At 37.4% G+C, this 113,958-nt stretch overlaps 1 protein-coding gene across 1 annotated transcript; it reads left to right on the top strand.

The window, feature by feature from the left end:
* The first annotated feature begins 27,648 nt into the window (after positions 1 to 27,648).
* cacna1eb (calcium channel, voltage-dependent, R type, alpha 1E subunit b) lies at positions 27,649 to 106,154 on the top strand. Its single transcript, XM_058753512.1, has 44 exons — positions 27,649 to 27,756; positions 28,860 to 28,999; positions 38,110 to 38,213; positions 38,603 to 38,761; positions 42,059 to 42,249; positions 44,036 to 44,139; positions 45,622 to 45,737; positions 47,681 to 47,734; positions 49,021 to 49,101; positions 49,391 to 49,600; positions 55,405 to 55,517; positions 56,132 to 56,244; positions 57,383 to 57,514; positions 59,293 to 59,362; positions 59,551 to 59,668; positions 59,775 to 59,842; positions 60,494 to 60,561; positions 63,996 to 64,733; positions 65,948 to 66,222; positions 69,906 to 70,083; positions 70,195 to 70,324; positions 70,445 to 70,504; positions 72,146 to 72,252; positions 75,345 to 75,441; positions 78,663 to 78,823; positions 79,812 to 79,949; positions 83,670 to 83,871; positions 84,086 to 84,250; positions 84,417 to 84,527; positions 85,020 to 85,100; positions 85,347 to 85,466; positions 85,712 to 85,777; positions 87,274 to 87,365; positions 87,622 to 87,796; positions 89,194 to 89,321; positions 93,996 to 94,092; positions 94,267 to 94,372; positions 95,650 to 95,757; positions 100,805 to 100,905; positions 101,061 to 101,107; positions 102,112 to 102,217; positions 102,468 to 102,558; positions 102,984 to 103,129; positions 104,707 to 106,154. Exons 1-44 carry the CDS (start codon positions 27,664 to 27,666, stop codon positions 105,265 to 105,267), a joined length of 6,321 nt encoding a protein of 2,106 aa, XP_058609495.1. The 5' UTR covers positions 27,649 to 27,663; the 3' UTR covers positions 105,268 to 106,154.
* Positions 106,155 to 113,958: the final 7,804 nt, after the last annotated feature.

The following is a 113,958-nucleotide window of genomic DNA, read 5'->3' as shown; positions in this document are numbered from 1 at the left end:
TTGCCAAATCTCATAACCTCCCTCTCGTTTCATGTGAATCTCGGGTGGCAGTGGCAGCCTTAGATGGATGTCCTTTGGGCACAGGACATGTCAAGTTCATCACTAAGGAGCTGCTACTCAAAACTGGCACACTTCACACTGAGACTATCTGTCAATTCGCCATAGACTCTCCTCAAAATCCCATCATCCTTGGACTGCCTTGGCTAGAGAGACACAACCCCCAAACTTCCTGGACAACCAAACAGATTTTACAATGGTCTGACTCTTGCCAACAGGAATGCTTGCTCGCTAATCTACAGCCCTCACCTACACGACCAGCCAAGATTGAAGAGATTTTGTCTGTTCTGGGACCTCACTGTAGCCTTCAGTAAGACTAAAGCCTCACAACTTTCTCCTCATCGACCCAGTGACTGTGCCATTGACCTTCTCCTGAATCAAGTCCATCTAGAGGCAGAGTTTTCCCACTATCTCAGCCCGAATCTGAGGCCATGAAAGCATATATTGAGGAGTTGTCAAAGGGCTTCATAGACCATCCACCTCTCCCGCTTCAGCAGGCTTATTCTTTGTCAAAAAGAAGGATGGAGGTCTCCAACCATGCATTGACTACCGCAGTCTCAATGATATAACGGTCAAATTCCCGCTATCCCCTACCTCTAATCCCAGCGGCCCTGGAGCAACTCCGCACTGCTAAGTACTTCACTAAACTAGATCTCCAGAGCGCCTACAACCTGATTCGCATCCGAGAGGGGGACGAGTGGAAGACGGCCTTCTCTACTACGTCAGGGCACTACAAATATCTTGTAATGCCGTTCGGATTGGTCAATAGTCCTTCAGTCTTCCAAGCCTTCATCAACGACGTCTTTCGTGACATGCTCAACCGATGGGTAATAGTTTATATTGATCTATTCAGATACCCTGGACTCGCATGTGCAGCACATAAGGACCATGCTTCAGCGGCTCATGGATAATCAGTTGTACGCCAAAATCGAGAAATGCGAGTTTCATCAAACAGCCATATCTTTCCTGGGTTATATCATTAACACAGAAGGGGTAGCTATGGATGACAAGGTGCAATCGGTGCTTAACTGGCCTCAACCGACAACAGTCAAGGAGCTGCAGCGCTTCTTGGGCTTTGCCAATTTTTATAGACGTTTCATCCGAGACTTCAGCACCATTGCAGCACCTCTCACCTCCATGCTTAGGGGTGGTAAGCAACGTCTAATCTGGGTACCCTCTGCCACAAGGGCATTCCAACATTTCAAGGAGCGTTTCACCTCTGCACCCATTCTGCATCATCCTGACCCCGAATTAGAGCTCATTGTGGAGGTAGATGCTTCCAACACGGGCATCGGAGCTATACTCTCTCAGCATCAAGGGAACCCCCCCCAAGCTCTTCCCTGTGCCTACTATTCCCGTAAACTCAACTCTGCAGAGCGAAACTATGACGTAGGAAATCGGGAGCTCCTAGCCATGAAAGCAGCCTTTGAGGGGTGGCGTCACTGGCTGGAGGGGGCTAAACTTCCCTTTGTAGTTCTAACAGATCATCGCAACCTTGAGTATCTCAGATCAGCAAAACGACTCAACCCTCGGCAAGCAAGGTGGTCCCTATTTTTCACTCGCTTTCATTTTAAAGTAACCTATCGTCCTGGCTCAAAGAACTCCAAGGCAGATGCTCTCTCCAGGCAGTTCGAATCATCCCAGATTCCTCCATCCAACGAACCTATTATCCCCTGTACTCTCATCCTCGCTCCCGTTCAATGGGACATCATGACAGAGATTGCGGAAGTCCACAACAGTGAACATCCTCCGCCAGAATGCCCACCTGACCGCACTTACGTTCCTCTGAACCTTGGTCAACGTGTAATGCAATGGGTCCATAACTCACCCAGCTCAGGTCATCCAGGAATCACTGCCACCATTCAACTAATCTCCAGTCATTTCTGGTGGTCTACTCTCCAATCGGACATCATCACCTTTGTTCACCAATGTATCATCTGTAACATCTCCAAATCCTCCCACCAGCGCCCAGCAGGCCTTCTTCAGCCGCTTCCCATTCCCCGACGTCCCTGGTCACACATAGCCATAGATTTTGTCACTGATCTCCCCAACTCAGAAAAATATACCACCATCCTCGCAGTAATCGATCGTTTCTCCAAGGTATGCCGTCTCATACCTCTAGTCAAACTCCCCACAGCCTTTGAAACAGCAAAGATCCTTCTGGAACAGGTCTTCCGTTTTTACGGACTCCCCGAGGACATTGTTTTGGACCGTGGCCCTCAGTTTACTTCTCGAGTTTGGACCGCTTTCTGCCAACACCTCAACATTAATGTCAGCCTCACCTCCGGATACCATCCACAGTCGAATGGCCAGGTATAAAGACTCAACCAAGAACTTACCCGCTTCCTGCCTTCCTATTGCCATCAGAATCTGAATGATTGGAGTCGCTTTCTTCTGCAGGCAGAGTATGCCCAGAAATCCCTCCGCAAACCACCCACCGGCCTTACGCCATTCCAGTGTGTTCTTGGTTTTCAGACACCCCTGTTCCCCTGGGCTGGAGAACCCTCAAAACTCCCTGCCATAAACGACTGGTTACAAAGAAGTGAGGAGACATGGAACACTGCTCATGTACATCTCCAACGAGCTATCCGCAGGGTCAAAGAACAGGTGGACCGATTCAGAAGGCCAAATCCTGCTTACACTGCTGGACAATGGGTCTGGCTCTCTTCGAGAGATCTTCGCCTCTGTCTTCCGTGTAGGAAGTTGAGTCCCAGGTACGTGGGTCCATTCAAAATCCTTAGACAAATTACACCTGTATCATATGGTTTGGCTCTCCCCTCAAGTTATCGTATATCACCCACTTTTCATGTTTCTCTGCTTAAGCCTGCCGGTGGTCCAAGAAGAGAGAGGGACCAGGAGGAGGCCATTGACGAGAGTACCCCCTCCTATCATCGTGGATGGCGAGGAGGCGTATCAAGTAAGGGAGCTTCTCGATTCCCGACACCGGGGCAGGTTTCTAAAGTACCTCATTGACTGGGAGGGATATGGTCCTGAGGAATGCTCCTGGGTCAATGCCCAGGATATCCTGGACCCAACACTCACTGCTGAATTCCATAGAGCTCACCCAGACAAACCAGCCCCTCAACCCCGTGGAAGGCCTCGGCGTCGTGTTCCTCCTCACTTCAGGAGCCACTCGCAGGGAGGGTGCTCTGTCACAAATCAGGCCTCTGTGGCTCTCTCCGATCACCACCGGAGGGCACCCTCTCCGGAATACTAGTTCTTTTGGACTTCATTTACCACACACCCCGTGCCTGGGACTAATTACTGGCACAGGTGTTTTCCCTTAGCTTGTCTATTTAAACAGCATCAAGATTCTTAGTATTCTCGAAGTCTTGTTTTGCCAAGGCCAACATTTGTGAGCGTTTTGTATCCTGTCTTTTGTTTTACCTGTGTATGATCCTGAACTGTTCTACCACTCGTGATTCCCAGCCTCCTGCCTTAGTGACCTTGTTGTGGATATATTCTCTCTGTGCCCTGTTTGCCGCCTGCCCCGACTTTAGCTTGGTTTGTTTACTCTTCTGGATTATCTCTGTTCCTGATACCATCAATCGACTATCGCCTGTTTGACGCTGAGATTGTTTCAATAAAGCTGCAAATGCATCCGCACATCTCTGACCCAGCTTTACAACATGAGGGTGAGAAAATGAAGACAGAATTTTCTTTTGTTTTTTTTTGGTTCCTAACTATCCCTTTAAGACCATTTATGTTTGACATTTAATTTTGTATGTCATGGTTTATTTTTTTCTATATTCTTAGTTTTATATAGATATATAGATAGGTTTATTTTTTCTATATTCTTAGTTTTATATAGATATATAGATAGGTTTATTTTTTCTATATTCTATCTGCTCGTTTTCTTAAAAAAAAAAAAAAAAACCTTTCTACGTGTACTGCGTTAGGCTAACCAAGACTTGTCATAGCACTTTCATGTTGTTGCTCTTTTGTTGGTTTTGATTGCCTCTAATGTCCTCATTTGTAAGTCGCTTTGAATAAAAGCATCTGCTACAGGACTAAATGTAATTTTTTTTTTTTTTTTTTTGGGCACAAATGGAACTGAGGCTATATAGGGACTGAAGTACAGTGTGTTCAATGGATTGTACTGTTGTTTAAAACACTAATGGTCCAGCTTTGTTTTTTAATTATACTAGACATTAGTAATTTTTTGATTTACTCATTACATCTTGAATGTCTCTTTTAATAGCCCAGCAGATGCACGTTAAATTGCACGTTTCATGTGAAACTGGATCAGTGGGTCATCAGTGTGTACTGTACCTGTTGCTCTCATACAGCATTGAAAAGAAAAAAAGTATAAATGTAATGTAATAATTTATATTATTTAATCTGTAAAGGTGATGTGCGACTATGTGGATTAACTGGTTTACTGATAGAATTCCTGTGGATGAAGATTTTCTCTATTAAAAAAAAACTGCTAATAGATGTTTTTACGAACTGAGGGATGAGTCAAAATAATTGTGTGTGGTAAATGACAGTATGCTAGAGATGCTGTAAAAGAGAGCTTAACTCAGAATACAATGGGGCTAAAGCCTGTTGATTATCTCCGAAAATAGCAACAAAACCCACCGCAACACTCTCCTGAATAGTTTGTCAATGTGCACTGCAGAATATATGATCATTCAATAACATATTAATATTGGTGTGTTATGTTCCCCTGTGATAAAAATTCACAATAAAATCAATAGTTTTTCAGTAACTGTTAAAAATTGGAAACTGTGATACTTGCGATAGGATGTTATTGGGGTCAAAGGCCATTACATATATAAAAGGAGGAAGATGTATAATACTTTTACTGCAACAGTTCTGTTACTTAATCCAAAATATTTATCCAAAAAAAATGGCAAAGATGAGAGGTAATTTGTGAATACTGGGGCGATTTGTGAAGCAAATGTGTCTTTTGACTGTGGATAAATCTTTCTTGTGAGCACTAGAATTTTGTATAATATAACAGCTCCTACAATAGTGCCTTCAATAAAACATCACTCTAAGAAAAAAACAAATCTCTAGAAAAAATGCATGTCCTGACAAAAAAAAAAAAATGACTAGCACATTTTCCATTAAGTCATTTCCTTCAACCCTAAAACACAGTGTAATGCATAATTCAAAATATGGTTAAACACCTTTTACAAAATCAATACAGAGAATGTTGACTTTTCTTAGAGTGAATAAATTAATGAAAGTGAGCAGAATTACAGAATTCTATTCAAATGCATTAAAGTATCAGTATTTCCAAACTACTGTCGCTTAAATTCTAAAGCTGTGCCTGTGACTTCTACGATTTTTTTTTAAAGTGCTGCAGCTGATATCTCATATTTGATATTATTATTCATGATGTTTTGTTATTCATCATGATGACTTCTTAGTATGCATTCTTTTCTATATTAATATCGTTGTTTCCTGTGTTTCCTGTTACTGTATGTTTCCTGTTACTGTATGTTCCCCTGCCATAAGCAAAGGAAAATAAAAGTGAACAGAATATGAACAAATTGAAAGCAGTAATGTACTGTAAGCACATAAAGAGAAAGCCTACGTGTTGCACATCAAAGATGTCTTATGAACTAACAGATGAAGCTAATGTATGATCCTGAACTGTGTTTCTATGGCAACAGAATAATTATCAATTAAATTTTTGTAAGTTAACCTGAAATGTATGCAAATGATGAATATTATTATATGAATTAGTAGGCTTTAAGTCAGTGTTGTGACTACATTAGTTTCTTAACACTTTGGGCATTAAAGTATGTTGCTGACTGTATTTTTCTTGCTCAGTGGTATTCATCTAAAACATTATATCAAACAAATAAAAAAAAAGACAATGTGTGTGTGTGTGTGTGTGTGTGCGTGCGTGCTTGTTAGTCACTTTCACACTTGCGTCACAATACAGTCTCATTTTGAGTATCTGCTGATTCAGATGAGACCAGTTCTATCATGATAATGCATTAACCTGATCACTTATAACCTGTAAATCACTTATATTTTTTTACATAAATATACAGCTTCACAAAAGGATGATTGACATGTATGATAGAAATTTCCAACTCACCTTGTGTTGCAACGCTCTCCAAAATGTGTCGGGCAAACATTTAATTATGAATTGTATCCGTATTTGTGAGCATAGCCATATTCTGGGCCCTTTTCCTCACAGTTTAGTTTTTCTCTTCTGTTGGTGTCTATAGGAACGATGGAAAATAATTGGATAGCCTACGCGTGACACAGCTTCAGGAAAACGTGGTGTAGGAGATAAATGTTCAGGGACTCCTTGCCAAAGCAAGGTCAGTCTTTAAAATCTTTTGAAAGTCTTCGGTGATGACTCAGAGGAAACTTACTCTTATAAACCATAGGCCCACATGATGTTTGAGCAAACTGAACATGATCGAGAGCAAAATGTGAGGAAGAGCTCTTCAACCCATCAGTAGTCAGTTGGACACACTTTCAGCTTTTTCACCATTTCTCACCTAAACTAAAACTAAAACCCCTTAGCTTTAGACCTGTTATCTGCATCACAATTAAAGTTCACATCTGATTATGGTTTCATGGTTTTACTGTTTGAAACACTGAGAAATCTGCCAGTAAGTATAAATGCTGTAAATATTGCAGTTTCGTGCAACCAATTGTATATTTTTGTGAAGTTGGCCTAGAATGCAGCTCCTTGCAGTTCATTTTGTATTTAGAAGACATTTGTGATACCACAATAAGAGACTCGCTGGAGAAAAAAACCAAAAGTAATACATGCTGATTATTAAACAGACATATCAATAAGCAGCAGGTATTTTGTTCATGATTTAAATATAGTTCAGTAGTTCTGAAATTAAAATTTGTTGATAGATTTGAATGGGATTAATGTTATTAAAGAGAGAGAAAGAGAGAGAGAGAGAGAGAGAGAAATAAAATATATTCTGTTCTTTGTTGTCAACATCATGGAATCCAGTAGACATTATATCACCTCAGGGCTTTCCAAACTAGGGTAAATAAAATTGAGTTTTATGAGTTAGTGAAAATCTAATAATTAATAAAAGCATAAAAAATGTAAAAACTAAAATGAATAAATTAAATTACATCTGAAATACTTTGTTTGTTTACCTGCATGTGACCATTAACCAATATCAGAGAACCGTAAGCATGCAAATTTAAGTAAATATTTTAGGTCAAAGGAGATTTACTGACAAAAAAACTTAGGGAATCCCGGCATTACATGAACAAACATTAATAAACATGAAAACAGCAATGACATGGTCAAAGTCTTCTAGGTTTTAAATATTTGTTTCAGTTACACATCAGCAGTGTTTAGTAACTTTAATAATTATGCGTCTAATCATTAAAGCATGGATTGCAAATTACTTTACATGACATTCACGTGTTCTGTCTATATTGTGAACATTCAAAGCTAAACAATATAACAGTACAATTTTTTTTTAGAAAGAAAAAAAAAAGAAGAATTAGGGAGAATCAATAGATAATGAATAATTTACTTCCATTGTGTGAATAATTTGCAATCATGCAATCCATAAAAAGTAACTGTAATCTGATTATGAGCATTTTAAAATGTAATATAATCTAATTACAAATACTAAATCTTTGGAATATGATTAAGTAATCCATATTTCATGCAATCATACTACCTAGCACTGAATATAAATGTTGTCAGAATCATCAGTGCTAAAATGGGAGAAAGGCATTTAGACAAATCCAAGCTTAGACTTTCCGGGACGGCTGTCAGAGTTTGAGTATATAAGACACTGGAAAAGTACAAGCTGTGCAAATGCTAATATTGCCAAATGCCTGAATTTAACCTACATTTTTGTAGCCTGTTTCAATCATGTGATCACTATGAAGGTATTGCCAAGCTACTGTGACACTTACAGCTGTTCCAGGGTAAGATGAGCAAATATACATGTACATTTTCCATATTTATTTATGCATACTGTGAATCAAATTAGGCATTTATTAGATGCTGGTGTGAGAGCAACATTTCAACTTTAAGGAACTGTACCTTTTATAAAGATTACAAGGTGTTTCTCATTTTATCCATTTGATAATTTAGTTTTTTAGTTACTCACTGATGAATTATTGTATCTCACCAATATATTCATAGACAAATATATTCATTGTTGAGGTTTGCTCTAACTGAGTATAGACGCCTTAACTGTGCTACAAATCTGTTTCAGTTCATCATCTGACAAACTAAATGATAAGCCACTCTCACAATCACATTATAAAATGTAAAATACATTTCCATGGTAACCAGTTTTCCTATGTCCTGATTTCCCATAGCGTGTGTATGTGTGTGTGTGTGTGTGTGGGAGGGGGAGCATTGGGGCAGAGAGAGAGAGAGAGAGAGAGAGCCAGAGAGAGTGCGAGAGAGAGAGAGAAATGGGGGCGGGTGAGTGCGAGAGATGAGGCAATATGTGATGGTAAAAGACCACATTCACTGTTATAGAGCACAGTCCCAGTGTAACAGGTATTATAAACCGCACTCCATTACACCGCTCATCTGCGCGCCGAGAAAAATGGGCTGGGTTTTGCCTGAATTTCACATTTACTAGACTAAGATTTAGAAGTGTCATTTTTGGACATTTTAAAAGGATTTCATGATCTTTGTCAAGAGAAACATGGCAGAACACTTCCAAGAAAAGGATACAAGGCTTCGAAAAAGACATGCAGCCTTCTGATAAACAGGACTGTGTTTTTAAAAAAATTTATTAATTTTTTTTGTTTCATTTTTTAAATCACAAAAAGTTTCTTTACGGAGCGCAACAGGCAGGACTGAGCAGACCTCGTGAGATATTCTTCAAGCTGGTTTGCCGTTAGAAGAATGGAGTAAAGCTGGGATCGTCTATGAAAGCAGGGATTGATTATTCCAGATTTTGAGACATGGCTCAGTCTGAAGACATGCCAAAGGAGGTGAGCGCTGAGGGGAAGGGAGAGAGCGAGACCGCTGGGGAGATAAAACGGGCTCGGACCATGGCTCTGTACAACCCCATCCCAGCCAAACACAACTGTCTCACCGTCAACAGGTCTCTCTTTATCTTCGCTGAGAATAATATGATAAGAAAATATGCAAAGAGGATTATAGAGTGGCCATATCCTTTCATAAGCCTTTTGCGAATAATACAGTTACAAATTGCATGCAATTATCACCGATTTGTTTACTTGTTTGATGGTTGTGTTGTCGTACCTGTTTTGTCTTTTGGTTGAAGTGACCTGCTTTTTTGCTGTAGGTCGTTTTGTGGAAACATTTCGGACATATTTAGTAAAAGCCAGAAAGAGAAAAAGTTACAAAAATCATCTGTTGGCAATTAGTTCTGTATTAAAAGACATACTCAATTTTTCTAGGCTTATCTAGACTTTCTAGACACTTATATGGCTTTCAGCTCTTAGCAAAATGGTTTGTGTTTTAACCATTAAAAAAAGTAAGACTTTGTGGTAGACACTCATTCTGGGGCGCAACAGTTTAATAAATCATAGTTAGTCAAAACCGCTTGTGAGAGCTTTACATAGCTAAATATTGTAAGAAATGCTAAAATGACTTGGGGAACCTCTACATACACACAATTACTACATTCAAACTATATTAAAAAATATTTATTTGCTTGCAACTACACAAATTAAGTGACCAGATCAAGGTTAATCTATTCAAAATGAAATGAACACAATTAGATGAATTGAAAGCATATGGACATATTTAGCCTCTTGGATTATTATTCTAAAAAAGATAAAATAATCCTCTGTGTCTCCTCTGTCATATTTGCCAAGCATTTAAAACACAGACGATTCAATACAAATGCAAACATTTCTCATTTTTCCAATACCAAATAATCTGAATTATCTGTACATCTGACCTTGACATGAAAATGTGGAAAATGTGCATTTCTTTGTGTGCTGGATGAATTCACGCGAACATGAATTCATCCAGCACACAAAGAAATGCAGACCCTATATGCGTGTATGTAGTTATTTGTCATGGATTGGATGAATTCATGTCCAATAACAAGACTAGATTAATCCACAAGTGGACTAGTTGAGGCTAGTTAACCACTGACAAGACACACCTGAATACCAAAGAACAGAACTTTAAAATAAAGACATAACAAATATTACAACTAAAGACAAGAACACAAGCATGAAAGCATAAATCAACAAAACAGTTCTTCCCTAAACTCAAAAGCTGTCACTGGGGCGGTACCTTTTTAAAAAGTACACGTTTGTACTTTATTTACCCCTAAAGAGTGCGTTAGTACATTAAGCATACATATCAGTACCTAAAATACATGTATTAATACTTTAATGGTACATGTTAATACCATTTTGAAAGTGTAGGGGTGGATTTCTTATGGCTAAAACATTGCATAACAACCTAAACTTAAAAAAAAACTCAATCTCAATGATGGCTTAAGGCTGGTGGATGATGACAGCTGTGATCTGGGTTTGTTGCAATTGGGCATGATGCTAAAGTGGACCTGGACCGGCTGTTTCTGACTTCTGGGATACAGGACTGTGATGGACTTGGATTGTGACGCTGTGGTGGTGCTGGATAGTGAGCCACACTGGCTGTAGAAACTGACTCTGTGGTTGCAAACACAAGCAAATTGTCTGGGGTATCAATTACAGTGACATGATTTGACATGAAGAACCGGCAGTACCTGTGACAAGCCATTGTTCAAAACTAACTGGCAAGAGTGCATGGGCAGGAGAGATGCATTTGGGAGCAAGGCTTGGTGCACCTATAGCACTAGTAGGGTTGCCCTCACTTTGACCTGGGACAAGAGTCGTGACATGTAACCCAGGGACATAACCAACCTCAGGGAACTCATATGCATCCTGGAGAACAGAACTCAATGGACTCTGGACTGGTAGCCGTGACATCACTTGGGACAAGAGTGGTGTCTACGGCCCTGTTTACACCTGGTTTTAAAGGGGTCCTGTCGGCTAGTTGCATATAGCGGCCTTGTTGGATTTGCGGTCTAGCGAGTGTGGGCATAGACACTTCCGGTCTTGCTAAACGCCAGTGCAGAGCCGGAGAAACCAGAATATTATCTTTTATAAATGTACACACATTTATACACACACAATATCTTTTTTCCTCAGCAATTATGTAAATGTACAAACGTTGAAAGTATTTGTATTACATCAGCTTTCTTTAACTGAAATACATTTGCCTTGTGAGGCTTCTATTGAGCTTCATAAATATCAGTTTCTCAATTTTGCACATACAACAGTTTGTTCTACAACCTGAATTCCGGAAATGTTGGGACGTTTTTTAAATTTGAATAAAATGAAAACTAAAAGACTTTCAAATCACATGAGCCAATATTTTATTCACAATATAACATAGATAACATAACAAATGTTTAAAATTAGAAATTGTACAATTTTATGCACAAAATGAGCTCATTTCAAATTTGATGCCTGCTACAGGTCTTAAAATAGTTGGGACGGGGGAATGTTTACCATGGTGTAGCATCTCCTCTTCTTTTCAAAGACGTCTGGGCATCGAAGTAATGAGTTTCTGGAGTTTTGGTGCTGGAATTTGGTCCCATTCTTGCCTGATATAGGTTTCCAGCTGCTGAAGAGTTCATGGTCGTCTTTGACATATTTTTTGTTTAATGATGCGCCAAATGTTGTCTATAGGTGAAAGATCTGGACTGCAGGCAGGCCAATTCAGCACCCGGACTCTTCTACTACGAAGCCATGCTGTTGTAATAGCTGCAGTATGTGGTTTTGCATTGTCCTGCTGAAATACACATTGTCTGGAGGGGAGCATATGTTGCTCTAAAACCTTTATATACCTTTCAGCATTCATAGTGCCTTCCAAAACATGCAAGCTGCCCATATCGTATGCACTTATGCACCCCCATACCATCAGAGATGCTGGCTTTTGAACTGAATGCTGATGACACGCTGGAAGGTCTCCCTCCTCTTTAGCCCGGAGGACACGGCATCCGTGATTTCCAACAAGAATGTCAAATTTGGACTCGTCTGACCATAGAACACTTTTCCACTTTGAAACAGTTCATTGACATGACGGCGCTTCTGGACCATGTTCACATATGGCTTCCTTTGTGCATGATAGAGCTTTAGTTGGCATTTGCAGATTGCACGGCGGATTGTGTTTACCGACAGTGGTTTCTGGAAGTATTCCTGGGCCCATTTAGTAATGTCAATGACAGAATCATGCCGATGAGTGATGCAGTGTCGTCTGAGGGCCCGAAGACCACGGGCATCCATCAAAGGTCTTTGGCCTTGTCCCTTACGCACAGAGATTTCTCCAGTTTCTCTGAACCTTTTGATGATGTTATGCACTGTAGATGATGAGATTTGCGAATCCTTTGCAATTTGACATTGAGAAACGTTGTTTCCACAATATTTTTACGCACTCTTTCACAGATTGGAGAGCCTCTGCCCATCTTTATTTCTGAGAGACTCTGCCTCTCTAAGACACACCTTTTACAGCTAATCATGTTACAGACCTGATGTCAATTAACTTAATTAGTTGCTAGATGTTCTCCCAGCTGAATCTTTTCAAAATGTCTTGCTTTTTCAGCCCTTTGTTGCCCCTGTGCCAACTTTTTTGAGACCTGTAGCAGGCATCAAATTTGAAATGAGCTCATTTAGTGGATAAAAGTGTAAAATTTGTCCGTTTAAAAATTTGTTATGTTATCTATGTTCTATTGTGAATAAAATATTGGCTCATGTGATTTGAAAATCTTTTAGTTTCCATTTTATTCGAATTTAAAAAAACGTCCCAACATTTCTGGAATTCGGGTTGTATCAACATTTTCACAACATATTTTCAGAATCAGAATCAAAATCAGAATGAGCTTTATTGAGAGGTATGTTTACACATACGAGATGGATTGCCTGAGGGAAGAAACTGTTTCTGTGCCTGGCCATTCTGGTGCTCAGAGCTCTGTAGCGTCGACCAGACTGCAACAACTCAAAGAGGGAGTGTGCTGGATGTGAGCGGTCCAGAGTGATTTTGCCAGCCCTTTTGCTCACTCTGGATGAGTACAGTTATTGGAGAATAGGGAGGGTTGTACCAATGATTCGCTCAGCAGTCCGGACTACCCTCTGTAGTCTTCTGAGGTCAGATTTGGTAGCTGAGCTGAACCAGACAGTTATTGAAGTGCAGAGGACAGATTCAATGATGGCGGAGTAGAACTGTTTCAGCAGCTCCTGTGGCAGGTTGAACTTCCTCAGCTGAAGAAGGAAGTACAGCCTCTGCTGGGCCTTTTTAATGGAGTCTATGTGAGTGTCTCACTTCAGGTCCTGAGAGATGGTGCTGCCCAGGAATCTGAATGACTCCACTGCAGTCACAGTGCTGTTCATGATGGAGAGTGGGGAGAGCAGGGGAGTTTCTCCTGAAGTCCACGATCATCTCCACAGTTTTGAGTGTGTTGAGCTCCAGGTTGTTAAGACTGCACCAGACAGCCGGCTCTTTAACCTCCTGTCTGTAGGCAGACTCGCCACCGTCCTGGATGAGGCAGATGACTGTGGTGTCATCTGCAAACTTCAAGAGCTTGACAGAGGGGTCTTTAGATGTGCAGTCGTTGGTGTCATTTTATTTTACATTTACACAGTTATCTTTGCACAAAACATATTTTTAAATGAAAACATGGGCTGTAAAAAGGTATAATTAATAAAGCTATAGGTATAATTTAAAGGTTGTGTTTTATTTTAGTTAATTAATGCAAACAATTCGTAAAAATATATTGTATGAATTGCTCATAGACACCAGGCAGATAATGATTTATGCAACAGATGCACTTAAAGTCACAAAACATAAATATTAATAAAAACACACAGGAAATACAAACACCGATCTTTTAATAAATACAAACCTACAATAATTACATTTTGTTAAATTGTACAGATGCAGTTATAAATAAGGTTACCAAATAAAGTTAAAACATACATTGAGTCCAAAAATGCAGGTTGAAATCTCTGATCTTATAGATAGCAGTCAGAACAAAACCAACTCTCCGAAAATGTATAGAATTGCACATTTGATTGGCTAGTGTTTGAATGAAGAGATCCCCTTGGATTTTGACAAACCACTGATGCTGAACCACATAATCAACAGAAGAAAGAATGAAAGAATCTTTGCATTTGTATCTTGATGAATTTCCACACAGAGGAACACAATAATGTAAGGAGGATGTCTTCTCTTCTCATTGATATACCACTATCTCCTATTTAATTTGAAACACATTAATTATATCTATGTAGCCAAGTTTCATATGAAAGTTTCCCCTTGCAGTTAAATGCGAATGTCGCAAAGACCGGAAGTAAGCATGCCCACACTCACATTGCCGAAGCTCACCGACACCATCTTGTGCATCTAGCCAATTATGCCCTTTTACAAAATCTTGATATATTTTTTGGGGTGTACTAGAATAGGTTTTCATGCTTGATTGTTCCAAAAGCACATTATTTTTCACATATTTTACATTATTGCAGCACCTCTCTTCCCATACTGTCTCGAACTCGCTGTTTACTGCCTGTTTCAATGAAACTACTTCTGAAATACGAAATGTGCTCTGATTGTTTAGCTAGCCCAGTGCTTTGTGATTGGCGAACCGCTTAGAACGTGTTGCAGAAATGTCACGCCCTTATCATAACCGCGACATAGCATCAACACTCTATAAAGCAGCCCCCTTTTTACTGGATACCGTGGGTGGGAATTATTTAAATGAGAGACTCTTTGATGTCTTTTGAAAATCTGAAAGAAGCGTGCTGTAGTCCAAAAAGCCTTTTGTTGTATTTATTGAATTGAATCTGCTTTTATAGTGAACTTTGCGCAGACCTTTTTATGCCCAAACAGCAACATTACACACTAATTAAAGCTGAAAAAGCATAATAGGATCTCTTTAAGATGTGTTTTAGTCAATCCAGTCTCAAGTGGACAATGTTAAATACAGTACAGATGGAAATGGGGTCTGAAATATTTTTACCTTGTCCACTTTTAACCATGTCTAGTTTTAGTCGAAAACGCATTCGAACATATTGCTTTCGTAGTGGAAACGCTCATGTTGTTGAATGTGTTAGAACAGCTACAAAAGACCACATCCTCTCTGCCTACTGTTTACACTCGTAAACATTAGGACATGTTGTTGAAGCACACTGGCCAGGTGGGATTTAAACTTTGCCAACTTAAATCGTTAGGTTGGTTTGATGGCCAGAAATGTAAAAAGTACAATGTTCTCTTACCAGTCCTGATTCTAACACAAATCCGGCGTAGTTTTGCGGCCATTGGAGAAGAAACAAAAGCTGTTGCTGTCTGCATCATTTTCTGTTGTCTCCTTTAGTGTACATTTGTAAACTGCGCAAGCTTATTTTGCAATATTAGTTCGAAAGATCAGGGAAAAAGTCCATTCATACACCCGTCTATAGACCCTCCCCTCAAAGAAATCAGAAAAGTGGTCAAAAGTGCACAAAAGAGACCGATTAAAACAGCAGGTGTAAATGGGAATGTGTCTCCGTGGTCTGGTTGTAATCCGATTGACCAAAACATTCAACGAACAGTCATTCAACAAAACCAGTACGATTTGGACTTACACATTTCACTTACACTTACACATTTTTGGTAAAAGAATATTACTTTTCTGAACACCCCACAGCATTAATGACATATTTAACTTCCTGAAAAACATATTTTCCCACCTCAGGCTTCAAATCCCTATTATTATTGGTCATTATTTTAAGATATGGGCACTATTAATCTTCAACCCCGTTATGGACACTATGGGAGCTCTCTGAATATGATCATAAAATGTATTTGTAATGAAATCAACATTTTCCTATTAATCAGATGTCCCTCACACTAATTCGGTATTTGCAAATATAAAAGTTACATAAAATCTCACACTTTTGCTATACTAAAGCCTGAAATGGAACTTTTTGTGACAGCAACCTCATCATTTTTGATCAAAGAAGTGGGTTAACTTCAGAATTTGAACTAAAATCAGTATTCTTATGATTGCTCTGAACATTTCAGACTGAGTTCAACAAACAATAAATTACGTTTTCATAAACTAATTAATAATAATTAATAAAAATGTAGGTGTGACGGGGTTGAAGAGACAAATACTGCTTAACATATAAATAATTGTTTTTTACTCATTCACTGTAAGATTTTCTATAAACACTGTATTTCATTATGTGACCAAGAAAGACAACAGATATAAATTTCAAATGAACTGAGTTTTATTAACCCGACTGCAGGGAAAACAACAATAACATAGTATATTAGAAGATTATAAACTGACTGAATAGGTCATCAAAATAAAACATAACTTGTGTGGCATTCAATATCTGGCCCACACCTCTTTCAAGATCTCCACATGGAGAAGCACACGAAGCACGCAGGCTCTGGTTTTCCACCAACATACAACACCCCTGTACAGTTCATCTGGAAAGTATTCACAGCGCTTCACTTTTTCCACATTTTGTTATATTACAACCTTATTCCAAAATGGATTAAATTATTTTCCACAAAATTCTAAAAACAATACACCATAATGACAATGTGAAATAAGTTTGTTTGAAATCTTTGCTAATGTATTAAAAAAAAAAAAAAAAATCACATGTACATAAGTATTCACAGCCTTTGCCATGCCACTTAAAACTGAGCTCAGGTGCATCCTGTTTCCACTCATCATCCTTGAGATGTTTCTACAACTTGATTGGAGTCCACCTGTGGTAAATTGAGTTGATTGGACATGATTTGGAAAAGCAAACACCTGTCTATATAAGGTCCCACAGGTAACAGTGCATGTCATGGTGCGTTCAAGTCATGTCGGATAGATTGTATTTACGAGTTGAACGCACATGAAAAGTTAAATCGACATCTTTTTCCGACTAACGTGACTTGAACGCACCCAACGTCGTGATAACGACTTGTCAACTCGTAAGTACGAACATCCCAGGAAGACTTGAACGCAGCATCAGATCACAAACCAAGCCATGAAGTCCAAGGAATTGTCTGTAGACCTCCGAGACAGGATTGTATCGAGGCACAGATCTGGGGAAGGGTACAGAAAAATTTCTGCAGCATTGAAGGTTCACAGAAGTATGTAGTCTCTGTTACCCTTAATGGAAGAAGTTTGAAACAACCAGGACTCTTCCTAGAGCTGGCCTCCTGGCCAAACTGAGCAACTGATGGAGAAGGGCCTTGGTTAGACTGGTGACCAAGAACCTGATCATCATCCACCTCCATGATCATACGTGGAGATAGGAGAAACCTACAGAAGGACAGTTGTCACTGCAACATTTCACCGATCTGGCCTTTATGACAATGTGGCAAGACTCAATCCTCTCATCAGTGAAGACATGAAAACACACTTGGCATTTGCAAAAAAGCACCTAAAGAACCCTCAGACTATGAGACGCAAGATTCTCTGGTTTGATGAACTTCAATTTCAAGCATTGTGTTTGAAGGAAACCAGGCACTGCTCATCACCTGCAGAGTACCATCCCAAAAGTAAAGTGTGCTGATAGCAACCTCATGCTGTGGGGCTGTTTTTCAGCGACAGGGACTGAGGGATTCGTCAGAGTAGAAAAAAAGCTCATTGCACCAAAATATTGAGATAGCATTAATTAATTGATTGAGATAGCATTAATGATAATGATTCAGAATCTCAGAATGGGCAGAAGGTTCACCTTCCAACAGCATAACAACCCTAAGCACACAGCCAAGATAACAAAGGAGTGGCTATGGGACAACTCTGTGAATGTCCTTGAGTGGCCCAGACAGAGCCCAGACTTGAACCTGACTGAACAACTCTGGAGAGATCTGAAAACCAACGCTCCCCATCCAACCTGATGGAGCTTGAGAGGTCTTGCAAAGGAGAATGGGAGAAACTGTCCAAAAATAGATGTACCAAGCTTGTAGCACCATACTCAAAAAGACTTGAGGCTGTAATTGCCGCCAGAGGTGCTTCAACGAAGTATTGAGCAAAGGCTGTGAATACTCATGTACATGTGAGCTTTTTTTTTTTTTAAATAAATTTGCAAAGATTTCAAACAAACTTCGTTCACGTTGTCATTATGGGGTATTGTTTGTAGAATTGACTTAACACTGAGATGTGAAAATCTAGGCAGAACACATGTGCACACACACACACACGTTTGTTTTAGTGGTTTATGGGGGCTCTCCATAGGCGTAATGGTTTTTCTACTGTACAAACTGTATGTGCTATTGCCCTACACCAACCCTACACCTAAACCTACTCCTTACAGGAAACTGTCTGCATTTTTAGATTTAAAAAAAAAACAAACAAAAAAAACACCATTTAGTATGTTTTTTAAGCCTTTTGATTTACGGGGACATAGGCAGTGTCCTCATAAACCACCTTCAAATTGTAATACCTCTGTCATATCCATGTTATTAAACAAATTTTGTCCCGTAAACCACAAAAACCAGTACACATACACACACACACACACACACACACACACACATACATACAGTAGCTTTGACATGGACATTACTACAGTCAACATATGCTTGTGGTATAAGATTCTTGATCAAATATAATAATTCATTTAAATTACTGGATAACTTCAGAACCAAAGTGTTAAAAACACAACCCCATCACAATCTCACAACCCCGTTATGATCAAATAAGTAACAGGGTTGAGTGTGACGGGGATGTGATTTTTTGCTCAAAACAGCCCTTGCTCTAAATGTAGTGAATTACAGGAGAGCACATGGTATGCATGATATTAAGAAATCATGTATATTGTTAAAACAAAGATCATTTTCACAAGTAATCGTTTTCTATCTTTATTTGATGTAACAGGGTTGAGTCGTTAAGCTTGACAATCACAATATCACAATATTAATAAGTTATAGTTATAAAAGAAGATGGTAACTTGCCTATGTCTGCACACAATGTTGTTCAGAAGAGTTATATGGTGTCACTCCCTGTCAATGAGGTCACATAAGGATCAGTTCATTATAATGATTTGTGTAACAGGGTTGAGGGGTTACTGAGGTACGGAACTAAATAATATGATTTTATTGAATAATCATGAATTTACTTTAAAACATTACCAGCAAAAAAGCACAGATTTATGAGATTAGCAAAATGTATGGACTTTTTTATCATTTTATTATTCATATTCCAAGTACACTTTCATAGAAAGGCCATGAGGGACATGATAAAATAGGTGGTGTGAACTGAAAAAAAAAAAATATATAATTTCTAAATAGATATAGATAAAATGTCATGTTATGTTTTTAAACCTTATTAAAGGAGACATTTCAATTAATACAAAAAGATTTAAAAAAACATATATAAAATAATAGATTTTGGTGACCCAATAGATAAAATACACTTAAAAAGGTCAGAGGGACTCAAATTGTACCGGTTTTGTGGAATGACTCATCTGAATAAACATGGCTTACGACAAGGAATGCATAACTGAGAACTCTGGAGGCTGCAGAAAAGCAAATCTTCTGTTTTGAGGCAGGAGTTTGAGTTCCTGGTTTGTAGATGTGAACAGCTTGGGTGCTGATAGTACACAAGTTTGGTTTGAGATGAACATGACCTCATCTGTAGCAGATATGGGTGCTGATTCAGGGTCCATGGTAGGCATGAGTGTGGACTCATGGCTGTGAACGTGACAGCAGATGGAAGTGAGAAATCTGACATTCTTGGGCCAAACTGAGGGAAAATTGTGAACACCATGACTGTGCCTGTAACTAGACTGGCTCATTTAGACAAATGTTTTTGAGAGCATTTTCCTTCAAATCTATCAAATGAGACATCTCACAAAAACCAGGCCCATTGGAAGAGCGTGCCTGTGGTGGCATTTCTGCTAATGATATTACGTTGCTTTTTGGATGTTTTGCAACACTTTTAAATTGAAATGTTCAGTGAGTGGCACTAAAAGAATGTTTAATTTATCCAAAACAGATGGACATAAATCTGGCAATGTTGATTGTCTGTATTGTAGCAATTTGGAAATGAAATGTCCGGTGAGTGGCGCTAAAAGGTTAGTGCTCTATCTAAAAATAATGCACATACACTCTAAAAAATGCGGGGTTAAAAACAACCCAACTTGGGTTATTTGTCAACCCAGTGCTGGGTAAATATTGGACAGAACACATTTTGACCCAGATAGTTGGGTTAAATGTTTTACCAAACATGCTGGGTTAATTTATTTTTAGTCATCTATTGTTTAAAAATTATTATATTGCTGGCTTAAAATGGAAAAAAAAAAAAAAAGAAGAAAAATACTAGATGCAACCGCAATAATCAAAAGATGAGCATTTATTATTAAGCAAGAACACATGGACAAAATACAAGACAAATTGAAATTATTGGGGGGAATACAGCATAATTTACAAGCCTACATTTGAACTCATTTAACAAGCATTTTAGACATAAAAATTTAACATTTAAAAGTAGTATTTTAATATTAAGTGTATTGAACCATTCTCTGTAATCGTTTTTCACCGAAATAGTGCTAATTCTCGTGCCAGTGTGCTGCTGAAATCTGAGCCGGTGAAGGGCTGCTGTTCGAATGGCGAACTTTAGACTGTGGCCTCGCGTTTCACTCGTAGCTGAGAGATGCCGTGACTGACTCCAAAACCTGCACATAAACAAACAGTACTAAGATTAGAGAACATATTTTATCATCAAATTAAATTAAAGTCAGTACTATAACGAATATTCCTTTTATGTTATGCAAGGCAAAAGGCGTTTCCATCATGTGAAGTGACCTTATGTTGCTTTGCTTAAAATAATACAATTTACAGCACAGTAAAGACTTTATAAATGAAATAAAATGTATACAAACCTTTATTTTCCTGAAGAAGTGCACCAAATCGGCGGTTAGCTCTCTCCTGTAGAGGACTCAAAAAACCCGCAATCTGACTGTAACTCAGTAGCTAGGTTGTTTTATCGGAGACAGGCTCAACCCAGCGGTTGGGTAGAAAAAAAATAACCCAGCGTTAAAAATGACCCAGCAACTTAGTTTAAAAAAACTACCCAGCACCTGGGTAAAAAAATATTAAAAATAACCCAATAAAATGACCCAATGGGCTACACTAAACCTAAACGACAGTACTAACAAAAGCAATTGTTAGATTAAAATGCATTTGCTGAATCTACCATGCCATTTTAATTTGCTTCTACAAGTCTTTGAGCTCTTTTATCATGACTTGTGTTTCATAGGACTCGTACCTGTCACGTTCCAAGGGAACAAGGAAGCACGGAACGAGGAGACACGGATAATTCACAGAATGAGTCTTTAATAATCCAACAGGGAGTGTAGGAGACACGGGAAACACAAGGAATGACGTTAAGAACCGACAAACATTAACTGAATGGACAAGAGCTTAAATACACAGGACAATCAGGGAGGAACAAGACACACCTGGAATAAATTAAACAATCAAAGGGAGACAGAAACGGGGTCACAGGGTACACATGGGGAGCAAAACACACACAAGACAGTCCAGAGGCGTGACATTACTCCCCTCTCCCGGAAGGTGCGTCCTCGCACCGTGGAACAACAGGGGGGATGGGTGGGAACCATGGCGGAGGCTCAGGAGGAGGACGGACAACCGGTAGGGGGCCGGCAGACAGAGACCAGGGAGGCGACGAATGAGGGAGGAGCCAGGGAGGAGACAGGACGGACCCGGAGCAGGAGGAGCCTGGCCACAGCCATGATGATGGCCCACGGTGGAGCAGACGGAGGGAGGAGCCATGGAGGAGGGATGGCCGCCGACTCCAGGGGGCCGACCAACGGCGGCGGAGCAGGATCCGGGGGGCCAAGGTGGAGCTGAGTGCTCTGGTGACTGAGGCGAAGGCAGAGCTCCGGAGATCCGCGGCGAAGCCGGAGTGACTGAAAACCAAGGTGGACCTGGCGGGAGGAAGGAGCCGGTGGGACGGAGCCGGTGGGACGGAGCGACGAGGTGCAGCCGGAGGAGCGGAGTCCTGAGGCAATGGCGGGTCGACGCCCGACCAAGGCGAAGCCGGAGGGACGAGGGAGCCCGGTGGAGCTGGAGGATCGACGGGTGACGGTGGAGGCGAAGGAGCTAGGAGCCGAGATGGAGCCACTGGGTCAACGGGCTGAGGCGGAGTCCGGGCCGAGGAGGTTGGAGGCGGAGGTGAGGGATACTCCAGCCCCGACGACGCTGGAGGATGGCAGTCCCGTGGGGCTCGCACCACATTGATGATGGGCTGAGGGCGAGCAGAAGGGCTGCCAGACGACAGCGGTGGAGGAGGCAGGAGTGGGTGGGAGGGCGGGCATTTTCGAGGAGCGGGCACTGGAGGGCATTTTCGAGGAGTGGGCACTGGAGGGCATTTTCGAGGAGCAGGTACTGGAGGGCATTTTCGAGGAGTGGGCACTGGAGGGCGCAGAGCTGGACGGGACCAGCAGAGACGACGGAGGGCTGGAAGGGACCAGCGAGGGCGAGGGAGAGAGGAGAGGGGGAAAGTCGACCTCCAGATCCGCTTCCTACTCAATGAGATCCCCTTCCATGTCCAGCAGCCCCAGATGTACAATCAACTCACCCTCAGCCGTGATGCAGGGGGCGGAGCTTCACTCCGCGCTCACATCGTCCACGGCTGGCTCCCTCGTGGTGGGCACTGTCGCCAGCTCTCGCACCTGATCTGACGGACTGGGCTCAACTTCCGGGACGATCTTCCGCTCAGTCGCTCGGCTTCGTGCTGGCTCGCAGATCGTGGCGGGGAATGGCTCTCCGTCATCGGTGGGCTCGGGCTGATGCTCTGCACCGCGGGGAGATGGTGGGCTGGGCTCTGGGTCTGGAGAGTCCACTCCACGAAGGTGGCGAAATCCTCCCGAGGACCATCCTCGGACGACAGCGCTCTGCACGTGGTGTTCAAACTAGCGTTGTAGAATGAGCAGAGCGCGTCGTCCGGGTATCAGGTGGCATTGGCTAAACACAGGAACAGTCTTGTGTGGTCCTCTAGAGATTTGTCCCCCTGCTCCAGCAGGAGGAGGAGGAATTTGGGCCGGACATAGGGATCCATAAAGACACAACGGAAACAAAAAACACTGGGTAAAAACGGAAACAAAACGTAGGGTAAAAACATGGAGGTTACTGTGTTGGTCGGTTCTTCTGTCACGTTCCAAGGGAACATGGAAGCACGGAACGAGGAGAAACGGAGAATTCACAGAATGAGTCTTTAATAATCCAACAGGGAGTGTAGGAGACACGGGAAACACAAGGAATGACGTTAAGAACCGACAAACACTAACTGAATGGACAAGAGCTTAAATACACAGGACAATCAGGGAGGAACAAGACACACCTGGAATAAATTAAACAATCGAAGGGAGACAGAAACTGGGTCACAGGGAACACATGGGGAGCAAAACACACACAAGACAGTCCAGGGGCGTGACAGTACCTGAGCGCTTCACATCATAAGTGCAGTGCTGTACCAGGTGCGCTACCGAGCAAGTATACAACATCAGAAAAAGCATACAAATAGAGATGGTTATGTGATACAGACATGCAAATGTGTTCATTTATAAATCACACACTATGGTAGAAGTATTTTGAGATATTATAGGTACTGTTTTGGAGTGGTAGAGTAGTAAATGTCCATTATGGTACATATGCCTCTATGCGTCTCTGTCCTTGACTACGAAGAGAAGAGAGTTTGCTGGGTTCATAGTTGATGGTTGAGCGTTTTACAGCAGAGTGACAGAGTGAGCCTAAGTGCAGTTTAATAATCATATGAACCAACAAAACTGTTAAAGCTACCTGCATTCATTTTTGCGGCTCTACACTCTTACTGTACGCAACAATTATCTCATTGATCTATTTTTTAGGACTTTGAAGAAACATCTGAGACAAAGTTGGTATTTAAATAAAAGAATGACAACTCAGTTTAGTCTTCTAAAAAGAACAAGTTCTGAACAACATTTTTTTTTTTTGCTCTGGACTATAGTGAGAATTTCATAATGATTGTAACAAAGCCTCTGAGATTGTGTTTGGGGAAAATAAACCGCGAATGTCTTTCCCTAGCAAACTGTTTTGGACAATTACACGGCTACAGATTTCATTTATATTTTGAACACAGACTGAAAAAAATGTCTGTTATGCAATGGTAGGACAGAACCCAAGACACTGTACTAGTATTACACTCAAATCCATGCTGTTATATAGTCTATGCGTATTACAGCTTGTGCAGCATGTTATATAGTCTACTTACTACATGTTTTTTTTTATATATACCAGTTTTAGGTTCAAAATGAATAAATAGGTTACAACTCACAAATAACAGGCGGTTACCCCAATAAGAAACAGACATATGGATATGAGGAAATTCTAACATTTATAAGACTAGATGACTACTATTTTTCTACTGCTAAACTAATAGTAGTTGTCACACTAATTTAGTTCCCATTGCTTGTACATGTATAAGCCCATCCTCTCTGTGTACTCTATGTTTTCCATTACTTTCCATTACTTACTCTTTTCAACACTTGTTGAGTTGTTGGCCATTGTCACTCAACAAACTGAATACATTTCATGTTTCCCGACATTCCTTCAACTTTAATACATTAAATTCAGCTACCGATCCAATCAGCAGATTTCAGGTCATTATGAGGAATGCACTTGTTGTTCATACTTCAGCCTGAAAGCACATTACAAGCAGCACTTGAGATAATGTTTGGATGTTTCTCAGGTGAGCAAAACTCACAGTCAACCCTCCCTGGAGGAGGTTAAGTGTAGAAAGCAGGTTGCCATGGCAATCCTCGCTGCTAGAGAGATGCCAAAAATAAAAAAGCTGAAAATTCTAGGTTAGTGCATCCCTGACTGAACTGACATTACTATGCTTATTATTTTATAATGCCATTTTTTGTGGCTGTATTATAGCTTCCAAGTATTTTACCTTGCTTGCAACCATCTTCTTATCTGACAAGAATGGTGAAATTGGCCCTCTGGTTGTGTAGAAAAGTAATAGCACGGCTTTACTCTACAAGCTACAATCCGTAGCACAGCCAGTGCAGACTGCTTACTGTAAGTGCAACATTTTAAGACTTTTGTTCAAATGACAAAATCTGATCAGCAGTTAAAGCTCATTAAATGGTAAAAAATAATAATAATAATAATTGGATATTCTTACATGCATGCCCATGGGCTGGTTGGTGATTTTATCACCATCCAAATCCAGAATGTTGTCCCCCTAAAAATATGTGGCAGAATTATCAACTGTTTTTTATTATTATTATTATTTATTTTTTTTTTGACAGAAAACAAGATTGTCTGGTAATTTAATTGCATCTGAATCTACATCTCTGAGTTTGCATGCATTTGGTAGCTGTTGCACTTTTTAGTAATGTGCATGCATTTCAAAAATAGACTTTGCTGCAAACTGTTTAGAAGAAGAATATTAAGTCACAGCTTTTAAAGTGGGAGGGGGGAAAAAATAATTTTGCAATAAACTTTTAAAATATGTATTATGTAATTTAGGTTTGCCCAACTAATTATTTTTCTAGTTGACCACCTGGGTCAAATGTTTACTTTATGTAAATAAGAGATTGCTAAACTATTTCTGATAATTTACACATTTTTAAACATTCATCATTTGGAAAGAAAACCATAGCACGTCAATCTTCTTGTTATTAAATAGAATATTTAAGCAAATTTTGAACATGTGACTGACTTGTGAGAAGCACATTTCTGGGTTTGTATAAGATTACAAAACGACGTCCTCCACTGTGAATAAATCATCATCTCAACACATGAGTTTTATATCTGTGGACTCATACAAATGTATGTGTAACAATTACATTACACATAGGATGTAGTCTGTTTTTTTTTTTTTTTTTCTTACATGACTTTGTAAAGTGCCAGAACAAATCAAAATGGATGTATCCCATGAAAAAAAAAAAATTATAAATAGGGAAAGCCAAGTCATGAAAACTAAAAAGACTGTCCATTTTAATATCGGCGTCAGGTAAGATACTCAGCCAAATTTCTCAAAACAATTACATTACTATTATAAATCACTTCTATAAACATGTAGATTATTTTATTATCACTTAAACAATAAATGGACACACTTCATATACAAGTGTCTTTAATTACTATGTACTTACATTTTAATTAATTATTTGATACAATGCACTTATTGTGTACAGTACATACATGATTTACATTGTACTTAAATTTAAAGATACCTTTCTGTGATTACATCCCTAATTAATGTATATACAGTAGTTACATCTATACTTACACTGTCAACACCTTAAACCTAATCATACTAAACCTGTCTCTAAACTTACCTCTGTCACCGCTCAATAACAGCAAAAGTGTTTTGAAATTCAACATTAACACAACCGATACATTGTACCTTAAATATTTTTGGCTGTAAGAACACAGTAGCTAAGAACACGCACATATAAGGTGGGACCCAGTAAATTCAATAATTTGTCATTTGTGATGGACGCCACCACTGTCCTTCTGTAACACCCATGTCAACAAACACACCACAGAGATGTGATTCTCATCCAAACTGCTACATGATAAGAGTTGTATCTTAAATGTTGTTTAAAATACTAGTCCTGTACAAGTATGGCTTTAAAACATTGAATATCATATTACTGAGTTATTTGAGAAAAGCATTGAATACATTACAAAAACCGTAGATTTAGAAAAATAAATTCTGATTCAACATTACATTTTTAAGGCTGCAATGTTGCCATAACATCAAAATGATTTTACATTGTTATTTTATTTATTTTTTAATGAAATGATACTCTATATAGGAAATTAAAAGTTGCATTGCAAGTCACTGTCTTCATGAGTGAGTCATTGAGTCATTTATTCAGTGGATTCATTTAAACAGCTGATTCATTCAGAAACAAAGTGACTGTCCTTATGAATGGGTCACTGAATCATTGACTCCTGATTCGTTCAGTAACGTGGAATCATTCAGTAACAAAACGCTGCTGTGTGTTACTCAATGGCACATTCAGTGCCATTCATGCTGGCTTACTTGAATGTACTATTCAGGGTGGCACCAGATAGTGATTAATAACTTAGGTTGGTTGACAGTAAATGACACGTTGGGTCACAAAGCTGCTGGTTCTACGGACATTGTCAGTTCATTCAGAGTGTTCACATATGAGCCAAAATTTGTTTAAACTGCTACAAGGGTAATCAGCTAAAGCAAGACAATACAGCCATAGTGAGTCTGTCAGTGAAGATATGCACACTTCATCCACTCACAAACTCTCCATTAATGCAGCACTGACTCATTTACATATGCTAAACTTGACTGGTCAACTACTGCAAGCATGCAAGTCCTAGGTAGTATGCATTTAGTCAAACAAGTCCATATACTGATACATAAACATTTATGTAAACACAGTGTATTTGCAGTATTAATGCAGGCAGGTGTACAAGATTTGTGTATGTGTTAAGTGAAGTGTACACTACAGTGTGTCAGTCTTGAAGGGGAGAGTCTTTAATGTTTAGATGTGAACTTTTTAAACTCAGTAATTCTCATTTTGTCACATCAGAGATTTGTCACGTTTTTTTCTTTCCACTGATGTAATATTTGCCTTGACCCCTGTGCCATTACTCCATTTGAGTATATGATCCTGGCCACCATCATAGCCAACTGCATCGTTTTATCCCTGGAACAGCATCTTCCTGGTGAGGACAAGACGCCTATGTCCAAAAGGCTGGTAAGCATTACATGCATAAATATATTCATATTTTAAATAAACATAACTGAACTAAATTATTGGATTCCCAGCATCCAGCGAGTACAAAATAAAATGCATACTGTTTCTCAGAAGATAGTGGCAAACGACAGTACTGGGAAATCTCTTGTAGGAGAAAAAAAAAAAGAGACCTGCAAATCCGTGGCCACGGTTTTGCAGTTCGCCCCCTCAGTTTATAAACCAAACTCACAAATTATTTGCAATCCATTCCCACGTTAATGCATTAAGACAGTGATAATAAAAGGCCAATCTCAGTATACATCTTACTAATGCTACAAACTATATGCAGGCAAGCTGATTTGGCCAGAAACACTTAATGTGGCTTAAATAAGTATACAGTTTATTAAAAAATATGTACTATATACAGGCAAGCAGATGTGGCCAGAACATGAATGCAGTGTGCTGCAACCACAGTAAGGAGTATACTGAGTTTTAGTATCACTATCTGAATGCGTTTTATTTATAATGAAAGCATTTTCTTTATAATGATTTTCTACGAGAGGAAAATGCTTAACATGTAATTTTGCACATTGCATTAATATATACTGCCCACATCTGCGTGTTTGTATATAGTTTGCAATATCAGTAAGGTGTATAGTGAGTTTTGCGATCACTTTATTTTGTGATGTTAAGCGTTTTCTTTATGGTTTTTTGTGGGGGAGGAAATGCTTAACATAAAATTATGTTCTTCACACTTGGATTATGGTGCCATTGTCTTAGAAGTAGATAGTGTGACGAGAAATGTGAAAGAAAGTTGGTTTGGTTGGATGAATAAGGATTCATGTGTTTTTAATTTATACAAAGAAATATATCTGCTTTAAAGGATGATGTATGCAATTTGTTATAAAGTATGCATACAATATATAACCACTGGCCTTCTACTGAAAAGAAGACCATGTTCTTGTTTCTTTATGACAGTGAAGAATATAAACCTTAATGTCATTCATATTAAAGTCTGATATCATTGTGAAATCAACACTAGAATGTGCATTTCTCTATTTATATTTTCTATTGATTGTTTTGTTTAATCATTTGATCTGTTTCTTTCTCATTGGGTCCATTAGGAGAAGACCGAGCCATATTTCATTGGGATCTTCTGTTTTGAGGCTGGTATCAAGCTGGTGGCGCTGGGTTTTGTTTTTCATAAGGGTTCCTATCTCAGAAACGGCTGGAATGTAATGGACTTCATTGTTGTGCTAAGTGGGTAAGTGACATTTATATTTTCTTTCTCCTCACTGATTTTTGATACTTCATTGCTATAAATAGTTTGAAATTACAGGTGTGTGCTTCCCTTCAAAACATGGCTATGGTAGGCATGGCCTGTAGTTGCTATCTGCTCCTCGATTTCTGCTTGCACAATCAGAACTTCCCTAAGCACTTCTCCACTTCCATTCCACTTTCTTAAGTGGGCGAGGAGTGTTTCTGTGGATCTTCAATCATTCAATTCTGATTGAGGGAGCGAGCCTATTCATATATACCCTTCAGGCAGCTCTGTATCCCAAAATGCAGCTATTTGTATGTCGTATTACGTTTTATTGTGTATTATTTGTTTTATTTATTTTTACATTTTCCAAGCATACTCATAGGAATGAAAGCTTGTTTCTACCACAAAAAAAAAACATTTTATCTTGCATTTCTGACTTTTTTTTCTCAGAATTGCACGTTTGTATCTCCCAATTTTGACTTTAAAACATGCAGTTTTGAATTATAAAGTCAGAACTGTGAGATATAAACTCGCAATTGTAAGAAAGTAGTCTTTTCTTTCTCCCTCAGAATTGGAATTTGTTGGATTTTTTTCTTTTAAATTTATAAATTTATATCTTGCAATTCTGACTTTATAACTCGCAATTGTGAGTTTATATGCAATTCGGAGAAAATAAGTCAGAATTGTAAGAAAAAAGTTAGAATTGCAAGAAAATAGAATTGTGGGATATAAACTTACAACTGTGAGAATAAAAGTCAGAATTGTTAGTTTATATCTGAGAAAAAAAAAGTCAGAATTACGAGAAAAAGTCAGAATTTTTTTTGTAAATTCAGTGGTGGAAACATGCTTCCACACTTAGGTCTATAGAATGATGCATAAACAAGATAAATATAGAAATCATAGATGATCAATGGCTTAAGGTGTTCCATTTAAACCCATTGCACAGGTTCTGTGAGCAATCATGCAATGTAAGCAATGACGTGCATCCGTGGCCCTTTGTTTGAATATGGCAACATTTTTATTTTAAAATATTTGTTTGAATATGGCAACCTGATCTCTTGTTCTCCAATATTTCTATGATTGAATGACTGACAGAGACTCATCCTCTATCTGCCAATCATAGCATAGCTTAACAATGAGCTCAACCCCACCCTTTCTCTTAGCTTAAGATTTCTCCCATTCCTTATAATAAAAGTTCCTCTCAGCTACTTTGTGAATAGGTTTAAAAAGGAAACTCTTACCTAAGAACTTTTACTGCTATTTATAAGAACTCTTAGTGGCGAGAGAGAAAAAGTTTTGTGAATACGGCCTCAGATTTATGGCGTCAGTCATAAATCAACACTTAACTCCTTGAAGCAAAGAAAACACCTTTTGAAATAACAGAAGCCTATCTGACGCTGTTAAGAGCTCGCCCCAAAAAATGGTGAAGCGTCCACTAAAATATAATAAAATGTTTGGTATTTTGTCAAAATACACGGCCACTTTTGAATGGCTGTGAATGGGAAAGATGCTTTTCTGCACACATAATGGTGTAGTTACAGCCTGCGCTAGCCAGCCAAACCTTGACCCCCTGTTGTCAATGTAATGTGGGTGTCTGCAGCAAGAAATGATTTTGCACCTTAGCTTTTATCCATTTAATAGATTAAATTATGACAAATCATGCCAGGTCTTTTTTTCACGTTTTAATAGATGTTGTTAAAAGGTGGGAAACGGTCTGACATTGATTTTAACACACATCACATCAATGAAAGGTGTAATTTCTATAAGGTTGCATAGACATTTTTAAGTGCATCCATCGGGCCTCATTCATAAAACATGAGCAGTACATATTTCTGTGTAAAATGTTCATAAATCTACTCTCAGATTAATTGCTGAGCGGTTTAACAGAGACATTTTTCCTGCTCGTGCTTCATGAATGAGGCTGACTGTGGATCCACTTCTTATTACAAAGTAATAATAATTATGTTTGTACACAACCTTATTATCCATTTTGTCTTTAAATGCCAGTTTTTCTCCTAAAATATCTCTTAGAGTGGCTGCTAAAATCTGAAATGAAACCGATTATCCCTGCTACATATCTGACACACTTTTGGCTCCAACATACCTGACCTCTTTAAAAACAGTGAAAGTAAGTCAGACTTAAAAGAAAACTACATGTGTCATTCCACTCATCTGGGAACTGAAACAAGGCCAGTAGGCCATTGCTTGTGGCTTTCATTTCATCTGAAATTAATGATTAGCTGCAAGCGAATCTGCTGGGACAGGGCCAATTTGATATTTTTTCCTTCACAGGTCTGCTGGGAACATATGGAGAAACTTTGCATTTGATAAGATAAAACAAATACGAGTATGATAATGTTGAAGTGACAGCTCACGCACCTCACTGCTCTATGTTTCCTTCTCATGATGCTTCAAGTAGTGTTGCAATATATACAGTAATACATACAGTACAACTACAGACAAGTTCCCAAAAACCATAAACCTTTCCAAGTGATTTTAATCAATTAACTACAACATATATTTATATGAACATGCAGTATACAAGTGGAAGTGTTCGGAATAATTATATTAGTGTAGTCAGGCTTCCCAGTGGCATGTTTTTGCTGGTTTTATTTTATTTCTTCATTTGTTTTAAAATAAATACAATTTAATTATTGAGCTATTACATAAACTCCTGCCGGATTTTATGTAAAATTCCAAGTTTATGTCATTAATCTAGTGTGTCACTGTAAAAAATAAGTGAAATAGTAATGGTAAAAGACTGTAAAAACCTGTTAATTGAATAACGGTAAGTTCACTTACTCTATACAGTGAAAAACTGTAATAGATCTAATGGGACATTTCATGGAATTTTACAGTAAAACACTGTTAAATGTACATTTTTTCAAAGTGAAAAAGAAGAAGACGTCTCATAATTTGCAGTCGACATTCCCAGAATTCTCTGGGGCAGCTCACATTTGATGGCTTTTCATTGAAATAACAAGGTTTCTTTCTTCTTTTCTTATCAGTTATGTACATTATGGTTTTATGTCACATCTTATGTTGTTATATTAATATGCATTGGATTATTTTACTGTCATGTGTGCTATCATGATGGTGTTTTGTGTTTGTGTGCATGGCACGGTGTGCTCCTATATATTAGTATTTACTTCAGCTTGTGGAAAATCTAGTTGTGATGAACTTTGTGACTTTCTCATTACCACCTGTGTTTTTATGATGGTTGTAATTTGGTATAGCAACATTATTTCAGTTAAATAAATGCACATTTTCTACTGTCAAGTTGATTTCAACCTTTAAAATTTAGAGAGAAAAAAATGTGCTACCCTTTTTTTTTTTTTACAGTGCAGTTCTGGCAGCTACAGCTGCCTTTCACTGAATGTGTTTCCCAGTTCACACAGGTTTTTTATGCACTACTCTATGCTGTTGTTTAGTATAAATAGTGTGATTAATGTTTTCACACTAAAACTTCCAAATAGAAAAAGTGATGCACTTAATTAAACTGTGTATATATATATATATATATATATATATATATATATATATATATATATATATATATATATATATATATATATATATATATATATATATATATATGTATGTATGTATGTATGTATATATATATATATATATATATATATAGCCATGTCCGTAAATTGTGTGTGTGAGTGCTTAGGAGTGGTTGTAGCTTGTTGTTACAGTAAACACTGTTGTCGTGTAGAATCTGATATCAAACATGTTTGATATTTTGAAGTGATCTTAAAACACATTGTTTTCATTTATCATGAGTCTCCTAGCAACAAACCTGCATGTTTCAGCACGAGTTTGTTGTATACAGAATGACTTGAAAGTCTGTTAGTCCTTCAGTGTATGATGCCCAATTTTTCTCTAAATAAACATTTACAAGTGCATGATACCTAAAGTCGATTTAAACAAGTCCGCTGCAAGTGACATGAAATTTAAAGTTTCAGCCACAGATGACGATAGAGAGACAATAGTTGCATAGTGGCGGTACTGTAGTGTTGTAGTACTCAAGACCAGTCTTAAGACCATTTTTTGAAGGTCTTGGTCTTGTCTCGGTCTCGACTGCATTTGTACTCGGTCTTGTCTTGGTCTCAGACTAAGTGGATTCGGGATTTTGTTTCAACACCAGTCAAGACCATAACTGTGGGGATATCACTAAAGTGCTGGTGCATTGTCTGATTTATTCATAACCATCATTAATGGGAATGAATTTATTCAAGATAATTTTAAGTTATCTTGAGGCCCCATAGTGGGCCCCGGGCCCCAGGCTGAGAACCACTGATTTATACTGTTATGCCGGGTCAGAATTTAATGAGTATTTATGTCAAAAATGTCACCAAAATTAATACAAATACCCACAAAATTCAAGAGATTGTGGTTACATACTAACATACTTGTACATACTTTTATAAGATCTGTATTTTTATATTGTAGCCTAAAATATGATATATAATTAAGCAATATCACAAGAGCAAGTGAGCTGTTTTCACAAATTTGATATTACTTTTATACAAATATTCAATAAACAAAAGTTAATTTTTAAAACAAAATTACTTATGCATTTGTAATTGTCAGTGTTGGGAAAAGTTACTTTTAAAAGTAATGCATTACAATATTGCATTACTCCCTAAAAAAAGTAACTAATTACGTTACTTAGTTACCTTTTATGGAAAGTAATGTGTTGCGCTACTTTTGAGTTATCTGGGCAGGGCTTGCTTGTTTGATTTTAATATAAAAAAAATCTTCTTTTTCAAATGTAAAAACACTTCTCACGCCAAAAGTGAAATGAATGAGCCTCAGGCTGAAGGAAATGTAAATTCACGTCTGTACAGTAGAGGGCGCTGCTCAAACAAATTGCATGAATAATATGACATAGGAGAAGAAAGTTCGACACTATTCAGCAATAACAAAGATAAAACACAAATGTGTCATTTTTGCTCATTAGTATGGTTGAATTGGATCATTGAAGGTCAGTAGCAAAGACTTTGGTTAATAAAATGGAATTCATAAATTATATTTGTCTTATTTAACATTTAATTATCGCAGGTTTGTATAATATTCTAAGTTTGCATTCCACTGTTTTTATTGATTTTGAGGAACACTGAATGTGTTTATGTGCAGTTGAGATGAGTAAATACATGTTCACATTTAGTCTAGAACTACAGTAAGATCATGTTCACACACAACGCTCTGCACTTACTCCTGATTTCTCTCAACATGGCAACACAAGAGCTGTCAGTCAATACATGGGAAACAAAGTAACTGGCGTTACTTATTTGAAAAAGTAACTCAGATATGTCCTTCTAAATGAACAAGTCATGTTACTTAAAAAAGTAATCCGAGTACGTAACTCGCGTTACTTGTAATGCGTTACCCCAACACTGGTGATTATACCAGATGCAGCTTCTGTGCCACCACTGCAGTGCAAAGATGAATTTTGTTGTTAGTGATTTCATTTGATTGGCAACAGCTCTATATAGTGTCTTGTTATGCTAATTGTATTTAATGATTAAAAATAAGACATTTCTCAAGCATTTGAGTAGTGGTCTCGGATTAGGTGGTCTTGACTACAACACTGTGTTATGGATTCAGATTAAATGATTCATAGAATAAGTCATTCAGATTTCCCCTAATAATATATTCGATAATGCGTCAAATGTGAATATTTTACAATGTAGCCGGACTTCTGCTGCGTGTCTTGAGGAAGCGGACAACCGAGCGCTGCTTCAAAGCTGCTTGAGCGCACAGTGCGCTCAGATGTTGAGAACGCAGCATAGGCTCGGCATGAAGCCTTTCTTTCATAGTGTGTGAAACATGAAGCATTTGCTGCAGATATGCTGATGATTCACCACTAAGTGTTGATAATGTTATTCCTCCATCTTCCTCCATCCCCCTCCCCGTTGACTGGCTCTCAGAGCTCAGTTCAGCGCTGTGTGTAGGTGTTCATGTGTGGGTGAGCCCATATTCATTTCATGTTTGCATTTCAGCTTTTTCACTGACAGGTACAAAGAAATCAAATTGTGAAATAATTAATAGTGTTTGGTCATGTTACACTGATTGATAGAAATGTGTGAAATGACACAAAGGTACAAATGTAATTGATTATTATGACATGCACAAAACAAAATCGGTTCAGTTACAAAAAGCCTTTGTGTTAAAGACACCACAGTGAATATATAAAACACTGTTAAGCCTACGGAAGCACACATTCTGTTAGATGAAGGTTATTATTAAACTAACTGTCCTATGGTTTAAAGGCAGTACATTTTGTACTTTGTCCATTGATTGATCAGGAAGCATTACATAAGTTCCTTTGAATTGCGGATTGAAAGCTCCCGTAAGAAAAGCGGATGTTTATAAAAAGGCATAATAAAGCAGGCGCCTCTCTTTTCCTGTAGCCGATATGAAGGATTTGTTGATGCAAATCATGATGTACAATAGTATGGACGTGCTGCAGCTCTGGAGGCTACAGAAAGATTCACAACCTTGAATTTTCACACCATTTACACCCCCGAGCAATGCTTTCATCCACTCACCCACTCACTCGCTCCACGGCTCGCTCTCTTTCTGACGTTCGCTTTTTCCTTTTTCCTTTTTCCTCTTCCATACTGTAATTAATATTCTCTAATTCAGATTTATCCCTGAGTTCATGACTTTAGGTTCCTCCTGAATATTAGCAATTGTCTTAGTGCTCACAGATACTGTTGTCTAATGTGTTTGTCACTGTATCGTGTCTGGGAAGTGCACGGTCTTTAACAGCTCTGACTGATGCCAAAGTGCCCACTTCCCATTTCTTTTGTGAGGTTGTTCACATGACCTTTTAAATGTAGCACATATCAGGGTGAGAAACTGACGTGCATGTGTAAAACACCCTACCCTGACATCTTACCACAGTATCAGCTAATTTAAAATCAAACCTGACTATTCTTTTTTATGTGTTGTTGTTTTTTTCCAATGATTTATGCATGTGCATCATTATTTTAATTTTTTAATGCATGTGCCTTCATATTCTTTAATATAAATAAACAAAAATACAATAAACTCACATGAGATCCAGCAATAGCAAACAAGAACAATTCAACGATCCAATCAATTATTGATTCACAAAATCACGCCCCGCACCAACATTTTTTTCCAACGCTATCTCACGAACAATTCGTATGTATTTTACTAGGTGGCTAATTCGTACGACCTCACTCGTACGATTTTGTACGATTTGTCTAAACCCCAGTGACGGGTAGGTTTAGGGGCGGGGTTAGGTATAAGTCATTTGTACAAATTCATATGAATTGTACAACTCGTAATACCTACGATTTAGCACAAATTGTATGAATTTGTACGAGTACGGTCGTACGAATTCGTACGAATTAGCCACCTCGTAAAAGTATGAATTGCTGTGAGATCGGGCTGTTTTTTTCTCATTCGAGAAGCCATTTCTCTTGGATATACCTCACAATAGGGAAGAAAATGAACTGCATTTAAAAAAACTATATATTTTTGTCCAATGTTTCCTGAGGTGCACTAGCAATCGTAGTATGACTTATTTCATCACAATTGGTCCTTTTTTAGATATAAATGTGACAAAACCAGTCTTAAGTGTCAATTTTTCTCAATTGAGATGTATACATCATCTGGAAGTAATCATAAATAAGCTTTCCATTGATGTATGGTTTGTTAGGATCTGACAATATTTGGCTGAGATACAACTATTTGAAAATCTGGAATCTGAGGGTGCAAAAAAATCAAAATATTGAGAAAATCGCCTTTAAAGTTGTCCAAATGAAGTTCTTAGCGATTCATATTACTAATCAAAAATTAAGTTTTGATAAATTTACAAAATATCTTCATGGAACATGATCTTTACTTAATATCCTAATAATTTTTGGCATAAAAGAAAAATCGATAATTTTGACCCATACAGTGCATTTTTGGCTATTGCTACAAATATACCCCAGCGACTTAAGACTGGTTTTGTGGTCCAGGGTCACAAATGGTCATTTTCCTCTGATTTCTTCGCTGTGGGAAGGGCATGTCTACTGTGAGACTTCAGTGTAAACGCCCACGGCTGTGATTGGCTGACGTCTTTGCATATGAAATGAGCATTACGTCTGGGACTCTTGCATTTGTACTATAACTGCTGCCAAGATGAACTAATGGTGAAAAGTGTTGATTATTCTGTAGCATTATATTTAGACCTACTCCTGTCGCATCAAAGGTTGCAGAGCTGTAACACAGTCATGTCTACTGAGCACACAGTACTTTCAATGATCTGCAATCTCACGCATGCTTTCATCTGAACAAACACAGTGAAAACATGATGTAAACATGAAACTTACTGAGCAGTGTAAACTGTGTCATTGATTATAATGGGAGTTTTGGGCGAAAATGCATCAAATCACTGATAGACTCGCACTGCTCCAGCGATTATAAAGAGAATGATCTTTTATCACTTTCTTTATAGAAGTAATGTAAATAAATAATATAATCTATAAATATAATATAATAATTTAATCTTATAATCACTACAGTATTTGTTCATATAATTTATTCATATAATACATTAACTTGAAATGCTAGGAATGTATTTGTTAATTATACCCAAAGCATTAACTATAGTTGATGAAGTTTGTAAAGTATTAATTGTTATATCACATTTTGTTTTTACATCTGAACTTCTATTGTCACTGTGTAGAGAGTGTTTGTTAATGTATGTTAATATATGGTAAATAAATGTGTTTTGCAATTTCTGTGCATCATAAAGCGCAAGATTTGAGTGACATTTACAGGAATAGTTCACCCACAAATGAAAATGAAAATTCTGTCATCATTTGTGCTGAACACAAAAGATGTTTTGAAGAATGTTGGTAACCAAACAGTTGACAGGAAAAAAAAATAAAAGTCAGTGGGGACCAGAAAAAGTCAGTTTGGTTCCCAACATTCTTTAAAATATCTTCTTTTGTGTTCAACAGAAATTGATAAGTTTAGAACAACTTGAGGACTTCCATTTCTGGGTGAACGTCACTTTAACGGTTATGTGGACGAAGCCTTATTTCCCTTTTCCTTGTGTTTTTTTGTTCTGTCTGCAGGATTCTGGCCACTGCCGGTTCTCATATGAATATCCCCGTGGATCTGAGGACCCTGAGAGCTGTGCGTGTGCTCAGACCCCTCAAACTAGTCTCCGGTATCCCTAGTAAGTAACTCATCTCATTATTTATCAACCATACACTCTTAAAAATAAAGGTGCTTCACGATGCCATAGAAGAACCTTTTTTGTCTAAATGGTTCCATAAAGAACCTTCAACATCTGAAGAACCTTTCTGTTTCACAAAAGCTTCTTTGTGGTGAAAGTAGGTTCTTCAGATTATAAAAAGGTAAGAAAGAGATGGTTCTTTAAAGAACCTTTGACTGAATGGTTCTTTGTGGAACCAAAAATGGTTCTTCTATGGCATCTCTGTAAAGAACCTTTTAAGCATCTTTATTTTTAAGAGTGTATCAATACTATTTAAAATAATTTTGTTAATCTTGTCTTTAGTATTTAAATTATTGACCAGAAGCACTAATCCAGATGAATTCCTCCAGGTTTACAGATAGTTCTGAAGTCCATTATTAAAGCGATGGTGCCGCTGCTGCAGATCGGCCTTCTTCTGTTCTTCGCCATCCTGATGTTCGCTATCATCGGTCTGGAGTTTTACAGTGGCAAACTGCACCACACTTGCCTGCCCTCTCCAGATATACTCGGTATGGAGAATCTTTTCAGCCTTTAACTCAAACGAAACAGGAATGCTGCAGTATACTGGAGCTGCCATGCGATAATCTGCCATATTTGATCCTGGGTGCTTAGTTCTGGTGCCAAGTTTTCTAAGCCGATCACGTGAGCCAAAATGCCATGTGATTCATCATTCAAACGCCACTGGAAAATCATATCATGACAAATGTGATTGGCTGACAGCACCACAGACCCAAGCGTCTACCCTGAGCTGTGATATCAAGCAGACAAAGAAATTCATATTGTAGATCTGTTTTACACTCCCAGAAAGAACCAGTGTAGGTACAACATCTAATTTTATTAGTAATCTTAGTTTGTCTGAACAAACAAACCTTTTTGAATTGCCATCAGTGGAGAAAGATGGCAGCGTGCGCATCGTTTACACTGTGACTGAGGTGAAATCTAGTGTTTCTCAATCTGAAGCCTGTGTCCTAGTAAGGCTGCATTGAAGACTGTCTCAGGTTGAAGCATCCTTGGAAGGCAGCCTTCATTCTGTGCCCTTTGTTCAGCATATTTCGATCATTCATCAAGTGTGTCCTCCAATCACCCACAGTCCTTAGCGTATAATTATGAAAAAGAATTACAGAAAATGAGTCGTCACTGAGCTCGTCCAATTTCATTATGAAATGCAAGACAAAAAGGCGTATGTTTGCTTTTGTTTTGTTGTAAGTTAATCACATAAGCCACTGTGAGACCAGCATTGTACTGTCATTTTCCTGTTAGAATAAAACAAATTCAAATTCATTTGTAAAAGTATTTTCACGCCGTGAGTGTGGGGGCAGAAACATTTACGATGTTTTTTTTTTTTGTTTTTTTTTTGGTTATATTCAAATATTGAGAGAACATTTTATCATTTTGCAAACTTTATGGGAACGTTATTTTTGGAAGTTCTCTGAACATTTTAAAACATTTTTTTGAATTTTTTTTTTTTAAATGTTACACAAACTAAAACATTTAAGAGAAAATTCCGTGAACAATAATGTTTTTGTGCTAACAGCATTCATATTAAGTTATTTCTGAATGTTCTCCGAATGTCCATAAAAAAATAAATAAATAAATAAATGTTTGTTTTTGGCTATATAGAAACATTAAAAAAAAAAAAACATTTTATCATTTTTCAAACATGACAATGTTACTTTTGAATGTTCTTTTGAAACAACTAGTAACATTTAAAAAACAAAAAATTACTAAACTAAAATGTTTCAGAAAAAACAAAACAATGTATAATGTCTTTATCCCAACAATTCCATTAAGTAATGAAAATGTTATTTCTGAAGGTTTTCAGAATGCCATTTCTTTCTGAATTATATGAATGTTAAGGAAACATTCCATTTAGTCATTTTGCAAACTTTATGGGAACGTTATTTTTGGAAGTTCTCTGAACATTTTAAAACATTTTTGAATTTTTTTTTAAATGTTACACAAACTAAAACATTTAAGAGAAAATTCCGTGAACAATAATGTTTTGTGCTAACAGCATTCATATTAAGTTATTTCTGAATGTTCTCCGAATGTCCATAAAAAAATAAAAAATAAATAAATGTTTGTTTTTGGCTATATAGAAACATTAAAAAAAAAAACATTTTATCATTTTTCAAACATGACAATGTTACTTTTGAATGTTCTTTTGAAACAACTAGTAACATTTAAAAAACAAAAAATTACTAAACTAAAATGTTTCAGAAAAAAAAAACAATGTATAATGTCTTTATCCCAACAATTCCATTAAGTAATGAAAATGTTATTTCTGAAGGTTTTCAGAATGCCATTTCTTTCTGAATTATATGAATGTTAAGGAAACATTCCATTTAGTTATTTTGCAAGCATTATGGGAACGTTACTTTTGAATGTTCTCTGAATATTCTGAAACAAGTAGCAACATTTAAAATAACGTTAGATGAATGCCCAACTAAAAGTTTTTAGAAAAAGTTCCAAATAATGTTTTTGTACTAACATTTTTGAGAACATTATTAAAGGCCATTTAACTCTGAATGAACATTCTATTTTTATTTTTAATTTATTTTTTTTAACAAACATTCTATTAACGATACTGGAAGAATGTTCATCACCAAAGTTCTGAGAATGCTCCCTGTTAGAGGATATTCTAGCGTTTAATGCTGCTGAGGACTCATATTTATAAAAGAAAGATACAGGTTTACGATTCTCTCCGAAAACAGCCGAGCTCCTGGAGGCGCGTCGTGGGCGGAGCTAAAGAGTGACGAGCACTTGCGCCGATCGCCAACAAAACAGAGACATTTGATGCCGTTTCACTTACCGTCTGCAGTTCTGAATCATGACCGGGATCTTTTATAGCTGGGACTGCTCCATCTTTCAGTATTAAACGATGTGCAAATCCAGCGTCGAACTGGGCCTTGTTTATAAAACGTTCTTCAACAAACACACTTGAGAAACTCTGTTGCTGCCCCGGAAGAACAAACTGCATCCACTGTTTATGTAACGCTGGGTTCTTCGGGAAGCTGATCAAGGTTATCTTTCCCTCACAACCAAAAACACACTTCTTTAGAGACATTCTTCTCGAGCGAGTCCTCTTGCTCTCAGCTGGTCGATGCGCGTTCTTCCGGGAGAAATGCCCATATAAGAGTTCCACCCTCGTTTACGTCATGAAGAGCCACCATCGAAAAAAACTTGAACCTGGAAGTGAGATTTTTGGCACAGACATACTCTGTTATACATCCAAATTGTTTTTTGAAACTTTGTCCATGCTTAGCATGAGAATCCAACTCTTTAACAGTGTAAACAACTCTGAATGCATGAAACAGCATTTGTACCGGCATATGAAGCTGGATATGTGATGACAATGTTCAAAAGTATCAGCTTTTAAATCTCGCAGCATGTTAAAATTGTTTTGAATTCATAACATAATATCCCTCTTGTAATTATGCAAAAATTAGGCTTTATTAATCGAAACCGTGGACCTGCAAATCATATTTTGTGTGAAAAGGAATAAAAGTTGTGGGAGTTTTACTGCCTCTAGTGTTCATTTCAAGGTATGTTATTTGAGTTTCGCAGGAATGTTGGTAGAGGCATGTATTTCCAATGAGCCCATGTTGCAACTAACTGATGATTTTAATGTAACATAACTGTAAGGCAAACAAATCAAGCATCACAAATGTCCTGTATTCACATGTTTGATAAAAAAAATATGACTGTGTATCAGAACGATGGCAGTCAAAACATTTTTACAATAATTGAATTTGTTATATTAGTGTAGTCGCTGAATGCATCATGTAATATTGCTGTTCCTTCAGAAAATGAGACGGTGGACTCTTCTGAGGTGGAGTTTGCGTGTGGAGTGAGGAAGTGTCCTGAGAAATACACCTGCATTGGCAGCTGGATTGGGCCCAATGATGGCATCACTCAGTTTGACAACATCCTCTTTGCAGTGCTAACAGTATTTCAGTGCATCACTATGGAGGGATGGACTGCCGTCCTGTACAACGTGAGTTCCTACAGCAGTAACATTTCAAAAAGTCAGTTCTATAGTTGACTGACTGGATAATATTTACATTAATACTCGTTGATACTCATTGTTTGTCTTTATTAACATACACTGCCGCTCAAAAGTTTGTGACCAGTAAGATTTTTAATGTTTTTTAAAGACGTTTCTTCTGCTCATCAAGGCTATATCTATTTGATCAAAATTACAGAAAAAAAACTGTTATTCTGTGAAATATTATTGCAATTTAAAATAACACTTTTCTATTTTAATATACTTTAAAATATAATTTATTTCTGTGATCAAACCTGGATTGTCAGCATCATTACGCCAGTCTTCAAAAATGTTTAATCTTGTAATTTTACATTATTGACACTATTTTCCTATATTGATATTGGAGAGTTGTTTTGACACAATCTGTATTGTTAAAAGCGCTATATAAATAAAGGTGACTTGACTTCAGTGTCACATGATCCTTCAGAAATCATTCTAATATGCTGATTTATAATCAATGTTGGAAACCGTTGTGCTGCTTCAATTTTTTTTTTTTTGGGACCTGTGAAAAAAAAAAATATATATATATATATATATATATATGATTCTCTGATTAATAAAAAGTTAAAAAGAACAGCATTTATTTAAAAAAATAAATTTTGTGTTACAATATACAGTGCTATTCAAAAGTTTGGGGTCAGTATATTTTGCTTTCTTTTTTTCTTTTTTTTTTTTTAATACTTTTATTCAGGAGGGATGTGTTAAATGAATACAAATTCAGAGTAAATAATTATATTGTTAGAAAAGATTTCTATTTTGAACAAATGCTGCTCTTTTTAACTTTGTATTCATCAAAGAATCAAATAAAAAAGTATCACATGTTCCAAAAAACAATATGAAGCAGCACAACAGTTTCAACACTCATAATAAATCAGAATATTAGAATGATTTCTAAAGGATCATGTGATACTGAAGACTGAAGTAATGATGCTGAAAATTCAGCGCTGCATCACAGAAATAAATTCTATTTTAAAGTATATTCAAATAGGAAAAAAATATTAAAAATTGCAATAAGATTTCACAATATTACTGTTTTTTCTGTATTGTTGATCGAATCAGCCTTGATGAGCAGAAGAGACTCCTTTAAAAAACATTAAAAATCTTACTAATCCCAAACTTTTGAGTGGCAGTGTATACCGACCAAACATATGAAGTTATTTACTAAAATTGCAGTAAATTGTATGTAAATATGACAATATGATGTCTTTAAATGAATTTGTGAAATATGACAAGGCTGCTGCTTTGACTTATTGATAAAGGATAAAGGACTGCTATCATGATTAACTCACCTCAGAAGCTGTATGAGTTTCTTTCTTCTGCTGAACACAGAAGAAGATCATTTGAAGAATGTTGGTAACCAAACAGTTTCTAGTCCCCATTGACTTCCATATTTATTTATTTTTTCTTTTCCATACTATGGAAGTCAATGGCTACTGTCAACTGTTTGGTTACCAACATTCTTCAAATGATCTTCTTCTGTGTTCAGCAGAAGAAAGAAACTCATACAGGTTTGGAACAACTTGAGGGTGAGTAAATGATAACACTATAATTAACAAGCTATAATTACTATAATTAAAAAAACTAAACTATACTACACTATACACTGTAATGAACAAACATAAACTATACTATGCATAAACTGTATTTAACACAGCACCTAACCATAATAATCTTGAAATGACTGTTTTCCACTAAAGCTTTACTTTATGCATTGATTGCTGTTGTTTCTCCACAGACTAATGATGCTTTAGGGTCCACATGGAATTGGATATATTTCATTCCTCTCATTATTATCGGCTCGTTTTTTGTGCTCAACCTTGTTTTGGGTGTCCTTTCTGGGTAAGAATTTCACAAATATTTTATAAAAATTGGAAATGTCATTATTCATGCTCATGCTGTTCCAAATCAGATATCTGGCATTAAAAGCAAAGGAGAAATTTTAAGAAGTTTACTATATTTTCCCCCATGCAATTACCATAAATGATGATTTGAGTTCTGAAGCATCAAAAGGATGCAAAAGTGACATTAGTATTATTAAAGTAGTTCATGTAACTTCTGGAGTAATGCAGTATGTTTGAACAATCACAATGATGTGAACTCATCAACCAGATCAGACTGATTCGTGAAGAAGCATTCACATCGATTTTGTGTACTAGATCAATACTTTGTTTATTAATCAGTAACACTATTTCTTTTATGGACAATCAAAAATGCATAAAGGATAGTTATATTAGGATTTTTAGTCAATAAAGATGAAAGTCTGTATTATAGCTTCTGAAACTTTTTTTCTGAATTCGTATAAATAATTTTTATTATCAGGGTTTCTGTGGGTCTTAGAAAGGTCTTAAACAGTCTTAATTTGCCCTTTCATAAATCAAAGCCTTAAAAAGGTATTAAATCGGAGCAAAAAGTCTTAAATTCATAGTCATGGCATTAAATGTTGCACTGCAGAAATTAGTATCTTCCTCAATATTTTTTCTTTTTTCTTTTCTTGTTTTCCAAAACTAATATCTAAACATCTATTGAACAAAATAAAGTGAGTTTATCTCTCAGTGGGTCATGAAAACTTAAGTTGATTTTTCTGAGCCCATTGGCAGATATTTGTTTAGAAACTTACTGCATTTTGATCCGTTTCTCAGAAAACATGATTTTTTATCTTGTGGAAGAGTGTCACTTTTTTTTTTTGCATCAGAAGGTAGCGTAAAAGTTATGTCCATATTCTGGTTAAGCTATTTTTTAAATTGTTTATTTACATTTTGTGAAATCAATAAAAAAGCAAAGTAGATCTATTGAAAGCAGGGTTATTATAGTTAACTAAAACTAAAACCATAAAATAAATGTTTTTAGATTTCCTTTAATTGGTCTTTAAAAAGTCTTAAATTTACCTGCAGAAACTCTGATTATACTTTTAAGATATTTGTATGGTGCTTTTGCAAATCTTGAAGCCTCCATTCATTGTAATTGCAAGGAAAAGCATGCACAGATTTTTCAACTGATTTTTAATCTTATGTTCATCCAATAATTTCAAGGTTTGATTTGTAAAAACGAATGCTTATTTTGAAGAATTGACTGAATGAGAGAATTATGGCCTTGTGGTGAGTGTGCAGTGGTGGGTGGGCTGACAAGCACACTCTCTGGATGACTGGTTCACTAGGGATTGATTACTGTAGCTGCTCTTGCCTCCACAGCTTTTCTCGGTTGATCATGCCTTTACAGGTTGTAAAAGGTCAAAACCCGAAAAGCACTTCAATTATGTCCATTCTGTTGATCGTTTATGGAATTATTATGTGAATGTGTGTCATTTCCTAAATCTTTCTCTAGGGAGTTTGCTAAAGAGAGAGAGCGGGTGGAGAATAGACGTGCCTTCATGAAGCTCAGACGCCAGCAACAGGTGGAGCGAGAACTCAACGGCTACCGGGCCTGGATAGACAGAGCAGGTACTGACATTCATATTTATCTAAAATATTACTGGTTATGCTACTTATGTTCAGATTTGGCATTAGGCAATGCTTTCAAAAAGTGGATTTGGGGACTTGGTCTTTGCATAATATTTGTACAACTGTTGTTGTTAAGAATAGAGCAATACAATGTTTATAGATGTATCTTGGAGATTGTAATGAAGGATGTATGCTGTTCTTGCATGCATTCTAGTGTTCGCATTGGTTTATTAGTTTTTTGTCGTTCATGTTGATCAGTCTTGTTGTGTTTAGCATGCAGTTTGTGTGTTTATCACATTTTTTTGTCAGATGTTGTGTATTAAACATCAGGGGTGAGAAACAAGCCTGCAGTTCCTGGTATTGAATGCTTCAGGAGTAGTTCACCCAAAAATGAAAATTTGCTGAAAGTTTACACACCCTCGGGCCATCCAAGATTTAGATGAGTTTGTTTCTTCATTGGATTTGGAGAAACGTGTCACTGCATCAGTGTCTCAGCAATGGATGCTCTGCAGTGAATGGGTGCCATCAGAAAGAGAGTCCAAACCGCTGATAAAAACATCACAATAATCCACACCACTCCAGTCCATCATTAAAAAAAATCCATCATTTAGACGTTTTTAACTAAATTACGGGTCCATAATCCATAATAATGCTTCATCCTGTGAAAATGTCATCTGGTCTGAATCAGGAGAGAAATCTGCACAAATCAAGCAGCGTTTACAAGCCAAAACAGCTCTAAACAAATATGTGGCTGGATTGTGATGTTAGAGACAACAGGAGATGGACTTTTTCACTGGAGGAAGAGTTATTATTGATTATGGACTGGAATCAAAGGTTTGAAGTTAAAAACGTTTTTTTTTTTTTTTTTCTTGTTTTTTTTTACAAACACAGCTTTTGGCTTCTCAATACATTAATTTATGGACTGGAGTGGTTTGGATTACTTGTAGATTATTTTATCAGCTGTTTGAGCTCTCATTCTGACGGCACCCATTCACTGCAGAGCATCCATTGGTGAGCAAGTGATGGAATGACACATTTCTCCAAATCTGATCAACAAACAAACTCATCTACATCTTGGATGTACTGAAGGTGAGAGCATTTTCAGAAAATGTTCAGTTTTGGGTGAACTATTCCTTTAAATAATTTGGTTAATCGAAATAAATTGAATAAATACAGAAGGCTTTCACTGGTCAGTAATGAACTGATGACGAGTTTTCAGAGAAGGGTGGATGATGGCAAGTGGTAAAAGTGCTCTTGAGAGAAGAGGACAGAAGACATCAAGTGATTTTTAGGCCATTGATGCGGTAATATCTGCTGACGTAACACCTTACATGTGGCAGTAGCTAGTAGAAACACAAAATCCTCTTGATTTGTGATGCTTCATTTTGCTGAATGCTCAAACTTGCACTGCTGCTATGCCAAAGTATCTATAGTGCACTGCTGTGGTATTAGGTGCTTGTTTTAAAATGCAATATTGTTTGTAATCTTTGGCTTTTTGAAATCGTTTTTTTGGCTCAGTAATTTCAGCCAGGCTAGCGAAGTTTCACTGTCTTTACCCAGGTTCAGTGACAGACTGTGCTCTGATTGTGTACTACACCTACACTACTCTTTTCACATTTCACCCTGCCACCCACCACCTGAACACAGCATTCAGGTGAACATGAGTGTGTGAAGCCGCTCATTCTCCCACGCAGTGAAGGGTCAACGGAAAGGTGACACTGACTCACTGACTGGAGTGTTTGTATATGTGCCTGTCTGTGCTCAGAATAGTTGATGCTTCTACAGTACAGCAGATCACTTTTAAGGGGCCAACAAATTGCCATTTTTTCACAAACCAAAGTGAATAAACCAATATTTGATTTAATTAATGTTGAGTTAATTATATTACTTCATTGTTAATATATTATATAAATTCTCTCTCTCTTTCTATCTCTCTCTCAAAGAGGAAGTAATGCTTGCAGAAGAAAACAAGAATTCTGGAAGATCAGCGTTAGATGGTATGAATTTCATTTCGATAGTACAAATAAATGTGTTACTAAAATGTAAGACTTTTATGTGAAATTAAAAAATGTAAAAAAATAAATGAATAAAAAACTGTTTTGGAAAATCAGATTTAAGGACTGCTGTTGTTGTTTCTTATGCTATTGATAATCATATATTTATAACCTGGGGAAGAGTTAAAGATAGCATAAAATGATCTTCTTCTAGGCTGAGCCTATAAACATAATTACCTATTTTCAGAAAATAATTTAGAAAATGTGTTCATAGGTTAGAAATTATTTTTTGCAATTGTGAGACTATACCCACATAACAAATTTAGGTTATAAAAATGTGGTGCAAACATTGTTTTAAAATGTTTCTAAAATGTTGAAATGTCCAGATTTTCTTCTTGTGATTATAACATTATTTTAAGGTTTCTTACAACATTCTACTACAATAATTTACCCAAAATATAGCACAATTCAAACAGTTATTCTTGTCATGATTGTAACATTATTTAAGGGTTACAATGTTTCTTGTAATGTTCATCAGGTACGAATAACATCATATGGACATTGAATGTTGATTTCAGAAAATTTTCTCTTAACATTATAAGAATATTAATAAAGTTATAAGAACATTCCATAAACATTACTTTGGGAACATTTTGCCCCAACATTTATATGTGACCCTGGACCACAAAACCAGTCTTAAGTCGCTGGGGTATATTTTTAGCAATAGCCAAAAATACATTGTATGGGTCAAAATTTTCAATTTTTATTTTATGCCAGAAATCATTAGGATATTAAGTAAAGATCATGTTCCATGAAGATATTTTGTTAATTTCTTACCGTAAACATATCAAAACTTTGATTAGTTATATTGCATTGCTAAGAACTTCATTTGGACAACTTTAAATGCGCTTTTCTCAATATTTAGATTGTTTTGCACCCTCAGATTCCAGATTTTCAAATAGTTGTATTTCAGCCAAATATTGTCTTATCATAACAAACCATACATCATTGGAAAGCTTATTTATTCAGTTTTCAGATGATGTATAAATCTCAATTTTGAAAAATTGACACTTAAGACTGGTTTTGTGGTCCAGGGTCACATATAGCTTAAAAAAAAAACATTAGTGAAAGTTGTGAGAATGTGCCTTGTTAGCTAGGTCATAGCAGTTACAGCATATACTTTCATATAGTAACAGCATATTTGTATATTCTTCTAACTACTAAACCTAAAATTATGATAAGAAACATAAGGCCAGCAAGTGGTGCCATTTAACCCTTTTCATTTTTAGTTTTGAAACGGGCCACCAGCAAGAAAAATGCAAGGCGTCGAGGACCAGGGGAGGAGAAATACTCTGAAGTCTCTACAGTTGGTGAGTAAAATATAAATGCCACCTCTTTGTTTTCATCCGCATTAAGACTTGACATGTTTTACACTGTGTAATATTTGTTTATGTTTGAGATAGAATTCAACATGTGTCATCTTAACAATTTGTCTGAAAGGAAGGAAACAACCACTGTCACCACACATTCCATGAATTCATCTCCATTTTCCAGGCTTTTGAAATAACACCGCTGACTTTCTAATAGGAAAGAAAGATTACATTTCTAATGACATTCTGTGAGACTATGGATATATGTAATATTTTTTTGGGGTGTCAGGTGGTCCCCGGCCGAGGGTTGGTATACGGACAGCGAGACGAGGGCCCGCTGCTTACTTGCGGCGCAAGGAACGCATGTTGCGGATATCTATTCGTCGCATGGTTAAAACCGACAGCTTCTATTGGATAGTCCTCAGTCTTGTGGCACTCAACACCATCTGTGTTTCCATTGTTCATCACAACCAACCGGAATGGCTCACTATTATTCAGTGTAAGTATCTCATTATATTTTCACTGAAATGTGGTTGCATGACGGCATCCCTGACTCGCCAATTTAACCTTCTTCCCCTCTGGACCTTTGGAATTGTCTGGCTGTGTGTGTGAGTCCAAAAAATTTGGGTGTATAGCAGTTATCCACTGCTCCAAATCAGCAGAATATTTAGCAGTGTCAAACTCACTCCATGCTGAGCAAGTTAACATTGGCTGTCATGTTTTTCAATCCTGGAGCACCCTAACACTGCCCATATTTGATGGTCTTCTTAACACAGTTGATTTAACTGATGAACTCAATAGTACGAATGAAGTAGGTGTGTTAAATGAGAGACTGTGTTCATTGTTGGGGACTCTCCAAGGACCTGGTTGTTAGGCTCCTATTAGGGCTCACAATGTGTGTTCTAGCTTATACTTCATGAGCCAGTTTGTACACTTTGACGAATATGCACTATAATTGCTTTTATACTCCTCCTGACGTGCAGAGGACAGTGCAGGCTTCGTTCTTAAGGAGAAAAAATAAAAAGGACTAAAATGAAGAAAGATATCCCTGGTGTTTTCGGAGAAAGAAGATAAAGAAGAATAAAGAGAGGAAATGAGATAATAAAGTTGAATAAAGAGATGTAAGAGATGTTTATGTGCAAAAAACAGGGCAATTGCGGGAGTTGCCACTAAGTGGACCCACCAATTAGTGCAGTAAATTAAAGCCTACTACTTACCAGACACCAAGAGGAAAATTTCATAGCAGGTGACTTCATGCTGAAATGTCTGTCCGGGAGTCTGAGATCCAAGCTGGTACCATTGGATCATCTGGCTGTAATGAGAGGTAGAGCTGAGTGTCATCAGCATAGCAATGGTAGGAAAAAACATGTTGCCTGTATGATGAGTTCCAGTGATGTAGTGTATATGGAGAAGAGGAGGGGTCCAAGAACTGATCCCTGAGGAACACCAGTGACACGTTAATGTGATGTATACCGCTCCACCCCAAGCAACCTTGAATGACCTGTGAGGTAAGACTCAAACAGTTCTGGTGATGAGAGGGTGGACAGGAGGATCTGATGATTCACAGTGTCATAAGCAGCAGATAAATCTAGCAGAATGAGCACTGCTGATTTGGACTCAGCTCTTGCCCTCCGTAGCATGTCTTCATCCCTACTTCGGGCATCTTTGGTCATGTCTGCATCAACATATGAGAACAAAGTTCAGAGCATTTCTCCACCCCTACTCTGACCTCTCTTCTGCACTGCAGATCCTTGCATATCAGCCATAAAATCAGTCATGACATCCATCAAAGTGTGCAGCAGCCTCACCACTGATTGTTGAGGAGTATGACCCGTTGTAACATTAACAGTTGTGTAGATGATGTTGTTGCCGTACTGCAACCATAGTACCCAACTGGAAACTATGGATAAATGCCAAGAGTCCTTGCTGAACTCCTTCCTTGAGGCATATTTTGCAGATCTGGTGACAAAAAAAAAATCAAGGGTATGTATGGACAGAGGGTCAAGGATCTCTCAAATAACATGGTGGCGGGGTCATTTTACACAACTTCAAGACAGCATGCAGACAGGAGATGAGAGACATTTAGCTGTGGTGCAAGACAACAATCTGGCTCTAAATTTCACTGGGACCACAGAGATGATTTTCTGTCCAAGGTGATGTTGAGGTATAAGGTCTCATTATTATTCACCTCCAAAGTTGACGCTTCAAATACCACACAAAGTGAACAAGATGGTAATCCTTCAAACCCAACCTGACAAATCAGTATTTTCTAAAGTCAAAATAAGACTTTAAACCTTTTTAACTATAAACCATTGCTTCCGGCCAACTGACACACATGGGTTGAGTTGATTCTTGACGTAAATTGATTCATTAACTGAGGTTGTGTGAATTACTATCATGTTCACTTGGTGATGTTTTTAAAGTGTCAACTTTGGGCATCCCATACACTTGCAGCATATGGACTCACAGAGATGGAATTTTTCATCTGAAGAAAGAAAGTCACATACAGCACATCTGAGAATTTGCATTTTGGGTAGGAGTATCCCTGTAACAGAGGAGACCTCACCCAGAACACCCACATTTTGGTAAAAAAGGACCAACGTTGACTGCACTTCCACAAGAGACTCAGAAAGGCTGACATGAGCACACTCATCCTCACAAACCTCTACAGATGTGTCATGGGGAAAACCTGTTCTACTGTTTGACAACTGTGAACCGAAAGACATTAGAGCCGATGTCATAGACTGCACAACACATCAGCAGATCGAGCCAAAGTCTAAGGCTTTCAGTCTGCGCCCAAAGAAACTACAAACATTTTGAAGGACAGCATCCGCCCATGCTCTGTTCCCTCTACAACCATCAGGAGTAGACAACAAGCCTAAGGAACAGTTTTTTTCCTGGGCTTTCAAGCTACTTAAACAGATCCTCTCCCTGTTCCTTACCCCTATTCACATGCCCCATCCTACCTGAAAGACGCTTGTCCTCTCCAAAACAGTTATGCCCATATACATTATACTTTATTCTTTGTAGGGTCACAGGGGACTGCTGGAGCTGATCTCAACACGGGAAACACCTTAGAACTAATACATACTCACACATTTACACTCTCACTCACACCTACAGGCAATTTTAACATCTCTGAGTAACCAGAACCACATGCCTTTGGACTGTGAGGGAAACTGGAATAACTGGAAGAAACCAAAGCTGACATTTAGAAAACATTCCCAACCTTTCCTTTTAGCATCTTAGGGCCAGATTTACTAAACAAGGCACATTAGCATGAGAGCACAAACCCATAAAAGTGAAAAGGGTCAAATTAAAAAATGATAATGATAAACAATGGTGCAAATACCAAAATTGGCTGCCGCAAGACCTTAAAAACATTGCATGATTCATTTAAATACTCTCCTTCCGTAAATTTTGCATCTGAAAGGGAAACTCCTACAAATGCATATGCAATAAGGTCAGCCGCAAAAAATAACTGCTCTTTCACTGCGTGTCTTTAGTAAATCCTGACGGTTGTTTTTTTTTAACATCAAAAGAGGGTTTGCGCTGGCACAAGCTGTTAGTAAATCTTGCCCTTAGGGTTGCATTTTACCAGATGCCTTAGACCAGTATCCTTCAGTTTGCTAATCATATTCATTGTTTGAAAATAGGTTTTGTGGAGAGTTCAGAAAACGATCAGTAGACAGCCTCAGGGTTTGTCTAATGCAAGTCAAACAGCCCATGGCGTACATAACTAGAGCACCATCTGTTACCCAGAAAGAAAGGATAAGCGCTGTTTAGTGAAAGTGTTTGCCTTTAGGACAGGGGTGTCCAATCCTGCTCCTGGAGGACCAACGTCATGCAGATTTTAGTTTCAACCAGCTCCAACACACTTGCCTAGATAAATCTAGTGAGTCTGACTAGCCCTTGATTAGTTGGTATTTAAATTAGGGTTAGAGGGTTGAACCATTTTGACCAAGGAGGACCCCCAGAACAAGATTTTGGAGTGTTTTTGATATTGGAGCCAATTTCCCCTGGAAAATGAGGTTTGGCCGTGATTGTGCTCATTTTGAGTAGCAACTGACCGTTCGCAAAGACCCGCCCTCCTTAGTTACTGTTGCTATCCCCGATAAACAATGCCTCTCTCACACTACACACCATGTTCTCATGCAGTGAAAAATACATTGCAGAGCAAAGAGAAAACTGACAACGTGCCGACAGACAAAACAGAGCAGGTTACTTCTGGTATGAAACAAGGTCTCAGGACTCTCAGCTTTCATATTTTGTCATTTTTCAAGTTTAAGTCCACCGAAGTTAATCTACTCTCCTGTCTGATTTGTGGTTAAGGCTGGAAGGGATACAACTGCGGCTACTGGGCATGTGCATATCCATATTTTCCGAGCCAACAAAATAACGTGAAACCTATGAAAATGGTTTTAAAAAGCACATAGTACCATAGATTCATCACTTTAGAGTGTCGCAGTGACTGTCTTTTTGCAGTAAAGGACCTGCCATAGTTTAATGAGTGAATATGACATGAAGCGTCGTTAACCTGCATTGAAAACAGATGAGCGCACATGTGCAAATACAGCTCCCGATCGGGGCCAAGTTCATGGGATTTTGTCCACAGAATGATTAGAGCACACGTTTTAACATCATTTTATTATTTCACACTCAGTATTTTAACTTAAGCGCCGCAAGCCATGCATAAAGTGCCAGACATGACAGATTTTCTGGTAGCAAAACAAGTACTTTAAAGGAATACCTTAGCTTATTGCCGTTACCGTGACAGCCAACAACAGCACAGCTTAACTCTCCGCACTTTTATATATTTAGTTATATTGAAAAAAGTTTAAATTCAGTCTATCTTTTTTACCCCGTTTTAACATGGATTTCTATGGAGACCGGCCATAGCTGTCGGTCAAGATGGCGGATAGCAGCGGCGGCACATAATATCCGTGTTCTGATATTGGGCTAGTTTTGTTACGCAGACCTGGCAACCCTGTTGCACAGGGGAAAAAAAGAGAGCAAATTGCTGGTCTCTTACTGGTCACTGCATTGTACATAAAGCCACAATTTAAGATTTGGTTTTATTCTGTTCATATATAAATAAATAAATAAATAAATAAACAGCATCATTGGACATACATAACACTGATACTAGTCACTAAAAATGTAATTTATTTGTTGAAATGAATATATATATATTTTTTAAATAAATGCATTCATTCATCAATTTATTTATTTATTCATTGTTTATTTATTCATTCATTAAAAAGTGTTATATCATCTTATACGCAGCAGTCACACGTAATTACTTTTCAAGTCTATTTTTTGGAGACTTAGAAGCCACAGAAAGAACATATTTTTTATTTTCTTTAACCAAAATACAATATAATACAATATTTTAAATTATTCATGTCCTTTATTCATTAAAATGCATTATATGAACATAAGGCAAATGGCAGTGATAAAAATCATTACAATTAACGTCTAATTATTGGCTGAAGGTTGCAGGCTTGCCTTCCAGTGGCTTTGGCTTAACTCTGCTCCTCTGGGGATTGGACAGCCCTGATCTATGGTGCTCAAGTTCACAAACTCCTCAAAGCATCTTCTGAATGATGCTTCTGATAAAAATAAACATCTGCAGCGCTGTTTGCAGCTCTGAAAAGCACATTTTATTAGGAGACATGCTGCAACTAACAGAAGCACTTCAGGGCAACATTATGTTCTCCAACGAAACTGCTGCTAATAAAATGACTACACAAAAATAGGCCTGTCAGACAGAAAAATGCCCTGCTCTGCTGCTCCACATGTCAGAAACATTCTGTGTATTGATGACGGACATTCACTTAATGGTCCCTGCAGGTCTAAGAGTTGCTGAAATTACTCCATACGGCACAACAGGACATCCAGCACTCTGTAGCTCAAGGCAGGTGGTGTTGTCATGAAGGCTTACTTAAGCTGTCAGTGTTCCTGCATTTTTATTTCAATAGACAAGCAGAGACCTTTGTCTGAGTTGACACCATATGCAATTTTTATAAATGACAACAAGTAGGGATGTACCTAAGGCCAAATACTTTATTCTGAAAATCTCAAATAATTAATTAAAAACAAATATCTATTTGTATAACACATTTTTGTGTATCTGGCAACCCACCAGAACTGTCATTGAGTTTCATTGATTTAAATGAGAGCAATTTAGTTTTGGTGCTCGCTGTCTGAGTAGACATGCTGTTAATATTTCAAAAGCCTACAGTAAGTGTTTACCTCTTCAGAAATGTTTTGACACTTAAAGGATTTTTTTACGGTTTTCAGACTACACAGAGTTTGTGTTTCTTGGACTTTTTCTTGCTGAGATGTTTCTAAAAATGTATGGCCTTGGTTTCCGTCTCTACTTCCATTCATCCTTTAACTGCTTTGATTGTGGGGTAAGTGAATCTTTTAGAGTTCAGTTTAAGTGTTACTGTAGTGTTAAGTGCTTCAGTTTAAAAAACAAAAGTTACATGGAGGTCCTTAGAGGACAAAAATGTGTGTCGGAAAACTGTCATAAAAATATGATATATTATAATATTATTAATATTATACACACTGACAGATTTTTGTAATCAGGCCTGATTATAACTACCAAAAATGAATTGATTTTCAGGTTTTTACCCTTTAAATGCCAATTTGTTTACATAATGCCACTGTATACATTCTTGGTTAAGGCAATGATTAGAAATAATATTCATTTTGATGCAAGATTTTTTTCTTGAGCATTATTATTATTTTATTATTATTGTAATAGTAAAAACTTTGAAGCCTTGGCAACAGAATGAAACCCTATAATTACAAGTAATGCATGTTTTTATTCTTAAATGACACTGAGGTTAAATAATGCAATGTAAATGGGTTTCAAAGGGGACATTTCTGTCCTTAAGGCCTAAGTGTAACAATTTTTTTTGTACCTAGTCTAAAATAGATTTAAGGAAATCAAAAAATAATCCTGCAAACCATAAATCTGAGGAATCCTAATGAAAGCATAATGCTGTGTTTTGTGCAGGTGATTGTGGGTAGTATTTTTGAAGTGGTTTGGGGATTCTTCAGGCCTGGAGAGTCTTTTGGCATCAGTGTCCTCAGAGCTTTACGTCTGCTACGAATCTTTAAGATAACAAAGTAAGTTTATAACATTTATCCAAGTAGTATCAGATGTATTCTTTCAAGGATTTTTTTTTTTTTTTGCATGATAGCCACCAGCAAATGCAAATATTCACACTACATCTAAAGGCATCAGCAGGCATATAAAACAGTGTCTCTCTAATAAAAGTATAATTGGTACTGTGAGAAGCACGTTAAAATCCAGTCACTGCTTATGTGTGAACTGTCCAAAGACATTATTTACTTTGAATAGCAAATGCATAACAAAAAGCAATGTGTAAAAGCAACATAAATGCTCAATTAAATTTTTTATTGTTAAATTTTAACTACAGTTTCAAACATGCATTTAATAAACTAGTTTAAATATGCCTATTTATTTGTCAGTTTGAAAAAAATATTCACATTATTTTTTTATTTGATTTATCAACAGAGGTTGTATAAAAAATGCATTCATAATAAATTTATTTTATTGAATTTGTTTTATTTTTAAGTAAGACTTGGACACAAATATCATGAAATGTGTCTTTAAATGCTGAAATATAGGGCAAATTCATTTTATTTAATGTATTCTCTTAAATGTGACCCTGGAGCACAAAACCAGTCTTAAGTCGCTGGGGTATATTTGTAGCAATAGCCAGAAATACATTGTATGGGTCAAAATCATTGATTTTTCTTTTATGCCATAAATCATTAGGACATTAAGTAAAGATCATGCTCCATGAAGATATTTTGTAAATTTCCTACCGTAAATATATCAAACCCTAATTTTTGATTAGTAATATGCATTGCTAAGAACTTCATTTGAACAACTTTAAAGGTGATTTTCTCAATATTTAGATTTTTTTGCACCCTCAGATTCCAGATTTTCAAAAAGTTGTATCTCGGTCAAATATTGTCCGATCCTAACAAACCATACATCAATGGAAAGCGTATTTATTCAGCTTGTGTATGTGTAACCCTTATGACTGGTTTTGTGGTCCAGAGTCACAAATATGGGACAATTCCATATTATACTGGATGGTTGGCATTAAATTCATTTTCACATGCAATTGTGTTTAAACAATCAGGCTCTTGTGAGACACTTTATCAGTATTGTACTGTATGGGCAAATGATGGCAGTGTAAAGAAACGTGTGATATTTTGTGTGTTTGATCAGGTACTGGACATCTTTACGGAACTTGGTGGTTTCCCTCATGAGCTCCATGAAGTCAATCATCAGTTTGCTCTTCCTCCTCTTCCTGTTTATTGTAGTCTTCGCTTTACTTGGCATGCAGCTGTTTGGTGGAAGGTGAGAACATGAGAGAGTCATTCTTACAGACAAACATAAAAATATACTGTACTCAAATGTGGAAACAAAATGTTACAACAATTTATTCAAATATACAGTGAATTTAAAAGAAGCCTCGAGACCGACCTACCTACTCTTAACACCTCACACACACACACACACACACACACACGGATGCAGAGTGTGTGTGTGTGTGTGTGAGTGTGTGTTAACTGGTCGATTACATAACTTCAGTTGAGCTTATTCAATGCATGGTGAAGATCACTTTCCACACACTTGTTTCAGTGTAACTGTGACACTGGTATACTGCAATGCAGTGGTTCTCAAATGTTTTGAAGCCAGGAAAACTTTTCCAAGGACACCATCATTTTTGTGATTAAGCATATGCTTGCTACAATTTGCAATCTTAGATGCCATTGGAATTTCTTTTTTTCATTTTTTGGAATTTTATTTTTATTTTTTTTCTGGATTCCATTTTAATGGATTCATTCAAATTCAGTCTTAAATTCAAAATCAAATTCAAATTTAATCAATTAAATTAATTTATTCAACTTAAAAATTCCTTTTTTTTTTTTTTAACAATATGACCCTATGTTTATTTGAGAAATTCTGGGTATTCTGTTTTAATATTTCTGGATTTATGTTTTAATACAAATGTATTATCAAAAACAGTGGTAATCAAATGAAGCCATAACACATTACCAGTTTAATCTTTTAAACGCAGTCAAATGAAAAGTTATCAGTTCCTTTTCTTTTTTGGCAAACAAAGTGCTGCACAACAGTTTGGTTTAACAGGTTTACTATTAAAACTAAAATGGGAGAAGCCCATTCAATCACAATAATTGTGATTAAAAAAATTAAGTTGTAAATAACTTATTATTATTATTATTATTATTATTATTATCACTGTGAACGTACATTCTACTGTAGAATAGTAATATATTTCTGGCACAATTTATTTAATTTTGACAGGTTGTCGTGAATAGACTCCTTTTTTTTTGTAATTCTTTGAGTGTGGTTAAATTAGTCTTTTTGTGGTTTAATATTCAACAGACAGTAGTCCATATGATAATTTGATTTAGTGTATAGTCCTACTTTTGACTTATACATTCAATATTTGCTAAATTCTGAGACATTCCACGTTAATTACAATATATATATTTTTTTAATGGATTCCGCGATTCTGTTTACATTTTCTGCATCATAAAAATCATAGGGCCCTATCATTATTCCTCAGACTACACTTTGAGATCACCTGCTGTAATGGACGAATATTTACAATTACAGGGCAGCCAAAATAGCATAATCCCAGATTTCTTTCACAAAATACATTATAAGCAAACCACACTGCATGCATGCAGAAATATGAGACATTATCTTACATGACAATGCAAGCAGCATTCTTCCGTCAATGGAGAAATGCACACTTTCGTTTCCCACCCACTTCATCTCAGTTATGTGGACATTCTCTCCACTCACACACTTTCCATCAGTGCACCATTGGACCTGCCAGAAACAGCAAAGACACTATTGCTGCATGACATATTGTGAGAGATTTATATAAGGTACATTCTGACGCGCTGAATAGTTGACTAGTGAAACTGCATAGCTCCAACATACACAGATGTAAAATGCCACTGGCTCACCAGAGTGATGTGTCTGTGCTTCAAGCTATAATAAATGGTTTCTTATGCAATCTGGATGCTCACAAGGATAAAATAACAAACACAAATGTGATTTTAACTAAAGCCATTGAAACACTTCTTTCTCTCGCACAGGTTCATCTTTGAAGACTACACTCCTACTAATTTTGACACGTTTCCGGCTGCCATCATGACCGTCTTTCAGGTTAGACTCCACAGATCACTATGCATGTAAACATAAAAAATAATTTTGAATCATAAAGCTTATGTTCACCTCATATTCAGCTTAATTATATTATTTTGTATGAGTACAAAAATGTGTTGAATTGACATTGCGAGACTTAACTTTTTTATTATTTAAACAGTTTTTTTGAATTGATTAATCCAACATAGATTCTAACTGGAGAGGACTGGAATGAGGTGATGTACAATGGGATTCGCTCACAAGGAGGGGTGCAGTACGGCATGTGGTCCTCGATCTACTTTATTGTTTTAACCTTGTTTGGGAACTGTATCCTTTTTAGCTATAACTACTTTTATGTGCTAAAAAAATAGACAAAAGATGAAGGAAAACACAATGTATTGGCTACCCAAATTCTTGACGATGCTGTGAACAGATACATTGCTCAATGTATTCTTGGCTATTGCTGTGGATAATCTAGCCAATGCACAGGAACTAACTAAGGTACGACAAAGAAAAGGAACACATTACAGTTGTCTAATAAACATGTAATATTTTGCAATAACACTGTTGGTGTACCAGTAATAATCCCAAAAATAATAGCATATTATGTATGTTTCTCATTAGCACCTTTAATTATGCATCCAGTGCATTCACTTTTGTGTGAATTTTATATATATATTAGTGCTGGGCAACGATTAATCGCGATTAATCGCATCCAAAATAAAAGTTTTTGTTTATATAATATATCTGTGTGTACTGTGTATATTTATTATGTGTATATAAAGACACAAACATACAGTATATATTTTGAAAAGATTTACATGTATTTACATGTATATATTTATTAATATAATTTATATGATATATAAATATATTTAATATATAAACATAACACATTTTTCTTAAATATATACATACATGGGTGTGTATTCATATATACATAATAAATACACACAATACACACATATATTATGTACACAAAACTTTTATTTTGGATGCGATTAATCGCGATTAATCGTTGCCCAGCACTAATATATATATATATATATATATATAATTTGTATTCATGCACTTAATTAATAGTAAGTGTATAGTGTATATTCATAGTGTATGCTTTTAGGTAGATATACTGAAGAGTAATTTTTGTGTTAGGAAGAAGAGCAGGAGGAGGAAGAGTTCTTCAATCATCGTTATAAAGCCAGAGAATTTGGCCTCTCAGAGTAAGTTTTTATTTTCTCTTTTAGTCTGTCATAACCTGATTTTCAAACAAAGGATACGGTTTCATATCATGTGTTAAGAAGCTGGTAAGCATTCTAAGAAACTAACAAGAATTTGGTGTCGATTGCTGACTGTTGCAAATCTTCTTGTGCTTAAGACATGCTTTTAAACCATTATGCCACTATGCTACTATGTAATTTTTCAGACCCATCAAACACATGAACAGAAGTGTCATATATGAATGTACCATTTGTCTGTCACGTTTTTTGATTCTGGTCAAATTTGCTAGGGAAGAACACATAAGCACTTCAACTGGTAAACTGGAATGACTGGATCATTTTCGCTTTGTCTTTAAATCTTGGTTATTGAGGGCGTAAGAATTTCATTATTCATTTTATTTATTTATTTTTTAATCTTTAGTTGCTAGGAAACTCAAGTGCCTACACCAAGGGGGAATAGTGTGTTTATTTTATAGAAGAAAATCAATATGATATTAGAGTGATTACAAGCTTTAGCTTGGTACAGTAGACAGTGCGGTTTAGATTTAAAAGTACATAAAGTCAGAGAGTCAGTACTGAGCAGAGGTCTTTGAGCAGCTTGAATGTACCTAAGAATTTTGAAGTCAGTAAACAGCTGAAATTGTTGTTTAGTGCCTTTTAGCCAGATTCTCCACTCCTCCACACATTGAAAGAAGTTCATATTTTCTCCAACAAGAGGGGCTTTTGCACCAGGTAGTTATAGGAACTCAGTTATAGGAACTGGCCACCGGGTTGGTCCCCCAAGAACTAAACTTTCCCCTAGGGCCATTTTTCTGGTTGACTCTGAAGTGATTCGGCTGACAGAGATGTGGCATTGGATTTCCTCCATAGTGTAAATGTTGCAAAAGTGCCTGGACTTTGGTGTTGGTCCATCTATAGCTGTTTTCCATGTGCTTTTTAAAAATGGTGGGTGCCGGTGTTTTCTGTATGGCATGCATTACTATTTTGTTGGGTTAGATCCTACTCTGAAATTGGAGCTAATTTAGTCCCCACAAAAGGCATTTCTATAACTATAATCGTTAGCAGTTCCTGTGGTGCGAACACACCAAAAAGCAGGTGTTTTCACCAATAGTTATAGGAACTATAAAAACATTCCTCCAGTGCGAAAGAAAGCAAGCAAAAGAAGGAATGGGACATAACCTGATAGTATTTAGAATAAACATAAGCACCTTACTCAAAGCAGTTGACTCCTGGTGGGATGTGAACCATCAAATGTCCAATTATCAAACCTGACCTGAGTTTATTGTTTTTGGCCAGTTACTCTTCTTAGTGATCAGTTTGTATCCAAAACATTCCTGAATATACGTGACATGGTTAATGTCATCTTAGATTCTTTCTCTGAAATGTTTGTTTGGAATCTGTTTAGTACATTTCAATCAGACTAGAGAACCTGTAATTCTGTTAGATCGGTTTTGTCTTAATAGATCAGTTTCATTTGATTCATACAACCTTGGCAAAGGATAGACCCAGTGGAGCAACTTTATTCAAGTTACCAATTGTTATAGTTTAAGATTGCACCTTGTCTAGTGTGTGTTTCTCTGGTGCTAATGAACATCCATATAGGTTCATTAGTTGTGAACTAGTGGAGACCACAATGGCATCTCAGCTTGGCATCAAATTCTCCCCAATAGTTGCAAAGTTAAGAAAGATCACAAAACCATTGAACCACTTATTTATGGTTCAAAATATTTACTGTTCTTCTGGCACATGTGATGCTTTAAAATGCCAATAAACTGACTTATCTTGTCCAGAAACCTAAACTCTGCAGGATAATGGACCCCGAGAGCCCGATTTTCCCACCCCTGCTATATTGCATTGAATTGATCTCTGTAACAAGTGGAATTGACCAACTGTACCAACTGGAATAAGTCTCTGTACTTGAAGCATTTGGTGTTTTAACACAAGTCTAAGATGCCAGTGTGACCAGGTGTCTTGTAATAGTATAGGTGCAGAAGTTTATGCTGTTAACAATCAACCAGGAGGATGTGTGTTTTGGGGTAGCCATATAAGCACAGCTTTATACTGCTCAAGACCACATCCATATTCTTATACTAATAGGGCAGGAATAGCCACCCCTGCTCCCGGTGAGCTACGTACCTTCTTGCAGACTTCAGTTCTAACATTGCGTCGACACACCTGCCTGTAATTTACAAACAACACTCAACACCTTGATTAGCTGGATCAGGTCTGTTTTATTAGGATTGGAGCTAAACTCTGCAGGATGGTAGGTCACCAAGAGGTTGTAGAGTTGTTTATATTAGATATTAGTTAATAGAAGCTTGGCTAATTTAACACTGTAGTCAGATTAAGTACAACAGTGCATCTTTTGTCTTCAGTGAAGATATTCATATTCTGATCAAAGCGATATCTGGACAAAAACATGAAATGTTTTGAGCAATGAAGAAACACATGCAGTTGATTAGTTTTTCTCATGTTATTATAGAAGTTGCTTCCATAATGACAGCTTAAAGTTAGTTTCCAATCTAATACAGTAACTGTCTAGTCCCAAGTTTATTGGCATTATGAGTTGAAAAGACAATGGTACGAAAGAAAGGGCACATGATAATAGACCAACAAATGAATCAATAGTCATTGCAACATTAAGACATATCATACTTTACTACCAAGAACACTGGACAAAAACTATCTCTATCTAAAACATCTATTACATTTCACACAAATGCGTGATGTGGCATTAATGGTATTGAAGTGCCAAAGAACCCTATAAATGTTTAAAACAGGGTTTCTCAATTCTGGCCCTTGGCGTCCACTGTCTACAGAGTTTATCTCCAACCCTGATCCAACTCACCTGCTTGTAACTTTTTACTAAAACTGAAGATCTTGCTTTGCTTGTCCAGATGAGTTTGATTCGGGTTTGAGCCAAACTCTGTAAGACAGTGGACCACGAAGGCCAGACGTGTGAAACCCCAGTTTAACGTTTTCTAGCCTTATGAGTTGACTTGTGTACAGTCTGCCAATATGGATTGTTTGGTATGTCATATCTACAAATACACTAATGGCTTATTTTCAATTAATCATTTATTTGGTTTCATGGACAACAAAAGAATACGCATAATTGTAAGTAAAACTGTCTACGTATCTTTTTATCTGTCATGTCTGCCATTAACATTGCACTGTCCATCTCATTAACACTCTGAATAACCTGCTGACATCCTTTGTGCACTCTGTTTCTCTGATTTTCCTTCTTGTTTGTTTACTTTTATTATTCAAGAATTTTCCCCTGGTTTTCTCTCGAATTCCGTTTTATTTAGCCTGAATCGATAGCCATTGTTTTTATTCTAATTTCCTGATTTTTATCACACACCCTTGTGAATTATGAAATTTGCATGCTGCAAACGATATCCCTCTTGTGACTGAGATGTTTCACGTCCATGCAGAAGGAGACGGAGACCGTACTTGTACAGGAAGCGTGCCATCCACCGAGGACGACCGACTCCTGCAGAGGCAGAGGAGGAAGCCGTTGGGAAACAAGCGGAAGAGCAACCTGTCAATGCTTTTGTTGGCCGCCGTGAAAGACGCAAAAAGATAAACATGTCGGTCTGGGAGCAACGGGCCAACCAGCTGCGGAGACGTCGGCAGATGGCCAGTCGTGAGGTGCTGTTTGGCAATCCCACTGAGGACCAGTTGGACACTCCAGTGAGTGATCATCACCAACAGAGCTGCATATCCCCAGAGACAAGCCCTTTACACTTACCAGAATCACCGATGTCTGTGGGGATGCCCCTGCCAGAGCCGCCCATGTCTATCACCATTCCTCTCCCTGAACCTCCAGAATCTGAGCCCTTGCCCCTGACGGGATCAGGAGTGGAGGACAGGCTGAGCGCCAATAACCATCATTCAAATACAGAAAGGCGGCATCGTGTGGCAAGGAAGTTTCGGGCTGCTGCCGCTGCAGGGGTGGCAGAGGGTGGGCGGCACAAACGCCACAGACATCGAGAGTCCAGACCAGAGGCCAGAAATGCAGAGAATCACCAGCAAGTTGGGTGCAGCGAGAAACAGGCTGAGGAGGGTGAGAATAAAATGGATGAAACACAGTCTAAAAACTTGACGCACATGTGCAAAACAGAAATAATCATGTCTGGCAAGCAAACTGAGAGTCAGGAGGAATGCCAAAGGTAAGAACAAGAACATGGCTTATTTTCTTTTAGAGAATTGCGCAGTTGCTAGTTTACGTTCAATGTTGACATTGTGCTACTGTTGTAGTTTGGTGAAGTACTTAGCCTACTATTTTTGACAAATGTTGCAATCCTGGTACAATCCTAGGCTGCATTTCCCAAAAGCATCGTAAGCCTAAATTTATCGTAGCTCCATTGGTTTCAATGGGTCTACGGTGTACTTCAGCTTACGATGCTTTTGGGAAATGCAGCCCTAGTTGAAAACACTTTATTTTGATGGTCTCATTATGTTCAGTTTAAGTAACTTTGAAACTACACGTCAATCACCAGTAATTAGTAGTGCTGGTTAGTAACCGAATACATGTAATCTGGACTATGTAATCATATTGCAAAAATGAAGTACTTGTAACTTGATTATATTACATTTTAAAATACTCGTAATCAGAATACAGTTACTTTTTGGATTAGATTATTACGTATTGTTCACACAATATCAATAAATTATTCACAATTTAATGATTCTCACTGATTTTCTTTTTCATCTTTTAAATTTTCCTTTCTAAACATTCGGAAAGTCTTTCAGTTTTATGGACATTCAAACAAAGACCAGCCACTAGTAAAATGGAAACCAAAAGTCATTTCAATTTTAAGAAGCGTTTTCTCAACATTTCAATATTGAATAAATAATTATTAGCTTTTATCAATGGGATAAACAAGTTAGGTCAAATGTAATCAGAAAGTAGTCAGATTATATTGCCTAAAATGTTTAATTTAATGGATTATGTTACTAACTACAATTTGTGCCATGTAAATTGAAATCAGAAACGGATTACAATTTGTAAGTAATCTACCCAGCTCTAGTAATTAGAGTAGTAGAGTAGACTGTTAGGTTAGGGTTAGAATAAGTTGCCATGTACTTGCAATGTTACTTATAGTCAGTAAAATGTGTGTTGGGGACCTTTAAAATAAAGTGTTAGCAGACATTAAGCAGACAGTCTACTAATACTCTAATGACTGCTAGCTGACTTATATTACTTATAGTCGACATAATGTCTAAAGATGAAGATCAAAATAAAGTGTTAACTTATGGATGAATGGAACTGAGCTTGGTTTTCCATTTGATGTTTGCTTGGCACAACACACAGAAAAGTTATGAAACATATTTTCGTTATTTTAAAAGATCAAGCATTCACACCTGTAGATTTGTATTTTAGGGAGTTTGTGGGTGATGTGACTGGGATTTCCCAAGCATCTGGCCTTCAGGAGCTTCAGACTGTCTGCACTGGAATGGAAGATCAAGCAGAAAGCCAGGAAACTCCATTCCTGAGGCACAAAGAAGAGCTTACATCAGAATCCAAGTACATGACAGGGGAAGTCTCAGACATTGAGAACAATGGCAGCTATCTAAACCAGGATGAGTGTATGACAGAAACCAGTATTAAACGAGAGACATCAACCCAGCCTTTGTTGGAAATGGCACCAATGACTGGTAACTGATCCGCCCATTCATCAATGCATCCATCCATCCATCCATCCTTCTATCAATGCATTCATCTGTCCATCCATTAATGCATCCATCTGTCAATCCATCAATGCATCCATCTGTCAATACATCCATCCATCAGTGCATCCATCCATCCATCAATCAATGTATCCATCTGTCCGTCCATCTGCCCATCCATCCGTCCATTCATCAGTGCATCCATTTGTCAATCCATCAATGCATCCATCTGTCAATCCATCCATCAACGCATCCGTCCATCCATCTATAAATGCATCCATCTGTCCATCCATCTGCCCATCCATCAATGCATCCATCTTTCCGTCCATCCATCCATCCATTTGTCCATCCGTCCATTTCTTCCATGCATCCGTCCATTCGTCTGTCCATCCATTTATCCATCCATCCGTCCTTCCTTCCATCCATCTGTCCAGCCATCCTTCCTTCCTTCCGTCCATCCGTCTATATGTCCATCCATCTTCTTCTTGTTTAATTGGTTCTTTACTGTGCAGAGTATGTTTTCTCTTGATTGGTCTTCTGAAATATTTACCATTTTAAAAACTGTTCAAACCAAAACTGTCGTAAAATTGTATCATTAAATGGTAAAGAAAAGTATCCTTACAAAGTTTTTCACGCTTTGCCATGACTAGTCACTTTTAAATCTTGTCCTGTGGTGACAAATGCTTTTTATTTTTATTACAAATACTCCAGTCTCTTAATTACAGTTTTTCTCAGTCGCTTTGGTCCATCTCTCAAATCGTCCTTATAATATTTGCAAAGATGTATGTGCATTTCTCAAAACAGTTCGTACAAACAGCACCACACAATGGATTACCTGCAAAAGCCTGTAACTTAATCAAAATATTTAGTTCATCTCTCAAAAGTAAGTATTTATGTCAGTGAGCACATCAGTGCCATCAGAATGAAAAGTCCTTGTCATTATTCACAAACAAGATAGTCAAAATGCTGAGTCATGTTGTCAATATATCAGTGCACTCTGTTAGTATTACCTGATGTAAACTATGGAAACAGTTTGGATGACAGTTACTGTACTGAAATGCAGAAGGCTGCGCTTCTTAAGTATGCCATATATCCATTTCAAAAATACAAATTTACACATCACTGTATGTGGGATATTGATTGAAAGAGACAGTTTCGAAATGTTTGAATTATTGAGGATATGGTCGTTGTGGAGGTTGAACAAGTAGTTTTAAAAATTTCATTTCTGATCTGAGAAATGCACCAAAGCGACTGAGAAAAACTGTAAAGCCACAGGACATGCCAGTCTCCGAAAAGTAAGTGCCTTTTTGCATTTAGCATTGTTTTCACTGGTAATTTTATCAGAACAGACCTGTGAAACCCATTTCTATAACCTGATATGTATTATATACGATGCATGGAATGAAGAATGGGTTAGAAATTGAATTATTGAAATGAGCCGTTTTCAGCAATGAGGTGCACATTGTGTTTGGTTCGATTTGCATAGCAGTTTTTCAGAGGAAGATGGTCAGAGTGCAACAGTGTTGATTTGTAGTGAAGTAGTTCAGCTGCTGATGGCTGAGTCCTGAAGGAGGGGTGGACAGCAGCCATTGATTCTGTTTGCAGAGCGGATAATTCACTAAAGTGAGGACACATTCATTAACAGAGACACAGAACTGGGTCATCAATGCCTTTGGCAATCTAAGCTTCTTCAACTGTCTCAGAAAGTAAAGAGCAGTTTGCCTTTAGAGTATTCTGTTCCATTGCTTTAGTTGGCTTTGTGCTGGGTGTTGGGTGAAATCTAGGTTAACGTTCACTCTGCGAAAATCTACAGTAGAAGCCATTTAGCCCCCAAACCCAACACAAGATAACAAAAATTGACACTCAGTGGGCTCAGGTTTATGGCTTCCAGCCTGTAATAAAAGCAAAAATCCAATTACATCTCAGACAATGCAAACAATCACAGGTAATCGTGGTCAAAACCTAGGAGATAAATCATATAAAATTGAATTTAATTTGTAAAGATATGTGAGAGAGAGCGCCTAGCAACAGGCAGTCTAATTACACAACATATCAGACAGAAACATATAGAGCACTGACAATTCAGAAAAAAAAGTTTCATATGTGCAGGTCAACTCATGTTCAGTGAATACCCAAGCATATGTACTTTGAGACCTGCAACACACTTGCCAGTTATTTGCTGTCTGATATATTTACTCTGGCAATCACACTCCATTCACAGTTTCAGAGCCAAAGCAACTCTGAAATCGTTTTGCAGCATGCAAAATCATTACATTTTGTGACTGTATGAAAGTACTTCTATAAAGTATGCATGCGTGCTGTATGAATACAATCCAGACATATTTCTATCATGTGTCCTACACCATCGGTGGTGATGCGTCCTTGGCATTAACAACTTCTTTCCTGTGGCCTCATGAGATACTGTAGGTAGATAGGAAGTATTGGGTCATCTGCTGTTTTGAATATAGCAAATTCGGACATGCTTCTTATTTCATGCACTGCTTTTTACAGTAGGGAAGAAGGCATATTTGGACACAGCAGTGATAAGGTCCCACAATTAGAGATTCGCACAATTTTTACTTTGACGCCCAAACTCTACCTGTACCTGAGACAATTTGCCCTGATCCAACCTGATCAATATTGTCAAATTTTAAGACAGAAACCAACCTAAATCCCAAAATTGCACACTCTCTTTAAATTTCATCTTACCACAAATAACCTCTAGCCAATTAATCTCAAATACTAAAACATTTTGGTCTGGAAAACCTTCTAAACTAAACGTTTCTGTTTCAAAATTTAATCTAAAAAACACACAATGAATAACTAAAGCATAAGGAATTCATAGCATTGCATTACAACATTGTACTTCTTTTAATGTTGTTTCAGGAACTTTTCACAAGGACAGTTTTCACGTGTTTGTGTTAAATGTTAATGCATGTTTAATTGTTTTGTTATTTAAAAAAAAAATATTTAAAATATTTGGTTTAATTTGGAACTTCTTGTCAACTGAAATTAGACAATAATTTAACAAGAATTAAATGCCATTTTAGTTAGAGTAATATTTACTGAAATTATTGAATAAAGCATGACTAAATTTAGAGGATATTTTAACCAATAACCATTTTTGTTTTATTTAAATCATTTTACACAGCTAGATACATTTGTGTGCCAAACGAGATGAAAATGAAAGCAAAATATTTAAAATAATTTTTTTTTTCTTTAATTACAAACCCAAACCTGAAGTTATGCATGAAAAACTGATCCAAATCCAAAAGACTTTCAGATTGTCTTATGCATGGGTGGAGTGGCAGACTTCTATCTACAATTACTAAAAAGCGACTTCGATATATGGTGCATTACTTTCAGAACAACAAAAGGAAATAAGTTCAAGAACAGTAGCCTTTTAAAAAAATGGCAGTGCATTTAATTTTAAGACGTCCTTGTTACAGTGCAATTATATATTTAAGTACTGAGTAATATTAATTTACAACATGTAGTTTCACAACATTATTATGTGGATTTCAGCTTGTCTTATCTAATTTCACTACTCATTTTGCCAGCAAGTTTGACTGTAGTAGTATGTAAGTAAATATTTATGTTTAGGATGTAAACCCTGCTGCAAATAAAATGCTGAAATATTTGTTTTGTTCTCTTGATTCGACTCGTCACAGTCAGCTTCAAAGACGTGGAGGCCTCTCGATCAGACAAAGTTGATGACGGTAACGACGATGACGATTATGATGATGATGATGATGATGATGATGATGATGTTGAGAATGGAGGTGAACAGTCGACTGCCCCCAAACCCGACAGACCAGACAGCATGTTCATATTTAAAAGCAAAAATCCGTAAGCTGCCATTTTTACATGATCCCACACCTTTAGCTTTTGTACTGTATACATGCATGATAAAACAGGACAAATCTAACATCTAAATGCATGTTCTTTGTGTAACTGCAGTATCAGGAGGATCTGTCACTATGCGGTGACCCTGCGCTACTTCGAGATGACCATTCTCCTGGTGATTGTGGCCAGCAGCATTGCACTGGCTGCTGAGGACCCTGTGTGCACCAATTCAGAGAGGAATAAAGTAAACCATTATATTTCAGCATATTGCATACTTAAGGTCTCATATAAAGACTAATGTAATGACTGTGAGTATTTTAACTTTAAAACAACATTGTGACAGTTTTATTTACTATGTTTGCAGGTTCTTCGATACTTTGATTATGTTTTCACTGGCGTTTTCACATTTGAAATGATTATAAAGGTAACTGCTTTCCTACTTCAAATGTTATTTAAATAGTTGTTATGCTAAAGGTGGTATAGGGCATTTATTTTTTTATTTTTTTGATAACCTCATGACATGAATCCAAAACCCTGCCCTCCAAAGATGTCAGCAAACTCCAAACTCCTTTTACTGTATATCTTATACAGTCTAGTTTGGAGCCAGAGTAGTCTCAAAATAAACCTATTTACAAAATAAGATCCATAAATGCATAAAGGAAAATATTGTATATTTGCAAACAACAGTTAATATATTCATAACCAAATTGACATTCACAAAATGCATTTCACAAATGCAAAAAACACATATACAAGCATGCACACAAAGTTTTGGATGATTTAAATGTACAAAGTGTTTGTTGAATCTGTATTAGCAAATCGTCACGTGTGTGAATTGCCTTTTGTGTGTGTGTGTGTGTGTGTGTGTGTGTGTGCGCACGTTTTTGTGACAAATAAGGGTATGACAAATTAGGGTAATGACAAGGGTATGACATAGGTATCACAAGGAGAAGGTGACTTTTCAGCACATTACCCCATGTCCCCACTTTTCAAAACGCTTATAAATCATACAGAATGGAATGTATTGAAAATCTGAAACAGCACAGTTTCCTGTAAGGGGTAGGTTTAGGTGTAGGGTTGGTGTAGGGCAATAGCACATACAGTTTGTACAGTATAAAAACATTACGCGTATGGGATGTCCCTACTTTTCACAAAAACAAACGTGTGTGTGTGCATTTTGAGACTTTAATGGCAGGTCTCGTTTCATTTGTGTTGCTGTTATACTCTTTTAGCCAATCAAATTTAAGCATCTCAATTGACCAATCATAACTCGCTGTGGGCATATGAAGCGTGTGCCTACTAGGGCTGGGACGATAAATCGTTGCAGAATCGATTCATGGATCGATTCTGATATTTTCTGAATGCAGCGCGATTCCTCTGGAATCGATTCTGAGCTTAGATTTTAACAGCAGAGCAGCAGCTCTACTCTAGTTTTTGTCTGCACACTCAAATGCTCATGAAGAAGAGCGCTTGTGCGTTCGGCCGAGTCATGTAATTTCACTTCAGCTCAGAATTATTTTATGATGCGAGATTAATGTAAACACAGCCCACTGTGAACACCCTTGTAAATTGCTTCAACCTTTTCGAATTTTATGAATGATTATTTTAGGTTCAAGTGTGTGTAAGGATTTAGAAACAAGCAGAGTTTCTAAGGCATGCAGTGGCATCTGCTGTTAAAATCTAAGCTCAGAATCGATTCCAGAGGAATCACGATGAATTCAGAAAATATCAGAATCGATCCAAGAATCTATTCTGCAACGATTTATTGTCCCAGCCCTAGTGCCTATTTGGATGCATCTTGTAAATTTGGTTAAGAATATATGAATTATTCTTTGCAGATGTACTAATTTTATTTTGTAATAATCTTATTTTGTAAATTAATTTATTTTGAGACTATTCTGGCTCCATAATCTAGTGCTGTCACAGAGACATTTCATGTCAATGATATTTGTATAAGAATATACTGTAGGTAGACATATAAAATTGTTTACATATAGGTATAAAATACAGAAAATTATATATACTCCATATTCTGTATAATTGTGCATTATGCCATTTTGTACAGATGATCGACCAGGGCCTCATTCTTCACGATGGGTCGTATTTCCGTGACTTGTGGAACATTCTAGACTTTATTGTAGTGGTTGGAGCTTTAATTGCCTTTGCATTGACGTAAGTATTTCAAACGAGATCCATCTTTCTCGTGTGACTAAGCCAAGTTGTTTACATAAAGTCAGATTTATCTGGATTTTTTAGAGACATATGATAACGCCAGACTCCAGACCTCGGATAACTTTCAACACAGGCTCATTTTTAAAAACGTGCCTACTTGCAAAACTCCAAAACTACCAATGCATACGATTCACTGCAGTTTACAGTTGCAAAGGAACTGTTGAGGCAGTAAAACACCAACAACGTTTGTGCTTGTTAACACAAATTTAACATTTACATCACATAGTGTATGTTTGGCTTTTCTGATGTAGTAAACTTGCTCGGTCGCTCACCTGGTACAGCATTGCACTTGCAATACAGAGTGCTCGGGTACAACTTTTTAGCATCACTCACCAGACATTTCATTTCTGAACTGCCCAGGATATGCTAATAAGTTTCAGAAAAAAATAAACCCGCTTTTTTAAACACCACTCAGTTTGAAAATGTTGTGAAACATGCAAGAAGCATAATCTATATATTTGCAGAAATGTTGCAACAGATATGTTTTTCCAGTGAGCCTGGGTTGTTAACTTTACTGTATAATCTAATCTAACTGTGATCAAATGTGCCTACAATGTGTATATATATTTGTATATAAATGTACAATTTCAATGTACTTCAATGTTCAACAACCAATCAAGCCAATTCAAGTGCAGACAAAAAACTCAGTATATGATCGAAATAAGCAACGTAATTCGTGCAACAAGCAAAGTTTTGATGAATGACAAAAATAATAATGCGCTTACCTTTGTGCTGTGCTTTAACTTCAAGCAGAACAATGCACGGTTTGAGAGTTGTGTCACTCTCCTTCTTTTTACTGTATAGCTACACATTACATGTATGCCATTTTGGCATAGCAATCGCTTGACTGTACAGCTACAAGTTCAAAATCTGATCCTTTATTACGTCACTCATGAATCATCCCACTTGCGTAGATTCCTGCTGAAATTAATGCATTTTGCCATGAAAATTTGCCGAAGCAATGTTAAATGTGACCGTACCTTTATAAGCTTCTGTTGACAGTACTAGACTGAGAATAGTAAGTAATGACTGTCCTGCGTGTGGATGAGTTATTCAATAGAGCAGGAAGGTTGGAGTCCAGGGAATCACACGTACTGACTTTTGTAGACTATTCATGATAAACAGGTATAATAGGTCATCATTTAAGACCCACTGCTACACTCTTAAACATAAAGCTGCTTAAAAGCTTCTTCACAGCGATGCCATAGAAGAACCAATTTTGGTTCTACAAAGTCAAAGGTTCTTTAAATAACCATCTCTTTCTTACCTTTTTATAATCTGAAGAACCTTCTTTCACCACAAATAATCTTTTGTGAAACAGAAAGGTTTTTCAGATGTTAAAGGTTCTTTATGGAACCATTTAGACAAAATAGGTTCTTCGGTGGCATCGTGAAGCACTTTTATTTTTAAGAGTGTATGCAAAAAGTGTATAGCATATGTACTGTATGACAAAGCAAAGAAACGCTTCATTCTTTATGTACGCCGCTTCACCGGTGAAACTCAGGAGGTAGAAGAAGAAGCCGGTGGCAACTGCACTAGTGGAGGTGGTGTGTTGTGAGATTTGGCTATACGTGGTATAGACATATAAAGTGCAGTCTATGAATTTCATTTGCTTACTTAATAGTGGGCCAAATCCTGGTCTATTTTTAAAGCATCTTGCGGGCTGATTCAGAGCAGGCTATGAGCCCGTGGGCTGGACTTTGGACGCCCCTCATTTAAGTTATATAAGTGATACTCTTGAATGCTTGGTGCTTGCTAATATATTCTAAAACTGAGATGGAAGTCACACATATATAGTTAGAATATATGGTAAAGTTTGGAAGAACATATAAATATGATCTTAAACATACATTTAAATAGCATCAGTTATTAAAAAAAATGATGGTGTCCTAAATTTAATAGTCTATTTGGGAAACCCTTGAGAGAAGCCCTAAAATCATGCAGTCCAAGTCTTATTAACGTGATCTGAAAGCTGCCTAGCGCTAGACATATGTGCCAGATAATACCATTTTGCTCAGTAATTGATCAAAATATTATGGGTCATTCTTGTTATCTTGTTAAGCGTGTTTGTGTTGTTATTCAAGGAAGTATTTATATAAAAGGATTTTCCAGACGATCATAAATATACTCTGGTTCATTGTTTAATGGCTTTACACACTCTTGAGATGTTCATGTGTTCTTTCTCTTTTAATGCTTCTCTGTTGTTGTTTGGATTGTGTCTCTGTGGCTGCCAGGAATTTAATGGGGTAACAGCAGATGCTTCTCATTTGTCACATTGTCTGTCCATTTTAATATGAATTCATCATTTATTTATGCGTGTTAATATTGTGATGTCTGATCCATGTTTGCATTTACTGACATAAAAATGTTCACTCATTTTCTAACTATTTCAGCCATGCCTAGACATTCTTAGTTTATTAGGTGGCTGTCAATTTAACATTTATAGTATGATCCATTATTTAAATATGCAATTAATCATTCCTTTTTACTCATAAGAAAGTACCATAATAAGAAATGTTCCTACCATCAGTGCAGTTCAAGCTTGAAGAGCCACTTCATGTTTTGTTCATGTGAATCATGTGAAATGCTTTGAATATTCTAACATTATAAATATTTCTTTCATTGCATAGTCATTGAATAACGGGTTTGAAAATATAATAAAAATATACTTTAATGCATGCAAAGTCCTTTGATGCATGTAAAGGGCATTATTGGTCTTTTTTTTGTGAGCCTGAAACATCAGGCCTTGGGTTCTTCCAGCACTAAACAGCATTTAAGATTTAGAAAATGCTATGCTGTAGTTAATTTGTAGTATTTAGGTTTTTATTTATGATGTCAGTCAGCTTATACTGATATCTAGCAGCAAAGATGCTGAATCATGTAACACCTTTATTTTTATTTTTATATTTGATTAATTGCAATTATTTTGATTAATTCTATGTAAATATCTAAGTTATTGACAGCTGGGCAGGTGGGATTTTTGCCCCCAAAATATACATTTTCTTAAATATAATGTGTTTTGTTATTCACAGAAACAATAAAGGCCGAGACATTAAGACCATTAAGTCCTTACGAGTTCTCAGAGTTCTCCGTCCCCTCAAGACCATCAAAAGACTTCCGAAGCTCAAGGTATCTGCTCTTTCACACTTTATTTACTTTACATTTGTAGCTGAAAACATAACCTGAATGGACAATCCAACTCTCTGCTCACTTATATTTGCACGTTTTACCACTTGTTTGTGACTATGCCTACTTTGAATATTAAGAAAAAATAAAAACTTGTGATACATTCCACATGTGATAATTGTGTCACAGTTATGTCAGTTGTGTCTTGTGTGTTTCCCCCTCTATGCCCTTATTTGGTCCTTCCTGTTCCTGTCCTAGTTTAGTTTGATTGTTTAGATTATGTTCCAGCTACGATCCCTGTGTTCCTGTGTGTCCCAGCCTTGCCTTGTCTTGCCCTGTTGGATTAAAGACTGTATTTTGAGTTCATCCTCGTCTCCTCATCTCCTAGCTTCCCTTGTGCGTGTGCACCATGACAAATTCCAAGTTACAAATAAATTCTTCCAAAAGGATAAAACTCAATACTTTCCAAAAAAAGAGGATTACAGTAGATGAACTGCAAGTATTGAGTTTTACTCTTTTGGAAAAAATTGTTTGGAATATTCAAACATTATAAATATTTATTTCATTGTATAGTCATCATGTAACGGGTTTAAAAATTCAGTAAAAATGTACTAATGCATGTAAAGGAGTCTAAAAAATCAGGCCTTGATTTCCTCCTGCGCTAAATCCCATCCCTTATTCAATATATATATATTTTTTAAAAAATGCTATTCTGTATTTTTTTAGTCTGTTTATTCTTCCATCTACTTTTGCTGTGGCAATAAACTAATGTACCATATACAGGTGCTGGCCATATAATTAGAATATCATCAAAAAGTTGATTTATTTCACTAATTCCATTTAAAAAGTGAAACTTGTATATTATATTCATTCATTACACACAGACTGATATATTTCAAATGTTTATTTCTTTTAATTTAGATGATTAGAGCTTACAGCTCATGAAAGTCAAAAATCAGTATCTCAAAATATTAGAATATTACTTAAGACCAATACAAAGAAAGGATTTTTAGAAATCTTGGCCAACTGAAAAGTATGAACATGAAAAGTATGAGCATATACAGCACTCAATACTTAGTTGGGGCTCCTTTTGCTTGAATTACTGCAGCAATGCGGCGTGGCATGGAGTCGATCAGTCTGTGGCACTGCTCAGGTGTTATGAGAGCCCAGGTTGCTCTGATAGTGGCCTTCAGCTCATCTGCATTGTTGGGTCTGGTGTCTGTCTCTCATCTTCCTCTTGACAATACCCCACAGATTCTCTATGGGGTTCAGGTCAGGCGAGTTTGCTGGCCAATCAAGCACAGTAACACTATGGTCATTGAACCAGCTTTTGGTACGTTTGGCAGTGTGGGCAGGTGCCAAGTCCTGCTGGAAAATGAAATCAGCATCTCCATAAATTTGTCAACAGAAGGAAGCATGAAGTGCTCTAAAATTTCCTGGTAGATGGCTGCGTTGACTGTGGACATCAGAAAACACAGTGGACCAACACCAGTAGATGACACGGCAGCCCAAATCATCACTGACTGTGGAAACTGCACACTGGACTTCAAGCAACATGGATTCTGTGCCTCTCCTCTCTTCCTCCAGACTCTGGGACCTTGATTTCCAAATGAAATGTAAAATTTACTTTCATCTGAAAAGAGGACTTTGGACCACTGAGCAACAGTCCAGTTCTTTTTCTCCACAGCCCAGTTAAGATGCTTCTGACGTTGTCTCTGGTTCAGAAGTGGCTTGGTAGCCCTTTTCCTGAAGACGTCTGAGCGTGGTGACTCTTGATGCACTGACTCCAGCTTCAGTTCTCTCCTTGTGGAGCTCTCCCAAGTGTTTGAATCGGCTTTGATTGACTGTATTCTCAAGCTTGCAGTCATCCCTGTTGCTTGTGCACCTTTTCCTACCCAAATTCTTCCTTCCAGTCAACTTTGCATTTAATATGCTTTGATACAGCACTCTGTAAACAGCCACACCTTTCAGTAATGACCCTCTGTGACTTACCCTCTTTGTGGAGGGTGTCAATGTTCGTCTTCTGGATCATTGCCAAGTCAGCAGTCTTCCCCATTATTGTGGTTTCAAATGTAAATATTCTAATATTTTGAGATACTGATTTTTGACTTTCATGAGCTGTAAGCTCTAATCATCAAAATTAAAAGAAATAAACATTTGAAATATATCAGTCTGTGTGTACTGAATGAATATAATATACAAGTTTCACTTTTTGAATGGAATTAGTGAAATAAATCAACTTTTTGATGATATTCTAATTATATGACCAGCACCTGTAATCTGTGTGTGATGTACTTCAAACACAGAAACTCTAGTCAAGAAATATCTTATACCAAGAATATTCCTTTGAAACAGTCTCACAAAAACACACACAATTTAATGAATTAATTAATTAATTAGGACGCTCTGCTGTCCACATATGAGTAATCCCTCTGTGAATAATTAAAAGTAGACTAAATATAACTTGCAGTACTTGACATTTTTCATTTTAAATCAATATGCAGTCATATACAGAGCCAGAATTATGAGAATTATCATCAGACCATTTAACTAAACCATAATTGAATTAGAGATGGGAGATCATGAGAGATCTTTGGGGATCGAGATGACAAAGAAATGTGAAGTTACCGGCCACTTCAGTTCCAACCCCATCTCATGAGAAAACATAGCTGTTTTACAAGGCGCTGATTTTGTACGAATTAGATTGGAATGGAAGCGTTCCATTTTTAAATAAAAATTTAAGCATGAAGGTCCACCAGTTCAACCCATAAACCTAACTGTTAGTGAAGCATAAACAGATCGTATGAAGGAAAGAAAGTTTCACTTTTCTGTCAGCTTTCAGTTTCCAGTCATTGTAGAGCAAAGTCACATGGGATTGACTTGATATCATTACTATAGCAACCAACATGCCAGAAAATGACTGTACTGCCTAAAAAAACACAAACATTTGATTTGATCACTTGCAAATAAAAGTATAGACAATGCAATGCTGTATGCATCATCTTCATCATGATACAGTTTACATTCATTTAATGACTACACATAAATTGAAGGCTTTAGGTAAAATTGTGATGTTGATTGCATTAGATAATATACTGTTCTAAAATGCATCATTCTGTAAATGGCAGAAAGCTGCATATGAAACTTATTTCATTTGCATTGCTGGCTGAAGATCTGTTTAAGAAGGGATGTGCGATATGATGATGATTTCTTTTGTCCCGCAGGCTGTGTTCGATTGCGTGGTCACATCCCTGAAGAACGTCTTCAACATCCTCATCGTCTACAAGCTCTTCATGTTCATCTTTGCTGTGATTGCAGTGCAGCTCTTCAAGGGAAAGTTCTTCTACTGTACCGACGGATCGATGGGCACGCAAAAAGAATGCCAGTAAGTGCAACCGTGTGCTTTATATATACTGTAAATGTGAGTGTGGGATCGGAGCTGGGTAGTAACGAATTACATTTACTTGAGTAAAGTTTTGGAAAATATGTACTTTTAAGAGTATATTTTGACTTTAACTCAAGTGCTTTTCTCATGAAAAATGGTACTTTTACTTTGTGGCGCAATGCTGCTCTTGTTACTTTATTTTAATGCAATTCATGTTCAGAAATGCATAGTTTATTCAATGCATGCTGAATTTTATTTATTTATTTATTTTTTTCTGTGGAATGAGCGATGCCCCAATCATGGGCCAATGTTTAATAATCCAAATATAGCTGTATACATCATTATATAAAGCAAAGGACCTTTGTTTACTAATGAAAAAATTTACGCTCATCAGTATTTCGGCCATGCATAGACATTCTTAAGTTATGTCTCAAGGCTGTCAGTTATAATTTAGTGTGATTCAATATTTAAATTTGCAAGTAAATTCCATAATAAGGCATTTTCCTACCATCAGTGTAGTTCTAGTTTGTAGAGCTATGTTTAGTTCATGCGAATCATGCGAATCAATGCTTTGAATATTCAAACATAATAAATGTAATAAATATTGTTGTAATTATAAATTTTAAAACATTATAGATGTTTTGTTCATTTTTATATTTTTTGCTCTTAGTCAAGTTCTACTTGAACTTGAGTAAATATTTCTAGAAGTACTTTTGGTTTGAGTACAGTTTTTGGATAATCTGGCCACCTCTGTGTGGGATTGAGAGTACAACACTTCCCAATTAGCCTGATAGATCTAGATGAATCTCCATATGAAGTCACACTACAGTAATGAGAGGATGAGGATGGAGCACTGCTAGGCCTAGTTCTGTATTTTTATTTTATAAAGAGTTCAGAAATCCTGGTAAAAGTGTGCATTGATTAGTATTCTTTCATGAATGTTTTGTTTGTTTGTCTGCCATGGTTTGAATTGCTCTGTGTTGTGTAGAGGCTACTACATTGACTATGGGAGGGACAGGAAGGAGGTGAAGAAGCGGGAGTGGAAGAGACACGAGTTCCACTATGATAATGTCCTCTGGGCTCTTCTGACGCTCTTCACTGTGTCCACCGGAGAGGGCTGGCCACAGTATGTCCATTCATTATATACCGCACCAGACTGTTGTGTATTTGATTAAAATTTAAACTGTTTGCCTTGCTATTAGGCTAAAACTACTTGATGGTTTCAGAACACTTCGTAAACATGTTAATATATTAGGTTACAATTACTAATGACTTTGTGAAGTAGGGTTATAGAGGTCAACATTTGGGTTCTGCAAGTGAAAATGGCATTCTTTTTCTCCATACGCTCTTAAAAATAAAGGTGCTTTAAAAGGTTCTTCACAGCGATGCCACAGAAGAACTATTTTTTGGTTCCACAAAGAACCATTCAGTCAAAGTTCATTTTTATAATCTGAAGAACCCTCTTTCACCACAAAAAAAACCTTTTGTGAAACAGAAAGATTCTTCAGATGTTAAAGGTTCTTCTATGGCATCGTGAAGCACCTTTATTTGTAAGAGTGTAGGGAAATTGATTTGTTACAATATCTTATAACACTATAAAGACAGACTTACTGTGGGTTTAAGGAATATGTTTTTGTTGAAGCTGTCAGTTCGCATTATTTCAACTTATGTTTAAAATAATCGTGCTTAACAGCACAATCCCTGGTGAAAAACTACACTACCCATGATGCAGTTCAGAAAATTCCACCAATCAGAGTTGCAGTAAGCAAATTGTGCCAAACCAGATATTTAGCTCCACCCACTCCCATGAAGCAATGCAAATGATGTAATCACTCTTCTTTCAAAACCCTTATACATATAAGCATGCATGCATATTTTGAGATAAACTTAACATATATTGTTTCTATATATCCACCTTTTTCTTGCCGAAAAAACGGCCATTTGTAAATTCTATGGGTCTAGCTTCCGGTCCCATCCGCGTCCAGCTATTTTTAGCTGTACAAAACAGTCCGTCTTGCTGCTTGATATTGAATATTTGTGTCTTACGATGTTATTTTAATGTGTTATCTTAATTATGATCACACTGGTTTGTAGTGCAAACAGTTTTACCATTTACTGCAGGTTGTTATTCTTCTCGTTATTTATCTATAGCGGCTAATGAACCGGAAGTCTCACCCATAGGCATACTTCTACGTTGAAGAAAAAGGTGGATACGATAAACAACTTTGAATGGATTGTTTTATATTTCTCCATTGCTTTTAAATAGATTATGTCATTCACAGTGCTTCATGGGATTGTGGTTTCTGTCCATGATTAAAGACGTTACACAGTCTTATTTCTTTGTCTTTTTGTCAGATTTTCTAAATTTTTTTTTTTAAGTGTCGTGATTCTTCTCGTTGCTGTTTGGTTTGATTCATGGCTTATAACTCTATGGGGAAAGTTAATTAGAAAAATACTTCTGGAACCAGAGCTGCTGAAAAGTGGGATGGCAGTAATGCACTCAGTAAGAAGGACTGGATGTTTCTTACTTGAGCATTTGGCAACATGATGCATTTTTGGTCAGCTCCCAAGATTGTTCTGAGATCTGAGAGGGATAGAGATGTTCCTGCAAGGAAGGGTCTTGTCAGTGCAGGGCTATTCTGCTGCCTTCTCAAGTATTTGTAACACATCTGCCAAGGAAATGTGTGTCAGTGGAGATTTAGCTCTCTATGTTATGCTTTCAGACAGGTTGCCTAAACCTCCTCTGGAGAATGGCGATGCAGAGGTGAATAATTTTGAGCATTTTTTGTTTGCTAATGGATTCAAGTTCATAAAGATAATGCTTTTCTCTGTGCATAAGTGCCTGTTTAAAGACATAATGGTGAACGGAATATAATGACCATATTTAAATTAGACAGATCTCATTCATTTTAAATAAATTAATATGTTAACAAGGTTTTAGCGCTCATTAAACTATCCAAAATCAGAGGAGTGAATGCCATCAGAATGAAGCACTGGGCTTTGATTCTGGAAAAATGCAGTCAAATTACCAGACAGCCTTCTGTGGAAATGCAAATCGGATCCAGAATGCCAAAAATGTTGGCAAATGTCAAACATGAAAGAGCTGGGCTTCTCGGCGAGCACAATAGATGTCACGTTGTGAAAGCTTTTGGCAGTGCGAATGAACAAAATCACTCGACGGTTACCGGAACCTTTCCAGATATTTTCTAAAACCTTGAAACATACAAGAATATTCTGAAACATTCTGCACATTAGATGTGACATAAAAACATTAGTTTTAAAACAGTTATTCATGTTTTTGTATTGGTACACCAGTGTGTTTTTTTGTTTGTTTGTTTTTTCTTTGCAAATATTGTTATACTCCAGTCAAATTGTCGTATGAACAAGGAGTCCCACAACAGATGGTATGGCCCACGCAGAGATCTGATCTCACCATCTTCAAGTCAGTCTGGGGTTCATCCATAGAAGAACTGTGGCACCTTCTCCAAGATGCTTGGAACGAATTACCTTAAAAAATGTGTGCGAGCAAACCCAGGAAAAAGCTAAAGAAGGAAGAGAAAACTCCAGTGGACTGAAGACACCGTTTACTTTTACACCCATAGCAATATTGCAGACTTTTAAAGAAATGGAAATGCAACCGAAGGTCTTTCTTCTTTCTACTTTTTAATCCAACTTCATACTCATCATTATTTAAAAGAATTAGGATGTGGGTAACAGAGAACTAAAGTTGTTGCAACTCCAGGCAAGCAAACGTATTTTTATCAGCACTGTTATTTAAATGATTTTATTCCATCGTTTGATTTATGAAGGAGATTCATAGAGCTTAGAAAGATGAGCCTCCACATAAAACATTTCTTCAAGGTTATGCAGTTATGAGAGCCGTGATGATGCTAATTGCATCCAATAATAAACTGTGTGCACAGTCTGGATAACTGCTCAAAGATCTCCTGAAACCTGCAGGTCCCACCTTTGAGCGGATATCATAACAGATCTTATCTTGTTACAACCATTTTCTCCAGCTTTGGTAATTATTGGCAAATTCTCAAAGATGTGCACATTAATCCCTATAAGCAGCCAGCCAACTTGTTTTCAAAAAGTATGGGTTGTCTGAAGGCTTTGGTTCACGATTTACTTCTGGAGTACAGTCAGCATTCATGACCTGTTGGAAAACATCAGTTTAGACTCTGAATTGGCGAGCCACCTCTGTTTGTTATGATTCTTATGTTGCAGTGTTACTGCTGAGACTAATGCTGAGTTGGGATCCATGTGGAGAGATGTTTGTTTAATAGTTGATGCCAAGAATCAGTGGTTGAAAAGGCAGGAAAAATAATGTGGACTGTCATTGATGAATTGAGTGTGGGTTGAGTAGCATGTCTGTGAAGAAGCAGGAAGAGATTTAATGCTGCAGATTTTAAATACTGAAAATGGACCCTTTTCACAGACTGTGATGATGCGTTTCCATCATAAATGTAGCAATTAAAATATGTAATGTACATTTGTAACACTGTACTGTGAGTTGTATTACTTTGGCACTCATTAACAGAAAGAGTGTGACAATAGCTAATGCCAAATTTGACATCTTCTGACCAACACAATCACTCTCTCTATATTTGTTACCAATTTGGAAAGTCATAGAAATACATAGAAATTTCTACATATTTCCGAACTATGACGACTTCCACTTCTGAGAACCCTGGGAATGTCCACGGGTTTGTTAAATGAGAGCGGAGCCATGTTTTGGGAAAACAAACATCTTATTCAGTCCATGTAGCAGTAACTAAATGGCAAAAGATTACTTACATTGTTTTGTTGAATTCATTGGATGTATTCATTATGCTTTCTACAGAGTTCTCCAACACTCAGTGGATGTGACTGAGGAAAACCACGGCCCAAGCAGAGGAAACCGAATGGAGATGTCCATTTTCTATGTCATATACTTTGTGGTTTTCCCCTTCTTTTTTGTCAACATCTTTGTTGCTCTCATCATCATCACATTCCAGGAGCAGGGAGACAAAATGATGGAGGAGTGCAACTTGGAGAAAAACGAGGTGAATGTACACTTATGACTCCTGTATACTGGATTACACATCAAGCTATTTCATATAGCTAGGTTTTATTAACTGCCCTTAACATCATTTAGCGATATTAACGCCATTATTATGAAGAAGAGTCTGATCTAAGCATGAAAAAAATAATGAAGGTTTCTAATCAGCAGTACTAACCTGCATGTTCCTTCGCTGCTTTCTTATCTCACTCTTCCAGCGGGCATGCATTGACTTTGTTATCAGTGCAAAACCCCTAACGAGATACATGCCTCAGAACAGACAGACCCTCCAGTACCGATTGTGGCACTTTGTGGTGTCGCCATCATTCGAGTACACGGTTCTAGTCATGATTGCACTCAACACAGTAGTGCTCATGATGAAGGTATAACTTTCAACATACAATATTCCAGCTTGGAACACATTCTGTTAATTGAAAAAGTGAAGCTATATATTTGCTTTCATGGTCTTCATCTTTAGCTGAAATAGCTTAAATGAGATGTGTTGAGGTGCATACCGCATTTGTGTTTTATAATCGTAATGCTTTTCAGTTCCACTCGGCGCCAGCTGCCTACGACCTTGTCCTGAAGCACCTCAACACAGCGTTCACTGTGCTCTTCTCTCTGGAATGCATCTTAAAGATTTTCGCCTTTGGCTTCATGGTGAGTTTAATGAAATCCCATTGATGTTAAAAGGACAGTTCACACGAAAATGAAAAGTTGCTGTTCATTTCCTCACCTCAGGCCATCCAAAATGTCGGTGACTTTATTTTTTTCTTCAGTACAACAGTAAAGAAGACTTTTAGCGGTAACTGTGACCTTTGGTGATTCATTAAGTGCAAGTCAATGGCTACCGTCAAAAACCATATCTCACAAAACATATATCACCAGGAGCCATGGGGATTCATTTTCTGTTGCCTGATAAAGTTTTTTGACTCACAGAGTGATGGTAGCCATTGATTTGCATTTCATGAATCACCAAGGACCACAGTTTCAGCTAAAAATCCCCTTTAAAGTCACCTCCATCTTGGATGGCCTGAGCAAATAAAATTTTTGAGTGAACTATCCCTTCAGTGAAGAATACATTTTTAATGTACTTGAATTGATTTACTTGTTTATCATTTTCTTTATTGTCACTCTGGTCTCATCTCACAGAACTACTTCCGAGATACATGGAACATCTTTGATTTCATCACTGTGCTGGGCAGTATTACTGAAATTGTGGTAGATTTACAGGTAGGAATATTTCATATGTAGTGGTCTGAGTATATGAATCAGAAGTGTGTATCAGTGCTGGGGATTCTGGGCCACTTGTATTGTTTGTTTCCTTTTGCCACCCCCACCCCCACCCCCTTCTTTTTATTTTTTTACTTATTTTTCAGTAAATAGATATCTAACAATCCTTAAAACAAGATACATGTTTAAATTGTCTATCAAGTAATCTTTACTACAACAGTTTCTTGCCCCTCTCTTTTAATTCAGTCTGTGAACACCATCAATATGAGTTTCCTGAAGCTTTTCCGGGCAGCTAGACTCATTAAACTGTTGAGACAAGGCTACACAATACGGATTCTGCTGTGGACGTTTGTTCAGTCCTTCAAGGTAAAATTACATTCGTAGTGAATGCACCACCATTCTTCAGGATTTGTGTGGTCATGAAAAAACACAGACTTTTAAAATTGTGATTTCCATGTCTAGAAAGGTAAAATCAATTACCAAAGTTTTTGTCATTGAAAAAAAGAGAGAGAGTATTGCACAGTCTAAAAAATATAATGAAGGGAAGGAATGAAAATAATAAATAAAGGAAAGATTTGTACAACATTCTTTTCCCTCTCTTCTTGTTTCAGGCTCTTCCATATGTTTGCCTTTTAATTGCCATGCTTTTCTTCATTTATGCCATTATTGGCATGCAAGTAAGTTTTTCATATCATTATGTATGGCCAGGGCCACTGCTGGCTAAATGGGTGCTCTAAGCAGGATTTTATTGATGTGCCCCCTCTCCCAAATATTATGGAAGTAAAAAAAAAAACACCTACTATAAAGTAAACAGTAGGGTCAAAATAGAACTTAATAGAAAAATAGAACAAAATAGAAATAGGGTAAAATAGAACTTTAATAAAATATAAAAGTAAATAAATAAATTGTAATTAAATACAATTGTAGCTCTAAACAGTTACCTATGGCTATTATTTTATTAATACATTTGCCTGATTGATTTTATAGTCTCAAGCATTCAGAAATTAATTCAGAAATTGGTTAATTTTTGTAAGGGTCGTGACATGTTTTTTGTTGAAGAAATTATAGAGGCTGTGTCATCTACAGCAAAAAGGTTCGTTCAGTAGCCTATTAAACAAGGATCTGATCGTCCTGTAAGTGTAACAGCAGCAATCAGGCCTTTGGCTCCCTTTGCAGGCATTTGTAATTACATGGTAATGTACATAAATTGTTTATTTTGTATTACATTATGTATTTTAACAGTGCTAGTGTGGCTTAGGTCTGTTTTTATAACCACAAAAAATATTGTTATATTATTATTATTTGAAGCAACAAAACCATGGTTAATTTGCGGTTACCATGGCTACAAGAACATGATTTTTGGTTTTATTCGTGTTAAACCATGGCTAATTTTCGTAAGGGAACATGGAAACTGGAGAATATTAGATGTGTCGCTGGTGGTGAAATTATTACCAACATTAAAACACGTTATTAACAATGTCAACCTGCCAAAAAGTTTCACAGGACTATGAATGTACCTGAAAGTGATGCACGATTCATTTTTTTTTTTTTTTTTTCACGGGCATAGTTGTCCATCGATTATGATCATTTGCATTCAGCCGCAATCATAAGGTGCGAGCGGGCGCAGATGCGGGAATGGCGCTTCATGTTTTTTATTAATGAATTATTATTGTTTTATTTATTTATTTATTTTTGAGAAACTGGGATGGTACCCCTGGGAATTGGTGCCCTATGCAGACTGCATACTCTGCGTACAAGGAGCGGCAGTACTGTGTATGGCAGTTATCAAAATGATGTAAACTTTACCCATAAACTTTATAATTTAATGGTATTGGCTGAATACTTCCCCAAACATCAGAATGTACTTGTATTTTGGCAGCTCAGTCTCTATAAATGATCAAATCTGTTTATTCATCTGTATTTGTGGGCTGGTGTGTGTTTAAGTATTTTAAAGGTTACAGACTGTCCTAACCAACTTTTGCAGTGTTTCTTCTTTTTCCACAATTTTATTAGGGCACACATTTAGATGATTATTTCCATTTTTGACAACGTGCCAGAAATATAGAAGAATCAAAAACCTGCTAGTCTGGCCTTTTGAGTAGTGATATGAAATAATTTATATAGTTTAGACAATATACTTGATTCTAATAATCTGTCTGATTTTATTCTTTAGGTATTTGGTAATATTAAATTGAATGATGAGAGCCACATTAATCAACACAATAATTTCAAGACATTCTTTGGTGCCTTGATGCTGCTCTTTAGGTAAGATCACCAAACACAGAGAGAGAGAGAAATAAATACTGTTGTTTACTTTCTTTATTTTTAGTAGAATTAGACCAGCATTCTTTCTTTTGTTTATAGTTAATGAAATGTATAGTTTAATGACATTTGCAGGTAACCTCTAAATGGGAATTCTGTCATCATTTACTCATTCTTATGTTTCTACAAGAGAGGTGTTTGAGTGCACTAGTGTTTGGTGACTCATTCCTGGGTAGATATATTACTTTACGTCTTGCAGAAGTGCCACAGGAGAGTCGTGGCAGGAGATCATGCTCTCGTGTCTCGGGGGGAAGGAGTGTGAACTGGACCCTTCAATACCACCACCTTTCACCTCTCCAGATCACGAAGGGGGCTGTGGCACAGACTTTGCCTACTTCTATTTTGTCTCATTCATCTTTTTCAGCTCATTTTTGGTGAGACTTTATCAACGTCCTGTTCAGAATTCTGAAATGTACAGGGGAGAGTGGGGTAGACTGCATTACTTTTTACTCAAGTTCAGTGCAAGAACTCAATATACAATAATACAATAATACTCAATAATACAACCAGTTATATTATGGGAAGTCTGCTGTCAGCTGAAATTATAAGAAAGCAATTTGTCATAAAAAGCCAACAATATTGGTAGCAAACAATGCCAAGTTTAAAGCATAAGCTAGATTAATACACAAGCTAAACAGGACAAGATAATTGTTTAAGTAAATAAGAGGTTATAGTAAGCGCCTTTGTTTATGCATTTGGTAATTAAGTGTTTACGGAGGTACACTCAAAAAGAAAAAAAAAAAAATGGTGCTATGTAGCACTAAAAGTGGTTCTTGGCTCGTAATCATAGGGGAACCACTTTTGGTACTATATAGCACCATATCTTTAAAGGTGCTTTACAGCACCTTTGTCAAATGGTGGTATGTAGAACCATAAGAGGTGCCACACTGTATTTCTTCCACAAAAATGGTGCTAAACAGCTAAAGGGGCTTAACAGGTTCTTTGTACGGCAGTGGTGCTATATAGCACCTTAATCACCCCAAAGAACCACTGAAGAACCAGGAGATTAACAGGTTCTGTATATGGTAGCGGTGCTATATAGCCCCTCAGTTATGCCAAAGAACTGTTGAAGAACCACTGAATAACCACTGAAGCACCAAGATTTGGTGCTATACAGCACCAAAAGTGGTTCCCCTATGATTACGAGCCAAAGAACCAATTTTAGTGCTATATAGCACCCTTTTTTTTTTAGAGTGTAGTTTCTCATGTGCATCTTTTAATTGCAGATGAGTCTTTGTTTACACAATGAAAAAAAAAAAACATCTTAGCTGACTCTCCCTTATACTTATTTACAGTTATGTTTTAAAGGGATAGTTCACCCAAAAATGAAAATTCTGTCATTAATTGCTCACCCTCATGTCGTTTTAAACCCACAAGACCTTCATTCATCTTCAGAACACAAATTAAGATATTTTTGATGAAATCCGAGAGCTTTTTGACCCTCCATAGACAGCAATGTAATTATCACATTCAAGGCCCAGAAAGGTAGTAAGGACATCGTTAAAATAGTCCACGTGACCCTCTAAAAGCTCTCAGATTTCATCAAAAATATCTTAATTTGTGTTCCGAAGATGAACGTAGGTCTTACAGGTTTGGAATGACATGAGGGTGAGTAATTAATGACAGAATTTTCATTTTTGAGTGGACTATCCGTCTAAGTTTAAATCATAGCCAAATAGAAAAAAAAGAGTAATTATTTTAATAATATTTAATTAATGAAATTTGTGCACATGGTCTACATCCAGAATATTGCCACTTTATTTTTCCTAAGATGCTGAATCTGTTCGTGGCTGTGATTATGGACAACTTTGAGTATTTGACCCGAGACTCGTCCATTCTCGGACCTCACCATCTGGATGAGTTTGTGCGCATCTGGGGAGAATATGACCGAGCTGCATGGTAAGCGCAACAGATCACCTACTGTACCTACGGAAATGCCAGATATAATATAGTTTCTAATGATTTTTACTGTTCTTACTGTCATACGCATAGAGGCTTTTCACTAGTACCCGCTGCTCATTAACATCCACAATCATGTTTCTTTGTGATTTCGCTTGGTTTATTCATTTATACAGATGCAACTCTGTTCAGTTGTTCAAATTTATATGTTAGTACAGTAGTTATGAATATGCAAAGATCCTGGGCCTTCACCCTTCAAGAAAAACTTTGGTTACACTTTATTTTGATAATCCACTTCAGACATTCTACTAACTATAAGTAACTTTGCAACTACATGTCAACTAACTCTCATTAGAGTATTAGTAGACCGTTAGGTTAGGGTTAGTAGAATAAGTTGACATGTATGTGCAAAGTTACCTATAGTCAGAACAGTGTTTTGGGGAGCATCAAAATAAAGTGTTAGCAGACATTAAGCAGCCAGTCTACTAATACGCTAATGACTGCTAGTGGACATGGAGTGGCAAATAGTTAGAAGAATGTCTAATATGGATTATTAAAGTGTTACCAAAACCTTGGCCTGCAGAACCCATGGAGGAGTGGGACTATCGTTATTTTTGGTAGATGTTCAGCTTTTTACAGTTGTTGTTGTTGTGTCTTCCTAGATGGCATAAAACAATTTTGTGCTTGAATCAAATTGGATAGTCGTTTGAACCAAAAATGCACAGAACGTTTGGCTACATTGCTCACCGCGTCACGGACGGATGTTTTCAGTTTTGTTGTGGTGAAATTGCTGAAAGTATCTGACGGGGCCTTGGATTCCTGTGCGCTGACAGAACAAAAACTGGCCTGGGCTGGATTCAGGACGTACTGTGAACTGTTCAATTAGGTTGTCCTCAAATGGCAATTAGTGCACATCAGTATGTCGATTCTTAGAAAGTCAAAAATTCTTCTAGGCTAATGGAAGCCGATCTTGCAGTTATCGTTGCATTCTCCGGGGCTGGAATTGAGATGGAATTTAGCGTAGTGTTTGGAAGTCAGTGGATGACTGTGAGCAAATAGGTGTCCCTTGTAAGTAAAGCTGAAGGCCACATCCTTCTGTTTACAGGCTTTCAAGGGAAGGATGATGTCATGTCAGATGAAAAGGAAGACAGGGCCCCGATTGTTCAAAGAAAGGTGGGTTTGTACGTGCCTACCCTAACATCCTTCTGTGTGGTGTTAGTATGTATCAAACAACGTGCATTCACTTTAGGGAACTAATTATTATTATTTATTTTTTTTAAATAATCAATTATTCTGTTGAAAATGTATTTGCTTAAAAAAAAAAATACTAGATTTTATTTGGCCTTAATTTATTTTCCAAATACAAACTGAGGACGATTAAAACTATAAATCTATGAATTGAGACTACTTTTACATTTAGTCATTTAGCAGACGCTTTTATCCAAAGTGACTTACAAATGAGGACAATAGAAGCAATCAGACCAACAAAAGAGCAACTATATGTAAATGCTGTGACAAGTCTCGGTTGGCCAAACGCAGCACACTTAGCAAGGTTTTCTTTTTTCTTTAATAAATAAAAAAAAACAAGTAGATAAAATATAAATAGAACAGTAGAAATAGACTAGGAGGAACATGCCACTGACGTCTATATGACTGGATTGCTAATACTATATAGCAACATAAATGCATAAATCTGTATTGAGAATCTTTACATATGTTGAGGAGCCTCACCTTTCAGCTGATCTGATATTCGCTAATGAAGATGGAAAATTCCTAGTCTAAATAAATAGCCAATTGTATGTGTAATATTTACTCAATAAAATCAGATGATTTCCTATTAAGACAGTACAGGGCCGTCCTTTGGGCTGTGCAACCGGTGCGGTCACACTTGGGCACCCCTGCGCTTTGAGGGGGCCCCGCGGCGAACGGACCAAAGGGGACCGAGGGGGACCCCACCTCCTTATAGCTCCCTTCCTCTATTTCTATTGTGCTGTCTGGTTGATCTGCATGTATGTTTAAACACATTCTTATTTTATTTTAAAATTATTTAAATTTAACAAATCACTCGACCTATAAGTCATAAGAAAAGTTATACAAATGTGTTTTTGCTACTCTGCAGTGCCATCAACAAATGTTCTGTGTGCACATTGCTAAAACTTTACTTGGTAATGTAAATGTTGACTGTTTTCATTAGTGATTAGTCATTGCAGCCCTAGTTAAGTTGTTAACTAAAAAAAAAGTTAGTTAATTAAGAGACTTGAACTTTGTTGCAGGTTACTATAATTCAGAGAGTTTCAGTTTCTCTATGCTTACTACCAAAGATCAGTTGAAGGTAATGAAAGTATTATCTTTCCATGCCAAAGCTAGTTTAAACTCAGTAAGGTCAAGAAACTATAAAAAAAATTGTTTTCGTCTAAGAATAAGATGAAGGAATTCATTAATGCATGTTTAGAAGGCCATCTCAGTACCTACTGTTTAATCTGTTAACTAGGATAAAGTTGAAGTACTTTGATTTTTAGTTGAAGTATTTTGATCATTTTTATTTATTTATTTTCAATTAATGTTTGTATTTATTAGTTTCCAGTACATGGTTGTTAGGGTTTGTGTGTGTGTGTGTGTACAGGTTTATATATCCTGGTGGGGACTTAAACCTGAATACACACAGACTCATGGGGACTCATGTCACGGTGGGGACCTAAATTGAAGTCCCCATGGGTACAAAAGCTTATAAATCATACAGAATTAGTTTTTTTTTGAGAAAGTAAAAATGATGAAATTTTCCTGTATGGGGTAGGTTTAGGTGTAGGGTTTGGCGTAGGGCGATACAAAATACAGTTTGTACAGTAGAAAAATGCATTACGCCTATGGAGAGTCCCTACAAGGACAGCTAATCAGACATGTGTGTGTATGTGTGTGTTAAGGTGAATTCAAGCCATATCGTAATTACCATTATTACAAGATATCAACTTGTAAAAAACCTTCACGTCCTCGTAGAACTCCTAATTAGAACGTGTGAAGTGGGAGTTTTCTGAGAGCTATGACTTGTACCACCTGACCACCTCAGATTCATTAAGTGCTATGTTTAGGCATTTATAGTGCGATAGTTCTGGGTCCGAGTCCAAGCGTGCGAACAGCTCCAAGTAGAACGTCATGTGTTGCCATCTCGAAATTACAGTAATTACGATATGGCGTGATTGCAGCATTAATTGTTTAGGACTACCAGATATGTTAATTTAGATCGTATTTGTTTAATGCTGTTACATTTCAGATAAAATAAACATTAAGAAAGGTGTTAATAGAAGAGTGGATAGAATGCAGAACTGAATATAGGTCTGGAGAGATTTGTTGTCTCCTCTTGTAAAGATATAGGTGTAAAAACAGTAATAATAAAACAGTAATGAATAAAAAAAACAGTTTGCCGAGTAAGTGCTCTGAATAGGGTTTATTGTCAAGAGTGGCTTGGGTTCTATGGAGATTTTTTTCTTAAAGGCATTAATGCAGTGATAGGGTAGAACAATGATTTACTGATTTTTACTGATATTTTTTTTTCTTTAAAAAAATGCTATTCATTTTTATTGTATATTCAAACATTACTGTTTTTGCAAACATACCTCTCATATTTCACTTTCATAATTATCATATTAGTTTCCATGAACCCATTAAACTTCATATGTAGCATCAGGTGTTTCTTTTCAGGAGAAGGAACTGAAGAGCTTTTTGGCATCAAGAGTACCAAGGATAAAGCCAAATTTAGACAGCCGGAGATCAGCATGTAGTGCAAAAAATAGCTTTTCTCATAGCCCAGTGGCCCAAACAACAAAGTTTGAAACAACAAAAACTTGAAATTAGTAGCCAACTAGAGGTCTGTACCGGATGGATTTTTTTTTTAGCAAAAAACAATGATATGCTTTGTCCTGCAACTTTCTTGTCCTACTCCTGTTTACAAAAGCCCACAGGTAGAGGACTACGTGGATTCAGTCTCTTTGCAGTCCCTCTCCCCAAACATTACACCTCCCTCCTGTGGCAGAGGATATTTTTTTATCCATTTCCCATGTGCACACATTGCTTTACCTAACTTTATTTCATTTGTTGCAGCAGGCAAATGAAAGGTGCTTTCCCTCACTGCCATGTACAATCGCAAAACATTGAGAATGTAAATCGTTTCTTTCTTTTTCTTTTTAAATGGAAACCTTTGGAGAGCTACTATCCAGCAGAGTTTAACTCCAGCTTTAAACAAGCACACTTGAATTAACTCAGGACTACTTGAAAATTACAGGCAAGTGTATTGGTGCAGTTTGAAACAGATCTGCAGGAAAGTAACTCTCCAGGAGAACATTTGGCAACACACAGTTGTGGTGTTTTGTTCCTGAATGAATTAATGTTTTTGAGCAAATCTGTTGAATTATTGACTCAATGACTTACTCATAAAAACAGTCACTTTCATTCTGGAGAAACGAATAATCACCATTTTGTAACTTATGTTGGATTTACTGTATTTTGTTTTGTGTACATTCAGAAGTTTAGAGGAAACAATGTTCTGTACAGCAAAAGAATGTGTAATATTTTGTTATTTCTTTAGAAGTGTGGTATGCAAAAATAGAGAAGAATAAATGCTATTCTCAATTGTTCATATGAGAATCACAAAAATTGAATACTATTGCTTTTCCCCTCCAGTGGCCGTATTCACTACACTGCCATGTATGAGATGCTAACCCACATGTCTCCACCTCTTGGATTGGGAAAGAAGTGTCCTGCCAAAATTGCCTACAAGGTAGAAAAGTTGTATCTTGCAAATGCGTTTCATTGCTTATTTGTGGTATTTTTCTGTACGCTACTGAAATACAGAGAAAAAAAATACTTAAACAATGTTAGTACTAATAACTGTTAAAAACCTGAGCATTTTAGATCATTAATTTTTGCAACCATGCTTTGCTGCTGTTGGCAGAGACTGGTTCTGATGAATATGCCAGTCGATGAGGACATGACGGTTCACTTCACATCAACACTGATGTCTCTGATCCGCACTGCACTGGAGATAAAAATCGCTAGAGGTCAGAATTTTAAATCTGTACTTTAAAAGATTAGTAGTATACTGACAATTATAGCATAATTTACCCATACTGTTCCACACCTGTATGGGTGTGTCTCAATAAGCTCCCTATGCTGTGCATCAGTAAATTGTGTACATAAATTCAGGAACTGGAAAGGACCCTTGCTTAATACACATTGGGACACTAATGATTTTCTGGCGACACCTCTGCAACAAGGGTCCACATCATTACTGTTACGGGGCTGACGAGACGTGAGACGTGCGGATGCATGTGCAAGCTTTTATTGACAGGAGACGTGGTCTTAACAGGCAGGGTCGAACAATGGCAGAAAGGTATATCATAGTCAATGCAAAGAGTAATCGAAAACGGCGTGGGTCAGACGACAGCGAACAGTATCCAATAGGGCTTGACAAGAGAGGTAATCCAAAATGTAAGCAATAGTCCAGGCAGGGGAAAACACAATCCGAAACAGGCAAGGCAAGACTAGGGAAACTAACAGGGCTCTGTAGGGCAGCGATAAATGCATATAATACTAGGCAGTGAGGGAAGGAAAGTCCAAGGCTTATAAAGCATGTCTAATATGTTTCAGCTGTAATCAGTGCAATGTGTAATCTGTGACAGCTGTGTGATCAGTGCAATGGATGATGGGAAATGCAGTCCAGTGTGATGTATGGTGTGTGAGTCAATGTGGTGAGCGAGTGACCTCTGGTGGTGAGTGAACGGAAGTTCACAGACCAGATTCGTGACAATTACTATATTGGAATTATTTAGTGAATTCCAATGGTTGTCCCAGTCAGTGAAAGGTGGAGTCAAATGCAGGTAATTTACTTGGAGAGCAAATTATTTAAGATTAAACAGCTATGAGGCAAAAGAAAGGTAAACAACTGTAATAGAGTTTGGAGAAATCTCAGTCCGGGGCCAGGCAGAGATTGTCAGCAGGCAAACCAGCAAGATAGTCCATGGAGAACCATGGAGAGATGGATATTCCAGGAAACAGTCCAGGTTCAGAGCCAAGAGAGCAGGCCGACAGGCAAACAGAGTCTAGAAGGGCAAGCTAGAGTCAGTATTTGAGTGAACAGGGCATGACGTAAAGAAAAATAAAACTAGGCTGATTTTTTTTTGCAGAGGCCAGGGATGAGACAAATCCCAGCACTACATAAGTGACAGAAACACTCTTACCTTTATATTTTATGAGGATGCAAAGTATGCATGTTCTTCAGTTTTTCAATCTATCAACTGTATTCATCTCTTATTTGACACCATGTGTGTCCTATCAGGGGGCGAGGACCGGCTACAGTTGGACATCGAATTGCAAAAGGAGATAAGTGTCATCTGGCCACACCTGTCCCAAAAGATTCTGGATCTGCTGGTACCCATCAACAAAGGTGAGACTCAGTTGCGATGGAAAATAGTAATAGGTTAAGTTACTATCAATATGAATACACTGGAGTGTTGAATAGCTGAGCTAGTACAAATATACCCACACCTGTACGATCGCTCGCAGAGAGACTTTAAAGATTCTGAGAATTAAAATCCTAAAAATAAATTGCAATGAAGCAAGAGTTATGCAAAGCGACGTGGAGAAACATCCGATGCAAGTTTTCCAAAGCCATGAAAAGAATGAAAGGAATGAGTGGAGATAAGGTGGCGAGTAGCAAATACATGTTTCAAGTAAATGTTGTTACACCATACTTCTGCTGCTGTCGTTTTTTCTGTAAGCGAATTTAAAAGGTATGCAATAAATGAAATGCTAAAAGAACATATAATAATTAACCTTTGTTTTTATCAAAATTAACATAAAATATAAAAAGATGCAATAATTTACCCAGTTTAATAAAATAAATGAACAATCATAAAATAAAGTAACATGTTTGTGTTATTGAGATGACTCTGACTATTTTTTTCACATCATGCTAAAGTTTTCAGACTATGAGCCATTCACACTTCCCATAAAGGACTGATTATGGAAATGGTATGGTTCTTTTGTATTGCAAACATGATACTTGACTCTTAACTGCTGCTAATCTTTATTCTTTTGTCTATAATATTTTGACCATTGGTACCTGTCTCACACCTAGATACATTTCGTTATTGCATCGTTGTTGTGTTTAGGGCATAAGCCTGAGCGGCACGACACATAATAATCTACATCCCGTCTCCAGCAGCGCGGGGGTGTCGGAATGTTCGAATACAGTATACCGTCGCTCAGCCTTTCGAACTTATTTTTGTCCCCAAACGAAAACGAACTTTGTTTGAAGTATATCCTTATAGTATAGAAGTAAGAGTTTGCAAGCTTACCGATTTCAGCGTTACAAGAGGAGAGGATGTAAGGCTATAGCCATAACATAATTCCTACAGCAAGAATAGAATCAGCATCCAAATAGAATAGAAACATTGCATCCAAATGTTCCTAAAGATATCAGACCCGGTCTTCATTCTTCAAAGAGTACTAGGACGTGAAAAGGCACTACTTAAGACTAAGGATGGTAGAAGGGGCCATAGAGTTGGCCACTTCCTGAGAAGGGAGACAGATCAAACTTTGGTCACGCAGGCTATAATTGAGGATCTGATGTATCCTGAGTTCTATACTTGATCATGAGGCTTTACCTGGTACTTTCCAGATTGGGTCTTAACTTTCTTGGACAGGGGTGTCCAGTCCTGTTCCTGGAGGGCCAGTGTCCTGCAAATTTTAGGTCCAACCCCAATAAAACACACATAAACCAGCTAATCAAGGTCTTACTGGGCAAACTGGAAACTTCCAGGAAGGTGTGTTGGGGCAAGTTGGAGCTAAACTCTGCAGGACAGTGGCCCTCCTGGACCGAGTTTGGACACCCCTGATCTTGGCCTGTACCTTAGAGTTCTTGTTCGAAGGGTCGTTTTGCACAAAACTATGTTTTGTTAAATGTTTGGCCTTTTATGTCTTTATTAGACAGGACAGTGTAGATGAGACCGGAAACAACAGGGAGGAGAGAGAGGAGAACAGAACAGGCAAAAGCCCTTTAGCCATGATTTAACTTAGGTTGCCAGTAGCGCAACTGTGCTATATGTTGGAGGGCTGCCCACAAGGTTTTTGTTGTGACAAAATTTTAGTTGAACGTATCTCCGGTTTTTGAATCCTTGTTGACTCTTGACTTGCCTTTGTTGCCAGCTGCTATGATTAATGTGACTTCTGATGTGCCAGCATTCTGTTTAGTTTTTTAAATTGTTTAACAAATTATGCCTGTCTTAATTTGTGCCCAGAACCACCTTGTTGACAACCTGTTATAAAATTAATTGTGGACATATACTTCCATAAGCTCACCGGCCACTTTCCCTTGCTAGTACCAGGTTGGATCCCCGTTGCTTTTAGAGCTGCCTTGGAAAAAATCCTCTGAGATTTTGGTCCATATTAACATGATAGCATCATAAAGTTGCTGCAGATTTGTTGGCTACACATCCATGACGTGATCCATAGATGCTCTATTGGATTGAGATTTGGAGACTGTGGAGGCCATTTGAGTATAGTGGATTCATTTTTATGTTTAATAAACCAGTCTGAGATGATTTGAGCTTTGTGACATGGTCTGTTATCCTGCTGGAAGTATCCATCACAAGATCATACACTATGGTCATACAAGGATGGACATGGTCAACAACACTACCCAAGTAGACTGTGGTGTTTAAACGATGCTCAATTGGTACTAAGGGATCCAAGTTTGCCAAGAAATGATCCCCCACACCATTGCATCACTATCATCAGCCTGAACCATTGATCCATGCTTTCAAGTTGTTTTGTCAAATTCTGACTCTCCCATCTGAATGTTGCAGCAAAAATTGACCAGGCAACTTTTTTAGTCTTCTGGGGCCGGTTGCACCAGCTAGATGTAAAAAAGCTGGGTGTAAGCCCTACGCTGGGCTTTGCAACGTCCAGCTTTACGATAAATATTTACACCTGTTGCACCAAATGAAACTACGATCAGGCACAGCTATGCCCAGCGTAGATGATATGTGTCCATGCTGACACATTCTCCCGCAGTTATAGATGTAGCCATTGCAGCGTGAACATCGTCTCAGCTATAACTACTAATATAGAACTGAATTGCTCAAGACATCATAACAAGTGAAGTCACCGCGCCATGATTTAATTGAGTAAACATTTTCTAACAAGTCTGTGTTTTTATATCTGAAGTCTCCCTGCACATACCCATGACAGATTTCTTCAAACAAACATTAAAAATGAAGGGGGGAGGTTAAGTAAAATATAATGAATGCAATACAATGCTTCTCACTAGAGTTATTTTATCTAGCTGACTATCGAGTTTATGTACAATGAATGTCTTTCCTGAGGTAAATGTGACTTTACGTGGCATTGTGTTTTACTAACGTCTTTCTGTGGCACAGTTTCTTTTAATAATCCCAGATCATATGTAATATTTTACTGCATAATTACCATCTGTACAGAAATATTTTTATTAGGTCAATTACTGTCAGCAGTGTGATATAGTCTACACCGAGCGTCGCAATTGATATCGCTTATCCTGCCCGAAAAGACCATAAACATTACAGTTCATGTCTGCAGTTATTAACTAACAGACATGAATCCTAAAACCAAATAATGTCAGAGCAAATCATGACTTTTCACTTTACACCTACCTCTGACTAGGCGTAAGACAGGGATCCTCAAATCTGGCCCACGAGATCCACTTTCCTGCAGAGTTTAGCTCTAACCCTAATCAAACACACCTGAGCATGCTAATCATTGTCTTCAAAATCATTGGAAAATCACAGGTAGGTGAGTTTTATCAGAGTTGGAGCTAAACTCTGCAGCGCATTGGCCCTCCAGGGCAAGATTTGAGGAACCCTGGCGTAAGATTTAGTGTCAGACGTAGCACTACGCCTAGATGGTGCAACGGGTATAAATTATACGTACGAATTAAAGCGCATTTTACATCCAGCCTAGTCTTACAACCGGGTGTAAGTCCAGCTGGTGCAACCGGCCCCTGGTGTCCGGTTTTGGACACCCATGTGAATTGTAGCCTCAGCTTCCTGTTCTTAGCTGATAGGAGTGGCACCCAGTGTGGTCTTCTGCTGCTGTAGCCCATCTGCTTCGAGGTTTGACATGTTGTGCATTCGGAGATGCTTCTGCATAGCTCAGTTGTAACAAGTTACCGTTGCCTTTCTATCAGCTTGAACCAGTCTGGCCATTCTCCTCTGACTTCAACAAGGCATGTTCGCCCACAGAACTGCTGCTCACTGTTTATTTTCTCTTTTTCAGACTATTCTCTTTAAACCCTAGATGTGCAAATCCCAATAGATCAGCAGTTTCTGAAATACTCAGACCAGCTCATCTGACACCAGCCACCATGTCACAATCAAAGTCACTTAGGCTGCGTTTACACTTGGCATTAACATGGGACCTATATCCGGAAGTTGTCCATATACATATTGAAAACACAAGTGTAGATGCGCTTCTGATCAGAATGTTATCTGATCAGCGTGTCCTGGTCCAAAGGTAGTCGAGGACGCATTGTGATTGGATCTCAGTGTAATGTAAACGCAATCCAGCCATCGTGTCGGCATTCGCAGGTCGACGTCACGCAAAACCCCGTCCCCACTTGTACACTTACTTTGATTTGTAAAATGTCCCACGACTGAAAATGGTTTTCAAAAGAAAACCCACCACTTCAGGTCGACTTTGCACTGGGGCCATCCTCTGCAGACGTATTTAAATATTGCACAGGAAAGACAGATCCGATCGGTTAACCAGATAGAGAAGTCAGTTGATGTTGCCAAGTGTAAACACGCTGTGTCCTGATTGACTGATGATCTGAGTGTAAGTGTGATCTGATCTGCTTGATCGGATCGCGGTGATCGCATGTTAATGCTAAGTGTAAACGCAGCCTTAGATTACCTTTCTTCTCCTTTCTGGTGCTCGGTTTGAACTTCAGCAGATAGGCTTTGACAATGTTTACATGACTAAATGTTGCTGCCATGGAATTAGCTCATTAGATACTGCATTTGCATTAACGAGCAGTTGAACAGGTGTACCTAATAAAATGGCCAGTGAGTGTATAGGAATAGCCCCTGAGGGGACATAGTAATGGAAAAAAATAAATGAGATAGGAGGAAACAATTATTTTTCAATGATTTTTAGTATTGCATTCACGAGAAACATTCTCTTTCAAAATATTGCATTCTCCAGAGAAACTTTGCATTCGCTCACGAAAGTTTACAGTTTTTGTTCCCGCTTCATAGTATTTCCATCAAAAGTTTTGCTAGCAATTACAACGTTTCTTGTGGAAACACAAAAGCATTGCCATCTAATTTTTTTGGCATCACCTTATTCCTTTAGGGGCTCCGTAAGTTAAACTGGCCTATGTTAAAAGTTTGGTTTGGTTGATGTAAATTAATCTGTTGTACTTTCATAATGACTGTGAATATGTGTCTCTCCAGACACGGACATGACCGTTGGAAAGATCTATGCTTCTATGATGATCATGGATTACTTTAAGCAGAGCAAAGCCAAGAAGTTGAGGCAACAGATTGAGGCACAGGTAGGCTGACTTTTTTGTACTCATTATTTCATGCTTTTTTTTTAACATATATATATATATATATATATATATATATGTTTTGTGCATACTACAGTATAAGGCTTTGTCCTTTTTATAATTTCACAATGTTTTTTTTTTTTCTCTCTTTTGTACAGAAAAGTGCTGCTCTGCCCCTGATAGCTCACAGTGCTGGATCAGCCTTGTAAGTTTTGTTGTCTTCAAAGAAGGGTCATGTTTAAAATAACACATAACTGAACTGTATTAATATATACTCCAAGGCATGCTTGATTTTATGAGTATATGGCACAATACAAATGTTTCCTATATCATTGCTGCTTAATAGCATAAAACCATAGCATAAACTATACTGTTATGTACACTTCATAGTGACTTGCATTCAGTGTTGGGCAGTAACTAGTTACTAGTAATTAGTTACTGTAATAATATTACTTTTTGCAGTAACTAGTAGTGTAAATAATTACTAATAATATTTCAGTAATAATATTACAGTTACTTTCCATAAAACAGCTTAGTTACTTAGTTACTTTTGATGCCTCAACCCCGCTGATTTAAAATCCAACATGACTCGCACATGCATGTGATGTCCCCAGTGCAGCAGGCAAGCTTGGAATATGGAAAAGCAGGTAGAAATATTGCATTATCGGCATGTGGTACATTATATTAATATAATATAATTTAAAATATTTTTTGAAAATTGAACAGTTTCTTACAAACTCATGTGATTTGATAAAATACATAACAAAATTTAATCGCATATGGGTAACAGAAAAATTGCTTCAAGCTACACATGACAATTAATGAGATGAATACAACACTTCTACTTGAATGCCACTATCAGTCACTATTGAGTGTTTGTAATAACTTCTGACTGAGATCTAATGTGGATTTTGGTCAAATCATGAGGCAGAAATATGTTGTTAGTAATATTGTAGAAGAATTTTATCTGGAAGATACACAGTTACAACTTCTGTGGGGCGTGAAGAAAAAGTAATGTAACTAGTAGTGTAACTAATTACTGTTGCCAGAAAGTAATAAGTAAAGTAACAATATTACCTTTGAAAGGAGTAACTAGTAATGAGTAATATATTACATTCTTTGAGTAACTAACCCAACACTGCTTGCATTATAGGTTTTTAAGGTTTCACTCACAGTATTGTGTATTAAAGATGTGGTTCTGTGTTGTAGGACCAGTGGAGGGTTTGTGGCTTTAAGCCCCATATCACCACAGGAGCTGTTATTGCAGCCCATGACCCACCGTACAGACAGCAGTGAAGACTACGATGCCTCTCAGGTACTAAAACTTCTTCTTCCTATTGAAATAGTTCACAGGGAAAAATAGATTTTTCTCATATGGTTTCTGAGTTAAACAAAACAATATGTTATCAGGAGGTTAACAATTAAAATCGTAAAACAAATAATTTTCTTGGAATAGATATTATGAGTCATAGTATTACAAATAGTAAAAAGTAAACTATAGAACGATGAGTTATAGACTAACAAGATGTTGTGCTGACTGTATCTAATGTGATGCTGATGCGCAGGTTGATGAATCAGGGTTGAATGGCATGTGGGGGGAAGATCGCCCACCTGAACATGCATTCAGAACCAGACACAAGAGCTACAAAGCTGCAGGTTGGTTACTGCATTTCCCTTGTAAAGTGAGAAGACACAGCACAACTCCAGAATACACAAATACACCAGCCAACGCTTGTCCAATGAGTCACCCTGCAAGAGACAAGAGCTGATAAAATGCATGCTCATACGTCAAACACTCTAGAGGACTAGGAGGAAGTTCTGAAAGTTGCAGCATGTTACTTCATTGGAAAATATGATTTGAGTAATTTAACCTATTTCTCACACATAAAATACACATATAGCACAAGAACTTACCCTTTGCTCTGCTTTGGCTTGAACAGTTCTGTAGTCGTGCTTTTATGAGAATCCCCATGAAAACACATGCAGTATAAGATATGAATCACTTGTTTATAACTCAATGAGTGCTATAGTTAACCTACTGTATGTTTACTGTGATATAACATCTGTTTCACAATTTACAGTGTCCCACTCAGACCAGACACAGTACATGGAAAAGGTGCGAGGACGACCAAAAGAACAACGGTTCTTACTTTCTCCGGATAACTCGAACTCAAAATCTCGTTCCCGCTCTCCCAGTGAGGAGCGCATACATGGGGTCACAAGACAGGTAAACAAACAGCTCAAACATCTATTTATAAAGGTTCACATGATCTCTCACAGCTTTTTGAGAAAAAAAAAAAACTAAAGGATGTTTCATTTACGTGTAACTAAACCTTATGCTACAAATGCTGCCCCCTGCTGGACAGTTAGAAATTAAAGAAGAAAGAACTGTTCTATAAGCCAAGATTCAGATCCAAATTGAGACACTAAGCAGTGAGACTCATGTCCAGAGCAAGACTTTGCTTTCGCCATCTAGAAAGGGATAGTTTACCCAAAAAAATGGAAATTACACGATTTACTCACCCTCAAGCTATCCTAGATGTATATGACTTCCTTCTTTCAGATGAATACAATCGGAGTTAAAAAGTGCATCCATCCATCATAAAATCCACTGGAATGCTACTCGTGAACGCGCATACGACAGTTAGCAAAGGCTAGAGATTACGGTTTATAACGTTTTAAATATGCATATTTTTCTTACAAAAACGCACCGATTCACTTCAAGAGGCCTTTATTCAGCCCCTGGAGCTGTTTGAAGCACTTTTTATGATGGATGGATGCACTTTATTGGACTTCAAATTCTCAACAGCCATTCACTGCCATTATAAAGCTTGGAAGAGCCATGACATTTTTAAATATAATATGAAAAAAGTCATATACACAGGATGGTTGAGGGTGAGTAAATTATTGCTTGGGCACTTTCCTATTGAGAATGGGTAACACATTTCTATCTGGATACTGTAGATGGGTCGTGGGCCCTGTGTCTCACCCGGTTGCCCGTTAAAAGCAACATTGCTCAAAAAGTATTGTATCATCAGCCTAAGCTCCTACTGTATCTTACAGGGTTAGTTCACCTCAAAATGAAAATTCTGTCATTAATTACTCGCTCTCATGTCGTTTCAAACCTGTAAGACCTCTATTCATCTTCGGAACACAAATTAGGATATTTTTAATGAAGTCAGAGAGCTCTCTGTCCCTCCATATACAGCAACGCAACTGAAATGCTCCCAGACCCAGAAACGTAGTAAAGACATCGGTAAAACAGTCCATGTGACATCAGTGGCTCAACTTCAATTTTGCGCTTTTTGTGTACAAAGAAAACAAAAATAACGACTTTATTCAACAATTCTTCTCCCCCGAGTTACCGTCTTCCGCCATTTTGGAGAGTACCATGACACATGCGTGCACTTTCCCCAGAACGTAAACAACACTGATTACGAGAATACTTTTTGTGACTGACACGGAAGAGAAGAAATAAAGTCGTTATTTTTGTTTTCTTTGCGCATAAAGTGCATAAAGTATTCTTGTAGCTTCATAAAATTACAGTTGAACCACTGATGTCACATGGACCATTTTAACGTTGTCCTTACTACGTTTCTGGACCTTGAAAGTTGCATTGCTGTCTATGGATTTCATTAAAAATATCTTAATTTTTGTTCCAAAGATGAACGAAGGTCTTGCGAGTTTCGGACGACATGGGGGTCAGTAATTAATGACAGAATTTTCATTTTTGGGTCAACTATCCCTTTAAATGACACTAGTTGGATTATCATCCTAAATACTTGAAATCTGATTTCTCCGCAGGGAAACAGCTCCGAAAGCCCCGTACCCTCCACTTCAGAGTCCAGCACCCCGAGCGGCAAGCGTCGCCTGTCCCAGACCTCCACCTGCTCACGCCCTCACATCTCCTACTCGCCCTTAGTGTGCCACACGCAACCTTCATCACATGTTGATGATGATGATGACGATGATGATGACACAACCGTCCAGCAGATGATAGGGTGCTGTAGTACTGCTTTATGGGATGACAGTGCTGAAGACCAGGAAGCAAGACAGCAGGAAAGTGCCCATTTTGAAGTGGGTGAATATCTGGGTTCATCCCCTCGCCGCTATCCTTCCGAGTCCTTCCTCGCCCTACAAGAGGAAGAGCACAGCCCTGATTCTTCCGCTCCTATGGAAACTCTTACCTTTGAGGCAGCAGTGGCCACCAGCCTAGGCCGCGCGAACACGGTCAGCGCCTCGATGCGCACAAGGTCGCGGATAGGCTGGCAGGTGCCCAACGGACACTTCCGGAAGAGATTGGCACAGAGCGTATCTCTCGCTGGCGGGGAAACTCTCAGCGATGCAGATGATGACAAATACTAGATCAGTCAGTAGAACAGAGACATAACAGGACAAATGTAGATTTCAAGGAGGACACTGAGGTGGATGCTGATCTTCACAATATTCAAGAGGTGTTTTATAGATATACAAATTAAATGTGTTCAATGAAATGAGCAACAGAAAGACTTCATATTTATATTCTCTAATTTATCATCAGATAGTGACTTTGGAAAGCAACCCATACATTTGAGGCCCAATTCAGGTATTAAGTGCTTTATTTCCAGTTGGGGATAGTGAGTTGATAAAGTGCTTAAATTTTTTTCCCCTCAGTTTCTTACATTTAACACCTTTTTTTCCTCAGTTTCTTAAGTTTAATGTCTTTTTCTACCAAAATACCATTTGTTTCTAATTCATCTCCGCCACATTATTGAAATTCGCTAATAATGCATATACTTTGTTTGAAGTTTAAGTCCAATTTCTAAATTGAATTGGCCATTGTAACTAAACGTGACTTCCAACTTGACTTCCAAAGTTCAGTTCATAAAACAATTTAAATTAAGTACTCAATTTAACTAAGTAATTTGTCAAAAACAACTTTCATATGTTTCCATAAAATACTGTTGAAACTGAAAAGAAGAAGAAAAAAGATTTTACAGCTGAGGCTTCAATTATTAAATGTTTAAAATTAGTTTAGATGAATGTCTTGTAAAGGGGTTTACAAATGTAAATTCTGACAAAGGTAAAAGGTATCACAGTCAAATTTGATGTCACAATCAATTCAGGAAGTGTTTTTAAAAATAAAAGATATCTTCTTTGAAAATATGTAATTTAATCTTTCTTTCAGGCTACTTGGAATTTGGATTTTTGTTACTGAATTTGAATGGATAAGCATCCTGATAACTTTATGTTTAAATTAATAAAATATTGTCTTTTTACCCTGTTTTAGTTTTCTGCTGTTTTTGTTTCTTTCTAACTTTTCCCATAGTATTCTCTTGTTATTACAAGGTTAGCCCTACTGCAGGATTGTATTACCAGTTGATAGGCACTACATGCAAATAGCCATTCTGGCTGGCAAAGGCTATTTTAAGTAACCCTGTCCACCATTGCTCAGCTATTTTACCTTCAGAAGAAATCATAAATTACCAAGTGGTTTTAATCAAAAGGCCCTGCTGGTAAGTGCTATAACCACACCATCTTGGAGAAGGAGCATGGGTGTCCTATTTAAAATATCCTTATTATGGATTTTTGAAAATTACCTTTCATGCAGTGTGTAACACTGCTCTAAGTGAATGTTGATGTCAACATGAAACATTAGCATATTGCCCGCCCACTTGTTGCACGCGCAGAGCTGGGAAAACTTGATTTTCACGTTGGTCTGAATGAAAATGCAAATTCATTCTTTGCCACTAGGTGCTGCTTTTGGAGCATTAAAAGCTCACAAACACTGCTTTCAATGAAATCGACCAATCACCGCAGATTAGCGTCACGCAAAGGAGGGGTTTGGAAAAATGAATCGTTGAGTGAATCGTTTAGGAGTCGTTGAGCATATAAGTTAAAAATAAATGCACTTGAACATTTAACATGATTTTCACATTTTTACAAACAAGTCAAAAATATTGTTAGTGGTAATCGAGAGTATAATGCAAAAATAGCCTATGGACCTTAAGTTGTATATTTAAAGGTGGGGTAAGCGATTTCTGGTAGCCAATGTTGATATTTGAAATCATCAAAACAAACACGCCCCTATTTTGATAGCTCCGCCCCACACATACGTACGCATTACGCATCCCAGGCAAAGATTAGTTCTGTGAAAACAAAGCAAAACCAATGTTACTCACCAATCGAGAAGAAACAAAACAACCTCGGCGTCCGATCGCAGGCCTTCCCGCTCCTTAAGTTCTCTCCAGCGCTAGAAAGCTGATCCGATATTTACAAGGGTCCTACTTCTTGCCTTATCGTAAACACCGTGTCTACACTGGACGCGAGTGGCGCGGCACCACAAGATACTATAGAACTCATTATAATCACTAATAATGCTGTCTACACTGGATCCCGACAGTAAACTGCTGCTGCGTTCATTTCAAATGATTTTCAACGGTCGCTTTGTCACGTCCAGGGTAGACAGACTTTAGCTGGTGCGACGCAACACGACAACTGTCATGTCCGGCCTTCTTTTGTTCCACAGACGCCATCTCTATCATTCTGTCGTCACTCAGCTCGGCTAATGTCCGTCCTGTGCACTGAGACACGCCCCTTACTGCTGATTGGCTACAAGTTTGTTTTGGTACTCAGCCCGACTCGTTTTCTAAAGCGTTTTTGAGAAAATACATACCCCATCTTTAATAGAGGTGCAATGATACATTGATGTGGATTAGGCATGTGTGAAATTGACAAAAATTATATCTCAGTTTTTGATTTATTTATTTAGATAATGATAATTAAGCAATATTTTGCTTAGTGTGTTTTTGTGCTGGTACCTTGGCTGGTCAAATAAGTAGGTGGAGGTGGAACTGCCATGGATTGACTGGTTGGTCAGATGCTCAAGCAGAATAATTTGGAGATCGGGACAACACCTTGAAGTCTTCATTATGTTCCTAAAACCATTCCTGAACAATGTGTGCAGTGCAGCAGGGCACAATATCCTGCTTAAAGAAGCCACTGCCATCAGGGAATACCATTACCATGAAGGGAATACATGGTCTGAAATTAGGTTTAGGTAGGTGGCATGTGTCAAACTGATGACGAAAACAGGGTTTCCCAGGAGAACAATGCCCAGAGCAGTCCCTGAACTAGCTGGTTATCTTCCCACAGTGTATCCTCATGCCATTACATCACCAAGCAAATGTGAGGTAAAAGAAAACAGGACCCATCAGACCGGACAACCTTCTTCCACTGCTCCAAAGTCCAGTTCTGTTGCTCATGTGGCCATTCTAGGGGCTGTGGACGGGGTCATCATGGGCGCTCTGATCAGCCTGCAGCTGCCCATCATTAAACTTGTCGCCACATAGACCTTCTACCATCGATGAGCCTTGGATGTCCTACACTCTGTCACCAATTTGTGGTTCATCCCAGGAAAGGATGACGAATACAAAAAAAATGAAAAAACGCATACGAAAATTTCGGACTCAGTGTCCAAGGACCTTTAGTTGGTTCTCACAAATGCTGACCAGGAGTACCCCACAAGCCTTTCTGTTTCAGAGATGCTCTAACACAGCTGTCTGGCCACAACAATCTGGCCTTGGTCAAAGTCACTCAGATCTTTATTTCTCCCCATTTCTTCTGTACACTGACTGCTCATTTACCATATAAATTATCCAGACCTTCACATGTGACCTTCTTAGGAGATAATTAACAATATTTACTTCACCTATGAATGGTCATAATGTTTTGGGCCATCAGTGCATATGCATGAAAGTGGTTAGTACATTCTCTTTCAGCTAGAAGAAAAAGAGGGAGTAATGCTCAAACTGAGATAAAACTATCCTAGCAGAAACTCATCACCGAGTCTCCCAACACAATGGGATTCCTGTCTCAACATGATTGAGGGAGTGCTTGACCAGGCCTTTGTTCAGGTACTGAAAGTAGACAGGAAGACGAGGCAGTTGGTGTCATAATTGCAAGACAGTAATGTGATGGAGTCTATGAAAAACAGCGACAAGACAGAGCAAATAACAGAGCTCCTGCTGACTGTACAGCATTCATATAAGATACCACATGGTACCAACTAACACACTTCTTCCGGTCACTTAACAAGTGGTATGTAATACTATTTTTCTCAAGTTGCAATCCCAGAGCTGTATGAGAAATGCAAGGCAGCAGAGCTAAAGTTGAAACAGAGCTGTCACAAGCAGAGTTTTGGCCTAGCCAGACAACGGAGCCCTACATCAGTCTGACCGTACACTTTATTATTAATATCAGGAGCATCTGTAGGTTTTGTAGCCAGAGACTCACGCATGCTTTGTACTATCATAAAAATACATTTTATGTCTGAGAAACTAATTATTATTATTTGGCACGTTATTAAAATCTATTTCTGAACAGAGTAGGCTATTAATAATAAAAATGTTCTAAACATACTTAGACTCGTATCAGTCATCATGTTATAGTGTACACTCATATTACTTTTATTGTTTTATATAGAGCATGAAAACATCATCGTGCCGTAAGAAATATTAATACAATGAATTGCCTATCATATTCAAAATGTTTTACTCGATTTCAAACATTGTAGTCAGGAATTATAGTTTGGGAAAAACCCATGTATGATTTTATAGTAGCCTATGATATGATTCTGTAGCCATAGACTCACAATTTGTACTATAAAAAAGGATATTTTATATCTGAGAAGCGTATTATTATTGTTTAGCACGCTATTAAAATCTATTTGTGAACAGAGTATTAATAATAAACATGGTCTAAACATTCTTAGATGCGTAGCATTCATCATGTTGTAGTTTGGGAACAACCCAACTAGTAAAATAAGTTTATGTCACAATAACACGTTAACTAATGCAAAAAAGAAACATTACTTACTCATCAGATTGATCTCATCTACTGGACGAAATCTTGTTCTTCTTTTGAGGGAAATTCTGCCTTATTCCTCTCAGTCTTCTTCCAGAAACGAACAGTAGCCGCGATGAACGATCTCCTCACTCTTTGTTTGCATTAGGCGTTTACATGTGCACGCGTCTCACGTGGATATTTACATTTGAATGGTGCGAGCAGCAAGGGGGCGGGATTGCATTAGAGATAATGAGTTAGACGGGAAAGACTGAACATCATGTTGGTTTCATACGGATTACTTTATCACAGAATATTTGTTTTCGATATGACTTACATCATTTAACTTTCTTGGGTCTAAGGTCATTTTGGGGCCCTTGAGATGTTTTGACATGCCATTTGTGACATTTGTGCTTATTTCAGCTACTTATAATAACATACTATTGGCCAACGTTATTTTTTTTGTGTGTTCAGCACAAACTGTGCTACAGTAATATGTGAGCAAGATTGATGTATATGTTTGCATTTTTTAGAAAAAAAAAAAAGATTATGTGTGGTTAGTGTAGATCATTGTGATAAATGATCTGTTCAGAAATGCAGTGTGATTTGTGTATTCTAATGTGTTGCACTTTAAATGTGTTGGGCTCTTTAAGAACAGGCTCTCCCTCATTGGGTATATGTATACACGAGGGACACACGAGCGCGGTGTCAGTGTGTGATATGTCGTGTTCGTGACATGAGCTCTGTTAATAAAGTATCGCGTTTACATGTGGCCACCATCAGTGTCAATTCGTGGGACGTAGCTTACAACAGTTAGTAAGTTTTGGGGGAAAAAATGTAGCTGAAATAAGGCCATAAAACACATACAGAATAGTTCTGAATAAGACTTTTCAGTAATCAGTCTTGTAGGCTAGAATATTCCTGTCAAAATTATGTGAAAATCATCTTGCTTACTCCTTCACAGAAAACAATATATTGATTTAAATTTTTAAAGACATGTTTTGTGATCGAAAACCTATATGCGAGGGAGTGGCAATGGCCTTGAATATTAAGTGATTCTCACCTGAGAGACAAAGGGCCCTCCCCTAATGGCCCATCAGTGTGACTTTGACTTTGAGGCAGGTAAGAGAGAATGTGACATTGAACTTGTATTTTATTTACAACACAGTATAATCAAAACATACATAATGAAGGTCAAAGACACATTGTGCACACTGATCTAACCACAGAGATGTGAACAGACTTTGAGTCATTCCTGCAACAGATCCTGTTCAACAAGTGAAACAAGTAAATCATACCTGATATTTAGGTGTGTTATTTAAGTGTTTCTGCTTCTTTCTATGGTTTCAAGAAGAAAAAATATAAAAACATAATCAGTAGTCAAGGAGCTTGTTTTACCATAGAATATCAGTGTTGTAGGAAAACAGTTTGAAGAAAGTCATCAGGATTCATCTGTGGTGCAGGTATCTGATTCAATAAAATACAAACAACAACAACAACAACAAAAAAAAAAATTGTGAGCATGTTAAAGGGGTCATATAATGCCCATTTTTCACAAGTTGATATTATTCTTTAGGGTCTTAATGAAAAGTCTGTAAAATTGTTCATTGGTAGTGTAAATAACACCTTTTTTACCCTGTCAAAAACAGCTCTTGTCAGAGCAAGCCCTATTGTATCACTCTCCTTTAAAAGTTAATGAGCTCTGCTGACTCCGCCCCTCTCTTCCGAGCCTCTCTCTGAGGGACTGTTTACTTTAGCCACATTCATTGTGAAACTTGCTAATTAGCACATTATTAGGAAAGGCCATTTGCAAGGATTCATTTAAAACTGATCCAAACGCTGATCCAGATCCAGCATGATGACGCTGAACACCATCATGCCATGTGTTCAACATTATCACGCTGGATCAGCCAAATATTGTGTTTTTGCTATTTTGTACATTGTCTATTTTGTATATTTGTATATTATTATTTTTATTATCTGTGTCCTGTCCTGTCGCTGTCATTCTGTTGCACTGTGGAGCTTCTGTCACTATAACAAATTCCTCCTATGTGTAAACATACCTGGCAATAAAGTTATTTCTCATTCTCTCATTCTCACTCATTCATTAAGCTCAAATGCTCATTCTTTACTGTTGCCATTGATATGTTATTACTGTTTTATTTAACCTGAAACCTGGACCCATTGCTGGACTTCACAGATGCACTTTGAAGAGAAGTCCACATTACTGTCTCCTATGTGAAGCCAGTTTGACATTCAGTGCTGCTAACACAAGAGGAAGACACAGACTTGACCGAGTCCTTGAAAAAGGAGATGTCTAGAAATATAAAGAAGACGCTACTTGGGAACTGCTAGATGTGGCTTCTTGTCAGGACCCCTGATTCAAGATGGACTCCATCAGTGCAGACAACAAGCCCCAAGTCAAGGCCAGAGTAAGAAGTCAAAAAAAGCCAAAAAGAAGTTTCTTTAAACAGAGCTAAGCTGCATCAAAGTGCTATTCTTCTGGGAATAAGGATGCTGTTGAAGCAGAATTAAACTACTACCTGTTAACACCTTCCATAGACAAAGAGGAAGATCCATGTACTGCACATGCAAGCTTTACACATCTCACCAAGCTAGTATCTATCCATTCCCACTAAAAGTTTCCCCTTAGAGAGGCTTTTCAGTACAAGTGGCAATATCGTCACTTGCTATCAGCACTCTTGTCTCAAGCCTGGACAAGATTGGGCAAGGTGGATATAGATTGGTATTCTTGGCCAAAAACCTCTAAGACTGAGTGAGCAATACATACATGCTTGAAGTTATCTTATTATATTTTAATATTTATATAATATGCAACAGTTGTGAGTAGGCCTGTCCCGATAACAACTGTTGTGCGATATATTGCCCCAGAAATAATTGCGATAAGCGATATTATTGTCATTTTAGAGGTTCCATAGAATGGAAAACTGTATTTACCTTGGCATAGTTGAATAATAACAGTTCTGTACATGGAAATTACATACAGTGAGCCTCAAACACCATTGTTGCCTCCTTCTTATGTAAATCTCGTGAATAAAAAAGACCACTGAAAAATAGGCGAATCAGAACACAATGCCGACTGTGACGTAACAGTCGGGATCACTAATAGTTACGCTCCCAACATTTGCATAACGTGTACCAGTCCATGTTCTATGCCAGACGCCAGCCGAACCATCACAAGTTCTGCAGGTATTGTGAAGAAACAAGCGAGGACAACAGCGAAAATGGCAGATCATGGAAATAAATGTTATGATTAGCCTATATGGCCACAGCACACTCATTTTATAAATGCATGTAAGATCAATTTTAAGATGAACACATCTTTTAACAACCCAAGACAGCATAAAACATGTTCATACAAAAAAAAGCAACATGAAAGACATATGTTTTACTGACAATTAAGTAATTATCAAGATACTGTACCTTTTGATCTGCTGTTGTTAAGATGTATGGTCAATGGCACACAAACATTACTTAATGCAACAAATACACAACATGTCAACTCACCACTGAAAAGTAAAGAAAAATAAACAGTCAAATGCTGGTCCAATGTTATCCTCAAACGACAGAGTTTTCACAATCTCATGCATCTCGCTGATAGAGCTTCAACCTATCAACAACGTCAAGAGGCGGGACAATGTGCCTTAGTAAATTTTGATTGGCTTAAAGTGAGACTGTGGCTTCTTTATCTAAACATTATTATTTTCAACACATTATTATTATTATTGTTGTTGTTGTTGCCTATTAAACGTATATATTAGCATTAATTTAAAAAAAAATGTTTTAATAGTGTGGCTTCTTTTCTATACATTATTATTTTCAACACATTATTATTATTGTTGTTGTTGTTGTTTAGTAAACATTTATCTATCTATCTAGCGAAATGCTAATCATGCTAGTAACTTGCTAATCATGCTAGCAACATGCTAGTAACATGTTAATCATGCTAGCAACATGCTAGCAACATGCTAGTAACTTGTTAATCATGCTAGTAACATGCTAGTAACATGTTAATCATGATATAAACATGGTAGCGACATGCTAGTCACTTGCTAATCATGCTATAAACATGCTAGCGACATGCTAGTAACTTGCAAATCATGCTAACAACATGCTAATAGCATGCTAATCAAGCTAGAAACATGCTAGAAACATGCTAGTAACTTGCTGATCGTCTCTGACAGACTGTATTGCCTTTAAAACATTCAAACT

Source organism: Onychostoma macrolepis, chromosome 02, assembly GCF_012432095.1.
Source record: "Onychostoma macrolepis isolate SWU-2019 chromosome 02, ASM1243209v1, whole genome shotgun sequence".
Lineage (NCBI taxonomy): Eukaryota > Metazoa > Chordata > Actinopteri > Cypriniformes > Cyprinidae > Onychostoma > Onychostoma macrolepis.
This window is presented reverse-complemented; position numbering and strand designations above follow the sequence as displayed.

What these genes read in the sequence shown, in the direction of transcription:
- cacna1eb (XM_058753512.1), top strand. Translation starts at nt 27,664, where the DNA reads ATGATCCTGGCCACCATCATAGCCAACTGCATCGTTTTATCCCTGGAA. An exon ending in CGTTTGTTCAGTCCTTCAAG is followed by an intron (nt 85,467 to 85,711) that starts GTAAAATTACAT and finishes TTCTTGTTTCAG; the next exon opens with GCTCTTCCATATGTTTGCCT. An exon ending in CACAGTGCTGGATCAGCCTT is followed by an intron (nt 101,108 to 102,111) that starts GTAAGTTTTGTT and finishes TCTGTGTTGTAG; the next exon opens with GACCAGTGGAGGGTTTGTGG.